General features: G+C 33.7%; 10 protein-coding genes, 1 long non-coding RNA gene, 1 other non-coding gene and 3 pseudogenes across 19 annotated transcripts; 9 read left to right on the top strand and 6 right to left on the bottom strand.

Moving 5' to 3' along the window:
• Nucleotides 1-8,534: 8,534 nt before the first annotated feature.
• On the top strand, nt 8,535-8,638 carry LOC125581215. The gene has a single exon (XR_007318918.1). It is a non-coding gene; the product is annotated as a U6 spliceosomal RNA (small nuclear RNA).
• A 24,785-nt stretch (nt 8,639-33,423) lies between these two features.
• LOC106358805 (protein DETOXIFICATION 51-like) lies at nt 33,424-35,378 on the top strand. Its single transcript, XM_013798608.2, has one exon. The coding sequence runs from the start codon at nt 33,659-33,661 to the stop codon at nt 35,273-35,275; it is 1,617 nt and encodes a 538-aa protein (XP_013654062.2). The 5' UTR covers nt 33,424-33,658; the 3' UTR covers nt 35,276-35,378.
• Nucleotides 35,379-55,621: 20,243 nt separating this feature from the next.
• On the top strand, nt 55,622-57,179 carry LOC106375461 (vacuolar protein sorting-associated protein 32 homolog 2). Its single transcript, XM_013815377.3, has 7 exons — nt 55,622-55,752; nt 55,844-55,955; nt 56,068-56,167; nt 56,253-56,338; nt 56,409-56,500; nt 56,598-56,712; nt 56,808-57,179. Exons 2-7 carry the CDS (start codon nt 55,884-55,886, stop codon nt 56,979-56,981), a joined length of 639 nt encoding a protein of 212 aa, XP_013670831.1. The 5' UTR covers nt 55,622-55,752; nt 55,844-55,883; the 3' UTR covers nt 56,982-57,179.
• Nucleotides 57,180-57,660: 481 nt separating this feature from the next.
• LOC106374253 (B3 domain-containing protein At4g34400-like) lies at nt 57,661-60,021 on the top strand. 2 transcript variants are annotated; one of them, XM_013814325.3, is made up of 7 exons: nt 57,661-58,081; nt 58,339-58,711; nt 58,834-58,893; nt 58,988-59,134; nt 59,232-59,303; nt 59,405-59,493; nt 59,588-60,021. In XM_013814325.3, exons 1-7 carry the CDS (start codon nt 58,025-58,027, stop codon nt 59,840-59,842), a joined length of 1,053 nt encoding a protein of 350 aa, XP_013669779.1. In that variant the 5' UTR covers nt 57,661-58,024; the 3' UTR covers nt 59,843-60,021. The 2 variants fall into 2 exon arrangements, with proteins under 2 accessions (XP_013669779.1, XP_013669780.1); XM_013814326.2 differs by lacking the exon at nt 57,661-58,081 and adding an exon at nt 58,097-58,223.
• Nucleotides 60,022-64,801: 4,780 nt separating this feature from the next.
• LOC106375460 (zinc finger CCCH domain-containing protein 49-like) lies at nt 64,802-66,460 on the bottom strand. Its single transcript, XM_013815376.3, has one exon. The coding sequence runs from the start codon at nt 66,201-66,203 to the stop codon at nt 65,118-65,120; it is 1,086 nt and encodes a 361-aa protein (XP_013670830.1). The 5' UTR covers nt 66,204-66,460; the 3' UTR covers nt 64,802-65,117.
• Nucleotides 66,461-80,595: 14,135 nt separating this feature from the next.
• On the top strand, nt 80,596-83,235 carry LOC125580624 (annotated as a pseudogene).
• On the top strand, nt 83,022-83,613 carry LOC106375176 (annotated as a pseudogene).
• A 98-nt stretch (nt 83,614-83,711) lies between these two features.
• Nucleotides 83,712-84,477, top strand: LOC125575267 (annotated as a pseudogene).
• A 1,787-nt stretch (nt 84,478-86,264) lies between these two features.
• Nucleotides 86,265-90,927, top strand: LOC106381269 (glutathione hydrolase 3-like). Of its 4 annotated transcripts, none has more exons than XM_048745396.1 (7): nt 86,265-86,784; nt 87,008-87,176; nt 87,853-88,054; nt 88,158-88,492; nt 88,799-89,818; nt 89,882-90,019; nt 90,458-90,927. In XM_048745396.1, exons 3-7 carry the CDS (start codon nt 87,925-87,927, stop codon nt 90,758-90,760), a joined length of 1,926 nt encoding a protein of 641 aa, XP_048601353.1. In that variant the 5' UTR covers nt 86,265-86,784; nt 87,008-87,176; nt 87,853-87,924; the 3' UTR covers nt 90,761-90,927. The 4 variants fall into 4 exon arrangements, with proteins under 4 accessions (XP_048601353.1, XP_048601354.1, XP_048601355.1 ...); XM_048745397.1 differs by having other exon boundaries at nt 86,347-86,584; XM_048745398.1 differs by having other exon boundaries at nt 86,440-86,784; nt 90,439-90,927.
• On the bottom strand, nt 90,823-93,804 carry LOC106381271 (ATP-dependent 6-phosphofructokinase 1). 2 transcript variants are annotated; one of them, XM_013821161.3, is made up of 12 exons: nt 93,623-93,804; nt 93,208-93,478; nt 93,059-93,105; nt 92,905-92,944; nt 92,644-92,844; nt 92,353-92,565; nt 92,216-92,284; nt 92,009-92,138; nt 91,655-91,923; nt 91,542-91,584; nt 91,314-91,468; nt 90,823-91,226 (listed from the first exon to the last, which is right to left on the bottom strand). In XM_013821161.3, exons 2-12 carry the CDS (start codon nt 93,310-93,312, stop codon nt 91,077-91,079), a joined length of 1,422 nt encoding a protein of 473 aa, XP_013676615.1. In that variant the 5' UTR covers nt 93,313-93,478; nt 93,623-93,804; the 3' UTR covers nt 90,823-91,076. The 2 variants fall into 2 exon arrangements, with proteins under 2 accessions (XP_013676615.1, XP_022551874.1); XM_022696153.2 differs by having other exon boundaries at nt 92,353-92,844.
• A 4,466-nt stretch (nt 93,805-98,270) lies between these two features.
• Nucleotides 98,271-100,806, bottom strand: LOC125580623. Its single transcript, XR_007318359.1, has 2 exons — nt 99,214-100,806; nt 98,271-98,511 (listed from the first exon to the last, which is right to left on the bottom strand). It is a non-coding gene; the product is annotated as an uncharacterized LOC125580623 (long non-coding RNA).
• A 10,765-nt stretch (nt 100,807-111,571) lies between these two features.
• Nucleotides 111,572-117,054, top strand: LOC106375454 (NAC domain-containing protein 75-like). Of its 3 annotated transcripts, none has more exons than XM_013815366.3 (6): nt 111,572-112,077; nt 112,369-112,546; nt 112,949-113,604; nt 114,177-114,479; nt 115,139-115,273; nt 116,451-117,054. In XM_013815366.3, exons 1-6 carry the CDS (start codon nt 111,952-111,954, stop codon nt 116,553-116,555), a joined length of 1,503 nt encoding a protein of 500 aa, XP_013670820.2. In that variant the 5' UTR covers nt 111,572-111,951; the 3' UTR covers nt 116,556-117,054. The 3 variants fall into 3 exon arrangements, with proteins under 3 accessions (XP_013670820.2, XP_013670821.2, XP_013670819.2); XM_013815367.3 differs by having other exon boundaries at nt 111,573-112,077; nt 112,391-112,546; XM_013815365.3 differs by having other exon boundaries at nt 111,573-112,077; nt 112,366-112,546.
• Nucleotides 117,055-120,337: 3,283 nt separating this feature from the next.
• Nucleotides 120,338-121,243, bottom strand: LOC106375456 (acid phosphatase 1-like). Its single transcript, XM_048743590.1, has 3 exons — nt 121,209-121,243; nt 120,915-121,124; nt 120,338-120,515 (listed from the first exon to the last, which is right to left on the bottom strand). The coding sequence occupies exons 1-3, from the start codon at nt 121,241-121,243 to the stop codon at nt 120,338-120,340; spliced, it is 423 nt and encodes a 140-aa protein (XP_048599547.1).
• Nucleotides 121,244-121,400: 157 nt separating this feature from the next.
• On the bottom strand, nt 121,401-121,802 carry LOC125580622 (acid phosphatase 1-like). The gene has a single exon (XM_048745395.1). The coding sequence runs from the start codon at nt 121,800-121,802 to the stop codon at nt 121,401-121,403; it is 402 nt and encodes a 133-aa protein (XP_048601352.1).
• A 180-nt stretch (nt 121,803-121,982) lies between these two features.
• LOC106372857 lies at nt 121,983-124,589 on the bottom strand. The gene has a single exon (XM_013813124.2). It carries the CDS (start codon nt 124,587-124,589, stop codon nt 121,983-121,985), a length of 2,607 nt encoding a protein of 868 aa, XP_013668578.2.
• Nucleotides 124,590-144,179: the final 19,590 nt, after the last annotated feature.

The raw sequence follows: 144,179 nt of genomic DNA, 5'->3' as shown, positions 1-144,179 counted from the left end.
CGACGCCTCCGGGGTCGGAGTGGGGTGCGTACTCATGCAGGAAGGAAGAGTGATCGCCTACGCGTCCAGACAACTGCGGAAACACGAGTCTAATTACCCGACACATGATTTAGAGTTAGCAGCAGTGGTATTCGCATTAAAAATCTGGAGATCGTATCTATACGGAGAAAAGGTGCAAATTTTCACGGACCACCAGAGTTTGAAATATGTGTTCACTCAAGGAGACTTGAACCTACGGCAGCGCAGGTGGATGGAACTGCTAGCAGATTACGACCTGGTCATCGATTACCACCCCGGGAAGGCAAACCTGGTGGCAGATGCCTTAAGCCGAAGGAAATCAGACATCTCCGGAGCAAAGGAAACTCAGGAACTCGCCACGGCCTTAACGAAACTACACCTCTGTGCGACGACCGTGAACGAGGAGGGCGCCGGGTTAGAGGTTGTGGAACAAGCTGACCTACTGAGTCGAATCAGTAAGGCCCAGGAAACGGACTCCACACTCCAAGGGATGGTCGACAAGGAGGTGAGCGGGTACCGTACGGCTGGGAATGGTACTATCCTGTTTAAAGGCCGAGTGTGCGTACCACAGGGAGGGAACTTGAGGGACGAATTACTGGCACAGGCTCATCAATCACGGTTCGCAATTCACCCGGGACGGACAAAAATGTACCAAGATCTGAAGCTGGTACTATCACTGGGAAGGAAGAGAGAGATGTCGCCTTGTGGATAGCCGGTGTCAGACTGTCAGCTGGTTAAGGCGGAGCGCGGGAGTTCCAGGAGGACTGCTGCAAGAGTTACCCTTCCACAATGGAAATGATGGATATGGTGACAATGTATTTCGTCACGGGGCTACCACGGACCACGAGAAACAAAAGGACGCTATATGGGTGATAGTAGACCGCCTGACAAAGACGGCTCATTTCCTACCTATACGAACCACCGATAAGACTGAGGACTTAGCTCGAGAGTACCTGAACCATAGTGAAGTTGCATGGGGTACCGGTAAGCATAGTATCCGACCGGGACCCGAAGTTTACCTCAACTTTCTGGCAGGCGTTTCAAAGAGAGTTGGGAACCAAGGTTCGCCTTAGCACCGCGTATCACCCACAGACGGATGGACAATCCGAGAGTACCATCCAAACACTTGAAGATATGTTGAGGGCGAGTGTTTTGGAATGGGGAGGTAAATGGAGCGAATATCTACCATTGGTAGAGTTCTCATATAACAACAGCTACCATGCGAGCATTGAAATGTCCCCGTATGAAGCATTGTATGGGCAACCCTGTAGGACCCCCTTATGTTGGACCGAAGTGGGGGAGGAACGAGACATGACCCCCGAACTAGTTGGAGAAACGATCAAGCAAGTAGAACTCCTCAGAGACAGATTGAAAACAGCACACGATCGCCAGAAGAGTTACGCCGACAAAACCGGAAGAAACTAGAGTTTGCAGTAGGGGATGAGGTGTACTTGAAAATGAGAACCTCTCGAGGGAATGACCCAAACCGAAAGTTGAAAAAGTTGAGACCCAGATACATGGGCCCATACGTGATAAAGGAGAGGATTGGTGCAGTCGCGTATCGGCTGGTCCTACCGCCGGAACTATCAGATTTCCATGACGTGTTTCACATCTCCGTGCTACGGAAGGTTGTAAGGGAGCCTGAACTGATCTTGCCGCACCCGCCTACGGATGCGCAACGTAACTTGACCTTGGTTAGCAAACCCATAAAGATTGTGGAGGAAAAGGAAGTAAATAACCGGGGACGAAAGGAAAAGATGGTTCTCGTACGTTGGGAGAGGGATGGAATCCACGAGGATGTGTGGGAACATGAGTCGCATTTGAAGGTTAACTACCCCAGGATTTTTGGAAACGCGGAACGGGATCAGGAGGAGGTCCAGAATTTGGGGACGAATCCTTTTCTAGTGGGGGAGAATTGTAACATCCCGGGCCCGGCCCAAAAGGAAACTCAAGTGCAGGAGGTCCAAGGAGAAGAAACGCTAGACATAACCCCTCCCATTGCTTATAAAAGGAGAAGTTTCCCTAGGGTTCAGCCACAAGAGAGACAGCAAGCGAAGCCCTGCCTGAGCAGAACCCCGCCGCCGCCTCCGCCTCAAGCCGCCGCCGCTCCATCTTCGGTGAAGCCAGCCGCCAGCCGTCCGCGAAGCCCTAGCCGCCGCAACCGAGCTCCTAGCCGCCGCCTCCTTGATTCAGTTTCGTGCAAGCAACTGAGATCTGAACCCTAAAGGTAAAACTAAGATCTCTAGCTCTAAGTCATTGGAAAATTACAGATTCTAAACCCATCTCTCTCTTGTGTGAATCCGATTCTCAAATCAGATCTCGAGAAGTGACTGTTCCCCAAACCTAGATCCAGACCTACTTCTGCAAAAAGCTAAGGTGAGGACTTGGCTGTGAACTTGCCTCATGTTGAGTAACCAATGGGACTTAGTCCTTTGTTAATCAGTTCTAGATATTGTGTGTATGTGTGATGTGATATGTGATTGATCTTGTCTAGACGATAGTACGTGTTGAAGTGATAAGAACGTAGGCATGTTAGGGTGGTCAAGAATATGATGATAAGGTGTTGAGACGTGTTGTGAATGATAAGTGAAAGATGTAAGAATAAGTACGAATAAGGGATCATATAGAGAGTCTAAGGAAAGTATGTGGGGTAGTAGTCCACGCTAGGTATCCATAGGAGATGTGGCCAATCCACAAGAATATGGAAGCACCCATAGGAGATGTGACCAATCCACAAGAATATGGGGTAGAAGCCTAGTTGGGGCTACCCACTGATGAAAAGGACGAAAAGATGAAAAGGATGTACATTGTAGGGTTTTTGGTTCATGTCGGGTAGTATGGGTTTCTGTGTAATAGATCTTATTAGCTCATGACTTGTGATTGTTTGCTCTTCCTGAGTTGAGCTCGTGGGTTCCTAGAACCTACCCTCACTGAGTATTATGTACTCACCCCTCTTTTTACAGGTAGGGCCGAGAGGGAGCGGGAGTAGATGTCCGTATGGTGCAAGTGTTTTCTCGAGTCTTTCATTTATGACTCCTTTCTTTCAACCATTTCTTCTTAAATTTTTATTCGACATTTCAGTTTTGTTGAGTTTGGTTTTATGTAAGACAATTTGAGTTTTAATAAGAGTTTTTGAACGAAAAGGTTTGGGATAAAGCATTTGATAAGGTTCATCGGGCCAAGGCCGTTACAGTCTTCTCGATACTTCTCTTCTTCTCTCCTTTCCAACATCACCGTTTCAACTCCTGGCCTTTGCCAAATCAACTGAGCTTTTAGTTCCTATCATATGTGTTTCATTAAGGGTTTATTACTGGGTTAAGCCCATAACAGACTTAAGCCTTTGGTTTTGTATGTTTTTATTTCTTTCTGCATTTAATTAAGAAAACCAGCTTACAAAAAAAAAAGATACAACATAACACATATAAATAAATATTAAAAAAAAAAACAATTTGCTTGAACATATAGAAGATGCTATGAGGTTCCCTTCATTTCGCCTTTTAAAAAAAATTCAATTTGATTTAATATATTTTAACCAAAATAAGTAGATAAAATATCTATCTAAAATTATAGTTTTGAATATATACATATTCATTCTTAAATATAAACTTAAAAAAAAACTAGTTATTTATATTAATTAGTTATTTATGTTAATTTTTACTTTTAATTAAATTTAAACTTAAATTAAAATATTGTTAAATAAAAAGTAAATTTAAATTATTAACAAATTTATTTTAAAATAGATTTTAGTTTAATATTTTATATATCAATATAACAAATTAATTATTAAACAATTAATAATTAATTTTATTTATTATTTATGATAATTATTGTGTTTACTCCAATCACTAGAAGATGATCAGTGGATCACTAACAAAGAAGAAACGAAATTTATTATTAATACTCTTCATTTAAACGAATAACGAATTACTTCTTCTCTTTATTGTGAAGCTCATCAAAGAACTTAGGATAACTCTCAAAAGATTCCTCGAAAGGTGAACATCTGCTCAAGGTCGGGTCTTAATAGAAGTTCATTATGCATGTGTTTAGGATCCGACGAAATTATTTATGTTTTGGGGCCAATAATAAACATAAAAAAAATATAGCTCTACTAGTAATATTGTTCCAAGTATAAAATTGAACCCGGGTTCAAATCTCACCAGCGGCATTTTTTAATATTTTCACTGTTTTTTAGAAACAAAAGTACCAAAAATATTTTTTTTACTTGTGGACCAATATTTTTCAGACATGGCCCTGCATCTGCTCCAGAGCCAAGTGCAACCATTGTTCTACCAGCATCTGAAACTCTAGGTGAAGCACCGCTTCTGCTACAGTACCTGCAGGGTTCATTGCTACAACATCTATTCTTAACATTAAGTACCTGCAGGGTTCATTGCTACAACATCTATTCTTAACATCCATGTTTAAATTGGAACTGATGACCACTTGGTTAATGTGAAACTAGTGAAGTAGACTGGTGGGATGAGGAATTGTGTATTTATACACAAAATTGTGGCTTTGCCATTATTTTGTGTTGTTACGATCTAAATGTTTTAGGTTTTTCACATTTATTAAGAAAACATATCGGATTTTAGTTATCAATGCATTATTTTCCGTTATTAACTATTCTCTACAATTTTTAACCAATGAAATTTTAATAAACACAATTGTGTTTTTCGAAGTTTATAATTTAAAATTAATTTATGCGAACATGTATCTTTTTGAAATAATTTTTCTCTCTAAAATATGGATTTTTTTAGAACAGATGAAGTATTAAAAATGGTCAAGTTTTGCATGGAATAAGATTACCGATGTTATATCTCCATGTAAAATTGGTAACAATTTTCTCGTAAACGTGCAATGATTAATAACTAAATTAATTAGACTACAACTAACCAAGACTTTTTTTTATTTCGACTAGGATTGTAGTTTAAGAGTTTTCGCACACTTTAAAAATAAAGTTAGAATACCAAAATAACTTTATTTTAACACATGATTTATAAAAATAAAAATTGTTGTATGTATTAATTGTCTTAACTAATATGGAAAAAATAAGTACACAAGCTATAAAGTTACATTGGAAACACAAAATTATAATATTTATAAAACAAATAAAAATTCCAAATCTACTACTTGTGGAAACTAGTATTGAAAAAGCCACATTTGTTGAATAAGCCCAGTAAAAGAGAGCCCATCGCTAGAACCCCAACATCATAACTTATTATTGGCCTTTTCAGACCAAAAACCTTGTGTAGGATCACTTTTGCACAATACTTGCAAAACCAAATTAGATGAAAAGAAAAGAAACTAAGAACACAAACTTTAATGGTATTCTTGAGAAACTAATCAAATACTATTTTGATCGAAATATTATTTAGGTGACCAAAATTTACTGGTATCCTTCAGGCTCGCCTGTTCTATTATTTTTGTGTAGGCTTCCTCAGCTTAGTTTGTAACGGGCCACTATGAAGTACCGGTTAGTTCCACTGGTTTGGGCAAATATCATTGACTCTCTCAAAATAAGATTTATTTAGTTTTTTTCTTAATTTATTCCAAATATTACAACTTGGTGATAAACAAATTAAATAATATATATGTGTATTATATATCATTGTGTTTCCTATCTTAGTAGCATCTTAAGAAAACAAATTGGTCTAATGTATCATTTTTACTATGTTAACACATCGGTACTTATTTTGGGCCAGCCCACAATATTGCCAGTTCCTTTGATCAAGAACGAACTGGTACAAAGTTAGTCATCAGTCAATTGGAAACAAATTAGATAACAAAGTTATTAATGTAAATTCACAGGCCCATTGTTATGGAAAAAGACCGTCAAGACTTATTGATAGGTCGACACTATATACATCTTGAAGATGATATTCAAATATATTATTTGGATCCTTCTATATTTGGAAAGCCAGGAATGATAAACTTTTTAGGAAAATTGATCGAGATCCTTTGGAGCCAGTTCGATACGCAGAGAACGAGTGCCAAACCTGGTTCAATGAATGAGATGGTGCCATCACCTCAACAATAACTTAGTAGTGTTCAACCTCAAGTCTTAAGCTTGGGTAATATATGTATGATTGATGGCTCTTGGACATCTACATCATAGTTCAGCGGGTGTGGATGGACTTGGATGGACAGCTTGGGGGAGGCTCAACTTATGGGAACACGAAACTACATTCGACGGGAATCTCCTCTGCATTCAGAACTATAAGCACTATGATGGGCGAAGGAGAGCATGCTGCAATACTCGACATGCCAGAGCTTTGGAACGGACTGCAAGGATGTGATTGCCACGATTACGAGATTGGCCAAGTTTTGCGACAGAATTGAAGAGGATAGAAACTCTACAGATATGCTTCCCGGATTTCAAGATTACTCATATCCCACGAGAGCAAAATCAGACTTCTGATTTTTTAGCTAGGACGACAAGATCGTTCCATAGAGAGCTTCATTTTGCTGGTTGTTCTATTCCGGTTTAGTTATCCAGATCACCTCAAATTTGAATAATAGAATAACCTTTCGTTGTAAAAAAAAAAAAAAAAAATCACATATTAATCTGCTTCAAAAGGAAAAAGAAAATATATTCTTTTTACTTTTTAGAAAGGCAATAAACAATATTGTATTGTTATATGACCCCGTGTGGGAGCTAATCCAACAATTTCAGCATCATTAGATTCTCCATTATCTCATTATTAAAAATCTAACTAATTTCTAAATTATGGAGTTGTAATATGCCCTACAAGTCAACTCTCAGTAACAATTATGACCATTTAATTATTATAATTGGAATTAGTAGTAATAGTATTTGTCAGATCCTAATGAACATAGCTAATAATTATTTTCAGTTCACCAGTGGTCCCAAATCATTGACAAATGTTGTTTTGATTTGATTAACCTTTGATTAAGGTATAAGATCGTTCGATAAACTTAGATACTCAAGATATCATATAGTAATAATATTTATATACTATTTAAAAGCATGCATCATTACATGACGGAAAAACAAATATTATTACGCCCACAAATCTGCTTTTGACCGAAATCTAGGAGGGCAGACGAAATCACGGGAGCGCATGTCTTGATTATTGCTACATGTTCGATATATTACGACAACGCAAAGACACATTTGTCAACAGTAACACATAACAACACCGAATCGAAACCATGCTGTATTATTATATTCCGCTTTGGATTCCAGTCCAATTGTTTTTTGCTAATGTCGAAATGATTTTTCTGGACACAAATATAGTTTTTCGTTATGTATATATATAACGTAACTATGTATACAATATATATAATCAGTTATATGTAAAAGTGTCCAGCACTAAATTTTCGAATAACAATTAAGGAGACTAATTTATATAGACCCCTCCAAATCCGATGCAAATCTCATTTTCATCATTAATAGTATCGAATCTTTGTATCAAGATGTTTGATGTAATTAATTAGATTATTATTATCCCCGGTACCTTATTTTGAAAAGTGATTTTGCCATATGTCCTCTTTACAATCATTTTTACAAAAATAATATGACATAGCTACTAAAACTAATAACATGGTTTATAGTTTGACATGGACAATTACATTTAATGTTAATTTATATTTTTGTAAACTTTTTAAAATATGGTAATAACTCATATATTACATTTAATTAATGTCGATTTATATTTTTGATTTTTTTTAGAATATGGTAATAACTTATAAATCATTATTAAAATAAATTTATTCAAATAAGGCAACAAATTTCGAATATCATTTAATTATATATTTTTAAACTGTACAATTTTATTACTAAAATTTTCAAAAATGTATACAATTTTTTTAGAAAATTATAAAAATTTAATCGTAAAATCATTAGTTTCTTATATATCTACAAATTTTATAAATATTGTTTAGTTTTAATTTTTGATAATTATGCAATTTTTTAAAAATTAATTTAATATATTTATTAAAATAAATAGATAGAAAAATCTATCTAAGATTATAAATTTAAATATATACATGCATATTCTTAAATATAATTTAAAATAAACAAAATTATTTTTACCTTAATTTTTATGTTTAATTAAACCAAATTTATATTAAAATATTGATAAAAAAATTACAATATTAATAAAATTTTATTTTTAAATATAATTTATATTTATCTGTAAAAAAAATATTTTAAACTTTTTTACTGCACATGGTGTAGGAAAACACATAGTTATTTATAATGTCAAAAACAAATTAGTACTATATACAATCTATATGTGGTCTGTATTATTTTTCTATTAAAGTTTAACCTGTGTATTGCTTGGATGGAAAACAATGACGAATATCTGACTAGCATTCCAAAGTAGATTCGTTTCACGTCAAACAAGATTGAAATGGCTCATTTAAAAGAAAATTTCATTGATACCGAAAAAGAGGATTTCCTTATAGATACAGTTTTTTCGAGGGTTTTTAGTAATTAAATCTTTCAAATAAAGATGAATCATAAAAAAAATTCTCAACTAAAAATTCGGTGAAATTCTTTCGGAGACATCCGATAAAATTAGAACGATACTGAAAATATTAGCATGGCCCATGCGCAAAAATGACATGCACAAATCGAGAAATGATCCAAATTTATCCGGAGTTGCTAACTCAACTGGTAAAGCCTTCGTCCCAAAGGGTATAGGTGCCAGGTTCGAGCCTCAGCAGCAGCGGGGAGGAGATTAAACAACCGGCTCTTGTCCCTGTCCTAAGGAGATTATAGACTTAGGCCTAGAACTTTTTGAATTAAAAAAAAAATTATGTCAAATAAACCATTAACTTTAATTATGTTAACGTATGTTACTATCCATCTAAAAAACCGTGACGGAGGGTGCTAAACGTTAACGGTTTATAAATTGAGGATTTATAATGTTGAAAACTTAGTTGATGAATTTTTTTACGATTCAAAAATAGTTGAAGGCTTTTATCACTAAAAATCGTTAAATATTTTATATCTTTATTATCATTTATATAATGTTTTAGATTGATTTATAAGCATTTAAAACTCATTTATAAATTTTAATATATTACTTTATAACCTATTTATAAAGCTTCATAAATATTTTAATATTCTTACATATGATTAATAACGTTTCACAATGATTTTATTAGTTTTTACAATTTCTGCTACTTGTTAGGATAAAATAATCTAACATTATTGACTTCATGGATGAATTATCCTCGACACTCCTTAAGACTTAATATACCTTAGAAACTTTAAATTTTTTTGATATTTAACAATGATGATATAAAACACAGATTTTCTTACATCATTATTGCTAAATATTAAATAATTTAATATTTTGAAGTTATATTAAGTTGTAAATAGTGTTGAAAACTATTAATTTATATTTAGGTTTTATAAATTAATTTTATAATAAATTAATGTATTAAATTTGTAAATGAGTTTTAAAGGCTTATAAATCAATTAAAACAATGTATAAATCATAATAAAGATTTTAAAACATTTAATGACTTTTAGCGATAAAATCCATCAACTATTTTTGAATCGTAAAAAAACCTCTCATCTAAGTTTTCAACATTAGAAACCGTTAACGTATGTCACCCTACGTCACTGTTTTTCAGACGGAGGATAAAGTTGAGGTTTATTTCGCATAATTTTTATTTAAGGATTTTTTTACTATTTATCTTTGGTTGATGGGTTTAATTACTAAAAACCCTTTTTCAACATCTCTTATATATTAATTGAAAAACATTACAATATTATTTTGAAGCCACGTGTCACCGTGATAATGAAATTTGGAATTTTTAGAGAAATAGGTTGGTCCATCTTAACTTATATTATATACTTTTTATTAAACTAACTATTAAATTGATAAATAGTGTACAAAATAATATTTTCGCACTTTCCTTAAATAAAAGCTACGGAATTGCCTAATATGATTAACGTATATATGACAATTAATGATTATGAATAATAAATATTTGATAATAGTTTTTGTATCTTAGATCTTTTTTGTTTAATTTTATATTATTAAAAGATATTAAACAACTACATTAACCATATAATAAAAAGTTAATTTTTTTATATGTTATATTTTGAATTTTTAAAATGACTATAAATTATTAAAAACGTTAAATGTCTCACACTAAAATTTTGTGATTAATGGTTTAACTTTTTTTTGGTAATAACAAGCGTATGAATATGAAATCATATTTACTAGACATTCATATTATATAATAATATAGTTTAAAATTAAACTATATAACATAGAATAATAATTAAATATGATAATTTCTAAATTTATATTGAAAAATTATTGAAACCTTAATGTTTTAGTTTTGAAATTTACATTAAAAATTCACACATTAGAAATTATGTGTTTATCATATGAATATGAATTCTCAAAATATAAATATTTATATTAAAATATATTGTATATCAATGTCTATGTCTTTGTAATTTAGTTATATATCATATAAAATAAATAAAATAATTGTTTTGATTTATTTACCAAAAATATATTGTAAATAAACAAGATGTATTGTTTTGATTTATGTTTTTACTCTAATAATACGTAAATGAATATAAATAAATAATAATAGATAAAAATAGTTTTATATATAATATTCATATCTTAAGCTTGTGTTTTGTTATTCGCCTTACAATACTACGTAAACTTTTTTATACAATATGTTTTATGGGTTGATTCGATATCTAATATAAATGCACTAAACGCTATAGTAGACTGTCTGAAACAAAACTAGAATATTTTTTAACGAATGTTAAAAAGTAATCGAATTGTATTATTTGACTATCAAATTTAATATCTGAGCCGAAACATAAGTCAAGACTTTCTCAATAGCCGTTATTTTGTTTTAACGGAGGTTTAAAGTATGGAGGCATGTTTAAAAGTGTAATACATACAATATTCCATGGCTATATAAAGAACTCAATTCTCGGATTATTTATATTTATAATTATATTTTTAAATTAAATTAGTCTTATGATTCGATGATGTTTTAAAAATATTAGCTTGCATCCATATATATTGTATTTTTTTGGCTTTCCGTTGGGTTCCAGTTTGGTTGTGAATTTTAGTTTTCAGTTTAGAAAATATAGTAGTTTAGTTATTTATTAATTTGTGTTTGGTTTAGTTTGGATTTTATTATTTCGGTTTGGTTCCAATAACAATGTTAAGAACCCAATAAATTTTCAATTTTAGTTTAGGCGTGTGAATAGGGAATCGGAAGTTTTGGTTTTGATTCTTATTTAGGTAGCAATATTTTTAGTTTCATTTTCAGATTATTATTTTTTGTTATTGAATGTCTTTTTATTTTTAATTTGTTTAGAGAATCGGTATATCTCAAGATTATATACTAAATCAGAAATATATACTAATTTTGTAACTTTATGTGATAAAAGTAAGTTGTATATTTATCATTTTGAAATAGTAGATATTTTTAGTGTAAATAGAGATATGTAGCTATATTTTGGTAATATGTCGCTATATATATTGGTGGTTGTTAAAATTTATTATTTATTTTTAATATGTTTATGGGAAGAATACATCTCATAATCGTTTGATTATGAGAAAATAATCGTTTGATTCAAAATATAATGTAAAATTTGATATGTACTGTGCATCTGCATTATATAATTTTTTTTATCCATTACATCTAAAACTGGTTATGTTTTTAAGGATTTCTACATGGTTTTGGTTGCTTATATCGCCATTTGATTTTTAAAAATATATAGTATGTAACTTTATTAATTGATAAGTTTATGGTTGTTTGCGGACGTCTTATATATATATATATATTATAATTTAAGTTTTATATTTAATTTACTTAATTATCAGTTATTAATACATACAATATATTTTAAAAATATTTTTTACACTAAATTTATAATTTAGAATAATAAAATAAATAACATCATCAAATTATGAAAATAAATATTTCTATACACAAATTAAAAGCCACATGCGTTATTCTTTTTATTATTCAGATTCAATAGATTTCATTTATGTGTAGTTAGATTACTTTAATATTGTCCAAGGAGGCAAAGACGTTTTGACATAATATGCGCCTATGAGGCGAAAGATTTATAATATATGGAACCATATCTTCAGCTATATGCATTGTTCATTCGACGGAATGTTTCTCTTCTCAGCTTCATCCTCCGCCCAGTCCCTAAAAGAAAGAAAGAAAGAAGAATCAAACTTGTAAATGTCCTCGAGAGCAGATCTATCTAAGATTGGTTTGTTAGCTTATTAATATAAAAAAAATTCGTGTTTAACTAATCAAAGTAAGTGGCCTATGTTGTCAAAAGTCATGCGCTCCACACACTCCTTCGTTTTTGCTCGACAAAGAAAGAAAAAGCTTGTAAGATGATATTATGATTCTCATCTTCCACTTGCATTTGAACTCTATCAAAACTCTCTTTCTCACACGACATTTATGCCTTGTTATTCACAAAGTTCTGAAGTTGTTCTTTTATATCATTTCGTTACTTTGCAAGAGAATCCATTTCTGTTTTAGTCGACATGCGTTCTTTCTCCAGTGCATGAGTCTCCCTTCTTTCTCAAAAACTCGAAGCCTTGTGAGCTCCAACTTTGCCGCTTCAACCAATTTTACTACTGCATCTACTTATTCTTATTCTTGTAAAATCTCGTTTTCAAAGCTAGCATTGATATCTTTATGACCTGAGAAAAAAACGGGTTATGGGCAGAAACCACATTTTCAACCATAGTCTGGGTTTTGCTTAATTGCTTCACAATCTTCATCAATTGCAAGAGACACCTGTTTGGGTTTTTGCTTTATACGTCTGGAACAATCTGGTACAAAAAGCAGAGATATAGACAGACTTTGAATCCTCTTTCAATGTCTATCTGGAACAATCTGATACGCCTTCCAGGGGCACATTCCTTTCAAATACTGAACTTGGTTAGGAAACGTTAACGATATGATTGCTTAAGAAGCTAGAATATTTCCAGCAGAAAAATTTTTTGTGTTCATGTTATCAATGTCAGGAAAACCAGAGAGTTGGTAGTAGTGTCAAGAAATCTGGAGCTAGGATCACTATATTCTTGGAAAGTTAATGCTGAGATGAGCTCAGTGAATTGATGAGGTAAAAGGTTATCAAATTTGTTTGAAGGTGGCTTGTCTTTCAGCTTCAGAATCTCAGGCCACAAGTTAACGTTCTGCTTTTGGTGTATCCTTCAAAGAAGTCTCGAGTTTTGATCTTCAGTTTTCAGCCATACATATTTTAGTCCAATGCTAAGTGAATACTACACCCTAATCTTTACTAATAATCAGTCACCCAGAAAGAAGAAAAATTATCACGATAGTGAAATCATAACCCATTTCACCCAGAATCTTTTTCTCACCACTGATTGAGATCCTAGAAACAGCTACTTGGTGTTCATAACAACACATATTTTTGCATTCAAAATTTGAAATTAATTAAGTTATATAATTACGAAAAGCAGACATATAGACAGGCCTTGAATTCTCTTTCAATGGGTTTCGTCACATCCTTGTCTCCTACTCTAATCGGATTAGTGAAGAATAAAATATAGAACAAAACTTAGGTTCAACCCGTAGGTGAATTTTTAAATTCACCTCATTCTTTACGACCAATCAAAGTGACACATAGATTATTAATTAAAAATATTAAATTAAATAAAAAATAGCTACAAAAAATAAAAATGCTAATTTTAACGACGTTAATGCTTCCAGCGAAACCCTAAACCCTAAATCTTAAATTCTAAACCCTATACCCAAAATTCTAAACCCAAATTCAAACCCCAAAACCCAAACCCTATACCCTAAACCCTAATCTTAGACCCTAAACCCAAATTATATACCTTAAACCAAAAAAAATAGACTATAAACCTAAATCCTATACCCTAAACCCAAGTCTTAGACCCTAAACCCAAACCGTAAATCTTAACCCAAACCCTATAGCATCTAAGTTTGGGGTTTGGGTTTAGGGTTTACCGTTTGGGTTTTAGGTCTAGGATTTGGGTTTAGGGTATAGGTTTTGGGTTTTGGATTTACGGTTTGGGTTTAGGATTTACCGTTTGGACTTATGGTTAAGGTTTTGGGTTTAGGGTATATAATTTGGATTTAAGATTTACGGTTTGGGTTTAGGGTCTACGACTTGGGTTTAGGGTATAGAGTTTAGGTTTATAGTCTAGTTTTTGAGTTTATGGTATATAATTTGGGTTTAGGGTCTAGGATTAAGGTTTAGGATATAGAGTTTGGGTTTAGGGGTTTGGATTTGGGTTTAGAATTTAGGGTATAGGGTTTAGAATTTAAGATTTTGGGTTTAGCTGGAAGCATAAGCGTCGTTAAAATTAGCGTTTTTATTTTTTGTCGCTATTTTTTATTTAATTTAATGTTTTTTAATTAATAATTTACGTGTCACTTTGATTGGTCCTAAAGGATGAGGTGAATTTAAAAGATGAACCTAAGTTCTGTCCTAAAATATACTATAAATAAAAAATAGATACATCTTGAACAATGAATGTTTAATTAGGTTAAACACAGTACCTATAATGTAAATATAACAAACTTGTGTTTTAATGTAAGTGACGTGTGTTTACTGAAATGATATGAATATATCTAAAACTTAAATGATAATATAAAGTGTGTTTTTTATATTTAGTCACAACGTATACAAAACCCAAATTCAAACATACAACGGTAAATTTCAAATATGACTCTAGTTTAATAGATTATATAATAATAAAAAGCAAAAGAGAATACAGTTTACATGCTTTCTCGTCTATAGACCGAAGGGGCACCACGTACGAATACGATTACCACTAAACCACTGTCTAAAGGAAAACAAAAGTTGAGACGAAATCCATCGCCAGATAGGTAGGACCGACATAACATTTTGTTACTGAATCATCGCTCTACTACGTTGATCAATGGAGATATTCTTATAACTGAATTAATGAGTCAAACTCATTGTTGATTCATCTTTGAAGAAATAAGAAAATTCCAAAAGGACGTACATTTAGGCCTTGTTTTCACACTTTGTTGATTGTTTGTTTCAAATACTGAGTGTAAACTTGCATTCAAGTTTAACGGTTTTGATTCCGTATTCAGATGGCAACGTTTTAAATATGCTAAAGAATCTATGTTTACATGAGGAAGCATATTATATAGTCTCAACTATATACTATATAGTTTGAACTCATATTTTCTGGTTAGGACCATTTCACATAACTTCCTTTGTAGCTATCAAGAAGAAAGATAAACCAAAGTCCTTTTAAAACCACTAATGAAGTTATAAAACTAATAGTATCGAATTACAATTATATGTGGTCAATGAAGGGTTAGACAAAATATTCGTAAACTTTAATTCGATGTGTTTTTTGTTTCAATTCGAATTGAAAAATCTAGAATATTTAACTATACGAAACAAAACAAATACTGATATGTAATATCCGTGAAAAACAAAAACATTTAATCTGATCCGTTATATATATATATTGAGAACTAGATACATATATAAATCATAATTATTTTATTTTTTGTAAGTTTAAAGTATTTTATTTATTATTTTAATTATTATAACTTTAAAGACAATAACTTTTTGTAATAAAATATTATTATTTATATTAATTTTTAATTTTTATAATTTTTACTTATAAAGATCAAACTGAATATTCGGTTAAAATATATTAAAAAATCAGATATTCGAATAACCGTGGAAAGATTGGATAATCAATTATTATGACGAAACGTATCGAATCACGAATACTTCAAAAGTTCGGATATTCAACGTGTTCCCACCCTCATCAATGATACACTGCAAAATAAATTATTGACACGTGTGCACATTAGTCTCACGTGTCATACAGTCAACGGTCATTAGCCTAAGTAAATCAGCACAACTAACAGAAAGTTGTATCTAATTAGGTGCGGTCCTCCTGCAAAGATTGTACGTTTCTAAATCAACTAGTACTGTTGAAGAATTAATTGACTTTGCAGCAAAGTTATCAATTCCTAATATATTAAAATAAAAACATTACAATATTTAGATGTCATCAGTAAAAAGTTATTAAAATCTTTAGAAAAATATGTTAGTCCACTAGATATATATTATATATTTTTATTAAATTAACCATAAATTAATTAACAACTAGATTCTAACATGCACAAATATTGTTGTCATCTTTACTACAAAATTTAAATTAATAGTAACGTAACTGATTTTATTATTAAAAATAATGTTATATACAAATAGGTGAAATTTATTTTTGTTACAATACTTTAAACCTTCATCACTATATGGTTTTCATAATCTATATTTTAAATTTTCATATGCTCTACTATTTTTATATTCTTATAACAACATTTTCTATTTGAAATAAAATACGGGATTCCAAAATATTGTGTATATATTTAGATGCAAAAAGTTATGTAAATATGTTTACAATAAATATATATTATATAGATATACCCACGGTTATGTAAACCAAATATATATTTGTCAAATAACTGTATTTACTATTTAAATATATAATATTTACCAAACAATTGTTAAGATCTTGGTCACAAAATCTACGATGTAGGAGAATAATATCTTTCCATTTTCTTAAATATTACGTAATATATATATTAAGTTTCTATTGAATTGGTCTAACAACATTTTTATAGTAGATAAAAATAGGAATCTATTTTAATAGATTAGATATACAATTAATATTTTTCATTCTTTCCTTAAATAAAAGTTACAGAATTACCAAAAGTGAATATAATATATATTTGAAAATTAATAATTTTAATAATGAAGATTTGATAACAATTTACATATTCTCAATTTTGTTCAATGTTATATTATTAAAATAAATTAAACAATCATATTAACCATACAATTAAAATTTAGATATTTTGTATATGTTATATTTTTGAATTTTTAAAAATAACTACAAATTACAAAAACTGTTAAAAGTCTCACATTGAAAATTTTGTGATCAATCGTTTAAAATTTTTGAAATTTAGAACTTAATATTTTAATTCGTTGAATTTTCAAGAAATATTAAATATATTAAAACTCCCACACTAAAAGTTTTGTTATTAATGTTTTAATTTTTTGTTAAAAACACAAATGATCATAAAATTATATGATTAGGAGTTTCATTTAATAGATAGTCATATTAAAATATACTATATATCTATGTTAATATTATTTAAATTTAATTACATAAAATACAAAATAGAAAAAAATAATTGTTTTAATGTATTTACCATAAAATGATTGTAAATAAACAAAAGTGTTTTTTTTTTAATTTATGTATTTGTATCAATTTAATTATACACTAGAATTTGACCCGAGCGTCCTCTCGGGTGTTTGTTTTACATTAGAAGATAAAAGAACATTTCAAAATACAATAATTTAGTGGTTGAACTTGCATTATTTAGCTTATTGTTGAGACTATGTTACTGGTTCGTGTTACGTGTAAATATACTGTGTTGGATCCGTTTTTTATGGAAATATAGTATTATGAGTACAAAATATATAGGAGAGATATGTTTTTTGAATTTGTTTTCCATATTTTTCATAATTTGCAGTTTGTTAATTTGTGGAAGATTCGTTTTGAATTGGTTGCACCATTTGTTAAGTGTAGATTGTTATAATAGCAAAACATATCTATCTAATTTCGAATAAAGTAAAGATATTCGGATTTATTCTGTTAATAACTTCATATGCAAGGAAAAAAAGATTTAGTTTCTTAGTGTTATCTAATTCAGGCTGGTGGTCCACCAAATATGGTTGAATAGTATTTTTTACACATTTATAACCAGTTTTTTATTATTATTATTATTATATAACATGTATGTCAATGTGTATGACGTAAAATCCTAACACAAAACGGGTACTAAGTTCATGATGTAAAATTCTAAACTATTCACTAAAATATATACACAAATGACTTTGATAGTGTTGATTTTAAATAATAAATTTGTTTGATGATTTTCTCAAAAAAAAAAAAAAGTTTGTTCGATGATGGAGTAAGTGTTTAACCTGGCCAAATGTATTGGGTAGTTATTGGTTTATAAACAATAGTGTTTGCCAAAGAATGAAACATGTAGGTCCCAAAGGAAAATGCATGTGATTTTGTCCATTACTGAATCGTCGGATATTTGTTTTATGGTAATAATAAATAATTATTTAAAATAGATAGTTATTATTAGCTCAGTGGCACAAACTGTAAATATTAAGTTGAATTAAAGGTTAATTTAAATTTGTACTTTGATTTTAATAGATTAGATGTAACAGTTAATAGTTTTTCAATTATTCTAAATATAAAAATGTTAAATAAATAACAATATATATAAAAATAATCATTTCGTGCTCTCAAGACGCGGTTCTTAAACTTAGTTAAATCTATTTAGAAATTAATGTTTGCGAAAAACCTGATACGTGATACCTGAGGCCGAAATGAATAGAGGAATGTGGGGCACACGTGTGAGATCGGAACGTGTGTGTGTTCCACTTCTTTTAAGTTTCTATTTTTCCCTCCAAAAATGCTTCTATTTATGGAATCATATGATATGTACTATTTTAATATCAAAATGTATATATATGGTGGCCAAAGAAAAAGACTGTGTATATATTTTCCAATATCATATATACATTTGTGTCAGTGCCCTCATGTGTACATGTATGATTCAACTTGAAGATCAAATCTAGATCGAAAATACCAGGCTCTGAATGGTAACAAGGGATTGAGCGGTGTGGGATAAACGGTACAACGGTGCGGTTCTAATAGTTATAATAACGTATAGATATATCGTATATGTAAAAAAAATGTGTTACCGTTAACTATGATGCAGTGCGGGATGGATTAAAACATTTGAACCCCAAGGTCATATTTTTTTGTTAGAATGGCGTGATATATATAGTTCTTTAGAAAATGTCAAGCGTTTCAGTCAATCATATTCATAATAAAATGAGCTTGAGCTTGGCCTTAGTTATTTATTACATTTGGTTTTGAATTACAATAATTAATATCCAACACCAATGCTTCCCATGTGCGTAAAATTTGCGTTTGGCTTAGCACAAACCCAAATAATATGGTTCTGAGCATCAACTAATAAAACTCGTGGAAACAAACAAAACTTGGTAGAACTTACGTTTTTTATATAGATAAAAAAACTATTATAGTTCATAATACAATTGCAAATTGCAAATTCGTGTAAAATATAATGATGTTTTTGATGGTTGGATTGGATTCGTGTGGACGATGAGCTGTTGGTACAATAGGAGGTAGCTGGCTACTTACGTGTATTAACAATCCTTGATATCTTTTTTCACTTTATGTAAGTTAACCCATTCATCACGTGTTTTATGACTCGATATTGTTCATCTTTCCTACCAAGGTGTACCACTTTCTCATGTTATATTGAAATCATAATGTACCCACTTTCTTTGTAAATAACAACAAAGACTAATTGTTGTCAAAACAAACTATAGACTAAAATGAGATCTAAAAGTAATTAGTAAGGATGTGCGCATCTGATAAATCTCGATTCCAACTGTTGTTTACTAAAGTATCGTAACTAAACACAACGTTCAAAACAATGAATGAATCTGTAAATTTGTATGTTACATTATTGTAGTTATTTTATTTGACAATGATAGGATACTTAGCAAAATGAGGTTTTTATAACTAAAATAACGTTTATTTTATATTTTAAAAGAATACTACTTAACTAAAATAGGAAAACCTTAATAAAACGATTAATTTGACTAAAATTTCCGAAAATAAATTGTTACTTTGAATATTTGGATGCCTATGTAACCTATGGTTTTGAGCTTTAGTAAAGGTAAACTTAATATACATTAGTTTCTCTCTTAAAGTGTTCATATATATGAATCAGCAATCACCAGATGGATGCTCTCCTTTTTTTGAAACACTATGTATACTCATATTCATATAGCTTAATAGTACATTGCCATTTTTTAATTAGGTTGCTTTCTGTATAAAATGCATAGTATCTAGTACAAATATTGTTGTTAAAATACACACACCTATATATATATATATATATGCGTAATTTTATATAGAAAAGCGACTTGTGCGACCAACCACACATGTTGAAGGCCATGATTATCACCGTCCCCAAACCAGTTTCTTAAGGGATGGGTCCCACAAATTTCACTAAAACCAGTAGCAGAAGTCGCAATATAAGAGTTGTTTTTGTCCGGTTCTTATAACTGTCTGTGAGTCCTACTGATATACGACCGTCCGCGATTAGTTTTTTATTTATTTTAATCAGACAAAAAAAAAAATTTAGAAACCCAAACAAGTTTTAGCTAAAGTACGGTTCATTAACTGATCTGTCAAGTTTCAACTGAAGATTATACTGTTAAATAATAATCAACTCGTTATTAATTAAAGAACTTGGAATATTTTACGTTCCCTTATAATTATTCCTTTGCCAACCCTTATATTCTTCAACATTAAGTTATTTCTACCTTTTTCAAATCTGTCTTTCTTTTCCAGATATGGAAAACTTTTGTTTGAATGGTTGAGACCAAAAATGCTGGTGTTAAGTCTGTGTCATTGTCTAATATCTTTTTAGTATTATGCATATCACCTACCGAACTAATTATTCATTAATTTTTTCTGGTAGTTAGTATTTAGTTGCTATAAAATACTCAAGATTATAATCAATTCTTACCCTCATGCAGGTATTGATTTTATCAAGATATAGAGCTCGTAAACTATTTCTAGATATGGCTATATCGAAAACGGAATGTTTCTGCATCATCAACTTATATTTTCGTCACATTTTTGTCGCCTCGTGACAGTTAATCAGTTTGAACAACTGGTTTATGAGTTTGAGGACAACTTCTTATAACACAAAGAAAACAACCAATTATATTGAAAATATAGTATATATATGGTAAAGAAATTACAGTCTAGTTACGCCATCAACCATACATCGAGGTCTTGTCTCTTGTTCTTTAAATCTTTTAAGAAAACAAATCATTTACTTGACAAAAAGAGTATAAAGAATCAAGTTCCGTTGGCTTCATCTTGTTGATGGAAGATAATTCTTTGTGCATGCTTGATAACCTAATTCACATGGTAGATGCAGATTTTGGTTTAGCATGGGTTATACTTTATATTAAGAATCCAAAAGCAGAACAAAGTATATATGAACTTAATATAGCTTATCATCATCCCAATTGAAGCCCATTATAAACACACATATTATGCATAAACAAACCCGATGAATGTGTATATATATATATTGTTTATATTTCCCATAAAACCTTATATGAAATCGTGATGTTCCATCTGCACCATGTTTTGTTAAGTGGGGAATACGATATGTATAAATGATTTTGAGATGTATTAATTATATTATATGTTGTCTTCTAAAGACTAGCTAGAAACGTCTAAAAATGGAATAATGGGCACATGCATACGTTGTGGAGATTGAAATGGATTCACTACATACTTACTTTATCATTTAATTCGATCTATATATATATATACTTACCCAAATCATATATTATCGTTACACAAAACTGGTTATTATTACAAAATTTAATAAGCGATTCAAGTATCGTGTTTATGTGTGTAAATCCACAGATATACATACGTGGTGGTGGCGAGGAAGAGATGACTTTAAATGATGAAGTTTTCACCACTGCATAATTGTTTGTTGAGTGTCAAACTACTTTGTAATTCTGATCTTTTCTTTCCACTCTCATCTCGTTCATTTGTAGGTATCTTTTGTAATGTGTATTTTTAAAGCTATGGTTCTTTACAAAATTTGTTACTTTTTGCTTTCTCGCATAATATTACACGTTTAAAACTCATCTTAAATTCTTAAGATATTATCAAATAAAGTATTCAGGCAGGTAAAATAAATATAGTTGAATACAAAAGTTTATTAGTGGTAAATCATATCAACATGTAAAAGTAATTTACCTTCCTTTAACTTTTTTTTTCAAAAAAAAACATGTAGAAGTAATTTCTCTTAAAAACATGTAAAATTACTTTAGTAAAAAAAAATCACTATAGCTAGGTGAAACCCAACTAAAATTATTGTTGCTTCTTATTACTTTTATTATTAAATATAAGATTGCATGCTTTATATCATTATTTTATTTTTTAGTTTTCATTCTTTTGTACCGTGAGAAATTTGATGTCTCAAAATTCTGATAAAGTTCGAAATATAAATCGATAATCTATATTATAATAGTTGAGTTTTGCTCGCTACTCAGCGTGTCACGTCAGTGTTTCGTGGACTCTACTTTTAAAAAATGTGAAAAAATATCAAGTTCATGACTTAAACCCAGATTATTGAGATATAAACACCAACATTTATAGCAATAAGCTAAATGATACTTTGTATGGTTGAACCTAATAAATATTTATGAAGGTCGGAAGCCTTTGCTTCTTCGGCTTCCTCTGAGGATCGGGTCTACAAGTGTATTATGAGTTTAATTTTTAAATGAGATTCATCACGTTATATGAAAAAAACTCAAGTTTCCAACAATTATAGTTTTCTCATATTGTAAATTGTTATCGTTTAACATGAGTTTGGGTTCTTTTCATCATTGTCTCAAACAAGTCAGAGTTACGCCGTGTGTCTATTCGTAATCTATTTTTTCACCGGTGAACTCTGATCATAAATTTTCCTGATTGTAGCCCCTCTGTAAACCATATATATATGATTCTCATTTCTGATGAACCCAATCTGCATCTCCACAAAACTCATTGATTCCTCTTAGCTTTAACCATCTTCTAGAAAATATTTCTCTCTGCCTCTCCAGTTCCTCAAACCGGCGTCCCGGCGTCCCGGCGTCCGTCACTCAACCTTCGAGTCCCTCCGTCTTGGTCGTAGTAGTCAGAGCATAGCCTCTGACTTCCTCCGCTTCTGGGATTCCCAGAACTTCAAGAAAGACAGGGAGTTTGTGGGAATCACGGTTCTCTTCCTTGATGAAAAGGTAAGTTAATCTTCGATCTATCACACTTATTTAACATAATTGTTTTAATTGATTTCATGATTCTTTGTTAAATAATATAATTTGCAGATTCCGTGATTCATGGGTTTACTCCCGTCAGACGTGCTAATCATTACAAGTCATCTTTGAAAGCAGATTCTATTGTGAAAGGCGATCGTTTTGAGGTTGTTATGTGCTCAAACATGTACAAGATAACTGATCATTCATTCCTCATTTGTTTCATCTCACCAACCATTATTGATGAAGTCATCACGAGTGCTTCTGAGATCAATCTCCAGTCAAGATTAGACTGTTCGAAATCTCCAAGTGATTGCGAACACAAACCTAAAACTCCCATGTATATTATCATATTCCATCTGGGTTTATATTATGTTTCGATATCATAACTGATATTTAAACTCGCGGATGTGGCTGGGCAAATCTATTCTGTCCACGGCTCTGACCTCACCAAAGAAACAACTCGAGTCGTTATCCGTCTCCTCATTGATCCGCAAGAAACAATCAACACATAATTCCCTATATATTACTGTCTATATTGTGCTAACATCAATAATCAAAAATATTTCCTACCCAAGATTTGTAGTGTCTATTTATCTCCCTTACTTATCAATCTAATTTTACACAAATCTTTATTTTACAGATTAAAAGAAACTACAATAACCTAAACAAACAAAACACCAAAAACTAGAATCTCAAAAAAGACGAATCATTAATGATCACCTCTCTTTTTGTCTAATCTTACAAATAAACTTCAAAACAAATATATCAAATCAATCAACTCAACGACACATACATTGAGCCAGCTAAACAAATACAAATTACAGGTCCAGTTATTTAACAATTTACAAACTTACTTTTGCAGATGCTTACGAAGAAGACGAAGACGACAACCAAGATCAGTGAAATTACGTAAACAAAAAAAAACAGAATAAGTTACAAACTCTGATAAATACAACTAATACTGATTTTTGTTTACATATTACCCATCAAATAAAAGAGAAACAAACATAGCCACACCAGCAGATACAAGAGACAATTCTAACAGATACAAAGGTGGCAACAACATTTCCACCTACTCACTCCGCTTGTCTTATGAAAATAGCTTACATGTTCAATGTCAACATACCAATGATATTGTATTCTTATAAGAAATACATGTATTCGTTTTAAGGCTCAAATACTAATTGTCACTCATTTTATACTTATTTCTGCAAGTCTTCATGTATTTGTTTTAAAGGTCCGGTAAAAGCAACAAGTTTAAAAATAAAAAACATATAACCAACAATAAGAATAAAAAAAATATTACTTAATACACACAACTTACACAGCTAAACTAGAGAAAAGATATCCAGAAAAAAAAAAGGTACTCTCAACAACCTTAATATAATTTATGTACTCTCAACGGTATAAATAACAAATTAAAATGACAAACAAACAATAAGTCTCAGTGACACAGCAAGCAACACCATGAATTATATCAACCACATTACTAACACAATTTAGTCCTTCGTGAGTGGAGAACAGTGCGTACACAGTTCATCATCACAACTCTAATCCTATAACAATAAAAAAACTTGAAAAACAACGATCAACCCAAAACGCAAAATTCACAGATACAATAACCCTAACAAATATTGAGATGAAACAAGAACTCTATACACAACTCCGCGCTTGCGCGGGAGCAATACTCCTAGTATTAATAGTTTAGTAGCAACAAAAACAAATTTCCAGAGGAATGCAAATGTTCAAGAGATGAGTTGATTAGAGATTTAAGAGCATATTTTAAAATAAAAAAATAGTTTATTTAGTATCAGTTAACTTATAACTACGACATATGTATTTGTCTCGCTTAAAACTTTGTTTAGCCAATTTTATTTGTAATTTTATATTTTATAATTAATATGATATGTTATTGATAGTAAATATTTATAATTTATAATAAATGTGATTAACTGGTATCAATATTTTTTTTATCAAACCAATATTATTCTCGAAGGATTTCTATATAGTTTAATTTATGGAATTTGTCAAACTATTTAGTGAAATGACATGAAGAAAGATAATTTTATGAAGTTTTATCTTATAAACTAAAATTATTTATATAATTATATTTCAGTGAACAAGAAAACAATTGCTGATGTCGATATCTCTGAGAAACATATGCGATTTTGTTTTTTTTTTAATTTTAACAGAATAAATTTATTTTAATAATGTTTATATGGAAATACTATAAGTAAATACCCCTTCCGTTTTTTAAATCTATAGTATTCACACATTTTTAAAATATAATAAATATTTTTAATTAAATTTATTATTTATTCTTATTAAATACTTTCCAAGAACTGTCAATCAGTAATATTTAATCAATTTAAATATTCTTAATTAATGTTTTTAATATATATAATTAATGTTTCTTAAAATTTATAATTGATTAGCATAAATTATTAAAAGTATTTTTAAAATCTATCTTTATATGACAAAAGTTAAATCTAGAAAATCATTCTTTGAGAAAGCAAAGAAAGTAATTACATTCTCTAACAGTAGTGTAGTATAGTTTAAACTTTGAAGGCGAGATCAATTTTGTAAGCCAATATATAGTTGATTAAATTTATGCCGTGTTAAATCAAAATTAGGAGTCGAATATAAAAAAATATCCATGGACGTATAAAATAAAAATACTTGATTTGTCTCAACTGCAGTTTTCAACTTGTGTTTACAAGTACCTTTTTCTTTCTACTATCAATGAAAAAAGCCGGCCACTGAATACATTATCTTACTCTTATAATTCAGTATTTTTTATGAAATTTTAAATTTATTGATTATCAAGAATATAAGGTCCGGAGTTTAATATGTACAACTTCTAAAATCTTTATGAAAGAATGAAAAAAAATATCCTAAGCAGTGCTTATTCTCGTAGCGAACCATTTTTGGAGGAGTCCTCTCAGTTTAGGCTTCTCAAAATATCTTGTGGACGAAATGCGGTTACGTATGGTCTTCTCTATGATCCGAGCTAACTGGTGGCCTGATCTCAAAAGATTGTTGTGCTTTCTTCATTCTGCTCTCTCTATATGTGGTATACATTTACTTGGAAAACCAAGCGTAGTAAGATAGCAGTCAGCCTGTCATGCGAGCGTTGAGCAAGGTGTTCTACTCTGGCTCCCCAATCAGTATCAGGCTGGCCACCCATTAGGGTCCCCACGACTTCAATCCAAAGTGTATAGGTGTATGGACAGGCGAAGAAGAAGTGATTTCTTGTTTCATCTGGCTCTCCACAGAAGATACAAAAAAATCATGTCGCTGACCCCATCTTTGCATAGTATGCTGTGGGTTTCAAGGATGCAAAAACAAAAACAAAAAATCCTGGGTATCACAATTTCAAAAATAGTCAAACAATTAGGAATTTCACATGTATATCAATCATCAACAAAAACTATTGACAACAAAGTGACCAAATTACCATAGATCAAAACTACCATAAAATATCGTTTTTATATAGATTGGTAGAATGCACCAATTTAGAAAAGTACAACTTGTCAATATGCATTCTTACTAGAATTATCACACAAAAGCACAATTCCAGAATACCACACAATCATCCACACGTTTGGAAGTATATCATAGTTCATCTGTTATTTCCACTATAAGCTCTTATTGGCAACACACTTTCTCTCTTTCATGATGAAAATAAATATGAAACAGTTTCATCCTTTATAAAAAGCAACAACAAAACATCCCATCCACAATGTCAAATCTTTGCAGACAGCAAATAAGCTACAAATACCTAAAACCACATGAAACTTTGTAGATTGCATCGTTCATATGTTGTTGGCTGAACCCAAAACGAGATATTAAAATAATATTATTTAAAAGTATTATGGTAAAAAAAGTATCCTTGATTACGCCAATCACGTGATTTTCCATCGTTGTAATCTCTCAACAGGATATAAATCTTGTTTCTGAGAACAACAGGACATAGATCTTTACATGTATTTTAACGTGTCTTGGACTAATAGAAATCGTCCCATTGTCATGTCTCTTTCAAACCAATTGATACAATCTTATCTATTTCAACCCAATACATATGGCATAGTGCCGTTGAATTTATCGAAACAAATCTTATATATACGTCTTTATAGCTCCCCTCTTTTCTATTTAATATCCCGTTGCTACACATGCACTAGGTAGTAGGTAGCCAGATTCCGTCTTCTTATTTTCAAAAGACGACAATATCGGAATTAACTTAGCTTTAACTATGCGCAAAAATATATGCACGGCATATTTTTGAATCATTTTGACAGGGAGTTTAGTTATCTTGTACTTGTTCCGTATGCAATTTAACTTAACTAGCCAATAGCCATAGTGGAGAAACTAAGCTTTGAAAGTCAGATGAGAATATCCAAATAGCATTCGAAATCCCATGTAGTAATAACATATTTAATTTGAATGACATCATATGAAGAAAAAGGAAAGCTTAAAAGGTGTAAAAACATTAATTGAAAGATAAAACCCAAATACATCGACATTTAGGAACAATGCTCCGTGGAGGACCCGCAAGAGAACAGATGTGGTGGTTCGTATAAGGTATCATAACCGTACAAAAATACAAGATCATACGGCCATGAGGAGAAATAAGAAGAAGAACATGTGAGATATGAAACCAAGCGCTCGTAGCTTGGTGGTAAAGGAGGTACAGCTGTATTGTCCGACATCCGGGTTCGAGCTTTGGCCACAACGGATTTAACATCCCTTCCGTTGGAGCGTTGGACTCCTTTCGGGGGATAGTTGGAAACGTGGCTGCCCAGGTATCAGAGTTATAAAAAAAAAAAAAAAAACATGTGAGATATGAAGTATGAGGTATCTAAAGTGGGGGAACAAAGAGTATCGAAACGGCGCCGTACAGAGGGACTATAACGGGGAGAGGACGTCTTCCGTAATAGAAACACACAGTCTCTCCGTGTGAGCGTGTGGTCCCGACACACAGAGATCTGACACAATTAGTCACCTGTCAGTTCACAGTCGTCAGTTGTCAAGATAGGCACTTCCTAAATTTGTTTTATCTTCTCATTAATAGCCTTTCTTTCTTTTTTGCGTAAATTAGGTCAAAGTAAAATTATATAAGTTACTGTCTGAATTTTTGGATCAGCTAAATAATGTCACCAGCAAAATCTAACATAAATTTTACTCTTTTATCCTCTTATTTTTTGTCTACACAACGGTTGATTACATAACAAGCGTGACTATTGACATTTCTAGATGTTTCTCTGATTGTTTCAGACAACATATGCAAACAGACAATATTCATCAATGAATGACTTCGACCAGTTGAGCAGATAAGTGGTACTAGTAATAAATCCACCATGACATGGATTATTCACATTTATTTACTTTTAGAATATAGAAAACACCGAAATAAGTAATGGGCAATTCTCCTAAATATACTATTTTCAAGTTTTGATCACAAAAATATACTACAAGGAGAAAAATGACCAAAATGTTTCATTTAATAGGTAAAAAGATCCTAATATCCTAGATATATAAAAAAATAAAAAAAAAAAAAAATAAATGAAAAAAATATTTTTTTTTATAGTTTTAGATTATATGTTTTCAAATTCGAACTTTTTTATAAAATTTTCTTATTTTTAAATATATTTTTTCGCATTTTTTTTCAAATTTACTTTTTGTAATTCGAAAATATTTTTTGAACTATTTTTAAAATTTTTATTTTCAAATTTTTAATATTTATTTTTCATTTTATAAAATTTTAAATCTCAATCTCAAATCTCCACTCTTTAACTCTAAACCCTAAAGTTTGATTAGTTAACCCTAGAAGTATAAGTGTATATTTACCTCTTTAATAAAATATTTTGGTCATTTTAATTTTTAGAGTCTATATTTGTAATAAAAAAAAATTTATTTCTCATAAGTAATCATACACAATAATTTTTGTGATCGAACGTATGTAGTTTAAAGGCTTTAATGTCTTTGATAGTTTGACCACACAAAAAATGGTTTCAATGAAGACTTCGTTCGAAGCTTGTTTGGGAGAGATGTATATACTATATATCACAATCACATGTTGGTCCCAGTTGAAAGAAATTACATGTCTAATTGTATTTTAGAAATTTTCCGAAAGTAGAAGGAAAGAAAAATAACAATATTCCTGAAAAAATTAAGAAATAAATAAATAAAACGACAAATGAGAAAAAAATACAGTAGACGGAAATCCGAAAACACTGCTCTTCAAGATATGAATGTTTGAATTATGAGTCGGTCCATAGATATATACATAGTCTAAGGAGCCAGGCTACCTTATCTAATGACTCATATAAAAGAAAATGGATACAAAATTACAAATCATCTGCAAACAAAATCTAGAAAAAAATGAGTGTAAAATAAAATTGCATGAGAGAGAGGGCACATGTTCCCTTTTAGCCTTCTGCTCTTGAAAGGGAAGCCAAAATAGTTTTACTTTTGTATTTTCTCAGCCAATGCTCTTTTGGGACCTCCCTTCATATAAGTAATTTTTATATTTTGTGTCAATTCCTGTATTTTGTTCTCATTTAATTTGTTGATGTATATATGTAAATATACTATTATTTTTAAGAGAGAAAAAAACAGAAGGATTTCCAAGATCCAGCTGTGAATATAATAACACTTTCTTGATCGAAAGTCCATTTTGGCGTTTGTTCTGTGACCATCCTCTCGCTACGTCACCGTTTTCATGTCCATGCAAAATAGTTTGAAGATAATATATCCCTATCTCCACTTTTCATTGATTACATCTACCTTCTACCTTATATATAGACATGCATGTGTATCTATTTTTAAGTTCTAAATGGATAAAATAACAAATACACTTGGATATCATATTAGTTCGACGAACGTAACTTTTTATGATACAAAATTTATTTGTTCACATAATGCACGACTAAGAGCTTACTGATAGTTTAAATTTATTTTGATTTGACATTTGTAAGTGGACTGACGTATATTTCACAGATATACATCATGAAATAGTCTGGTAGGCATATATATATATATGTGTGAGTGTTCTTAATGCATACATGAATGTTAAGCATCCAGTTTAGAATATGAATGATCTATTCAACTATCGTAGAATTATAAATACTGGAAATATGTTAAGAGTTTATCATCGATCTTCGTTTAGTTTTTTCTTTCTTTCTAAAACTTAAAAAGTGTGGACGAATCAGATACATTTAGTAAAATTAATGCTACCAGGCGCTCATTTTCATGAAAAGGTTTGTTATATACCGTCTCCGTTCATAATATAAATAGTTTTGGCTAATAGCACGAAGATTAAGAAAATTATTATGTTTTTAAAAAATATTTTATAATAAATAGATTAGATATAATTTAACCAATAAAAAATAAGTCTATTTAATTTGATTGGTCACACTGTATTCAATAAATATAAAAATTACTTAGAAATACGAAAACTACTTACATTTTGGAACAAAAATATTTACGTAAAACTACTTACAGTATAAAACCTGAGGAAGTAATAATTATGATATTTTTTCATCATGATTTGAATTTTCTTATTATTATTGGTGCTGTTACTGTTGCTGCTACTGCTGGAATATTAATTGATTTTGACGATTGTCTACATCATAATGAATATCAAAAATGGGTAACCAATATATATATAGTTTGTACTATAAGTCACACTTTCAACATTAATTATTGATCAAAAGATTGGTGGAATGTTATCTTCTTTCAAATAAATAGCCCCCTACTAAAAAGTATATACAAATACAACAATGCATGGCCAATAATGATGAATCCATCCTCGAAACCAAACTTTCATCCAAATTTCTTTCTTTTTTCTTAATTTGTTGAGTTTTTTCATAGATATGTTTAGAATCGGATTTAATCCTAGATTTACAGGCTTTCTCGTACTATACTACGTTTTGACTAATCGTACTATAACTATACTCCCTCCGTTCTTTAATGATAGACTTTTTAGAAAAAAAATTTGTTTTAGAAAAATGTATTTTTTGTGTTTTCTATGATAAAATTGTAAACTTCGGTAAAATTAATTGACTTTATTGAATTACTATTGGTTAAAACTTATTGAAAATTGAAAATTGCAGAAAACGATACATTTATTATGGTAATTTAATATGTTTTCTTAATATGTGTGAAAATACTAACAAGTCTATCATTTAGGAACGGAGTACTGCTATTGCGTTGACAAGTTTAACTGCAATCTTCAGCGTAGTCATCTTCGAACATTCGAATTAACGGTAAACTACTTCTTGTAGTGACATGATTTATGTTGCATCATCGGTTACATATACGGTAAATATAATTAATGCATCAAATATTAATCTCAAACTGAAATTTATAAACAGTAATGGAGGTTGTATTTATATTAGACACAATATATTTATATATATGTTCAAAAAACCTATTAAATTTATTATTTTGAAACCATTATTGGAACGGTTCAGATGAAACCGAGAGTGGGGAATGATTTTACAACAAAAACCAGAGGCTTAAATAGTAGGTCGACCTCCCCCCTAACCATGAACGCTCACAAAGCCACAGAAACCTTACACTATTTATCTCTTTGATTCAAATCTTATCGACGGGAAACACTTAAACCCACAAATGATTGTATAAATTACATTAAAACCAATAGGACACATATATACAGTTCGTGATTAGAAAAATAAATTGGATAACATATTTTTTTAAGCTTAGTATATTATATTTAATAGATGATTTTATTTTTCCTTTCGCTACATAAAAACGTACGAGTGAAAGACTAAGTCAGATCAGACCACACGATCTAAGATGTTCCTACAAACTGGCATGACATGTATCACTATACTTGTACAACCTGGTTCATGCTTATAGTTACCATTTACTCTTCATAAGCTATCGTATTTATTTATGTAATAGCAACTCCCAACTGTATTAATAAAAACAACATTTTGCAATCGTCGACATCACTACAAAATCTACGGATATATTTATAAAAGAAAAGTATTAATATATTGGTTGGAAGGTTATTTAGTCAAAGAAAAGCCATTAATAGCTGAAGATTTAACTCCATTGTGAATAGTGAATACAGATGTTTCTTAACTTACAAACAATTACGAAGTATATAAATCCGGGATATAAGTTGCTGTTTACACATAATTTGTTCACCGGATGGAGACAAACATGAATAACGGCTAAATTAATTGTAAGCCATTTAATTTCAAGCTTTGGTTAAAGATAGTCAAACTAATACTGTATTAGTATTGGGTCATTAACTACCAAAAACTAATTTTTTTCACTAAATCCAGTTTTGGTTTAGTAGTTAAATAGACGCGAGGATGGGTCCGGTTTTATTCATGTGGTAAATTTGGTTTTTACATTCCGCCTAATACAAATACTGTTTTGATACTTTTCACAAAATAAAGATGGTAATATGTCTTATATAGTATTTATGTAAGTATATATTTTCAACTAATATGTTTATTATATATAAATAGAATATGACAAATATAAAATTCTATATTAAAATAGAAAAATATTATATATAAACTGAAATAAATAGTTTAAAACGCACATTTTTGTGTAACAAAAGTACATTTTATAGAAAGTTTAAACTAATACATCATCGGTGCTATCTATGATAGAAGCTGTCTTTATATAGAAGATGTAAACTAATACATCATCGGTGCTATCTATGATAATTTTTAGTAGTACATACCAAATGAATTCAATCATATATATTTTTAAAAAAATTCGATTTCAAACCCTTAAATGTCGATAAAATTAAATAGTTTTTCTAACTAATATAACTAGCTAGTTTTGATCAATATGCATGTACATCTCGTGGAGTTCTAGTACACGATTTGACCATATAGACATGTTAGTCGTAAATTAACATTAGATTAATGTTGGTATATTTTATATTTTATCGTCAACAACTAATACATTTAAATTATAATACGCCGGAGTGTTAACATAAACTACCAAACTCCATACCCTCTTTATATATAATGTTATATCTGTTATTTATCATCCATTTTTTCTTGAGATTCTGAAACTATAATATAGTTACATTTATTACATTTTTTTTTTGGTCAAACATTTACTACATTTTTATTTATGTAAATTGTTTCAAATGCAATTTTTCCTTGAACTAATAGTTTTTTCTATAATCTTGGATTTGATAGGTATCTTCTATATATTGCTAATACGTATCAGATACATCATCTTTAATTTATGGTCCACCTGTAATTACATTTGGTAATTAATATATTTTGTTTTCCTTCTATTGCCACAAATCAGTCATGTATCTACATTGTCAATTTACTACTAATGTATACTATATCCAAAAAGGTTACTCCCACATATTTCCGAAAATATGTATAAATAAATAGTTTAGATTCTTTTAAATGAAATAAAAAAAATGAAAATGAAGGAAAAAGAACACTGGCCAACTCCTTTATTAAGATACTAGGAGAGAGAGCTAGAGGAGAGAAGCATCAAATTTTCATAGCTCTTCACTTTGAGACCTCAAAAACTCCAGAGGGCTCTTCACGAGAGAACTCTTTCTCTTTCCCATCAAAATCTCCAAAAATATCATAACCTTTCTATATCATCATCATCACCACCGTCATGTGTAACTCATCAACAACAACCACCACCGGCACCGGTACGGCCGTGACCGAGAACCAACAATCTCGAACCGATATCTTCCTCGATCGCTTGTCGATCAAAACCTTGGAACAACCCACAAAGCGAAATCTCCAGCATTGCGACAACTTAGGATCCCCACTTATGTCCGAAGCTGTAACGGAGGCGAAAACTCTCTTCACGCTCGCTTTTCCGATCGCCGTGGCGGCTTTAGTCCTCTACCTACGCTCCGCCGTCTCCATGTTTTTCCTTGGTCGTCTCGGTGACCTCGAATTAGCCGCCGGTTCACTCGCCATTGCGTTTGCTAACATAACCGGTTACTCTGTTTTATCCGGTTTAGCACTCGGTATGGAACCACTCTGTTCTCAAGCCTTTGGCGCTCACCGCTACAAACTCCTCTCCCTCACCCTCCATCGAACCGTGGTTTTCCTCTTGGTTTGCTGCGTACCGATATCGGTTCTCTGGCTCAACGTCGGTAAAATATCGGTTTACCTTCACCAAGACCCCGACATCGCACAACTAGCTCAGACATATCTCATCTTCTCCTTACCCGATCTCCTCACCAACACTCTCCTTCACCCAATAAGAAACTACCTTCGTGCTCAAGCCATCATCCACCCCGTCACGTTAGCCACTATCTCCGGCGCCGTTTTTCACTTACCGGCCAATCTCTTCCTAGTCTCTTACCTCCGTCTCGGTTTAACCGGCGTCGCAGTCGCCTCCTCCGTCACCAACCTCTTCGTCGTCGCGTTCTTGATCTGCTACGTCTGGGCAAGTGGACTCCACGTACCCACTTGGACCGACCCGACATGGGACTGCTTACGAGGATGGGGTCCTCTGCTCCGCCTCGCGGGACCCAGCTGTGTCTCCGTGTGTTTAGAGTGGTGGTGGTACGAGATCATGACCGTTCTTTGCGGTTTGCTCGTAAACCCGAGATCGACGGTGGCGGCAATGGGCGTTTTGATCCAGACGACGTCGTTTCTCTACGTTTTCCCGTCTTCTCTGAGCTTCGCCGTGTCTTCTCGTGTCGGAAACGAGCTGGGAGCGAGCCGACCCAAGACGGCGAAGCTATCAGCGATGCTGTCTATCGTTTTCGCGGCGGCAACGGGTGTTACAGCGGCCGCGTTTGCTTACTCCGTCAGAAACGTTTGGGGAAGAGTGTTCACCGGAGACGACGAGATTCTCCGGCTTACGGCGGCGGCGCTTCCGATTTTGGGCTTGTGCGAGATAGGAAACTGTCCTCAGACGGTGGGTTGCGGTGTCGTGAGGGGAACGGCACGACCGTCGACGGCGGCGAACGTGAACCTCGGCGCGTTCTATCTGGTTGGCATGCCGGTGGCTGTTGGTCTCGGGTTTTGGGCCGGTATTGGGTTTAATGGGCTTTGGTTAGGACTCCTAGCAGCGCAGATTAGCTGCGCCGGTCTTATGTTGTACGTGGTGGGGACCACAAATTGGGTATTGGAGGCTGAGAAAGCGCAGACGCTAACATGCGCAGAGACTGTAGAGAACGATCTTATTAAGACGGTGGCGAATACTATAGGGGACGACGGTGAGAGCGATGAGGCACAGCCATTGATTCGCATCACGGTGCTTTATTAATTATAAAGTATGGTTATAAATATATTTCCTCTCTTTTGATAGAAGGAGAGAGTTTTGTCTTTCTTGAAAAAAAATTAACATTTCTTCTTCCTTTTTCTTGTATTTAACAATTTTTTTTTTTTTTTTTGCTGTTGCTCAAAAAAAAAAACAATTTTTTTTGCTTCGCTCCTTATTTTTTATGCCTTTATGATTTGGCAGTCTATATGGAGTTCAATGAGTTTTTTGTTCTTTAAGTTTCTACATATGAATATATTTTTATTTGGGGATATTCAAATAAAATTCGCTCACATAAACTTTAATCACATGAACCATTTTGAAACGTAAATTTTCCTTACAACTAACCCTTTAATTGCACCCAATCTAAGACAAAAGATGTTGGGACCATATAGCTGGAGCGACAGAGAATTCAAAGTATTCTATTTTGAAATATTGTTAGTAAGAAAATAGAGAAAATAATTTACTGTGAGAATAGTGATTTAATTAAATAAAATGTTGGAGTAATAAATGATGTGTTAAGGCGATAAAAAAGGAAAGGAAGTAATATCGTAATTTGGAAAAAGTGGCAACCCTGAGGGAAACAAAAACTTGTGTCTCAAAGATTCAGACAGGTCTGAATGAATGTTTTGGATATCCTATAGACTAGAGTGCTGTTTTGTTCAGAGTTGAGAGAGAGAGATATCAAGTCCCAAGGACCATTGCATCATCTATCTCATCGTATCTTTTTCGCCCTACATTTTTTTTCTTATCATAATTTTAAAATATTTATCTATATAATTCTGCATTTCGATGGTTATGGTTCCTAGCTTTTAAAAAAACATTTATAAAAAATGCCATTCTTTTCTTTATAACACTATATCTGAAATTTTGTAATTAACTTTATAATTTCACTAACATGGAGTAAAAGTGTGAAAAGGTACAGTAAATTAGATTATACAAAAAAAAAAAATCTACACTGAAATAAACAAACTTGTCATTACACAGAAAAATGTAACCTGCTACACTGAAAAAAAACTTGTCATTGGAAAATATCGTGAAATTTTTTTCTAAATTAGAAAGTTAAAATTAAACTTATTATCATGAAAACGGTATTTATTTGAATAAAATAAATATAAGAGGGTGTTTATTATGAAATTAATGTGATTTTATGTATCAACATTAAAATCGCCTCTTGTTTTTTCTTTCTTAATTGAATGAATCATACATTGATTTCTTAGTATTAGAGAGTAGTGTAATAGTATGATGTAAATTAAAACATTTAATGCTATAATTGATTATTTTTGGTCTGAGCAATAAGTAATTAACTAGTACCACATTTATAGGTTACATAAAAATAGAATGCATAGCTGCGATCCATAATACCTGATGTACACCATTAATCGATCATAAATATATATCTTTACAGAAATGAATATAATTTATACTCCCTCCGTTTCATATTGTAAGTAGTTTTAGGGAAATTTTTTTGTTTCAAAATGTAAGTAGTTTTCGTATTTTTAGGTAACTTTTACATTTATTGAATACAGTGTGACCAATCAAATTAAATAGACTTATTTTTTATTGGTTAAATTATGTCTAACCTATTTATTATAAAATACTTTTTAAAAACATAATAATTTTCTTAATCTTCGCGCTTTTAGCCAAAACTACTTATATTATGAAACGGAGGGAGTATTATTTAAGTAGAATTCCAAAAATAATTTGGATATTCAGTATAGAGCCAGTTAGATAAAAATGGGTACTTCCTCTTGGCAGAATAACTTCGTACTACTAAAATCTTATGTGACAAATTGGGTACCAATTATTGAAGTACTGGTCTTATCCTCTGATACAGAAAACTCTGGAAAATAAGACAAATTTCGAAAATAGTAGAGGAATCTTTTGAGTTTTTTTTCCCTATTAAAATCTCAAAATGAAAGAAAAAAATATTTGAATTATATTAACACTTTTTATATTAACAAATATTAACACTTTCCATACCAACCAAGTTATCTTTAATCCCGAAAAATCAAATAATATTTTACAAAAAAGTCTTTATCATCATAGATCACATTTTCTGAACTGATATATTATATTATTTCATTATTTTTCTGAAATCCACAAAATTTAGTTATACTCCAGTATGATAAGAAAAAAACGTTCACATTGTGGTCTTTGTTTGGCCACATCACCTTGCAAAGTTTTGTTTACAAAAGCATCTGTGAAAATGTTAGACCATGATTAAACTCAGTCTCTTAACTGAGGTTGTTAACTTCGAATAAGAAACGTTCTTAGCTTTCTTAAATTTTAACTAAGAAAAGCTAAGAACTATTTCTCAAATAAAAGATATAAGAACCGTCTGTTAACCGAAAAATATAAAAAAAGTATCAAATCATTAATTAAAAACTCAGGCTAAGAGACTGAGGTTAATAGTATCTTATGAACCTTCATCCTTCGACTAAGAAATAAGTACATAACATTAACAAACGTTGAAATTCTATTCAAACCTTAATATAGGTAGCTAGGTGTCGCAAATAGCAAGTATAGACCTATTTCTAAGGTTTTATTTACTCTACTTTGAATCACCTAGAATGAAAAAGATTCTATTTTGGTGAAAATAGAATCTGATACATGAAAAAGGGTAATAAATTGTTGAAAGTTATAGATCAAGTAAGAAGAAAAGATTGGAGCTACGAAATTAATTTTCACTGCCCCAAAAATGGATAACAGATGTGTGGGGGGAGAGAAAGAGAGAAAGAGAAAGGACAAAAGTGGTTGAAAGAAGAGAGATAGAAAGAAAGTGAAGAAGAAGCAGAACAGTGGCAGGTGCCCCCACAAGTTAAGACAGAGCACAAGTTATATAATTGGAGTGTACTGCTCACGTTCCACACGAGGGGGCCTCCCTTTGTTTACTACGTCTCTTCTTCTAACCTTTTTTTTGTTTTTTTTTTGAAACTGATCTCTTCTTCTAACTTCCTCACTATTTATTTAAATAATTTCAGTTCCAACATTTTCTTCTAGGATGTTGCGATGGACTAATCCTGGGTATAGTTTTAATAGAATTTGCAGTCATGCAGATCGATCTAGATTTGGCTTTGAATCATACGGAAGTTATCATCCTCAAATGTACTACTAACCAAGAAGTAACGAGAGAAACCTTGTATAATTGATTTTAATTGATTATTAAAATCAAATTTCTAACTATTTATGTGGAACCTTGCCACCTTTGTTAATTACTACATCGTATATTGTAACATTTTCAACACGTTTACTGTTGACATGAATTAGAATTAAGCTGACAGACTTGAGAATTAAGCTGCTAGACTTATAAGGTTTTATAAGGTTTTATAAGAATTACTATATTGAAGAAAAGAAGACTATTGAAGATATTTTAAAACAATGAATATTTTATTGTATTGTGTACTGAGACAACTTGCCTTTAAATACTTGTATCCAGATCTACAATTAAATCAAGGAAACTATTCTCTCCTTCTCTCTCTTACATTTTGAAATCTACATCTCTCTCATACTTTCCCTTTCTCTCATGTTCTTCATGTTCTTCACTTTCCAGAAATAAGCTCTCAATAATTCTCTAATTCTAACATGGTATCAGAGCTATAAGCTCTTGAACCTCACAAAAGCTTCCGCAAATTTCTTTATTTCTTTCTCAGATTATCTTCAAAATTTGTTGGATACATCCTTTTATCCACTGGTCCAAAGGTCTTTCAAAAGAGAAGAACCTCACCAGAACTCAAGATAGAGGAGTACCCTATTCTCTGGAACTCAAGAAAGCTTCAGCCATATAAGGAAAAGCTTCATCAAAGTCCAGTTTATCTCAAAATCAGTAGGAGCAATCTATTGTCCACTGGTCCATATCTCTTCATGAGGAAGAATTCCAACATGGTGTTGTTTCCAGAGTACAAGAAGGCTAAGGAACAACATAAGAAGCGCAATATGCCAAGAAGAAGTGACTTGAATCAAGCCAGAAATGTAATCAAGGAGTTTGAGCATCCATCGATTCAAGGTCGAACCATGTATTCATCTGTCATTGGTGGTTCAAATGAAGAAGGAACATGGAGAAGTACTGATAGTGCAGCCAACACTGATGGTCCAGCAACCATGAGTGACCTACATTCCCTTATCCAAGCCTTTATCTCATCAAAGAAGGCTGGTAGACACTCTCTTGACCCTAAACCTATCATTATAGATTCAGGAGCAAGCCATCACATGATTAGTGATAGGAACTTGATTAGTGATGTCCAGCCTGCCTCAGGGAATGTTCAAATAGCAAATGGTGATAAGATTAAGATAGAAGGGATAGGGAACCTGAGGTTGTTTGATAGGGAATCTACTGCCTTGTATATGCCTCAGTTTACATCAAACTTGCTATCTGTGAGAAAGGCTACTGTTGATCTGAGTTGTCAGGTTGTCTTCAGACCAGATGAGGTTGAATTTCAAGACTTAAAGACAGGCCAAGTGATTGGAAAGGGGCACGTTCACAATGAACTCTATCATCTTCAGAAGACAGAGATGTCTAGACCTCCCACTTCTCAGTGTTTGGCTAGTACATCCAGCGGGGTTGATAGCACACTATGGCATGCTAGGTTGGGACATCCTCATACAAGAGCTCTAAACTTGATGCTTCCAGGTGTGGTCTTCAAGAATGATGATTGTGAAGCTTGCATATTGGAGAAGCATTGTAGAACAGTCTTCTCACAGTATAGCACCATCTATGAAAGATGTTTTGACCTAGTTCACTCTGATGTATGGACTGCTCCATGTGTGTCCAGAGAGAACCACAAATACTTTGTCACCTTCATTGATGAGAAATCCAAATACACTTGGGTGACACTGATTCCGTCTAAGGACAGGGTGTTGGATGCTTTCAAGAATTTCCAGACCCATATCTGCAACCATTTCAATGCCAAGATGAAAATTCTAAGGTCAGATAATGGTGGAGAGTATACAAGTCATGCATTCAAGCAATATCTTGCTCAACATGGGATTACTCACCAGACAAGTTGTCTTTACACTCCTCAACAGAATGGAGTTGCTGAGAGGAAGAACAGACATTTGATGGAGGTAGCAAGATCAATGATGTTCTACACCAATGTTCCAAAAAAAATTCTGGAGTGATGCTGTGATGTCTGCTACTTATCTGATCAATAGAACTCCAACTAAAGTCCTCAACGACATGTCTCCTTTTGAGGTCCTAAACAAGACCAAACCATCTTTGGACCACTTGCGTGTGTTTGGATGCCTCTGTTTTTTGATGATACCTGGGGAGCTGAGGAACAAGCTAGATGCTAAAAGCTTAAAAGCTATGTTCATTGGTTACTCTCCAACTCAGAAGGGGTATAAGTGCTATGATCCAGAGTCAAGAAGGGTTCTTGTCTCAAGGGATGTGAAGTTTGTAGAATCTAGAGGCTATTATGATGGAAAAAGTTGGGAAGAGCTCAAATATCTTTCTCAATCAGCCTCAGATAGAGCAAACAACCTTAGGAGAGTAATGGAGAGCCTGAGAATCAGTATGCCCACTTTACCAAGGGTGGAACCTGTCCCTGAAAATGTATCATCTACTGCAGCTGATAGTGTTGAGAGCACTCATCCTGATCATGAGAGGGGCAGTAGAAATGTTGAGCAGTCTACACAAGTTTAACCTGAAGAGAACTCAATAGCTCATGATTAAGATGAGATGCCATCAGAATCAGGAGTTGAGACTCAAGTAGAGGCGCCAAGTGAAGGAAATGAAGCAGAACCTGAGCAGATACAGACTCAAGCAGAGGCGCCAAGTGAAGGAAATGAAGCAGAACCTGAGCAGATACAACCTTTGAGAAGGAGTACAAGGATCAGGAAACCCTCACAATGGATCGATACAAAATTTTACTTCAATGCTGAAGCTGTAGCTCACCCAATAAGTGCAGTATGCTCCCTTGCTCAGTATCCAGAAGATCATCAAGTCTTCATCAGTGAATTGGATCAGGAATACATTCCAAGAACATATGAAGAAGCTATGCAACACAAGGAGTGGAGAGAATCTGTTGGAGATGAGATGAGAGCCATGATCAAAAATGATACATGGTTTGAGACTGAACTTCCAAAAGGAAAGAAAGCAGTAACAAGTCGCCTTCTCTTCACCATCAAGTACCTAGCTAATGGGAAACCAGAAAGGAAGAAGACAAGGCTGGTTGCAAGAGGATATACCCAAGTCTATGGAGAAGACTATTTAGACACCTTTGCACCAGTAGCTAAGCTCCACACCATAAGAATTCTGCTCTCTTTGGCTGTGAACTTGGAATGGGATCTATGGCAGATGGATGTCAAGAATGCATTTCTACAAGGAGAGCTTGAGGATGAGGTGTATATGAGACCACCACCTGGTATGGAAGACATGGTCAAGCCAGGAAATGTCATAAGGCTGAAAAAAGCAATCTATGGATTAAAACAGTCTCCAAGAGCCTGGTATCACAAGCTGAGTACAACCCTCAATGGAAAAGAGTTTGTAAAGTCAGAAGCTGATCACACACTCTTTACCCTCACAAGTAAGCAAGGAATTGTGGTGATTCTGATCTATGTAGATGATATCATCATCACAGGAAGTGACAAAGAAGGTATCATCTCTACTAAAGTTTTTCTTAAGTCTATCTTTGATATTAAAGATTTGGGTGAGCTAAAGTACTTTCTAGGGATAGAAATATGCCGTTCTAAACAGGGGCTTTTCTTATCTTAAAGAAAGTACACACTTGACCTTCTAAAAGAGGCAGGTGAACTTGGAGTAAGAGTAGCTAAGACACCACTTGAAGAAGGTTACAAGGTCTTGCGTGAGGGGGAGTTTGAGGATACTCCATTTGGCGACTTCAAGCTCTATAGAAGGATGGTTGGGAAGCTAATCTATCTCACCATTACAAGAGGACATTTGTTTTGCTGTGAATCAAGCCAGTCAACATATGCAAGCACCAAAGGTTCATCATTGGAATATGGTGGAAAGGATCATGAGATATCTAAGAGAGGCTCATGGTCAAGGTGTTTGGATGGGTTGCAATAAGAGTACAGAGATAGTGGAATATTGTGATGCTGATTGGGCTGGTGATAGAGTAGACAGGAGGTCAACAACAGGCTATTGTACTTTCATTGGAGGCAACCTAGTCATATGGAAGAGCAAGAAGCAAAAAGTGGTATCATGTTCAAGTGCAGAGGCAGAGTATAGGGCAATGAGGAAGATAACTAGTGAACTCATTTGGATCAGGAACCTGCTAAGAGACTTGGACATAGAAGCAACAACACCAATCACAATGCATTGTGATAACCAGTCAGCTATCCACATAGCATCAAACTCAGGATTCCATGAAAGGACTAAACACATTGAAGTTGACTGTCACAAGGTGAGACAAGCTGTGGAGCAGAAGATCATTTTACCCTGCTATACTAGAAGTGAAGATTAGTTAGCTGATATCTTCACCAAGGCAGCAAGCACTAAAGTCTGTGAGTTCATTCATCCAAAATTGGGACTTATAGACCTCTCATGTCACTGATATCTCCTTCATGAAGTGTTCTACTCTTTTTCCTTGACTTGGGTTTTCTCCCAAAGGGTTTTACCTAGTTGAGGTTTAAATGAGGGAATACTTCATGGCTTCCAAGCTTGACTTGTTCCATATGGTCAAGCTTGAGGGGGAGTGTTGACATGAAGCAGAAGTAAGCTGCCAGACTTGAGAAGTAAGCTGTCAGACTTGAGAAGTAAGCTGTCAGACTTGAGAATTAAACTGCCAGACTTGAGAAGTAAACTGCCAGACTTGAGAAGTAAACTGTCAGACTTATAAGGTTTTATAAGGTTTTATAAGGATTAGTATATTGAAGAAAAGAAAAAGAGAGAAGAAGACCATTGAAGATATTTTAAAACAATGAATATTTTATTGTATTGTGTATTGAGGCAATTTGCCTTTAAATACTTGTATCCAGATCTATAATTAAATCAAGGAAACTATTATCTTCTTCTCTCTCTTACATTTTGAAATCTACATCTCTCCCATACTTTCCATTTTTCTCATGTTCTTCGTGTTCTTCATTTTTCAGAAATAAACTCTCGATAATTTTCTAATTCTAACGTTTACTAGTCAACTAGTTTTGAACCTAAGAAAGTACATTCAAACTTTGTTAGGTCAGTAAATTGTCGCATAATAACAACATGTGATTGGTATAGTCATGTCTGATAAATGTCAATCATCTTAGTAGTATTATATATATAATGAGATGAAAATGCATTTTTTATATCAAATCATAAGTTTAATTTTCACGTTGTAGATAAACGCTTAACTAATTATTGTATTAATTATCAAAATAAAGTATCCTGATAAAAATACTCTGATAAAAAAAACTAAGCAACTTAAATCATTTTAAATAAAATTTTCATAGACATTCTGAATAATAAAATGGATGGATTGAGTTTGTAGCTTCGATGTATCTCTGATTATTTTGAGACGAGGGTTAAACAAAAGATTTTCTTATATGGTGCTTTTGACACTTTGGTTTGGGATTACTCTCTCATTTCTTTCTATGTTGTTTTTTTTGTTATCTCTCTAGTATCGATTAAAAAAAGTTGGGTTTCATGAATCTTAGTCGTGTTGTTTAAGATTTTATTGTTGCTTTTAATTTTTTTTGTTTGGGCTCTTGACTCCGGAAAGTTTGTCTTTACCGGTTTTATCTCATGTATCTCATTCGAGCTATGTCTTAGGTTCTTAGATAATGTATCTTTGCGGAACCTTGTTTAATATACTAGTTAACAAAAAAAGACGTGCTGTCTAGTGTTAATAACACAAGAAAACGTTTCAACATGATGCTAATTAAGTTTATAGATGTGCATTTGTTTTCTAGAATATAGAGAATATATAATTATACGCAGATAAACATAATTAACATTCCTGTGAGTGAAAAATAAACATTCTTGTGAGTGCTTTTCAATTTAAGAATATGCAATATCTTGGGCGAAACCTTAGTTTATAATACCATTGGTTTGTGAAAGCTGATTCTTAACCATGTTCGATATTTGACATTCTGAGCGCTTATAATGCTGTTAAACTAGTCCACATTCCAAAAAATTATGCAAAAACCTCGGTGCACTAATGACAATGTAAAATAATATTGAAAATTCTCGAATTACTAACTGGGGACCGATCCATATATAAGAAGCTTGGTGGATGCCGTTTTTGACATAATGATGTGTAGAAATATTACAATTGGAATATGTTTATTAATGTATCTATAAGTCAAAGTTATTTTATAGCTTATCCTTCTTAGTATACCAACTCACCCTCTCTGTATATTATACATATAAATATCTAGTCACTCGAACTATATGATATATGCACAAGCTATCTTTTCATGTCACCATTTATGGTAACAATCCAGCCCAGCTTATATCCAATAGTAGACAAACATGTGATGACAAGACCTCAAACAAAAAATAATAACAATACTGAATAAAACCAAAATGTCATAAACCAAACCACCATGCCATGAGAGACCAAAACACATGCACATACATGGGAGCCTACACAAACATGCTTTGGTTAACGCCCTAATTTATTTGTCCGCCTTATAACCAGCACATTCACAATCTCATACCTATCTTTGTCTTATAACACCCCCTCCCCTAAAATAAATAATGAAGAGGTGACATGAACCAATTTTAAGATAATGCTAGATTTTGACCCGAGATTATCTATTTCTTAAATATATTATTTTATAACATATTATATTTATAACATTTATATTTTCATAATTGTTCTTTTGTTATATGTGCAGTAGTTATTTTATATATTTAGGATGATATGTATTGAGATATAAATATAATAATATATATAATGACTCGCATTTTAAAAGCACATGATTTGTTTCTTTTGAAAAATAAATATTTGTTAATTGTAACCTTATGTGTTATTTGATAACTAATTTTTTAATAGTGTTGATATTTTATAGTCATACAAAGTAATTTCGAAAAGTTGGTTTTTAAAAAGAGTTCCTTGTATTAATATTTTTAGTTTATTGTAAACTATTAAATACCAAATATCCTTTTCGTAGCATATTTTAAAAGGTGATTAAAATAAATACAAACAAAAATTGAATCTATTTTTATGTTTTACTGTTTTAAAATGGGGTTTCTAATTTTTTTTGTCAATAAAAATCAAGTATTTAAATGAGCTTCGGTCTATAAATTCGTGAAACTCACCCACAAGTATTTCAGCTTCTTCGACGGTCTTACAAAAAAAAATGGAAAGTAATAATAAAAAATTATATTCAGATTTTGGCATGGCTAAAGTGCTAATACAATGTAAATAACATATGTCATAAATCAATTTTAGTATTGATCTTTAAAGTTTTTTCATTCAGAATCCAAAAAATAACAAAATAAAAAAATATGAGAAAAAGGGTTAAAATCAATGAATTTCTCCCAGACCCACTTTCTACACTTCCGCCGCTGTTTTTTACCGGTCCTCCACATCGTACAAAATCCACCACCGCAACTTTTCCGGTGAAGCTATTCTTCCCAGATCCGGAACCGCCACAATCCGGATGAGACCACCACAGTGCTCTTTCCAAAGGATTATGGCTCCACTGTAACATATCTGGAATTTAATCATAACACTTAAAGCTGAACAGTACATTCAGCTTCCGACCATTTATGGTCTGGGAGTTTGTTAGTGGTCTCTGTTTAAGTAAATCATCCTTACTGTCTTGTGCAGTCTTTGTCTTTTTACCTCTTCACTGAGGGCTTGGTATTTACTTCTGGCTTGAAGCTTTTTACTCACCTTTGAGTTTACTGTCGAAGATTTTACCCTCAGTAAAATAAAAAGTTCGTGACTGTCATCAATGGCGCACCTTTTAAGGGAAGTGGAGCGCTGAGCCGACAAAACACCCCCGCCGCCCACCGGTGAAAATCCCTGAGCCTGATAACAAGGAGCTGATAGAGGAACATAAGCTTACTCTTATTGGAAGAGTAACGAACCCATCAATTCAAAAGACCAGAGCTTTGGTGGATTTCTTTCTCCAACACTGGCGCGTAACGGGTACTATAACGGGTAGGGACCTAGGCCCGTACATGTTCCAGTTCAAATTCAAATCTGAACATGATCTGCAACTAATCCTCTCAAAGGCGCCGTTCCACTTTAAGAGATGGATGATGATACTGCAAAAATGGGAACCGATAGTTGCAGACTCGTTCCCAGCCCTCATTCCCTTCTGGATAAAAATCCATGGAATCCCACTTCATTACTGGACAGAGGAAACACTGAAAGCCATAGGGAAAGAGATAGGACCAGTAGAAGGATTCGATGTGGAGCAAGGAAGGGTGAGAGTTCTGGTGAATGGGTTACAACCTCTCGAAATGAAGCTGGATATCGACGTAGCGGGATCTATAAAACAGGTGGAACTCCAGTACGGAAACTTAGAGAAGCACTGTTTTGCCTGCAAAGCACTTTCCCACGAAGTGTTTGAGTGTCCAACAAGTAAAGTTCGGGCAAACCGTAGATACTCTCAACCTAATCGTGCAGACATCTCTCAGAGACGCACTCTGGAGAAACTTGACGCAGATAGGAAGAGAAGAGATGCAAAGAAAAACACTCGAGCTCTATCAGAAGCTAACACTCACACTGGAAGTGGAAGAGAGGTTGCCAACCAATGGTATAAGCCCTCTTACCGTGAGGAGGAAGGGAGTCAAGGAAGAACTCTTCACTATGACTATGGGGTCCGCAGAGATCTGTATCATAGAAGTGAGACACTGCGTGCTAAGGAGGTAGACTCCCACATGCGACTCCCTGCTCGAGAAAGACTCTCTGGATCACGAAATGACAACTCAGCCCCTCAACGACCTGTACACTCTTGTAATTCTCGTGCTTCTCCGGGGAATGAATGGAGACCTATAGCAGGTAGCTCCCAAACTGGTACCAACTCAAAAGGGAACCAATCTTTCTACTCCCACACCCCATCACCAAGGCCTCCCAGAGAAGAACAGATAACACAACAGGAAAGGACGCCGTCTACTCATCAGAGATCAGGTGATGAGAATATGCCTTCAAACGAAAGGCGATCAGCACTAGAACGCATCTCGCAACGTGCTGAGAGAATTCCCCTTCTTCAGGATGGAGTGGCAAACTCAGCCTCAGGGAAACTCCAAGAAGTTGATATCCAATACCTGGAAGATACACTCCCACTCCCACTTCACCAGTCAGGTGGAAGTAACATACTGTCAAGTTCAAAACTCCCACCTCAACCAAGCACGGGGTTATGTGAAGGAATTCTGGATCGCTCTCCAATCCGAACGCTGAGTGAGGATAGACTTCATGTCTCTCTCCGACTGGGGCCTCTTCTGAACTCTGGCTCTGGCTCGAGCAAGGGGAGCCAGCGACCAAATAATGATCATGAAGTTTCTTCCCCAACTGGGATAAGTTTGGGGAAAGAGAAAGCAAAGAAACCTCCAGCAGCAAGGAAGCGTATTCTTCGGAGTCCGACTCAGGGTGCAACTCCTAAAAAGAGAAGGATCACCAGAGCCCAAAACTCACCTAGGCGAAAGCTCATCTCGGACGCAATGAGAGCAGGAACTAGAGCTTTGAAACCTGCTGCTGGAACACAACCACGTACGACGATTATCCCAGCCTCGAGGAGGAAAGGATCGGATTTTCGGACCGATCCAAACTCTCTTCCTTAGTCAATCTGAGCTGGAACTGTCAAGGTATCGGGAGCGACCTGACAGTTCGTCGTCTTCGGGAATTTCGTTCAAAAATTTCCCCGGATATAATGTTCCTGATGGAGACTAAAAGGAAAGATGAGGAGCTTCATAAGATGTACAAGGGTACTGCCTTCACAAATCTTTTCACAGTACCACCGGAGGGTTTGAGTGGAGGACTTGCGCTAGCTTGGAAAGATAACGTACATCTGGAAGTTCTGTTTGTTTCTCCTAATGTAATTGATACAAGGATTACCTTCAATGGAAAAACCTTCTATGTATCTTATATTTATGGAGCGCCTCAAATGGAAAACCGAGATTTATTTTGGGAAACCCTCTCGGATATAGGAATCCAAAGACAAGCAGCATGGCTACTCACCGGAGATTTCAACGACCTTTTGGATAATTCAGAAAAAGTGGGTGGCCCCCCAAGATGGGAAGGCTCGTTCTTAGCGTTCCGAAACTTTGTTTCTCAGCATGAGCTATGGGACCTCCAATTCTCTGAAAACTCACTGTCTTAGCGTGGTACTAGATACTCCCATTTCATACAGTCCCTTCTAGATAGAGCTATGGCAAATCTAGAATGGATGGAGATGTTCCCGGCGTCCAGGAGTGAGTATCTCCGCTTTGAGGGATCAAACCATCGACCCTTATTGACTCACTTTGATCAAAATCTCAAGAAGAAAAAAGGGATGTTCAGGTACGACAGGACACTGGGAGGAAAACCAGAAATCAGAACCCTAGTGGAAAACACTTGGAAGGCGTCATCGGATTCGGTCCTCACCAAGATTAACCAAGTTCGTCGTAATCTGGTGGAATGGGCAAAAGGCCAAGCAGCAGCGAGCAAAGACTGGATTACATCGCATCAGAAACTATTAGAAGAAGCCTTATCAGACCAAACCCCTAACAATACGAGAATCCAAGACATGAAGGTATTGGCGGATGCTTACCACGAGGAAGAAGCCTTTTGGCGCCAAAGAAGTCGCATCCAATGGCTTAATGGTGGGGATAAAAATTCCAACTTCTTTCATGCAGTAACTAGAAACAGACGAGCCTGCAACAAGTTCTCGATCATAGAGAACGAAGAGGGACAAGCTTTCTTCGAGGAAAGTCACATCACCAACTCTTTTGTCCTCTTCTATCAGCATCTTTTCACTGCGGGTACTGCTGACTCCAGTTCAGTGGTTTAGGAAGCTCTCATGCCGAAAGTCATAGATACAATGAACCAAATGCTGACCGCGATACCTGGAAAGCAAGAAGTGAAAGAGGCAGTGTTCTCTATACATCCCGATAAAGCGCCGGAGACCGATGGGTTCTCGGCTAGTTTTTATCAGGTGTTTTGGGATGTCATAGGAGATGATATCTACCGAGATATCCGAGTTTTTTCGATACAAGCTATCTCAACCCGAGACACAATGAAACCCATGTCCGCCTCATCTCAAAGAAGACGAGTGAAAAGCGGGTGTCAGACTATAGACCCATCGCTCTTTGTAACACGCACTACAAAGTCATCGCTAAAATACTGTCCAAGAGGATCCAGCCACTGCTCCATGATCTTATCTCCCCGACCCAATCATCCTTTGTCCCGGGAAGAGCTATCTCCGATAATGTGTTGATCACACATGAGATGCTACACTACTTGAGACACTCTAGGCAAAGAAGCATGTGGCAATGGCGGTAAAAACCGATATGAGTAAGGCGTACGACAGGATAAAATGGAGTTTCCTCCGGAAGGTACTGACCCGACTCGGCTTCCATGAAATCTTTATAAATTGGCTCATGGAATGCGTCTCATCGGTCTCTTACTCGTTCCTCATTAACGGAGGCCCTCAAGGGAAGGTTACACCCTCGAGAGGGTTACGTCAAGGTGATACGCTCTCCCCGTACCTCTTCATCTTGTGCACTGAAGTGCTCTCCGGACTCTGTAACCAGGCGCTTGAAAACGGTACGCTCCCTGGTATAAAAGTAGCGCGGAACTGTCCTCCGATCAACCATCTTTTGTTTGCGGACGACACAATGTTTTTTGGGAAATCTACAGCAGCGAATTGTGCAACACTCCTCTCTATCCTCCGCAGATACGAACTTGCATCCGGGCAGTGTATCAACCGTGAGAAGTCGACCATCACCTTCTCCTCGAAAACTTCTCCAGAAGCAAGAAGAAGGGTTAAAACGGAACTGAATATTCCTAATGAAGGTGGAATTGGGAAGTATCTTGGACTACCGGAGCATTTCGGACGGAAAAAACGAGACATCTTTGCGAGCATAGTGGACAGGATCAGACAAAGGGCGCATGGATGGACGTCGAGATTCCTGTCCGGAGCGGGGAAAATGGTGCTGCTAAAGTCAGTATTCGCTGCGATGCCCACCTATGCGATGTCATGCTTCAAGCTACCGGTATCCTTGTGTAAGCAAATTCAGTCTGTCTTCACTCGGTTCTGGTGGGATGTGAAGCCGGATCTCCGGAAAATGAGTTGGGTCTCATGGGATAAACTCACATTACCGAAGGGCGCTGGAGGACTTGGCTTTAAGGAAATCGAAGTCTTTAACGATGCCCTGCTAGCGAAGCATACATGGCGACTGCTCAAAAATACAGACTCGCTGCTAGGCTAGACTTTACTCAACAAATATTGTCGAGATGAAGGGATTATGGAATGCTCTGCCCCGAACTCTGCCTCACACGGGTGGCGTGAAATTTTGGCTGGCCGAGAAGTAATAAAGAAGGGGCTAGGATGGGATGTGGGAGATGGCAAATCTATCAGTATCTGGCACGACAAATGGCTCTCGACGTAGCAACAGCTCCGTCCAATAGGCCCTACCACAGCTCTCTCCCAACAGGCACGAGTGAATGAGCTGATGCTTCCTAACTCTGTTACTTGGGACGTACGGAAGATTAGAAGCTTATTGCCTCAGTACGAAGACCTCATCTTGAAACTAGTTCCTAGTTCGTGTTTAATGAAAGATGAGAGGGTGTGGTTACTGGAGATAACGGGTACGAAGACGGGCTATGCCGTGGCAAAGCTCAACGCTCCAAACAACCAGAATGATTTCAAATGGAGGCAATGCATTTGGAATGTAAACTGCTCCCCCAAACTGCATCACTTTTTATGGAAACTGAAGAATGATGCAATTGCAGTAGGGAACTCGCTAGAAAAACGAGGTATTCAGGTGGAAGGGCAATGTAAGAGATGTGGAGGCGCAGAAACAACACTACATGTCATGTTCTCTTGTCCTTTTGCTAAGAATGTTTGGAATTTGGCTCCCCTGTGGCATGTACCTTGTATCAATGCAGGGTCGTCAATGGGAGACCTCCTACATCAGTGCACGCGGCTTCAAAATCTACCACCAACGGGTCTCGAGCTCCCCTTATACCCATGGATCATGTGGGTTTTATGGACAAGTAGAAACCAGCTTTTGTTTGAGGAAAAGTCTTTCTCGGAAACATAGGTTCTATTGAAAGCGATTAGAAGTGCAAAAGAATGGCAAGATAGCCAAATCGCAAAACAGAACCCTGTTTCAACCAAAGACTACACGCCTTGTGAGGCTCAACCTCAACAAAACCCAGCTGCACACCAATGCTACTCGGACGCAGTTTGGAACAGCTCGTCGTGTGAAGGAGGCTTGGGCTGGATTTGTTTGGAGCCTAACGAAGTAATGCGCTTTACAGGTTCAGCTCCACGACAATTTGTGGCATCTGCACTTGTGGCTGAAGCTCTTGCGCTCAAGACAACCATAGAAGAGGCTGTGTCTTCCGGAATTCAAGACATGATATGTTTCTCAGATTCTAAGTGTCTAATCTCTCTTATCACTGGAAACAAGTCGGTGATTGCTATGAAAGGGATACTCCATGACATCGGCGTGTTGAGTGACTCCCTAAACTCTATCTCCTTTAAGTTTGTATCTCGAAGTTGTAATGTAGAAGCTGATCGGCTAGCAAAGGATGCTCTGTTTAAGCTTTCCCTTAACTCCTCTGTTCTTGTAAACACTGGCTCTAAGAACTAATTATCTATGAAAGGTTTGACCAAAAAAAAAAGTATTGATTTTTAAAGTATATGTAAAAATGATTATAATATGATTGAGTTTCTAATAAAGTTGAAATGGTATTGAAAATCCCAGTATTTTTACTGCTGATATGTGCTTGTAAATTCGTTTTTAAATACTTGTTTCTGACTGGTGCAATTAATGTGGTTGAAAACCATTTAAAATTTTCAAAAAAGTAATAGTAATTTTTGTAATTAATTGAAAAAATCAGGGGCATAATCCTAAAAAGATTATGCTTTAATAGTATATATACTCGGCAAAAATGTTATCTAAAATTTCTAAATTCAAAGTAATCTAAGTTACTACCGGTGATCGTACTTTCATGCTAACATGATTCTGGACAAAATTTTGAGACTAGTTAAATCAAGATTCATACATGTTCATACGTTTATTTGGGTTTATATAAAGGGAAATGTTATAATCTAGGTAACACTAGAGTGTGATAGTGATCGAGTTGTATAAGACTATGCATATGTCATGTCATACACAACTACATGATCCATTATATGAAAGTTAAAATTGATATCTACAAAATGTTCTATCCAAACTTAGACCAATCTATTTAACCCCTAGATAGGTAAATAGATATCATATCATACACTCGAATCACTTTAATTAGTGCGGCAACTTGCCATATACCAAAATTGATATCTACAAAATGGTCATCATATCAGACACTCGAATCACTTTAATTAGTGCGGCAATTCACTTGTCAAAAATCTAGAACTTGCATCTGCCACAAACTTATAAACTTTTGATAACTTAAGACTGACAAAATATATTTAATACATATATATATATATATATATACTGGTATATATATGGCAAGTTGCATGTATATATGATAAAAATATCAGTGTATATTAAGGAGATGTCATAAGTATGATTTATGAACACATGACTTGCCTGTGGGACACTCTTTTCTCCACATGTTTCCCTTTTTTGCTCTTTTTAGGGCCTTTTCTCAGACCTTTTGTTATTTCTTTCATCAGTTCACATGTTTATATTTTGAAATATGTAGACTCACTAATTTGACTCCTCGTGATATTACCAAGGGCAATTTGACCTTTAGGGAAGGGGAAAACATAAAGGAAAAGCAGATGGCCGACTATGATACACATAGGAATGAGTAGTATATGCTAATGTTCGTTTTAATATGTGTAGAGTGTAGTACTTTTAAGAGTTAGATTCCATCTGGAACTTTAATGTTGTTTCTCTCTCCACAAATTCTATTTGAAGGAAGGCGCGAAGTTAATACACATGGTTTACATGCTCATACACATTTTACTGCCCAAAGGTTCCATTTCATGTTTTTACTACACCTGAATCAGAGATCATAACAATCTAGTTTTGGTAAGTACAGAAATTAACCGTATGTTTGTGTTGTTATCGCTACACATTTTACTGCCCAAAGGTTCCATTTCATGTTTTTACTACACCTGAATCAGAGATCATAACAATCTAGTTTTGGTAAGTACAGAAATTAACCGTATGTTTGTGTTGTTATCGCTGGTTTAATAAATACGTGTCAATGATAAACTCATCATGTTTCCTTGCAATTACTAGTTCGACATATTCTAGCAACAATAATTCCTAATCTGAAAATTTTGATCTTTAGCTGTTGAAAATCTATTAACAAGTTAGACAAACGACTACAAAACAGACATAATGTAGTCACTGTGATTCATTGCTTGCGATATAACAAAACAAACAATATATAAAACATGTCAACACCTAACTAAAAACAGCGAAATGAACATGACCAAATACTCTACTTTCTAGTTGAAGATGTAGAGGTTAAGACTCTAATGTCTAAACCCAAGATGGTTACACTACACATATGGTTCTTAAATGTAATTCTAGCACATAATACGAACCATATGATACATCCATAAATGTAAAACAATTGGCCCTGAATTTACAAGTTAGGAAATCCGGAGGAGTCAGCCCGTTTGAAGACTCTCCTAGCCCAAATAATTTGAACTTTCCTCCTCATGTAAGCTAAAAATAATGGACATTGTTTGATGAATTAGAAGCCCAATTATAGTAGATAGTAACCTCTTTAAATTAATACTCTATAAATTAATATACAGTAAAAATCTCTATAAAATAATATAATTTTATAGTTCCAAATTGAGTTTTTGGTTCAATTAGTATATCGATAAATTAATATCTCTATAAATTGATAAAAAAATATAGTTTTGGTGTAGTTCTACCTTTATTAATTTATAGAGGTTTCACTTTGGTGTTTTAAATTAAACTAGACCTTGATCCGCGCACCAGCGCAAGTATGAATTTTCAGTTTTTAATTATTTATTTTATTAAATGATGTATTTGTAATATTCATTCATATTATATTCATTAAGTAAATATTTTTTTTTTGCATCTTAAACTATCTTTTTTTTACGAATGTGTGATATCATATAAAAAATATAAAAAAAAATAAGTATAAATTTAATTAGATAATTTTAAAAACAAAAATTTTCTTTCGTGTGCGATATCATATAAATAATGATCCGTCCAGTTAACAAAAATCATGATTATTTTTATTTTGACCATTTCCTTAAAACTATATTAAATTTTACATATTTTAATTAGAATATTTTTAATATCTTTACCTTTTTATTTGAAATGCAACTCAATATTTTTTTAACAATTATAACAAAATATTTAAAAAATATTTTTAGAATTTGTTTGAAAAATATGAAAATTACATTTTAAATTAAAATTATCCTAAAATATGATAAGTTTTGATGTAAACGAAAACTCATATTATGTTAAAAATAATGATATTCAATGATAATAACAATTTTAATTGATTATTTTTTAAAAAATACATTTACAAAAATATTGTTTGAAAGAAAATTCATTTATCTTTCAAATACAAAATGAAAATATTATAATTAAATAATAAAAAATATAAATAAAAACCATAAATTTAGCAAATGACAACTGAGTTATATTATGCTAAAATTTTCTTTCTAACAATTTATCAAATGACAAATGAGTTATGAGCAAATAATACCATATAATTTTTAAAACCATAAACATTCTTAAATATTTTTTGAATAAATAATTATTTTTGAATAAATAATTATTTTTAAATTTAATCAACTGAAAATAATATATGTACAATTGTGTGAGTCAAATTCTAGTTTTATTGATGCATGTTATATATTAGTGCTGCATGTTTTAGGTAACATTTTAATGATGCACGTTTTTAAAAGTCTCTATTATTAAAATTATGCACGTAAGGATAACTCATGAGTTTTTTTGGTTGATTAAATGACATTATGTCCAAATTTATTTAAGGATATTTCATTAAGGAAACTGAAAAAACAAACAATAAAATAGGAAGTTTAAATTCATTTAAGCATATTTCATTAATGTAACTGAAAAGACAAGTAATAAATTAGACAGTTTTATTCGTTTTATGATATTTCATAAATGCAACTGAAGAAGACAAGCAAAAAAAAAAAAGGAGTTTAATTAATGAATTAAGAACATTTTCAAATGGGTATTTCTCGCAACAACATTTAATAATATAGATTGAATTTTTGGTTAACCACCAATCCAGTACGACTCGTTGCAAGATTAATAATAAAGAGTACCAATTAAAACTGTACACGTGTTACAATAAATTCAACGCGTGTAGATAAAAGGAAAGCGATCTTAATTGACCTGAGAAAGGTCCGGTCCTCTCTCCGAAGATTTCTATTTTCTAATCGAAATCCAGAATTTTTCCCAGGTATTTGAATCTTTCTCCATCTGCGTGGTCTAATCAATATATCGATCAATCGGTTCATAATTAGGGCTTTTCTTTTTGGGTGGGGATCTAGCAAACGATTGGGAAGAAGAGATTGAATTAAGGAAGCAAAGATGATGAATCGGCTATTTGGGAAGCCCAAGCATGAGGGTAATGCTCTCCAGACATTAGACAAGCTCAACGAGGTATCAATTGAGACTTATAGACGAAAAGATTCCGACTTTGAATTGAATTGACGAATGATATCAGTTGTTTATTGTTACTTACGCAATGGTTTGTTGGTTGGTTACGGGGCAGACACTTGAGATGCTAGAGAAGAAGGAGAAAGTGCTCCTGAAGAAGGCTGGACAAGAGGTTGAGAAGGCCAAAGAGTACACTCGTGCTAAAAACAAACGCGGTAACAACAACCCCCCACTCTTGTGTCTTTTTTTTTTCTTTTTTTTATATACAATCTAATAAGCTTGTATTGATCTTTGTTGCAGCGGCTATACAGTGTTTGAAAAGGAAGAGGTTGTATGAGCAACAAGTCGAACAGCTTGGCAACTTCCAGCTCCGTATTCATGACCAAGTCTGCTTTCTTTTTTTCCTTCTATGTTTGTTGATTTTCAGCAGTGGTCTTATGTGTCTTCTTTATACAGATGATTATGTTAGAAGGCGCAAAAGCAACAACAGAGACTGTTGATGCGTTGAGGAGTGGAGCTTCTGCAATGAAAGCCATGCAGAAAGCTACGTAAGTGATTCTTATGGTTCTCTGTTTTCCTTACTGCTTTTAACGTTTCTTGTGCCTAAACTCTTAAAACACACTGTTTTTTTTTTTTCTTAAACAGAAACATCGATGATGTGGACAAGACCATGGACGAGATCAATGAGCAGACAGAGAACATGAAACAGATCCAAGAAGCATTGTCTACTCCAATTGGGGCAGCTGCTGACTTCGATGAGGTAAACTCTCTTGTAACCCCCCACATTATCATTATTTTCGTCCAGCTAATGTATCTTTGTCTTGAGATATATAAACTTCTTCTGTTTGATAATAGGATGAGCTTGAAGCAGAGCTTGAAGAGCTAGAAGGTGCAGAGCTTGAAGAACAACTTCTTCAGCCGACACCAATGCCTTCAGTTCCAGGGCGTCAACCTGTCCGTCCTGCTGCTCCTAAGCGGACAGCGGAGGAAGAAGAACTCGCTGCGTTACAGGCTGAGATGGCCCTCTAAGGTTATGGACTTGGTCGAGCAGATCTGTGTATGCATTGATGGTAAACAAGAACATGCGATGTATATATATATAAAAGGATCACGTCAAAATTAAACTGGAGCTTAACTTTAAGAATCATCGTCGTCTTGAATGTTTTCAACATTTGACTTGTTTACGTATTTTTATATTTTATCTTTTCGTAATTTTTGAATCGTTTATTACACGTTGTTTTTCGATAATGTGCTGCGTTACTACTTTGTCCTTTGAATGAGATGCGTATCATTATCCTCCTCAATTAAAATCCTCTCGCAATGGATCAGACACACATGTCAAAATTATTATTAAACTGGCCTTATTACCTGATAGATGATCCTCACATGCTTCAACCTATTACCCGTTGAACAGCTTAGGAGTCATTCGCCAGAAACTTGAATCTGATCTTCAGGGTGGGATCCCTCAACTTGTCATGAGAAGGAAGCTGTGACAGAGAAAAGTAGACTAAACAAAGTTTATTAAAATGATGTGTTTATGCTCTTTTTGTGTGTGTTTTCATATATATGATTGATTCTAATTTCTTTAATACTCCATTGTTTAATTTTTAAATTCCTTTGTGTTTTTGCTATTATATATATGTACAGAATTTTTAAAACACTAAGTTTTTATTCCTTTATATCAAAGAGGTAACTGGAGAAATGGCAGAGAAAAAAGGTGGAAGTAGCATCAGTATCAGATGGGCACCGTACTGGACGATCGTTGCTTTGACCACTCAAACACTCAAAAGCTTCTCTGTTTCTTCACTACTTTTGTCTTTGACCATAATTTATTACAAGTTAAAAGGGTTGTTCTGAAAATTATCTGAGGATCAAAGTAGTAAATAACTGAAACCTTTCTGAGATGCCCCATGCAGAATATATAGTACACTGTTGTCTTATTAGACTAGAGAGGTGCTGCTCATCGTTACTTTGACTCATATTCAATGCTGCTCTCTCTCTTTCTACATAAACCCTAGTTTACATTTTCTCTGTTTCCAGTTTCTCACTCACTCACTCTTCATCTCCTCTCAATGGCTCTCCCAGGTTTCTTTAAGATCTTCCTCTCCCATTTCAGCTCTGAATCCATGGTAAGAATCTTCTTTCTCTATCTATTTTTTTTTGTCTTGTCATGGACTTTGAATCAGTTTGCTTTCTTTACTATATGTACACCTCCTGAGATGAAACCAAATCTTGTCATTGGTTCGGGGAAAGCCTCTCTTATGGTCAGAGGTATCAACCTGACTATTTTAGTAGATGGCTCTTGAGTCTTAGTCTTTACCTTAAGAGTCTCTCTTGTTTATATATCTTGAAAGCTACCTTTTGATTAATGGTTTGCGTTGTGCAGGTGGTTCCAGCGTCCTATTACGATGAGCTACCACTTGTTTTGCCCAAAACAGCGCTTCTCCAAGGAAGTGATGGTGGATGCTTCTGGAAAGTTGCTATGGTTAAGAGGCGAGATGAGGTGTACTTTGGACAAGGGTGGTCTAAGTTCGTGGAGGATAACCGTCTCAGAGATGGAGACGTGTTGACTTTCGTTTATGACGGATCTCGGAGTTTCACGGTCGACATCTATGGTGGCAGTAGAGCATGTAAGGAGGTGAGAGCTGTTGCTCAAGTTATATCCGTCGATGATGATGATGATGATTATGACAAAGAAGACACAAACACTTCTTCAGAGCCTGAGATGGCGCAGACTGTCCCCAATGCCGGAAACCAAGGTCCTAAACACTCACTCTTTAGCATTTTTCATCACTTAAAAACTCATTTCGTTTGATTGCTTTTTAATACAAAGAAGCTCTGGTTATAATGCTCTGATATTTTTTTGTGGTTTATACCTCAGAGGATTCCAACATCATTGAACCTGAGGTTGCACAGAGAGTCCCAAGAACCAGGAACAAAGGTCTAAAACACACTCTATTACCTTTCTCAATCACTTTGGTCATTTCATTTGGTTGGTTTTTTATATTAACAAGCTGTGTTTTTTTTTTATTCAGGAAAAAAGGGAGTTGTTGTTCAAGATTCTGATGATTCGTTCATGTCAGAGGATTCCAACAGCTTGAGTGACGACAGTTCTTACTCTCCTCTTAACGAAGACACACTCCTTGACGTGACCCCAAAAGTGACAAACTCAAGGAAGAAAGGTAATGAAAACACATTAGCTAGCTTTCATCAGTTACATCATTTCACCAATATTTCTGTTTAATTAATATATAACTGTGTTTCTTTGTCTCTTTACAGGAAAGCTCAGATCAGTAAGCTCTAATGTTGGTTCAACAAGTAACAGCTCTCGTTCAGTGTCTAGGAAGAGACGTAAACTTCTTCATTTTCTTTGATTTCCTCATTTCCCTTACTGCATCATTAATCTATGTGATAGATACTTATCCTTGAAAATGGTTTTTTTTTATTGACAGCGTCCACAATCAAGAATCCAGAGGTGTATCTGGATGATCCCAATAATGTATGTTTTGAGACGACCGTTAAGAAGAGGATATACGATCTGGTAATCCCCCGCAATAGATCATTTTATTAAATTGTAAACTCTCTTAAGTTAAAAGAGATACAGATTTGTCTGATTAATTATTTGGTAACTACAGAGCGTTCCTAGCCAAATAGTGAGAGACTATTGCCTAAAGTTCCAAGATTACGTTTACTACATTGACAACCACGAAAGGGGGATGCTAGAAGCGAGAGTAGCAACGTGGCATGATTATCGTGTGTCTATCAAAAAATGGGAGCGCATATGCCAGAGGAACGGACTGACGAAAGGAGATAGTCTCTTGTGCGAGCTGTTTCGAAAGGAAGGTCTTGTTTATGCAGTCAAGATCCATGTCGTCACCACCACCTCCTAGATATTAAATAAAAGCATTAAAATGTTATTATTATGTGGTGTGTGCAAAGAGAGATTTGAGTTCCTCCAAGTTTATGATTTCTCAATTTGTTTGGTTGTAAGCTCTAAGGTTTAAGACTTTGATGAATTATCTCTTTGTTTTTAGTTTCTTTTATTTATTTAAGAGGAGTTTGGGTCTGAGTTCTAGTCTTTTCCTAGTTCGGATTAGTCTGTATTAATCTCAAAAATATGGCATTAAGTATTCATGTCACCGACCAATCTCTATATATGCTTCTTAAGTTGTAATGTAAGACACTAATATCTTGCGTTGAAGACAGAGGAGTCCATAGACCGACAACGAACCAGGTCGTGTCTGATTTGAAACAGTGTTTAGCTTCAGGCTAGAGCTTTTGATTAAAAATAAAAAAAAAAAAAAAAAAAAAGAACCAATCACGGGACACCACGTGTCAGTAAGGGCGAATAGTGCAAGCACAGGTGCTTGTGATGCCTAATTAAGCATTCTTCTTTTTTCTTCTTCTTTTCTTTCTTTTTTTTTTTAATTAAAAAAAATCTAAGCACCTTTGGTTAATGGCGCTCTTACCACTTAGCCATCATGCATGACCAGGAAGTAAAAGGGAAGAAAACAAAGACTTACTTCCACACGGAATATATATTATATATTAGCTTGACGGGTTCAGTTTCACTTACTTTTGGAGATTTTAATACGCTTGGCCCAACGGCAAGGTAGTGAGAAATAAACCAAAGTTTGATTGATCTTTTATTTACGGACAATTCTCTCAAATAATTATTTTTAAATTTTTGTCACAAAAATAATTCTCAAAAAAAGAAAATGATCAAAATAGTCATTTTAATTTTTTTATTTTATTTTTTTATTTTTTAAAATTTAAAACTCTATCTCCAAAACTTTTTAAGTTTAAATTAGTTAACCATAAAGTAAAAATAAATTTTTACTCTTTAATAAAACGTATTTTGGTCATTTTCTTCATTGAATGTTATTTTTGTGACAAAAACTTAAAAATTGTTATCCTATAAAATTTCTCTTTATTTATCTTTAAATTATTTTATGTGTTATGTAATTTGTTTGAGTTAGATTTAATTTTCTTTTTTGAGGATTCTTTGGTTTTTATTCTTTTAAGAAAAAAATTAATCGCTAAAACATTAGTTGTAAAAAAAAAAAAATTTGTATAAGCTTTTGTTCTTTGTGATGAATCGAATTTGTTTCAACGAGATGAATTTTCGATATTTAAAAACAATCTAGGTATAATAGCATAGCTTGTAGTTTGGTTTGATTGTCTTCTTTGGCCTGGTTGGCCATTCCTCTACTCTAACTCCAGTAATGAATTCTTCTACTTTTTTTTGACAAAATATCATACCATCTCTCATTTGCGACCTAGCTTCAAATAACGAAAAAGGTGATTGCCATACGGAGATGTATAAACTGTTGATTTATGAGTTTGGAGAAGCTTAAGAGAAGGATGAAGGGTTAAAAACGTTTGTAATTAAAAGGGTAGACTTTATGATTAAAAGGATATGAAACACAACAACAAAAATAAAATATTATTTTAAAGTTAGTACGTTTTTTTTTTTTTTTAACGTTAAAATGTCATTCTATTACTCAAACTTGAGGTGGTCTGGAAAACCAGACCGCAATAGAATAACCAATAAAATGTAACTCCCTATAAAAAGATCTAGCAGTTTTAGCTAAAATATCTGAAATCTGATTGCACGCTCGAGGAATATGAATGATGTTGAAATCCGGAAAGCATATTTGTAACGTCTCTATTCTTTCAAATTCCGTCGTAAATCTTGGCTAGGCATGAGGCTCTTTTATCATTGCAATCAGGTCTTTACAGTCTGTCTCAAAGCTCTGGCATGTTGAATGTTGAAGCATGTTCTCCATTGCCCACCGCAGTGCTTCTACTTCCGAATGCAAGACTGATTCGCGTCGAGTGAAGTTTCTTGTCCCCATAAGTTGAATGTTTCCACTACTGTCCATCCAGATCCATCCACACCAACTAAAGTGAGCAGAGGCTGTCCAAAATCCGTCTAACAAACAAATATTACCCAAGCTTATGACTTGGAGTTCCTCAGTATTGTTATCTTGTACCACTTCGTTCGCATCAAACCAGGCTTGACATTCACTTTTTGCGTGTCGAACTAGCTCCAAAAGATCTCTGTTTATCCCCCTAAAAAGTTGTTATTCCTAACCTTTCAAATATACCAGATTATTCAGGGATAAGGATCTCTGTCTAGTTCTGGTTTAATAATGTTGTTTTTCCTCCAGAATAGGTAATCCATATTTGTGTAGACTCTTGGTACTTGAAATATATATGGGCTTGTTGGAGTTGATGATAAGGACCAAACTTGTAGAGCTGGCGGACATGCGGACATTCAAATATGGCATGTGGTATAGATTCTTCTAGTTCACCACATCTTGTACAGTAGTTATCACACCTTATATTGCGTCTTGCTAAGTTCCTCGTTACTGCCACATGACCAGTTAACAATTGGCATATAGATGACATATCTTTTTAGGCGCTTTTAACTTCCAAGCAAAGGCTTGAAGCTTAGTGATATTCAGTTCCAAGACCTCTTTCTCCTCTTATGTCTTTAATAAATTCTGAGCCACCCAGTATCCAAATTTGATAAAGTACCCTAAAGCTATGGTTTGTATTTTACATATATTATTATTATATAAATAGATAGTCATCTATTAACAAAGAAGTTAGTTTTACTACCAGAAATACATTGATGCAAAGAACTAACGCTATGGGCCGGTCCGGTTCGGAGCGTAGCAAGGAATTTACTTAGGACATCATAATTTTGTTAGACAAATTAAATTGTATATAGGGCATTATAATTTGTTTTACGAATAATAAGAGTATAAATTTTATTCAAGCATAGGCCATTAAGAATTTTTTTTTTTAATGTCAGACCAATCCAGGCTATGGTTGAATATTTGACAATAAGATGTACTATAAATAACATTTTCTAAAGATTCCAAAAAAAATTGTTAAAATTTTTGAAACACGTGTAAAATTCCTTGTGAAAGTTTTGTGAAACTTTATGACAACTTTAACCGATCAAAATGTGATGAATAGATACACGGATAAGTTCTGCTGTTTAATTAACCTGAATAGGTTTATGTCTACTCATAATTGTAAAATTGCGCTGACAAAGATGAGTTTCTGTATAATAAAATTAACTTAGGTTAAAAAATAAGAGAAGTTAACTTAGGATTCTACCAACTCGAGAATATGACTCATCATTTTTTTCGAAAGTGCCAATATTAAATGAATAAAAATAGGTTATCTTAGCATCTTATATTTTCAAAAATGTTTACATATATAGCTAATTGTCCCTTTGATTACATAATGCTACATAGGCGTGGCAAAAATAATTGATTTGAACAGTTAATAGAAGTAAACTAGTATAACAAAAATGACTTTATAAATAGGTTTCTTCTTTTTGACATTAGGCTCGAGTTTGTGGCCTAATCGCCCTACAGAAATGTACTAATTCTTTTGATTGCAAATTTGGCCGTTCCCCCATATAACAACATCTGTATCTGCATTCATTCATACTGCATTTAATTATATATGTGTTTCTTCAAAAATGTTAATTCTGATACCTAACATTGGACCCACAATGTCGTTTCTATCATGAATAAGTTAATTATATCACAAAGTTTCAATTCTGAATTTATATTTTGCCTTAATGTTAACTGAGTATTTCAAAGATCAATATATTCTAAATAATTACAGTAAAAAGATCTAATTACCCGTAAAAACTAGATTCACATGGTTAAGGTATTTTTAACTTCATTCCGTATTTTATTCCAAAATAGAATAAAATATAGAATAATAAACAAAAAATAAATGTCACTCAAGTTATAGAGTAATACTTTTATTTTTTTCATTACTTCATTTTCTATTTCATTTTGTAATAAAATATAGAATGAGATCAGAGATAATCTTACATACATCAAGTTACTAATCGATTTTATTAATTTACGGCATGACTTAAAATGACGCCCATGGCAATCATGAGTTCACGACGGAAAAAGTGTCAATTTCGACCTCAACAATTTAGGTTGTGCCAAATACGATCTGAACAATTGATCAGTGTCAAATACGACATCAATTTAATTATAATTCGAAAAAACTACCCAAACTTCTTAAAATGTGCTTAAATCTACATTGACTCTAACAAAAGTTAGTCAATCGTTAACATGATAAAATGACGTCATTTTGATATACGAGGAAAAATGCCAATTTCGACCCCAACACTCTCAGTCGTGCCAAATAGGACCCGAACAAATGGCCAGTGCCAAAACCGACCTCAACTTAATTATAGTTTAAGAAAAACTACCTGAACTTTTTAAAACGTGCATAAATCTACATTGACTAACTTCTGTTAGAGTCAATGTAGATTTAAACACGTTTTAAGAAGTTCAGGTAGTTTTTTTTTAATTATAATTGAGTTGAGATCGTATTTGACACTCATCAATTGTTCGGATCGTATTTGGCACGACTGAAATTGTTGGGGTCGAAATCGACATTTTTCCCTGTTCATCACATACATTGCCCAATATCAAAGTATTACCCTGTTATCAAAGCAAAGATGGTACTGGTCCGATCAGAGTCGGACTTTTCTTAGCCATTGCAAATTTGTATTGGTCAATGTCATTTTCTTCTCTATGCTATAGCCAAATGGGTGTATTAGATAATGTAAAAATCCAGTGATCTGCCAAACGCTATGTTACGCCACTGAACATGTGTTTAATTGGTTAAAATAATTTAACTTTGGTTACTTATTTGGATAATTACTAAACTACTCATCCAATTCTGAACCGTTCAAGGTACGGAAGATACAGTCAAAAGTCAAACTCCTGAAACGAAAATTTATCGTTAAATTTGTCATTAATAATTAAATAAAGAAAAACTTAGAGCAAACAGAGTAGATAATAATTAGCATTCATTTACTGAATAATAAACAAGTCGTTACATTTAACCATAGTCTTAATAAACACGATAGAATATTAATAATATAATGTTCCGTAATTAAAACCCTAGGCACATCTATACAAACAAGATTCCAAAGCTCAGAAAAAGCCTCCCCAAAAATCCACATTTAATATATTATATTACCGGAAAATGCGAAATTAGTAAATAATAATATGAACACACTTCTAGATCTCCTCCTCTTTTCCTTAGAAGAGATCCCAGAAAAAAAGCCGATATTTGAGATCCGGGTACGGGTCGGACCTTGACCTCCTACATCACCAGCTCCGATACCCACTCTACATCAGGAGCTTCACCCGAATTATGATCCGGATCCGGTTCAACCCGATCCATGCAATTCTCCTTGCTCAGTTTCTCGAACATCTTTGCTCGCAGCTCACGACCAGACTCTACGACCCGCTCCATCGCGGGCTCTTCCTCTATACCATTCTCCCAGATATCCGTATTACCGGGTCGGGTTGGGGTTGTGGGTAGACTCTGAAAACCAGGACCCAAGATGGATCCTCTGGGAGACCCGAATCCGGATTGATAGCATCGTAACGGATTGTTGTAAGACGGAGGAAACGATTTCACCTTCTCAAACTGTAAGTTCCTAAACGAAGAGACGACGTCGTTTATAGAGTTAGACCCGAGTGAGCGACTCAGTGACTGAGACCCCGAGTCAGCTCTAGGACTCACCGGCGGCGATCCGGAAACAGGCGAAATCGACAGCTGAAACGCTCTGGCGCACGAATGACGAATCGGGGACGAAACGTCAAAGGAATCAACACGATCAGGGCTTCGATTCGGGAGATACCTAAGCTGATCCGGCGAGTGAGCAAAGAAACAAACTCTCCGGCGACAGTTACCGCCGTCTTTACACGGCTGAGTCCGGTAACGAGCCGGATGGAGCCAACACTCGAAAACACCGTGAGCGAACTCGCACGAGTCTCCTTTAACGCAACCGCCTTTACGAAAATCGGGACAAGCCGTCCCGGAGTAGCTGTACTTCCTCGGATCCCTCCGGCGAGCTTTCTCTCCGGGATGAGCGTACGGACACTCCGTCCAGTCATGGCTCCGGCCGCGAGCGCACCTCCGGACTTTGAATTCGTACATGCGGAAATGGTCGCAGGAGTACGCGTCGATAGGAGAGTCCGGGCCGAATAGATCCGGGTCGGAATCCGGATCCGGCTCGTTAGAGGGTAAGTAACGCTGCAGCGCCGCCAGAGCTTCAAGCATGCTGCAGTCTGGACTGTTCATCACGGGAGAGAAAACATCCCCCGCCGTAAAATCTTCAGAAACGGGCCACGTTGGAATCTCCACCGTTGGGTAAGTCCGGCGAGTATCTCCGATCATCATTTTTATCAATCACACTCGTCTGAGTTTTTTTTCTTTCTCTCTCTCTGATTGATTTGCTGTTGTTTGATATATCCCGGCAAAACCTTTATGTAGAAGAAGTAGTTAACCGTGGTTTGGTTAAATATTTTAACCATGGTTATGACTATCAGCCTAAGACTAGGAGCTGCCTTTCTACTGCTGTTAAAAGGTAAGTTTAAAACATTATGTAACGAGGCTGTGAGTTACACGTGTGTAACAGCGGTTTTAGAGTTCCCCACGGGATAGACTTATCTGGATTTTTCATGAGGTGGAGGTTTCTCTAGTGACATTGAGGCAGTCTACGTGACCGGCCCGTGAGCGTATCGTCTCCTTAAAGATTATTAGATTCATTCGCAAATCTCTTTGTCTTCTGAAGTCAGTTGAGTTTTAGATACGCTGAATGACGACAAACTAGATAATCCGACTTTTTTGTTAATTGATTTTGATTATATTATTATTTATACATTGCATAATTATCCTCACAATACAATCGTAAGATCATCTCCACTAATACTCTAATTTATTCTATATTTCCTTTTAGGATAGAAAAAATTACGGATGTTCAAAAGATACTCCCTTCTTTCCGTAATATAAGATGTTTTGGAAATTTTTTAATGTTTATATTTTGATAATATTAAAGTACTTTAACTTTATTAAAAATTAGTCAACCAATTACATTTTACTGCATTATCTATAATTAGTTAACTTATGTTCAATTTATATTATTTAATAATATTATCTTTTAAAAAATAATTTTTTTTTTTTTTTTTGCTTTTAAACAAAACATCTTATATTAAAAGACGCAGAAAGTACTATTTATTTGTTTATTCGTTGCATGCGAACTATAACAATATGTTGCATTTTATTAACAGTTTGTTTTGAATATAAAATCTCCTTTAGAAATAACAGTAAATCATTTTTTTGATATTTTGGCTTATTAAATATTATGCCAATTTCATTTCAATTCTTACACTTTTGTCAATATATAATTTTAACGTAAAAAAACAATGATCACTTATCAGGCTATATATCTCAACAAAAAGAGCAATTTAATAAGTTTTAGAGATTAAATATATCATACAATTTTCAGTTATAGATTTGAGCACCATTTTTTTTTTTGATTGAGGGCTTAACAAAAAGAGAAATGGATAAGAAATGTGTCGGACGAAGAAGACATGTTGGAACAGATTTGGAATAACGTTCAAAGGCATTAAAAAAGAAAAACATTTATGTTTCTTTGCTAAAACTGGAAGCAATTCCATATCCCTCTAACACACAAATCGACCTCTCATCTATCCTTTCTTCTCTTTCTCTTTTTCTTTTTTTTATGTGTTTTTTTTTTTTGAAAAAGGGCATCTCTTTTTCTCTGTGTTTCCTCTTTTTTTACTCTAACAACTATTTATTTTATCTCAATTCAGTTTAAATGTTATGAAAAAAGGGTTTAAATGTTATGGTCTTAGGGTTTCAATTAAGGGATAATTTGAAAATTACTCTAATAATAGTTTAAAATTTGAAAATTACACCTTATTTTTTATTTTTATTTTTTATTTTTTTGAAAAGTACACTTTGTTAAATAAGAAAAAACATTTTTATCCAGATTTAATATTTGTAAAAATTCGAAATTATTAATTACAATAATATTATAATTTTTTTTCTAACTTCTGTTTCAAAAACTTTGTTATATTCTCTCTTACTTTCCTAAAACTAATGTTTGTCATGAGACATTAGAATGTGTTCATTTCAAAAAAAAAAAAAAATCACATGATTCTTGCTTCTTTCTCAGTTGAATGACATTTGTGGCCTGTGATGCTGTGATAGTGAGCGTCAAACATTCTCAGGTGATATGTATCAATACAAGCGCAGCTATAAAATGTTGATCTGCAAATGTACAATAAACTCCACTCTCAATTTCTTGCAGGTTTCTAGAGTGTTCTTATTTGGAGTCTCTGATTTCTACTACTGTGTTTTATACATTGGTGAAAGCAATCGATAGTTTGGTAAAAGTGAAATATATGAAAACCATGAAAGTGATTCAGAAATCTTTGCTGTAATTTATTTTTATATATGTTGATGTATCCAAGAGTTAAAATTTCTGTTTTGTATCTGCTCTTTATATTAAAGGACCATTTAATAAAGCTTCGTGATTTGTTGGAGAAAATATATTACGAAAAAAAAGAAGATGAGACGACGTTGGGTGTTCTCCTTTTTTCAAACAAATAATTATTTAAAAAGATACTATAATTATAGATATTTCTTTTTTAAAAATTATTTTCGTTAAAAAAATTTAATTTAAATAATAAAACATTAATAATAGTATTGAATATTTAGATTGGATATTTTAGTAAATTCATATATAAAGAAGTGTATATTTAAAAAAACTTAAATCCTAGTGTAATTTTCAAATTAAAATCTCATATAAGTCTATTTTTCCAAATTTTCTCTTCAATTAAACGTACACCCATAAATGCTTTTTTTTTAAGATGAGAAAGAGTTTAAAATTTAAACGCAGCTAGAGGAATTAATTATTTTATGATTTGCTTCCATCAAAATTACAGTACACGTGATTCCTCTTATACATGTGTTTAATTCTTACAAACATTATACATACAGTATATCAAAAAAGAGTGTTCCAGATTTCAGTTTGAAAACTTTTTTTTGGTCAAATAAAAAAAACATATTTATTTAAAACCCATATTTCCTAAGTTCTAACGAAGAAGACAAGTTGCAAAATATCTAAAAACGTGTAGCTCATACCGATTCAACGAGCAATTATTAGCTATCTTTATTTGGAAGATAGTGAGATGTACACAAACAACCCAACGCCTTCGTTTTTGTAGTCACTGATCCGGTTAAACATTTGTGTATGTATGGACCCAAACATCGTTAATGTCGTAACTCTTTCGGGATGAGTTGTATAATTTCAAATATGTAGTAATTTATAAAGAAATAGGAAGACAAAATTTGATCGAAAGTGATTTATATAATACCTAGCAGGGACCATAGGTATACAGATTCACCCATTAATGCTTCTTATAAAGATTAATTCTTCCCTCTCTCAACTTGCAAACACAACCCAATCAGAAGACGGACTTCAAAATTTATATAGATGATTTCTCTTTTGATTTCTACTCGCTTAGATGTTTATCCGACATTCACATATTTGGCAGCCTTACCTTTTGTCTGATACTTTAATGGAAACTTTGCTCAAAGAATAAATAGCCTGTCTTCGAGCACGTATTTTATTTTTAAGGTGATTAGACAATCAGGCAATTTCTTCTTGTAAACATAATCAAGAGGTAAACTATATTATACGTTAAACGGATTTTACAGTAGTGTTTAATAAGAACCGTAAAACCAAATATTACTTCTCATGTACAATATGTTATATCTCAATTCCTACACTAAATAATCTTTTTGTCTGCAGAGTCGTACAGATTTATTAAATAAATATCGCAGATTGAATCTATATATCTAACAGTTATACATAATTATTTTCTAAAGCAAGACCCTTGTATGACTAATATATGCAGTTGTAATGCACATATATAACAAATTTCGTACTTCTCTTGGTCTATATATTTGTTTGTGTGCATTAAATGTTGTAAGCAACTTTATCCTTGTTAACCGGTGCAATAATATATATATGATCAATAACTACCTGCATATAAAACTGCGGATTAGCCAAACATCAAACATCTACCAAAAGTAATAGGTTGCAAAATTATTAAGCTCTAGGAGATGAATAATATATTTAAAATCAGTGTACCAAACTAGGCATGGGGGGGAGTGGGAGGTAACGACACCCAACTATTACCAGCACATGTGGAATGGTATGGTTACGATTAATTTATTTATCATCGATGACATTTAATGCATCAAATTTGCTTATCTAAGATCATCTCCAATCTCACTCTAAATTTTACTTCAAAATGAAAAAAATAGAATGAAAAATAAAATGATAAAAAAAATAACATTACTGTATAAATGGAATAATACTTTTATTTTTTGTTCGTTAGTCTATTTTCCGCTTTATTTTTCAATTTTGAAATAAAATATGGAATATGATTGGAGAAGCTATAACACATGATTACTAAAAGCATTTTTTAAAAATATGCTAAGGGTGCAGTTAGAATACAATATTTTTTTTTGAAATAACACTGTATAGAATGATTTGTTTTGAGTATACCGTTTGAATAAAATAAAAAAAAACAATTTTCATTCCAAGTGATTCTTTTTCGGGGTTTAACATTCCAATGATTCTATGCAGTGTATGAAAAAATAGAATGTGCGCATAAATGGAATGTGGAGTTGATTACACTGAGATACACTTTTTGACTTTCTATTACAGCTAGAGACACTTCTTATATGTGACACATTTTGTTGTGGGCCAGCAACAGATTGTGAACAATTTTGCTCTTAAAAGAAAGAACACTTGTGGATGAGTGATTTGTGGACGAGTGATGCGTGGTTGGGTGATTTGTGGACGGGTGATGTGTGGATGAGTGATGTTAATGTGTTTATAATAGATAACGTAGACAAACTCTCTGTTTTGATTCCATAAAACTATACAACAATACGTAGACATGGACTCATGTTACTAAATTTATACTATAAAACGTGGCCAAAGACTCTATTATATCCAATACAAACACTTGGCTTCTCCAACTCAATTGATAAATTATCTGCAGTTAAACTTCAATCAAAATGAGAAAGAGATGATATTGTGAGTATGAGTGGACAAAAAAATCGAAGAAGCGTTTACCTTTTGTCAGAGAGTAATAGATCTTGCATGTCATAGATTTCTGATCTAAGAAATTTGCGCTTTGTCATGATGTGGATGGATGTAATTTTGATTAGAGTTGAATTTAGATTCCGAGATGATGAATGGAATCGAAGGAATATTGTTCATATCCACAACTAGTTTATAATTTTGTTAAAATGTTCATGTCCACAACTAATTTATAATTATGTTATCCACGCTTTGGTGTCAACGTCCACATTTTGTTTACACATTAATATATATAATATATATATGAACATGGATCTTAAAAAATAGAGAATTTTATATATAGTTTATTATGACAATTATTTTTGTTTAATATATTTTAGAACTTGAGATAAAAGTAAATAAATACATAAAGTAGAATAAGAAAAATAATAAAATGAAATAAGAAAAGAAGATAGATTCTCTTTAGTTTAGGGTTATAAGAGTATTTTTGACAAAATAAAATGTGTTTCAAGTGATAAGTGTCTTGTAATGTAATTTGAATGTGGGAAAGTATCTCTAGAAGTAAAAAATTCATCTTTGATCTACTTGTTCCTCAAATTCCCAACTTTTTATCTTTGCATAACTTCTCTTATTACATTCATTTGGCATTCTATTTTTTTAGTTTCATTCATTTATAATATTCATTGAAATTGATAACCATTAAACCTGTTTACGTACTTTACAAAGTAATATCTCTGACTAAGATCACACAAGTATATAGTATACATTGGTTCTTTAATAACTTTTTTTTTTTGAAAAAAGGTTCTTTAATATCTTAGTTACAAACAATTCAACTATTTGTTAGAGTTTTGACGCTTGTCAACTAAAAGTGTAATTGAATATGATCAAACACGAATGGAAAATGGCCGTTCTTTTTTTTGGTCTAAAAATGGCAATTTCTTTTTGACGGTCATATATGTAGAGGATCTATATTTTTCTTCCAAGTATGTTTGCTATGGCTGCGCTTTTAGGCGTAGAGACGAGAATGGGACTAGTCATCTTTAAAACAATGGACCGATCAAGGAATCTATAAACCCGTGTGTGTGGATAATTGTAATCTGTAACAACGAAGAAAAGGTAAAAATAGAGTTCGTAATCTGTTGGTGAAATTTGAGGGACCAGTCTATCAGACTCTCACTCTCATCTTCTCGTTTCCTATATTTTATTTTTTATGAATGTAAAATTTATTCATCAGAAATTTTTTTATAGATCCTTTAATTAGTTTATATACGAAAAACCAAGTTTATGCAATAAAAATAAATTTAGAATGAATTGTTCACTGATTTACCAGTTATAGGCTTATAGCAGACGTGGTATTTATTACGTAGTTAGATTTAACTTTTGTTTTAGTTTTCTTTGACTTCTTTAAGCCAAAATGAACCCTTTTTGGGGTAAGCATAAAACGATCTTTTTGTCATGAACGTGGACGTTCATATAGGCCCATAAATCCATCTTCTAGAGTTTCTAAACCTTAGTCTTGTATTCATATATATATGTATCATGGTCTATGGAATAATAATAAGATTAACCAATTTCTTCTTTCTCTCGATTCACAACACGTTATCAGCACAAATCTCTAACCACCGAGCAAAACGAAAACCTAGCCGTCTGAGTAATAATTTCTATTGACTCACGTCAAATTTTCTCAAGCCGTTACAAAGCCTTAAATCGTACAAAGCCGATCATGTCATACTGATGAAAAAAATTCAAAACCCTACTCATCTAACCGCGTACTCATCTACGTAGCTCCAATCCTCGTCTTCATTATTAATTGAAATCTCTGTCTCCTAACACCTTCGAGATAAGTAATACTATCCCTTATTTATTTGCTATGGTAACCGTGATGATGTTTGTATTATACTTACATTCATGTCATAATTATATCCTACTTCGCTTGTTAAAATCAATCGACATGTATGTATATATTTTTCCAGTTTGGTTTGATTTGTTTGTAAGGCCGCATATTTTTATAGTAGCTTGCTGGTAGTGGACGATTATATCATTGTTTTCGTTTTGATTCTTATTTGCAAAAGACGATTAGTAGTATAATTGTCTGCTCTTAGTGCTATTGATATATATATGTGTTCATGTTTAGTGATTAAATTCATATGGCTGAATAATAATAATTTTTTTTTTCTGATTCGTAAAGGGTTGCAAGTTAGAGATAGATCTGTTTAGTATTTTTAAACGTAATGGTTGTTGCTAAAATTAATCAAGCACTCAATGAATGTTAAATAAATAAAAATATTGAAAAAAAATATTATTCTATATAAATTCTGAAGACTTTTGTTTGGTTTGGTGTGTATTTAGCTTATTCTCTGATTTTGAGTCACACGATGATTTAATTGACATATGCACAGTTAAATAAAATCATGACATATTAATAAGTTGCAATATAATAGTTTAGAGAATATCAACCAATATTCATTGGTTATTATTTGGTTTGCCATTCGTTGATTTGGTCAAAGTCTATTGTTCTTATATCGCTTGTTATAACATGGAAGCTGGAAAACGATTTATAATCGTGTTGAACTTAAAAGATAACTAAAATTGATAAGGGGTACATCAGCTTAGTGAATAGGTCGTATACTTCCTAATAGTTTATTGTTTGATTTGATGTTAGTTTCTTTTCTCGGTTAATTAAGCATCTTGGATTAATAATTTAAATTCATGACATGATTAATTTTACATTATTGATATTGATTCATTTATATAATGCTTTGATTTTATACGGTCATGATTTATATTCTAAACTTGCTTATTATTATTAATGATTTCTGATGAAATTTGATTTCTAGTAGATATACTGATGTGTACTAACATAATAGCCATATTTATATGAGCAATTTTATAGTATTTCAGGATTATCTATTCATTATAAAAGAGATGATATAGTATGAGATAAACAGCCGGAAAATATGAGTGGTTGGATCTCCGATCTCAGTTGCCCTTCTCCTTATTAAGATAAGTAAATTTGTATTTGTCATACTTCAAATACAAGGTAAATAAAAGTCTGATAAGGTAAAATTCTATACATGAAAGTTAATACATGTAGTATTAGTAAATCGATTTATTGAATTGAAATAGGAAACTAGTACATATAATGATTATTACAGGAGTATTATTTACTTCCTAATATAAATCAAGATTTATGAGAATATATATCTCTATAATTTGAAATACTTTATTATTATATGTCATTGCCATTATATATATGAGAGTTTTTAAGCTTAAAGCTTGATCTTAAAAGATCCATAAATTTTGGAAAACAATCCAAAGGCATGATCGATCACATGAATGTGATTACCTAAAGTTCATTATTTATTTTACATTTAAAGATTATAAAACCTTGAGTTTATAATTATATCTCAACTATGTTAGATGTTAAGCTTAAAAGTAAAATTTCTCGAAGAAACTTTTAATGATGCATATATATTGAAAAATATATTTTTCACACAAGTAATGTTGTCTAGTATACACACGATTGAGAAAAGAGATTAAAGAAGTTTATAACTATATTTTTTCTCCTTGAGACCAAGAAAAAAATAATGAGCTATCGATGCAAGATGATAAATCACGTCTAGTTCATTATGATCATTCTCTTGAAGAGAATCTGGCATTTTATATTGATAAAGAAAATCAACATTGGTCAAGAAAGCGGACACAAAAGTGGTTGTAGACGTTAATGTGGATATAAATAAGGTCAAAACCCAAAGATTTATTTATAAAACTCATACTCTCACTTGAAGTTGAGAAAATAAAGATGGCAACAAAGAAAATATATGATTCATTCATCTAAAGATGAAATAAAATTATTGTGAGTACAATGTCTTGTGGTATCAAGATTATTGGAAGCTCAAGAGGAGCAGATACATGCTTGCCTATGGGAATGCAACTTAAAATCATTAATGTGTATATTTTCCCAAGTCTCAAAGGTCAAAATAATCTAAGATATAACACATGACATTAAGTTTGATATGTCGTTGATTCTAACGTGGGATTCAGTTAAAGATATATGAACTTGAAGTATCCTTATCTCGAGCGAGAGAATTAAAGAATCCCACATCCCTAGTAAGTGGAAAATCCAAAAATATGTTCACACTGGAAATAGACTTAAGGTTTTATTTATAAAATAAATCCAGAGGATTTATAATCTAGTAATGTTGAGACAATAAGCAAAGGGAAATGTTGAATACCTTCAATCAGAAGTATTACGCAAGACACTATTGTATTGTATTACACAATGATTAGAAAATGGAGATTAATGTAGAAGTAAACCAGAAGTTTACTGAAAGTGTAATGTTTGGCAAACCGATTATGCCATTCCGGTTTAGTAATGATGCGAAAGATAATCATATGGACATTTGTTGAAGAACTATAAGATTCTTACGAATGATTTGCTATATGTTGCTACTTACAAGGCAATATAAAATACGGGTTTTCACCAGTCAAATAGATTGAGAATCTATAAATACAAGGAGATGTTTGTGGGCTTGATCACCCACCGGTGGACTGATCATCCACCATGTGTTTATAATTAATGCATCGACAAGAAGGTCGTATGTATCCTTGTCACAGATCCGCAACCTGATGTTTGCGAGATTTATTGGTAATACTGGTGAAGTCACAAGCCTTTGATAATTATTTTATGCATGTTGAGATGCATGATGAACATGTTGTAGCTAATGTTCATATGTAAGATGCAGCAGTATTGATTCGCATAATGCCAAAATTAATTAAGAACTCTCCCCATCAAATTGGTTATGGGTCAGGAACCAAAGATCCCATCTAGAAAATTTGGATAATTTGTAGTTGCTCCACCACACCGATAAAAGATGGGACCTCAAAGGAGGTTATGAATAGGTTGGATATGATCTCCATTGATGATAAAATCTTGAAGATTTTATTAAATTTATTTAAAGACTCATAGTTAGTCTATCCAACATTAAGGGGAGAAAATAAACAGTTGGAGAATGAATGAGTTAAATGAATTATCATTGATCCTCAGATAAAAGAGCGTGAATTAAAGTCCAAAATAAATGTATATAGATAATTTGATTACAGAGATTAGCATATGAGTTGTCAGACTCATTTACTGACCCTAAGAAAGTGATTAAGTCACAAGTACCAGCTCTAAATGCTCCAATTAAAATTAATGTCTCAGAAGGACGGTATCAAACTGCTAATGAGTCTAAAGAGCGCTTGAAGATGAAAGACTTATCAGTTCTGAATATAATAATCCTCACGAAAGAAAATGAGCTTGAATGAGAATGGCAGAATCGAGGAATGAAAAATTAAAGATCTCGAGGAGAGATAGAAAACATGACAAGAAGAAATTCAGGTACCTGAGAATAAATAAAACTCAAATAGCTATGTCATGTCTAGAACGATATGAAACCAATACCAAATCGACGTCGTAAATACTTATGCATGCAATGAAGCAGTTGATGAGAATGAGGATCATGAATCATCTATTGAAAAGTGTACACAATGTGATAAATGGCCGAAAAGAGAGAAAAAAAAACAATAGATGCAAAGACTAAATCTCTTGGAAAGAGAGTAATTGAACAAGTAGTCCATACACCTAATGGTGTAAAACCAGTCGCACATAAATAGGTCATTATGTGAAAGAATGAATGAGATGATGAAAAGTTATGAGATGCAAAAGAGTAGTTGCACAAGACTTCTCACAAAGACCTGTAATTGCTATAAGAAACACATCATGTGGTGGAAGCATCAACTTATAAGTTTCTTTAGTCTGGCAACAAAGAAAAAGAACTGAGAGCCACTGGAACAATGAAATTTCTGTTAAAGATCCAAAAGATATAAACTGCAAGAAGCAGTAAACCCCATAAGGATTTGGACTGCTAGAAACAGTAAATGCTAGTTCTCGAGAACATTACCGCTCGAGTATATTGAGAATATAAAAGAAAGAAAAAGTATTGGTCATGAATTACCATGATATTGAAAATTTACTGATCTTTTTCAAGATTGAAAGATGTGATTTCATATGACAAGAAGGATAGTCATACTTGTAACTTTCACAAGAAGCAAAAGAATAACTCGTATGTATAATTATGCATAATGTGAATGTTTAGAAAATTGTCTATAAAAGGAAATTTGTGCATGGATTCCAAATAGACCAAAATATGACATTTTGTATGAAAGAGAGGCTATGGACTACAAGCCTAATGGTCTAAGAGATTATCTGAAAATCGAACGAGTTTATTCAATGAGAATATGTTTATATCCATTCCTAAAAGGATGATATATATGATGAGAATACATTTCCCGAATATGATGCTTCCAGGGGGAGAATATGATGATGTGCGTGGTTGTACTCTTTTTTCTTATCATGGTTTTGTCCCATTGGATTTTCCATGTCAATGTTTTAACGAGGCAACGAAGAACACGCAAATGATAGATACCTTGAGAGGAATGTTATCACTTAAGTGATAAAGATATATCAATCTTCTAATGTATTTTAAGACTAAAAGAATCAGAAGATAATGATCAAAGATCAATCATACTTGAACAAGAATCAAGGTATGGACACATTTCATTCGCTAGACAGAAACAAATGTCGAAATTATTTGAATCAAAGGAGACCTTCTAGATGGAATTAAAATATGAAACTGGTGTCCGGAGAAAGATATTTGAATCTATTTTCATCTCCAATTTGAATCAAGTCATTCTCCGTTATAGAACTCGAGATATGACTGTTTTCGTAGGAAATGTACAAGCTGTCTTAGAATACCTAATATCATATGATATTCAAAATACCACTCGATATTTTTATCTTACCAGAGCCATATTGGTGCCTAAAGTTAGACATGGATGTTAGCTTCGATTTCTAAGTGGTTTGAAGTCATTTTATCTTACGGTCACCAAGATATTCAAGTTTTAGTGAAGAGTGTCAAATTTGTCAAGAGAAGTAAACCGGTCCAACCCTAAGAAGAAGGAGTTAATTCATCACATTGGATTGTGTCATATCAGATATCTCAAGTTATGTTCTCCTCAGGGGGAGTAAATGCGCTGCACTCTTTTTTCTTTCACCACAGTTTTTCTCACTGAATTTTTCTGGTAAGGTTTTTATTGAGGTAGCATCTTATGCGTTTTACGAAATATATTTTAATGTACATCTAAAGTGGACTGTTATGAACTATTATGTGGATGTCCGTATAGGCCCATAAGCCCATCTTCTAGAGGTTCTAAACCCTAGTCTTGTATTTCTATATACATGTATCGTGGTCTATAGAATAATAATGATTAGCCAATTCTTTTTTTCTCTCGATTCACAACACTTTTAAATAGTAATTTTTAAAACTATGTTTTCGCGTCAGTTTTAATCAATTTTTTTTTTCTAAAGAATAAATTTTGAGTTCTTATTTGTGGGCAGATATTCATTGTTTTTACTTGTATTTTCGATTTTTTTTTTGGTTACATACTGTAGCATACCTAACAAAAAATGTACCATTTTGATAAACGAGTGAAAATTGTTTGAACTAAACATTGGTTGCGGTTATTTAGTTGAACATGATGTAAAGGTTGAAAAAGAAACCATGCGACCCCAAAAACACTCCACAATGTGTAATCTCAGCCACAAGTTTTAAGATGTCAATTTATTACTTTTACTTTTTCTGTTTTTTCTTAAACATCATTTCATAAAATAATCTATGTATATCGCTGCATATCGACCATACAATACAACACAATAATGTTTCGCCATACAGTCCAACCTCATATTATACACTACTCCAATGCATTAACTGTTGACCCTTTTATTTGTCAATATCATCGATAACTAAGAACATGATTATGTGGAGTGGGAGATGCTAAGGCCGGAGACCGAGACTTCTCTTTTTCTCTCTTCGTGTCTTAACGAAGATGAGATGAGACGAAGCTTTCTCTGGTGCTTTACCAGGTTGTTTGATTCCGGGAGGCAGAGGCTCCTTCAGCCTCGTCGTCGTCGGTTTTTGATCTCGGGATGGTAGAGGCTTCCGAAGCTCTGCGCCGCCGACAATAGAAGTTTATTTTCCTGCGATCGATGGGTTTATAGCTTTGATTCGCTGGAAGTTGGAGGAGATCTCGACTGGGTCGATTGGATGCTCTCCGATACACGAAATCAAGGCAAGGAAGGAGATCTCGATTGGAAATTGGTGTTTGAGATCCCGACTGAGTCAGAGTTTGGGTTCTTCCTTGGATGAGATCTCGATTGGTCGAAGTTGCTTTCCGTGGAAGACGAGGGGTTCGTGGCGCAGAGTTTCTATTCCAGTGATACTTCGGTGAAACGCCGGTGATGATGCCCGAAGCGGTGAAAGGTGGAGGTGTCGGTAAAACACGTGTTCCTCATCGGTGAGGAGTCCAACACGTGGTTTGGTCTTGATAATTAATCGACACGTGTGTGTGAAGCCTAGTGGGCTTGGGAAGCAGTTTTTGGGCTTGTCGCGCCGGGTAATGAAGGCGCATATTGGGTTAATGATTTGGGCCGGTTCTGTGGGTTGGGCTTAAAACCCATTTAGTTTTTATCTTTTGTGTTTGGTTTTTTGGTAATGTATGTGAGATGTCGTGTTGGGCTTTGTCCCTTAATAATAACTTTTAGATGGCAAAAAAAACTAAGAACATCATTATTATTTTTATTCGAATATATGACACATCACTTTAATCACTCAGTTCTATTGTTTCTATCCAAAATTTCCGACCTGATTCCGCTCTCGTATTGCTACTCATTTTTTTCTTTCTCGCATTGCTTTTTATTGCTCAATTTTATATAATTTCTAATCGATTTTTAACACCATTAGATCATAAGCTTCTATCAGGGAAGAGTGTGCTACTGGCATCAGATACAAATCGGTAGTTTGCATCACACGATTTAAACTTCGATGACAAAAAATGTAACAATTAAATCGTCTAAAAATTGAAATGCCAATTATATGTCTACTTGGAATGTTTTTATAATGTAAAGGAGCTTATGCATGTGATGTACGTAAAGAATGTATACGTACACGTGTCGAAATCACATGATAAGAATGCCACCTCTTAAGGAAGCATGAGGGATCATGCATGCATGTCCCATCCATCTTGACCGTTCATTACGCTTAAATTTAATACTTTTATATGATTTGTTATACTTTCTTACATGATATACCCACCAAACAATTAATATAGTTGATATAATCTATCCCACGATCATGACTACTACGTGACCCCTTTTATTCCTCTTTGATTACCCAATTTTTTTTTACTGTAACCACCAATTCTTGATCTTATCCATTTATTCCAAATTATTTTCTTAATTTTCTGTCATAACAATATCGACCCCTAGCTATTTTGATCATGGAAGTATGTGAAAATAACCCTAGCCTAGTAGTTTTCTAAAATTTAACCTACTATGAGTTTCTTAAGCACGATATCAAAGGTTTAGTATCCAATAAGGCAATAATGTATGAAAATATTCAATAATGTGTCAATGAATACATCAAATGTTTGGTATCCAACGACTATTATCAATACCATTATATCTACAATATCAGAAAAGTATATAGCACTGAAAATTTACACAAACAGAAAACTGCGAATAAAACGCTCTAGAATAATCTAAAAAAAACTGCTCTAAAATATAAGTAAATCAACATTTGTTAAAACAAATAAATTGAATAACATAACTTGCCAAGAGAATCCGAATATTTTTACATAAAGTCTTCCATAAGCAAAATTACTTTAACTGGAAAATACTTCAATCTGTCAGATTCTTTAAGACAAGTGCAATGGCCTGCTGAAAATATTAATTCAACAGTTGATCAAGTGCAGTGGTGTGTTTAATTATGCGTTTAAAATGACCTAGCACACAACTAGCTGAAAAAATTAAACCGTTGAGAAGGAGAGAGACAGTCCGATGTGGCGTAGTTACATTGGCGAAAGAGAAAGTGGTTATGGCGACTTTTCTTTGATTGGCTGTGTTTTAGTTTTTTTTTTCTCTCTTACATTATTTGATTTAATTATTGTAAATTAAAATATTTATTTTTAACAAAAGTTATATCAAAATTTATCAATTTTCATACTCTATAAATAGAGACTTGTTACATTAGATTTGGACATAGAAAAAAAATCATCTTTAGCTTCTCATAACTTTTGTTTCTATATTTTTCTATCTTCTTTGAAAAAATGGATTCCAACCAAAACCCTTCTAATAATATCCAAAACACTTCAAACAACCCTTTTAACTATCCGAATCCCAACAACTATTCATTCCAAAATCCGTTTCCTAACCCCAACCAACCCCAAAACATACCAAATTATGGTTTTCCACCAAGTTTTTTCACGCCGCCGGCTGTTCCAAACTATCATCTATATTATAGTTCGTCGATGTCATATTCATCTCAACCACCCACTTATTCTTCTACTCCAATGGATAAGAAAATTGTTTCGAATGTTGGAGCAACTGAATTTCCCAAGTTTTCTACAAAAATGACTCTTGGTGGTATAAGTGGGGTTAATGAAGCAACTCTTGGTGCAGACAGTTCAACCCCTACTACCCGAAATGGCGTCAAATGGACAACTGAGTTATTGAGTGGGTGGATCAAATATGGAACAAACAGCGTTGTTGGCAGAAACCAGAAAAGTGAATCATTTTGGGGCAAAATTGTTGAGTATTGTAATGAGCATTGCTCATTTGATCCTCTGCGTAGTGGAGTTTCATGCAGAAATCATTACAACTACATGAACCAAAATTGTCAAAATGGATTGGCACTTACGATAAAGCTAAGCGATGCAACAAAGTGGATGGTCGGAGCAAGATGTATTGGCGAAAGCGCAAGAAATCTATTCAGGTGGTGGTACCGGAAATTTCAATTTAATGAAAGAATGGATCGCTGTCCGTGATCAACCACGTTATGGTAGTCAAGTTAGAGGGAATATTGGCTCTAAAAGCAGTGGATGTAAGAGAGGCCACGATAGTGATGCTAGTGACTCCAACTCTGTAGGATCCACTACTCGTCCAATGGGAAGGGATGCAACAAAGAAAAAAGCTAAAAAGAAAGGCAAGGGTGTAGCCTTGGAAGTGGTCAACGAAAATTTTAATGAATTCAAACAAATCAAGGCTTAAGAGTTTGAACTCTTAGAAAAACTAGCCATGTTGCAAGAGGAGGCAAACCAAAGGCGAAAAGAGGCAATCCAAAGACAAGAAGGCAAGATGAGGCAAACCAATTGATGAAAGAAAAAACTCGGGCTAAGAAGATGAAAATGTGGTTGAAACTAAGTGAAAAAGAACATCTCAATGACAAGAGCAAAGAGATGATCCAACAATTGAGCGATGAATTATTTGGAAATTATTTGTGGTCAAAAGTGGTTGTCTGCATCATACCACGTCCATGCTTATCTGCATCATACCACTCTATGCTTGTCTGTGTCATGGCATTCCACGCCTTCATAATATTTTTTTTGTCATTCTCTCCTTTAATAATGTTGTTGTCAGTTGATGCTTTGATAATATATTGTCTTGTTATGCTTTAATAATATAAAATCTTATCTTCCAATCACTCAACATGATTTTAAAGCGCCTGTGACTTTAAAAATGGCATAACCTTATCTTGCAACCACTCAACATGATTCAATAATGTTGTTCAGTGCCCGTGACTTTTCCATCAATGTTATCCATCAATTTCGGCTTTAAATGACATAATCTTATCTTGCAACCACTCAACATGATTCAATAATGTTGTTTAGTGCCCGTGACTTTTCCATCAATGTTATCCGTACATTTCGGCTTTAAATAGCATAGCCTTATCTTGCAACCACTCAACATGATTCAATAATGCTTTTAAGTTCCGGTGACTTTTTCATCAATCTTATCTTCTAGCCACTCAATGTGATTTAATAATACTGTCAAGTGCCCATGACTTTTTCTTTAATGTAAGAATCTTATCCTCCAACCACTCAACATGATCCATCGGTTTCATTGTCTTATAAATATGGACTCATTCTTTCATTGATGTACCAATACCACAATGGATCCATCATAAATTCCTTTTGATATGGATCCATCAGAACTTCTTTTTGATATTGAAGCTTACAAAAAAACACTCTGAAATTGAAGAAAGGTATATTCTCAACCAGTTTAGGGAGCGTCGAAAGAAAATAGAGGAAGACTATCCATCTCGTAGCAAGAGAAAGTACCACAAGAGAGATCATGCAGCGGCAAATCAAAGATTGATTGACGACTACTTTTCCAATAAACCTAAATATGACGATGCAATGTTTCGTCGACGATTTCGGATGCGAAAACATGTTTTTCTCCGAATCGTAGGGGACCTATCAAGAAGTGACGATTACTACACTCAACGATATGACGCAGCTAATAAAGAAGGTATATCTCCATTAGCGAAATGTACCACAGCCATGCGAATATTAGCATATGGTATGGCGGCCGACGGGGTTGATGAATACATTAAAATTGGAGGCACAACAGCTTTGGAGTGCTTGCGTAGGTTCTGCAAGGGAATCATACAAATGTACGAGCAAGTGTATCTCAGAGCCCCAACTGAAGATGACCTGCAAAGAATTTTGCATGTTAGTGAAATGCGAAGGTTCCCGGGGATGATTGGGAGTATTGATTGCATGCACTGAGAATGAAAAAATTTTCCTAAAGCGTGGGAAGGACAATATACTCGGGGAGTTAAGGGAATTACCACTGTTATTCTTGAAGTGGTTGCAACCAATGATCTATGGATCTGACATGCTTTTTTGGATGTCCAGGCACATTGAACGATATAAACATTCAAGATCGTTCACCAGTGTTCAATGCTGTTGAACAAGGAAATACTCCAAGAGTTAACTTCTTCGTGAACCAACGACCTTACAATATGGCGTACTATCTAGCTGACCGTATTTATCCTTCTTATCCTACTTTCGTCAAATCGATTAGGCTTCCTCAAAGTGAACTGGACAAGTTATTTGCACAAGTTCAGGAGGGATGCCATAAGGACATTGAACGTGCATTCGGAGTGCTGCAGGCTCGATTTAAAATCATTCGCGAACCAGCTCGCTTGTGGAAAATTTCTGATTTGGCTATCATAATAAGGTCGAGTATCATATTGCATAATATGATTGTTGAGGATGAACGAGATACATATGCTCAACACTGGACTGATTATGATCAATCTGAGGAGGCAAGTGTATCTAATGCACCACAACCATTCTCGACCGATGTGTTACCTGCATTTGCAAATCACGTTCGTGCTAGTTATGAGTTCCGTGATTCAAACGTGCATCACGAATTGCAAGCAGATCTAGTCAAACACATATGGAAAAATTCAGAATGCTCTGTGGTTAGAAATATTTCTAAGTTTGTGAGTTAAGTTTATTGTACTAATTATGCTATGTGTGTTTTATTATTTGTGTTGTATGCTTATTAATGTATTGTATTGAATTTTAAGTTTTTGTAATTTTATTTTATATTAATACGTCTTTATATTTTTTATATTTAATAATTGATATTTTTATTGAAATTATAAAATTAAAAATAAATTAATTAATCATTTATATAGCTTTTAAATATTGTAATTTAATTTAAACTAATTATTATTAATATGTAACTACAAAATAAAAGATGTAAAACAAAACAAAAATATGAAAAATAAAAATGGTATAGTATGATGTTGAATTTTATTAAACAAACTATTGTAGAGTATAGAAAATGAGTGGGTGTTGAATTATCAAGTGGAAGAGAGAAAAACTGATGTGGGAGAAAGAGAAAATGATGTGGAGGTTGCCGTGGGTTGAATCTATTATTGTATATAGTCTAATACCTAATAGGGATGAAATCTCAACATAAAGGATCACATGATCTGCCACAAAGTCACGTGACACCGATCATAATGCGGACCACGTGTCTTAATCTCATGGCACGTGTCCTTCTTTAGAGTCCTTTAATCATAAGGCACTGTTCACTCTCCACGTCCCGTCAGGATAAATTTACAAGATTTTTGTTGATAAATTTGTACGGAGAAATATACGTGGCTGGATCATTTTTGGCCTTTGACCAGTACCGTGTCCTTTAACAGTGACGCAACATATGGAGAATCTGAAATTTTGGCTAAGATATTGCCACGTGTGAACATCGACGTGACTCCAACATCTTATGAGTATTTACTGTTGGAGCCGTGTGAACCGGATTACTCAAACTTGTTATTGACCGGTTGACTGAACAAAAAGTAACTGATTTTTTTCGCTTCAGTATGTTTTAAAATGCGTTAGAAATATACTCCATAGTCGCTTCAATACAATTTATCAAACTCAATAGATACCATAATTCTTTAAGAACATCTTAAACAATTTCTATATTTTCTTTTAAAATATAAAAGAAATATTATAGAGATGGTTTTATCTAATATATGCCTTTATAGTAAAATTTGTCTATTTTAAGAAAAATATAGAAATGTCATTTAAAAATAAAAAACTATATTGTATTGTAACAAAACTCATTTTATACTTTTTCTTTTTTAGAGAAAATATAGAAATGAATTGGCAATGGTCTAAAAAAATTTCTAGGTATTAGTTTTGTTAATGTTAATGCAGATTTAAGCCAATATTAAATTTTCTGAAATTGATTAAAAATTCGATAAGATATTAAAAGTTAATATGTTTGTCACACGACTCACACCCAAGAAACCGCAAACACCCTCCTTTTTCTCACAAATTATGTAACTTATCGTGATAACCTCTAAAAAGAATAAAGCACTCGATTAAATGGAGCCAGATCATGTCTCTTTCATTCACTTCAAGTGATATACCAAGTTTGTAATTTTCCATTATAGGTTGGACGGTGGCTCCTCAAAACGTTTTCTTCGTTAAAAACTGATCCGTCTCAAGTGAAAATAGTAGTTTTGCACCATCATGGAAAAGAACCAGAACATAATGTATTATCAAATAGAGTAATAATAAAACTCAAAGATTTTGACCAGGAAAACGTAATGAATTGACAGGAAGTGAGCAAAGAAAACAGTAACCTAAAGAGTAAAAACATGATGAGAGGTTTGGAATCGTGATTACTATATACAATTAATTCAAGCTAGAGTCGGTCCCAGATTTTAGACCCCCAAATACTTAGGGTAAAACAATATGTAAGAAGAGATGGGCTATAGCGGACACAACAAAATAAATCAAAAATCTATGGGCTGTAAATATACCATGTTGGTCCATTACGAAAAGTTCTTAGAGTATACCGTGTTGGGCCGTAGTGGATATAATGATATTAAAAGTTAACAAAATAATATTTATCGAAAAACATGCTCTAACAAATATAAAAATCACTACCAAACTTAGAGCATGTTTATAGGGAGCTCTTAGGTGGGTGTCTTAGTAAAATTAGGATTTAAAAAGAAAAAGAAAAATAGTAATTAAGAGAAGGGACGTTGCTTAAATAAGGGCGAGAACAACCGTGTCTTAGAAACACCTGTTCTAATTGTATTGGCCAGAGATTTTGAGAAGGAAACAAAAAACGTTCCCTACGCAGAAAGAAAAGTCGAGACCCTTTGGTTTATCTGTCTCCCTCTCGCTGGTGCTCCCGGACGAAGAAAATCGCATGCTGAATCGAAAGGTAAATCTTTATTGTTTTGTTTTTGTGTTTGAATCCTTTGATTATGTGTTTGAATCTTTCACTGAGATTCTTATAAACTATGAGAGATGATGATTTCAAAATTTTTCTTTTATGATTATTGCTGGATGTGAGTCGACCATCCGTGACAGAAGCTGAAAGGTTAAAGCTTATCTCCAAAGGATGTGGTCCTAAAACCGTAGGCATGTGATCTTTTTGGTTCAGTTAATTTGTAGAAGAAAAATGATCTGATTGGTTTTTAACCACGGTTTGGACCAGATTGTGATCCTCTGTTTGAAGCCACGGTATGGGCCAGATTGGTCTGGCCATGTCTCCACTGAGCAACAATTCTCTATAAAATCTAAACTTCCTTTAGAATAAAAAGCTTGGGGCTTTTTGTTAAATTTGTTTCATTGGATGTTGTAGGTGAGAAGTGAAGGAGAATCAGGGAGTTGACATCTCTCGTGGAGAAGAGATTCAGGTTTCCTCAAGACAGTGTTGAGCTTTACGTTGAGAATGCCAACAGAGGTCTCTGTGCCATTGCTCAGGCTGAGTCTCTCCGTTACAAGCTCCTCGGTGGACTTGCTGTTTGCAGGTATGTACATTTCATAAAAATAGATGCAGTGTATCTGTAAAACCATGTTAGAAACCTGATAGCTTCACATAGTGATATCATCACACATTATAATGTGGAACCAGTTACTTGTTGTGTGTGTAATATGGTACGAACTGATGAATACAAACATTATAATCTGTTTCCTCTGTAGCCCTTCTGTTCTCTTCTTTTGGTCTCAGTTGCAAGCTTTTTTAGGGTCGTGTCCGAGTGTTAAGATAGCTTTCCTTGTTGTAATGATCTGAGTTGCTAGCTTTTTGCTTCTCTTTTGGTCTGAGATTGTAATATAATCTGAAATGCAAGCTTTTCTTTCTTGTTTTGGTCTGAAGTTGTTAACTTGTAATGATCTGATCTCTGTTGGGATTTGAGCTGTGAGTATCTTTTGATCTCTGTTGTTGCTGGTGAGGTTCAATTTATAACTTGTAATAATTTTTTTTTAAAAACTTCTAATTAAGAACCTACCAATAAAGCACTAAAATTAAAGGTCTCTTAACCAAAAAATTTAACTTCACTTTAATACTTTAAAAATTACTAAGAACCCCTAAATGGGTTCCCCCGATAAACATGCTCTTATTCGTTACGTCATTAGACACCCAATCACTATCAACTTAAAAATATAACTCTAAATAAATAAAAGATCAAACTGGAATCCAAACAGGCTGTTCACTCTCAAGGTGGATTCTCTCTCTCGGTGCTAAAGATCGAAAGGGGAAAGAGACAGAGATCAAAGATGGGTCACAAGATCCTCGCCGATCCTCTTCTAGAGACCATCCAAGTAACTGTCGGAGAAACCAAGAAACAGAGAAGTAACCTGACCGTTACTCTTTCTCTGGTTTTGTTTCTTTGTCTGGGAACTTCAGGTATGTTTCTGTACTTTCCTTACATGATCTGACACAACAAGCATACTAAGCCGTTGACTATTTGCAACTGTAACAAAAGGTGAACTGTTTTGATCTTGTATAGGTTTTTACTGCTTTACTGACAGCATAACAGTCTGGTTGTCAAGTCATGCAACCAATGATCACAGTCTTAGCCATAGGACCCTTGGTGACGCAATCGAGTCAGAGAAGGGTGTTGTCGCCGCTGACGACGGTCGGTGCTCGGAGATTGGCGCTTCTTTCCTCAGAAAAGGCGGTCACGCGGTGGACGCCGCCGTGGCTACTACATTATGCGTCGGTGTTGTCAATCCGATGGCTAGTGGCATCGGTGGTGGATCGTTCTTGATTGTTAGCTCGTCGGAAGATTCCAAAGCTGAGGCTTTTGACATGAGAGAAACGGCTCCATTAGCTGCTTTTAAGGTCAAAAGCTTTATCTTTTATCTTTTCTTTGTTTAATAAAGTGTCATTATTCCCACGAAAATAATTAAAATTTATTTATTATTTTAATAATTACTTTTCTTTAACCGATAGTATTTGAGATAAATAAAACTATTTATAAAATAGAAACATTTTACAATTTATATTGAAGCTAAAATATATATAAATTGTATTAGAAATATAAATTAAATGACAAGAAAAAATGTCAGACAAGCTTTATAAAATGAATACTAAAAAATGGTTTCTTGACGTAATGTGTGTTTGTTAACTCGTGAACTAATGATGCAGGATATGTACAAGAACGATGCGAATGCAAAATCCACCGGAGCATTGTCAATGGGAGTTCCCGGAGAGTTAGCAGGACTTCACGAGGCTTGGAAACGTTACGGCCGTCTTCCATGGAAACCACTATTCAAGCCAGCAATCAAGCTAGCACGAGAAGGTTTCATCGTAGCTCCGTATCTCGGACGTGCCGTATCAACCCACTCTTCAAAGATACTCAAAGACAAAGGCTTACGAAACATCTTCTCAAGAAACGGACAAGTTTTGAAACCAGGAGACACTTGCTACAACCGGGAGCTAGCTTGTAGCCTAGAGACGATCTCCGAGCTAGGACCGGAGGCGTTCTACAACGGGACAGTAGGGGAGAAGCTTGTCAACGACGTGAAAATGGCGGGAGGGATCGTAACGATGGATGATCTAAGAAGCTATAAAGTTCGAGTAACGGATGCAATGGCCGTGGACGTTATGGGTTACACTATTCATGGGATGCCACCTCCTTCGAGCGGAACTGTTGGTTTCCCGATGGTTATCAACATTTTAGACAGCTACTCGGAACTTTATACAGATTCGGGAAGTGATCTTGGTCTGCACCGTTTGATAGAAGCGATGAAACATATGTTAGCTGCTCGTATGGATCTTGGAGACCCTGAGTTTGTTAACGTAACGGAAGCTATGAACCAAATGCTCTCTAAGCCACGCGCTGAGGAGATCAGGAAGAGGATCTTGGACAACACTACGTTCCCTCCTGAGTATTATTTGAGCCGTTGGAGCCAGCTAAGAGACCAAGGGACGAGTCATTTCTGCATTGTGGATGGGGATAGAAACAGTGTGTCTCTGACATCGACCGTGAACTACCCTTTTGGTGGTGGAGTCTTGTCTCCTTCCACTGGGATTTTGCTGAACAACGAGATGGATGATTTCTCTGTACCGGAGATCACTCCTGATCATCTCCCTCCTGCACCTACTAACTTCATTGAGCCAAACAAAAGACCGTTGTCTTCCATGACACCTCTTGTTATAACCAAGGTTTAGCATCAACGTTCTTTTTGTGTGTTTTGTCATCTGTAAACTCACGTGAACCTAATGCAGGAGGGTGAGTTGGTGGCGGTGGTTGGAGGAAGTGGAGGAACGAATATAATTGCGGCGGTGATCCAAGTTTTCCTTAACTGCTTTGTGTTGAAGATGAAACCTTTAGAAGCTGTAGCGAGTGCAAGAGTCTACCATAAGGTAACAAAATTGCTTATTATGATGATGTTTGCTAGGCCTGCAGGTTCAGTCAGTTCGGGTTATTTGGTTCGGTAGCTCAGTTCAACATAAATCTTACCGAGTTAACCCGAAATAAAGTTCAGTTAGGTATTCGGTTATTAAAAATCCTACTGAAGTTTTTGATTTGATTATTTTGGTTAAGTTCAGTTAGTTCGGTTATTCCGGTTATATGGGTTTAAAATTTGGCTAGTTCGGTTCGGTTTTTTGGAATAGGTTGGGTAAAAAAATTTTCTTTTTTTTTTCTTAGAAAACTGAAGTAACAGATTACCAAATCAAACCAAACTTTTCACCGAACTAACCAAAATTTTGGTTCGGTTCGGCGGGTTCAGTTCGGTTCAAAATCCCAATCCTAATGTTTACTAATATACAAATGAAATAAGGGAATGTTGTCGGTTGCAGTTAATACCGAATGTAGTTCGATACGAGAACTTCACTGCTATCAACGGGGATCACATAGGAGTTAGTAAAGATAGCAAGATGTTTCTGGAAGAGAAGGGACATGAACTCGAGGAGATGTCAAGTGGAGGAGCTATTGTTCAACTTATTGTTCAGAGTTTCAAGGAAGAAGAAGAAGATAAAGAGATGGTCACTGACTTTGGAAGGAAACTTGGTAAAGATTTTATTAAGAAACCAAAACCATTCAAAGGATTACTCACTGCAGTTAGTGATCCTCGTAAAGATGGGAAGCCAGCTGCAGTTTGATCTATATTAATATTCTTATTCAAGCCCCATTCTCCTATCATGATGTAAAGTCTAATAAGAAATTGAACCAAAACATTTCCTTATAGATTTGTGCTTATAAGTGTAAATTACAGTTTGGTAAGGGCAAAGATCAAACCATAAGTTTAGTACATTATTTATCACAATTATATGACCGTATGAACTCTCTTTCCAAGGAGAGGAAATGTATCTCTTCTCTTTTGCTTGAAGAAAGATTATAAAACATTTTGAGAAGCCTCTATCAAAATAAAGAAATCTTAATTTCTTTTCAACCAAATGTTTTCAGACAAGAGTTGTTTCACCAATTCATAGCCCCTGCTTCACCACCGGAATGGTTTGGTTCGTGATTATCATCGTGCTTCATGAAACTCGGCTGGTTTGTGGAAGACAAAAGCCTCGCCCACATTCTGTCAGTGATCACCACCTTGTTCTGTTTCTCCGTTATCCTCTACACAATATTCAAACCATTATTGTTAGAAATGTAAGAGAGATGCTCTCAGGCTGATTCAATAGATTTAGGTGCTCTGAGACTCACGTAGAAGGGAATGTAAGTATGTCTGCCATTGACAAGGCCAACGGTGAAGCCATTGTAACCAGCCATCACTCCATGAACCGCGCTTTGAGCTAATAGCGTGCAGCATACATTGTCTGATGCATTGCTCGGAACAGCCCTTATCATGTAGGTTGGATCTGCAAGAAACCAAATCTTAATATATCACTTTTCACACAGACACACACAAAATCATAAGATATTTATATATACCTATGTATTTGAGGTTTAGGGTCATCTTCTTGGCAAAATGATCCTGCAGAAGAAGAAGCAAAGCATATCAGTTTCTTGGTCTTTTCCTCAGTTAGAAATTCAATAAAGTTCACCTTGATCCGTTGGGAGATCCATAGGCCCACGTCCTGTAAGAGTTTGTTTCCAGAGGCATCTTTGAGAGTTGTGGACTGTTCATTGCTTTCAGCCAACAGATCTTGTCCAGCGCCTTCTGCGATCACAATCACCATGTGACCATTCTCCTTTAGCCGTTTACCGATAAACTCGAAAAGACCGCCTTTGCCTTCAAGAAAAAATGGAGACTCCGGTATCAAGCAACAGTCCACATCTCTGCTCGCTAGTGTTGCATACATCGCAATGAATCCTGCACACAAAAAAGAAAAAACAACGAAAACCTATAAACATCTCTTCAACTCAACTAAAAATTCAGTAAAACCACCTCTGCTTACCACTATAACGTCCCATTAACTTGACAAGACCAATACCATTCTCAAAGCTTGTAGCTTCCACATGAGCTGCGTTAATAGCACGTTGAGCCTCTTCTACAGCTGTGTCAAACCCGAACGATCTATCTATAATCTGCATTCAACAACGAATCAACAGTCATTATATTGAAAAACCATAAGATACAATAATCAAAACTTATAGAGATTTACAGGAATGTCATTGTCGATGGTTTTGGGGATACCAGCAACAGCAACTTTGAGTCCACGTCTTCTAATCTCCTGCAGACACAAGATAGTTCATTTAACCAATGTATTGCATCATCAGAAACAAAGTTTTGTGCCCTTGCCTCGAATATAGCAGCTGCTCCTTTCTGTGATCCATCTCCACCAATTATATAAACCTGGTTAATCCCACGATCTTGAATACTATCAACTATCTTTGTAGTGTCATGACCACCTCTTGAAGTCCCGAGGATGGTTCCTCCACGTTTATGAATATCATTCACTGTTTTTAAGTCCAAATCGATCGTGTTTCTTGCATAAAATCCTCTGTAACCTCCCTGGAAACCACAATTGTTCTCAGAGTTTAAAAAAATTGAGAGTAATGGTGAAAGAATGAGTAAAGCGAGGGGACTTACCTCGATTCCGAGGATTTTCTTGACACCATACATGTAAGACAATCCACAAACAATCTCTCTGATCACAGTATTAAGCCCTGGACACAAGCCACCGCATGTGACAATGCAAGCAACAACATCATCCGAATCAAAGTAAACCCTTTGACGTGGTCCTGCTCTGCGGAAATGTGTTCCTCTTGGACTATCAGGATGAACAACTATCTGCATAGAGCCGAATCTTCATTAACGAAAGACAAATAAAAGGAGAAAGCTTTTACTTACCTTTTGAGGAACTGTGTCATCCTCATCAACGAAGTACTGCCTGAAAACACACACATTTTATAAAGATTACACATTTCTAAACCGGATAAGCTATTTGATCCAATTACGAGGGAAAAAAGTAACGAACTTTGTGAAAAACCAAACGGTCACTTACTTAACAACAGAGTAAGCAGCGTTGTCCTGTAATGGATTTGGATATGTCTGAAAGCAAGCACAACAAGACATAAAAAGTTTCAGACTTTATTTATTTTCCTGCTCGCATTATCAGAATCCAACATTTTGGATTAAGAGAGTTTGACGTACAGGAGGGTTTGGGATGTAATCGGAGAAATGAGGAACGTCTTCGAGAACGTAACCGGCTGGACCGGTGACGATCTTTTTGTCGGAGTTTAAGGCAGAGGTTGCCATAACCAACCTCGTCGGAGACTCGAATCTCTGATTAACGATCAAGAGGAGACCCGAATCAAAGCTCAACGATCGATACTTCCTACCGAGTCTAGGGATCAAAGACCCGAATTGAAAATGATGATGATCGGTTTCGGAAGACGTGCTCTGTTTTGAGGATGACTTGAATCTATACGAATCCATACATTGAAAAATCAGAGAAATTGTTATTATTGCGCATTTTTCTATATATAGGAAACCCAAAAATGGTTTATAGTCTTTGTTGACTTCAGTTATTTTCTTCACACCAATAGAGAAACAAAAAAGGTTTCACCTTTGAAGATAGTGAGGGATGGAGATGACACAAGAACTGTGGAGAAACGGATCAGGTCATCACGGGGTTGTGGTGAATGTGTTTTTCTTTGGATGAAGAGGATATAGTGAACAAGTGGCGATGTGTTTGTGGTGTTCTGGTTTTTACGAAGAAGAGATTTAGGACAATGAATATAAAATAACTCTTTCAATAATTGAAGGGTTTTATTAATAACTGTTGGAAAGATTTTTTTTTTCCCTCTGAATTTCATTGATAACATTAGAAACATACAAGTTGTAACATTGAAGCCGGCGGAACACATAGACCTTCCCGGAAGCTAAATCCAAAAGAAAGGATCGAAAACCCAAAAATACACACGAGTGACACATGAACAACTGAAATATAAATCAACTCCTAAACTCCTTCAACAAACCCAGATCAAATCAAAACTAGATAGAAAAAACAAAGTCTTAACAATCAATAACTAGCCGGATTTCTTACCATGAACTAAGCAAGATAGCACGCAACCGAAAGAGCAGAGACTTCATTTGAACCTCAAGTTCACAATGACAATGCCTGAACCATCAAGACCTCATCTGAACCACATGTTCACGATGACGACTACCAAACCACAACGCTTATACTAAGGCACAAAACCGTGAAGAAACAACACTCGAGATAAGATCCACCTCAACCGCACCTTCATCTGGAGATCTTCACGCCTCCACCTTGTTATATTGCTTCACCATACGAAGCCACAGAGGAAACACAGAGATTAGAAGCACCCAAGAAGAACACTTATTCAAGGTGCAAAAGGACCTTCATCTGGAGATCTTCACGCCTCCACCTTGTTATATTGTTTCATATTTTTATTTACGTGATGTAGATTTTGGATCAAAATCTTTTTTATAGTAATAACTAAATTAGGAAATTTTGTATGTGAAATTAACACATATTGTATTTGAACTGACAAGAAATCATGTGGTACTAAAAGGATTATAAAAAAATCACAAATATAAAACATTAACAAATAACAATAGTTTAGGAGTGTTCAATCTGGTAAAACCAGACAATTCAAAACCGAACCAAACTGAAATAGAGAAAATAGTCCGGACTTGGAAGTACCCGAGAATATGTTCAATATAAGGGAACATGTTATATTCGAAGTACATCAATATATTAATGGTTCAATATAAAGGGATCAAATAAATGAGATGAACAATATTAGAAACCAATAATCGAATATTATATAGTATACTAAATATATATAATTATTAATAATAATCTGTATTTGTAAAAATCAGTAAAAATCTATAATATTGGCATTAAAATATTAGTCATTAAAATTATAAATAAAATAGTTGATTAAAATAAATGAGAGGTAGTAGATATTGTTAATATCTATTTATTAATTCCTAAATATCATGATAATTATATATTAAAATATATATTTAAAAAAAATTAGTATAAATATTGGTAAAAGATATCAAAATAAATAAATTAAATAATAATATTAATTAAAATAATGATTTATCCTATAACTATGGAAAATATAAAAAATAAGCAAATTAACTAAAGAAACGGATTAATTCAGATATATTAATATACTTATATATAAATTTTATAATAATCTGTATTTTATCAATATTTTCAGTAAAAATCAGAGAAATTAGCTATAATATTAGTCATTAAAATTATAAATGAGAGAAAAGTAATGATGATATTATCGGTATATATTATTAATATCTATTTATTAATTAAATTTCCTAAATGTAATGTTTATTATATATTAAAATATATTTTTAAAAAATATTAGTATATATTTCGGTAAAATAGGTTCATGTTTATCATGATTTTAAATATCATGATATTATATAGATATCAAAATAAATAAAAATTAGTAATAATATTAATTAAACTAATGATTTATTCTAAAATCATGGAAAAAATGACAAGTAAGCAAATTAACTAAAATCATGGAGAAGATGACTAATAATCCAAATCATAATTATATATTAAAATATATTTTTAAAAAATATTAGTATATATATATATTGGTAAAATATGTTAATGTTTATTAATTATTTTAAATATCATGATAAATATATAGATATCAAAATAAATAAATTAAATAATAATATTAATTAAACTAATGATTTATCTTATAACTATGGAAAAGATGAAAATAAGCAAATTAATTAAAAAAATTGATTAATTCAGATATATTAGTATACTTATATATAAATTTTATAATAATCAGTATTTGATCAATATTAAAAATGAGAGAAATTAGCTATAATATTAGTCATTAAAATTATAAATGAGAGAAAAGTAATGATGATATTATCAGTATATATTATTAATATTTATTTATTAATTAAGTGTCCTAACTATCATGTTTATTATATATTAAAATATATTTTTAAAAAATATTAGTATATATATCGGTAAAATAGGTTCATGTTTATCATGATTTTAAATATCATGATAAATATATAGATATCAAAATAAAATAAAAATTAATAATAATATTAATTAAACTAAATATTTATCATAAAATCATGGAAATGATGATAAGTAAGCAAATTAACTAAAATCATGAAGAAGATGACAAATAAGCCAAATCACTTCATAAATAATAGTATAGATATAGATTTATCATAAAATCATGGAAAATGTGACAAGTAAACAGATTGACTAAAATTAAGGAGAAGATGACAAATAATTCAAATCACTTCATAAATAATAGTATAGATTTTTGAACTAATGGATTTATCCTTTTCAGTTTTCACCACTGCACTTTCATAGCAAGTTACGTCTGATTTGGATTTATGGTAAATTATCCTGTAGAATTGTAAACTGTATTTTAGGCTTTTTCTGTCAAGTCTTAATTTCTCCAAAGTCCAAACTCTTATACCCTTCTTATATATATATATATATATGTATTTACCCAATTCCAAACCTGAAAATCCCTACATCTCTCTGATTCAGAGAAAACAGTTCAACACCCATCACAAACAGCATACAAATCAGGAAGGTCACAACCTTTCAGTTTTCTTAGAGGCGTTATGCCTACGTTATTGGACCAACCACGACTTCGTACGTACCTCCAAATTTAAAGTTCAACTCAACTACCATATAAACTTTAAGTCATGCCAAATATCTTCTGAAAAACTATCCTCTCGCTTGCATGGTACATTAAATCTCACTCAATTGAGCAATATCAACGTTTTAATATCATTCATACTTGGAAAATAAGAGTTTACGTCGTTAATTATTGTTTACTTATTTCCCATCTTTTCTGATTTTTGACCCGTAATGTCGTCGTTTTTTAATTTTGAATGTTGAATATATTTTTCGATAAACATCACTTTCACACCAATGTGTTTACCACATTTGGAAGAGACTTAACATTTAGAATACCGATCTACTCGAGTTCATTTCCAGATATCTTAAACTTTTACAAATAAACATTATCATTTGTGTTTACGTTTTACTAGGTGGCCGGTGCCTGTGCGGACATAAACATATTCAAATTATTAACTAAGTAGTACATAGTTTTATAAGTAACAAATTTTATATCATAATACCACCGTCCTTGGGAGAAAGCATCAGGTACAAAAAAATGTTGGTACTCAATATTTTACATGGAAGAGATGGAACAAAGTAACTTCAGTATCAAGAGGTATTTATTGTGTGTACGTATAATTGCAACGTTCCAAAATAATTTGTATGTTTAAGAAGATATTTTATTTTCAAAATCTGGAATAAATAGTGTATAGTTTCAGAGGTAACATATTTTATATTATCACTACATTCCCATTGAAACCCTCTTTTGCCATTTTAGAATGTAATTAAGGACATAAAAAATTCAAAATATGAAAAAAAAAGTTCAAAATATGTAATAAATATGGAATAAATAATGTTAGAAATGGGTTGAGCAGAGAGAAGATACGAATTGCAGTTGGTGATTTTCAAATCAGACTCTGTCAGCTTATCAAAACTATTAACTCGGCGATTAAATATCCAGCTCTCTATGGAGTGACTGCGGATATTGTATCGCATATGCGGATATTTTATCGCATGTGCGGATATTAATATTATGATTAGTTTAATTTTACATGGTTAGTTAATTTTTACATACAATGACATGTATATGCATAATATATATTATATGTATAATAATCACAAAGTTATGATTCATTATTTGTGGTTGAAAACTATAAAACTTCTTAACATTATTTAATTCAAGATATAATGCAATCTACTTTGCTGTTAGTTTTTATTTTTTATTGTAAAATATACAAATTACATTCATTAATTTTTAAACTCTAAACTCTTGGTAAACCTTAAACCCTTGAGTATACTTTAACCCTTTGGCTTTACCGGATAAATCATAAACAATAAACTCAAAACTTTTGGATATACCGTAAACACTAATCTCTCTCTCTCTCTCTCTCTCTCTCTCTCTCTCCCTCTCTCTCCCTCTCCTCTCTCCCCCTCTCTCCCACTCTCTCTCCCCTCTCCTCCTACCTCCTCCCTCCCTCCCTCTCCCTCCCTCTCTCTCTCCGTCCCTCCCTCTCCCTCCCTCTCCCTCCCTCTCTCTCTCCTCCCTCCCTCTCCTCCCTCTCTCTCTCTCCCTCCCTCTCTCTCTCACCTATTAATAGTTAGAAAAATGTCTTTATTATTGATTTACAACATTACAATATCGCGAATTCCACAAAAGTAAAACAAAAAAAATTAATTAATAGAAAATCTAACAAAAGCCACATCTTAACCAATAGAAGAGTATACTATTGATAACACGTTTCAAAACTTAAACAATGTAAATGAGCTTCCGTTCAAACGCATGATTGATTCAATCTCCGCCAAAGATAAACTCTTAATTTGATCTTCTGATAAACTCAAGCCTGAAAGAACATGTAAAAATTAATTTGATCTACTGACGTTTTCTTTTGATAAAAACATGATAAGCTAAGAAGTAGAATATTCTTTAATAAATTCTCAATAAATCTTATACTTATAAGGTAATATTATTTTTGGAATATCTTGTTAATAAAGCTAAATGAGAACATCTCGTGAATAGATTGCACCAGAATTTTGGTTGACAAGTCTCACCATAAATATTAAGTTTTAAATGCATGATTTTAGGAGAGAAAATATCTTGTCAATTAATTTCGTTTCTCTGACATCTAAAATATTTAGTGAGTATTTAATGAATTAAACAGAGAAATGATCTCAAAAAGATGTTATTTGAATCGAGAAAACACAAAAGATAAGTAAAATGCTAGACTTTACTAAAATATTTAGCTTTCACAATAAGCTATGTAATAGAATGTTCTCAAATTAATTTTAAAAATGTATCTACCTATAAGTTAGGATTATTTATGGAATATATTGTTACTAAAATTACATTTTAAATATAAAAAGAGAATATCTCGGGAGTAGTTTACACTAATGATTTAATTAACAAATCTTGTCCTTAAAGTTTAAATATTAAAGCATGAGATTAGGAAATAAGATATTATTTCAGTAGAGAAAATACCATCCTACTATAGATATTTAAAAAATATAATTGATTATCCAATTTTGATGTACAGTAGAAAAAATACCATTCTAAGTGCACATCTTTTGCAGGATCGGAATGGTGAACTCTTAGAGGTCTGAAATATGACCACTTCTCTCAAATCATCTCTGAAAAAATATAAAACAAAATCACAATCAGCAAACCAAAAAACAAATATGTGTATATATAAGCTTATAATTCTAAACAATAATATAAATCTACAAATCAAAAAAAAGAAAAATATTCGCAGCACAAAAAGATGCTATTGAAATGATTTAGCTGAGAGATGTTATCAAATTGAGTAAAATTTTTTTACCAGATTGAGGAACAAAGATGTTATCGAAATGATATATCAAAGAGATGTACAATCAAATCATATATAGCTTCAGTGGAGAAATCGTCATAATAGGGTATCTGCATATAAACCAAAAGAAAAATCAGCTCTCATGACATATAAAAGCTTAATGTTCTAAAATAAGAAGAAAAAAAAGTTCAGAACATTATTAACATTAAAAGTTCAGAATACAAAGTTCAATTATTTCGTTTCTTCTACTGTGAATGTCTTATTTATAGTAAATTGGTAGACGTTTCTCATTGATTTAGCTTGCATGATAAGCTAAGAAGTAGAATATTCTTTAATAAATTCTCACTAAATCTTATATTTATAAGGTAATATTATTTTTGGAATATCTTGTTAATAAAGCTAAAGGAGAACATCTCGTGAATAGATTGCACCAGCATTTTGGTTGACAAGTCTCATCATAAATATTAAGTTTTAAATGCATGATTTTAGGAGAGAAAATATCTTGTCAATTAATTTCGTTTCTCTAACATCTAAAATATTTAGTGAGTATTTAATGAATTAAACAGAGAAATGATCGCAAAAAGATGTTCTTTGAATCGAGAAAACACAAAAGTTAAGTATTAAAGTGATTTCATCTAAAATATTTAGTGAGTATTTAATGAATTAAAAAGAAATTCTAAAAAATCAATCAACAAAATCAAGAGAATTCTTTCCATTTGTAATAAGGAAACTACTTATTACATGTATTAACTAATATTGTTGCGCAAGTAATGTTAATAGAGGGATTAAATTATGTTTTCCTTTTCAATCAATATTCAATGTTACTTTCCTTTTATAGGGGATCGATGAATTAAAATAAATTATTTGATTTGATAAAATGACTTTATATTCTAATATATCTATAGACTACATAAAATAATAAACCAAAATATTTACTTGAATTGATAAAATGACTTTATATACCATACTTTCGACAATTAGTTACCATAAATAGTTATTAATAATATTATGTAAGTCATTTGGAATCCAAAATATTTATTTGAATTAATAAAATGGATTTATATACCATACTTTCGACAATTAGTTACCATAAATAGTTATTAATAACATTATGTAAGTCATTTGGAAAGTGATGTTAATTGGTCATTAAATTATGTTTTCCCTTGCAATTAGTATTCAATGGTACTTTCCTATTATAGTGGGATCGATGAATTAAATGATATATCGAAATTACAAAATAAGGTAAGTATTTAGAGGGCTTTCCTTTTTAGTAGTGTCGATGGAAAAAATAAATCAAAAAGAAATTCTAAAAAAATATTTAACAATAAACAAATAGTCAATATAAAGTAAATTTAATTTTATTAATAATTTATAACATTCTGTAAATTATTTTAAAATTATGATAAATTTATTCTTTAAACAACGATAAATAATTTAAAAATAGTATTAATAAACATGTTTGAATTTTTTAATATTTAAAATAATTATTATATAATTATATTCGAATACAATTCATCAAGTAGAGTATAAAACAATTATAATTATCTTATATAAAATTTCGTTCATTATATTTTATAGTTTATAAATATTAAAAGTAATAAATAAAACATTATTAATCTTTCTATAATTTCGAGAATCAGTTTCCATAAATTGTTATTCTGTAGATTATATGGCAAGTGATGTTAAATGATTTTAGATTTACCTTAAATTTTAGATCAAAATTAAATAAATAAAAATTAAAAATCATCGACCAATCAAATTATAACAATTTTCTTGAAATTTCACCTATGAACGACACGTCACCATAAATCACTAAAGTGACTTCTCTTTTAATATATAGGGGATATCTTCATTTAGCATCCAAAATTGAGATGATTAGAACTTTATGATAAGAAATGGGATAATATGAAGCTCAGATATTTTTAAGTTTATATTTTTAATTCAAAAAGTTATATAAAAATACTTTAAAAAAAATTTATGAAAAAGATGTGATAATAGCCAGACAAAGAGGCAATCATAGGCATCTATATGTTTTACTCAGGACATATCTTTGGCCCCTCCATGATTTCATTCTTTGACTTTCCAATTTTTAAAAATTTCTTTTAATTACCAAAATATATAATTATGATGTGTATATATATAGACACACGATATGTATACATATATGAATTTGTTTTTCTCTTTTTCCTTTGGTGGGTTTTTACCGTTGGGATTGAGATTCTCTTTGTGTATCCATAACTCGTATCTCTTAAATCTTGACAATAACTAGATCTCGACGATGTGCGGGTTTTTTTTCTTTCTAAGCTAAAATATTTTAAATTTATATAACAAAATTTATCAATAATTTAATGTAATTTAGTATTATATTTCTATAATATCTTTTTATGTGACTTTTAGTTATCATTATAAATTTTATATTTTTTTTATGTAACAAGATTTATTTTGAAAACATTATTATGTAATAATACTATTTTACATCATATTTTTCTATGACAAATGTTTTTATGTAGATCCAATTTAATTTAAGTTCAACAATTGTTTTTTGAAATAATTTTAAAAACAACAATTTTTTTTTAAATAAGCTATAATATATTGTACTTCAAAATAATTTTGTAGTAATGATCTTATTTGAGAAATTACTTGAAATACACTAATTTGGGTAAAATAGTTTTATTTTTTAATTAGAAATAGAAATGGATCTTTCTAACAAAATCTTTTTAAAATCTTTGTAAAATGTATTTTAGAAAATTAATCATTTAATTTTTAAATATCATTAAAATATAGATAATAATATTTTTATATATTTTTTAAAAATATATAAATAAAAACTAAAATAAATTTTAATTTCTAGTTATAGTTTATTATAATTAAAATTTAAATTAATTACTTGTTGTAAGTAAATTTTAAAATGATTCTGAATTCTTTTTAAAAGTATTTTGTTAGAATGTTCTTATAAATATTTATTTGTATTTCAAATAAAAAGATGAAGATATTAAATCATGAATGAAGATATTAAATCATGGCTATATGAATAATGTGTATTATAGTTCTCTTGAACTCTAGGTGAAAGAATATGGTTTATAATGTTCCTTTTTAATTAATAGCTACAATTAAATTTAAAGAATATTTCACACGTTAAAATAAAATAAAAGAAGCATATTTTTGGGAAGGAAATCAGGAAAAAAATCTCATTAATAATACGTTTACTTAGTTGTTTAGGAAAATAAAAGACTAAAATGCAACCACAATTAGTGTTATGATATTATTATGCAAATAGAAAATTTCATCAAAGTAATTATCTAATAGAAGGTCCAACTTAAAAAATTACGCATGAAAAAAATTGTGAATTATGTTTTTGTTACGAAAGTCAAAAATAGGAGGAGGAGCCGTAATGTTTGAAATATAAAAAGATGTGGGGCCCGCTGCACTATTTGCACAGTAAATTCTACTTCTATATAAACGATCGATTCGATACAATAAAATTTCAGTTCCTTTTATAACACGTTATCAGCACGATCACTCTGCGATTCGGTAAAATTTATTTGTATCATTTATACCCTGTTATAATGGTCGGTATACCGCCTCTACTATTATTTATATCATGTTATAATGGCCGGAATACCGCCTATATTATTTACTAGTAATTTAATTTATTTATTGGTCGGCCGAGCCGCCTTATATTCTGTTTATTATTTATTGGTCGGCCGAGCCGCCTTATATTTTGTTTATTATTTATTGGTCGGCCGAGCCGCCTTATATTCTGTTTATTATTAATTGGTCGGCCGAGCCGCTGTATAATTTATTTATTACTCTGCATTGATCGGCTGAGCCGTCGCATGATTTGTTGTCATAACATAAATATTTCATTGCCATAATTTTTACTTTTATGAAATTTTATAGATTTGATTGACCGTTTAATACGACATTTTCAGACTGATTTTTAGTGCACTCGATTTAACCCCAACGGTCACAAAGAAATTTTTTCAAAATTTCCCCTTTCTCCAACGGTCATGAACAGTAATTTTCATCTATAAATACAACTCATTTTCACTCCATTTCTCATCCAAAACATTTCATCTTCTCTCAAATATTCAAATCGCTCTCCTCCGATTTTTCATTTCAAGAAAGATGATTCGCGCACTTTTGTTTTTATGTGCCATTTTTATTTGTGTTTCTATTTATGGTTTATTCGTTGGAGAATTTACTCCGAGTGAATTTAAGATGAATATCGGTTTAATTTTCTTTACATCGCTTCTCCTTGTAATTGCTTGCATGATTAATGTAAACGGTTCCTTTTAATATTAATAATATTCTAATAATTTTTATTTATGTGCTTTAGAAATACAAATGGCAAAAATCGAGAAACTTCAGTTTCCGGCATTGGAAGTAACTGGGACAAACTACACGGCATGGGTTACAAACATGGAGCTTCATCTAGATTCCGAGGAAATACTCGGAACAATAAAAGACGGCAATATATCAACCTCTCATGAAAAGGCTAAGGCCGTGATATTTCTGAGAAGGCATCTAGATGAAAATCTTACGCATGATTATGCGAGAACCAAAGATCCCTTAGATCTTTGGAAAGCTCTGAAGGAGAGGTTTGATAACCAAAAGAAAATTACTCTCCCCCATGCACTCGATGAGTGGAAAAATCTACGATTTCAAGATTTTGAAAAAGTGGAAACGTACAATTCCGCTATATTGAGAATAGCGGCGCAATTAGATTATTGCGGTAAGCCTGTCTCGGAAGCAGAAATGCTCGAGAAAACTTACCAAACGTTCCACAAAAATCATTATGTTCTACAAGAACAATATAGAAATTGTGGGTATACGAGGTTCTCTGAACTCGCTGTGGCGCTTATAATAGCGGAGAGAAATAATGAACTCCTCATTAAAAACCACAATGCCCGACCCACGGGAACCAAAGCATTTCCTGAGGTAAATGCAACGGATATAAAAAATCCGGAAAAAGGAAATTATTCCTATCGTGGGCGTGGTCGTGGCCGTGGTCACAATCGTGGTTTTGGTCGTGGTCGTGGTTATCGATTTAACCGCAACCATGAAAGGAGTAACAACCCAAGAGGAAGGGGATCCAACACATGGAATCGATCTGATCGGGTAAAAGGAAAAGAAACCCAAAAAACCCTACTCATAAAAATGAGAACGTCTGTTACAGATGTGGATCGAAGGGACACTGGTCTCAAGTATGTCGAACTCCTCGGCATCTATGCCAATTGTACCAAGAATCTATTAAAGGCAAGGCAAAGGAAGTAAATCTCAATGAACACCTTGTGGGTACAACATCGACATACCTCGAATCCTCTGACTTTATGGGAGATTTCGACGAGGCCACTCATCAAAATAATTGAAGTGCTTGTACTGATCAAGCTTAATAATGCCTAGTGATGCCATAAAATATTATGTATTTCACTTTCAAAATAATGTTGTATTTCAAAATATCTAATGTATAATTATTGTGTACTTGTTATTGATGCATAATATGTTTACTTATGAAAGTTTATTTTCTTTATTGATATTAACTGTGTGTTACAGAAATGGATAAGAAAGCAAATGGAACAACAACTAAACAAATTGGTAGAGAAGTTTGCATACCAGATAGTGGCACAACGCACACTATACTGAAGGATAAGAGATATTTCTCTACTTTAAAGTCAGTAAAAATGACTATAAACACAATATCAGGTCCTACAGACCTGATCGAAGGAATTGGCAAGGCGAACTTTATGTTGCCTAATGGAACAAAGTTTTCCATAGATAATGCCTTATATTCTCCAAATTCTAAGAGAAATTTGTTGAGTTTCAAAGATATATACCGTCAAGGGTATAACACTCAGTCTGCAACTGAGAATGGAAAGAAGTATTTGTATATAACTTCTGAAAAATCAGGCAAAGGCCTTGTACTGGAAAAATTTCCAGAACTTCCTTCTGGATTGCATCACACTTATATTGATGCTATAGAATCACATCTTGTGATAAAAAGAAATCCAGAAGATGTTACATTATGGCATGATCGCCTTGGTCATCCAGGCACTACAATGATGCGAAAAATCATTGAAAGCTCACATGGTCATTCAATAAAAACCCAAGATATATACCAAAGTAATAAAATGACATGTGATGCGTGTGCTCTTGGGAAATTAATCATAAGACCATCACCAACCAAAGTTGACAAAGAATCACCAAAGTTTTTGGAAAGAATCCAAGGTGATATTTGTGGACCAATACATCCACCGTGTGGACCATTCTACTACTTTATGGTATTAATCGATGCATCGAGTAGATGGTCACATGTTTGTTTGTTATCATCTCGAAATATGGCATTTGCGAGATTTCTAACTCAGATAATCAAATTAAGAGCACAGTTCTCAGATTATCCAATTAAAAGAGTTAGATTAGATAACGCTGGTGAATTCACATCCCAAGCTTTTAATGATTATTGTATGGTATCAGGGATTGAAGTAGAGCATTCTGTTGCTCATGTTCATACACAAAATGGTTTGGCAGAATCATTAATTAAACGGCTGCAACTAATTGCAAGGCCATTGATCATGAGATCAAAACTCCCAACCTCTGTATGGGGACATGCTATTTTGCATGCAGAAGCACTAATTCGGATAAGACCAAGTGCATACCATAGATATTCCCCATTACAGTTAGCATTTGGAAAAGAACCAAATATCTCTCATCTAAAAATCTTTGGTTGTGCGGTTTATATTCCAATAGCACCACCACAACGTTTGGGAATATATATTGGCTATGATTCTCCATCAATAATAAGATACCTAGAACCACAAACTGGTGATGTGTTTACGGCACGATTTGCCGATTGTCATTTCAATGAGAAAGAATTCCCAACTCTAGGGGGAGACAATAAACAAGTAGGAAAAGAGATCAAATGGAGTGTACCATCGTTATTACACCTTGATCCTCCTACGAAACAGTCAGAACTAGAAGTTCGACGTATCATGCATTTACAAAATATAGCAAATCAGCTACCTGATGCATTTGCTGATACCAAAATGGTAACTAAATCACATATACCCGCTGCAAATACTCCTGCTCGTATTGAAATACCACAAAATGGTGGAACGGCAGTTGATACACGTGAATCAGGAACACGTTTAAAGCGCGGTAGACCTATTGGTTCAAAGGATAAACTTCCTAGAAAACGTAAGGAATGTGAAAAGCATGATACTCCCAAAATAACAGAAAATATTTTGGACGAAGAAAATTGTGAATCTAATGACAATATAAAGCATCTTGAATCTGAAGGAAATCATGAGATTTCTATCAATTACATCCATAATGGAAAGATATGGAAACGAAATGAGATGGATGATATTGATGACGTTTTCTCATACCTTTTAGCAAAGGAAATAAATGAAGAAAACGAAGATCCAGAACCAAAGTCTGTATATGAATGTCAAAAGAGACATGACTGGATAAAATGGAAAGATGCAATTCAAGTCGAATTAGATTCGCTTAACAAACGAAATGTATTCGGACCTATTGTGCTCACACCCAAAGATGTAAAACCAGTTGGGTACAAATGGGTGTTTGTCCGAAAAAGAAATGAGAAAAACGAGATTACAAGATACAAAGCTCGTCTCGTAGCCCAAGGTTTCTCTCAAAGGCCAGGAATTGATTATGAGGAAACTTATTCTCCTGTCATGGACGCAATCACATTTAGATTCCTGATGAGCCTAGCGGCCAATGAAAATTTAGAAATGCGTCTCATGGATGTCGTTACGGCATATTTATATGGATCATTAGATACTGATATCTATATGAGAATCCCAGATGGATTTAAAATGCCAGAAACGTTAAGTTCCAAACCTAAAGAGTTATGTGCAATAAAATTGCAAAGATCATTATATGGGTTAAAACAATCTGGACGAATGTGGTATAATCGTCTCAGCGAACACTTAACAAAAGAAGGATACACGAATGATCCTATATGCCCTTGTGTTTTCATAAAGAAAACAACATCCGGATTTGTGATAATCGCGGTGTACGTTGATGATCTTAATATTATTGGAACTCAAAACGAAATCCAAAAGGCATCAAACTATCTGAAAGGAGAATTTGAGATGAAAGATCTCGGCCAGACAAAATATTGTCTAGGATTACAAATTGAGCATTCTCGAAAGGGTATATTTGTACACCAGTCTACATATACCAAACGAGTATTGAAACGCTTTAACATGGATAAAGCAACTCCTCTTAGCACCCCGATGGTCGTTAGATCACTTAATGTTGAAAATGATCCGTTTCGACCATCTGAGGAAAATGAAGAAATACTTGGTCCTGAAACTCCATACTTAAGTGCAATTGGAGCTCTTATGTATCTTGCAAATTGTACTCGACCTGACATATCTTTTGCCGTTAATCTTTTAGCGAGATTCAGTTCGTCTCCTACGCGAAGACATTGGAATGGAATTAAACATGTCTTTCGTTACCTTCAAGGAACAACTGATTTAGGCTTGTTTTATCCTAAAAGTTCAAAAGGTCAAATGATTGGTTTTGCAGATGCAGGTTATTTGTCAGATCCACACAAAGCTCGATCCCAGACAGGATATGTTTTTACAATTGGAGGCACCGCCATATCTTGGCGTTCTCAGAAGCAGACACTTGTTGCTACTTCTTCAAATCACGCTGAGATCATTGCACTCCATGAAGCAAGTAGAGAATGTGTATGGCTAAGATCAATAAGCCGACACATCTGTTCAAGCAGTGGGATTGACGAAAATACGGAGCCAACTATTCTATATGAAGATAACGCGGCATGTGTTGCTCAAACGAAGGAAGGATATATCAAAAGCGATAGAACCAAACATATACCTCCGAAGTTCTTCTCATATACTCAAGAGCTCGAGAAGAATAAGAGATTGAAGTAAGATATGTTCGATCATGCGACAATGCAGCCGACCTCTTCACAAAATCACTCCCTACCTCGGTATTCAGAAAACACATCCATAACATTGGAATGCGTCATCAGAAGGATCTATGACTGCTTATTCGAGGGGGAGCTTACGTAGTTGTACTCTTTTTACCTTACTATGGTTTTTCCCATTGGGTTTTCCTGGAAAGGTTTTTAACGAGGCAACAAAGACGTTAAGCGAGAGCGGATAGTGACACCGGCCCCCAAGGGGGAATGTTACGAAAGTCAAAAATAGGAGGAGGAGCCGTAATGTTTGAAATATAAAAAGATGTGGGGCCCGCTGCACTATTTGCACAGTAAATTCTACTTCTGTATAAACGATCGATTCGATCGTTTATAAATCATCATTCACTCTTCTCTTCTCTCTCTAATACACTCTTTCTATCAGTGTTATAAATTTTACGGGTATAAATTTTGCTCTTATTTAAATTCCCGCGATACAATAAAATTCCAGTTTCTTTTATAACAGTTTTAATATATAAGAAGTTACAAATGCATTTGGTATAGATAACTTGTGCCTGTTTTGTGAAGTGGGTCTGTTTCTGACCTACTCTTGAACTAGGTCCATTAGAGGATTTTGGTAAAGGCATTTTTAGTTTTTAATTCTTTCTTTCTATTGCATTGTCTATTAAAAGAAAAGAAAAACAAAAAAGGATCTTACTATAGACATTGATAATTATATTGTCACACCAGGTCGAGAAATTTCAATACGTTTGGATGGTACCGTCCAACGGCTCTAGAATATTTGGCAATTTGATTTAGATTATTAGAACCATAACAATAGAAATTGGTCGAAGAGAGAGTTCCAAGATTTAAAACTAGTAAACTACAATCCATGAATCCAATTCAGAGATCTCAACTCTTGGACCCATCGTTGTGGAGTGGAGCCTACACTTATCTTTCATTCATATAAAGAGCCGTATGAGGTTCTTACACATACCACTTTCTAGATTAACCTATTTTAGTTAAAACTTTAAATTCAGCGTTACCGGAAATCAAGATATTTAATAGGGTTTTTCTGCAATAGATTTTTCCCCATTTATTCATAAAATTACAATTCCTTGTGTGACAATATAATTTTGCTTCGGGAATAATTCTTTGATATTCTATTTTACGTTTATGATTAAAACATGAAGCTTATTCTTATTCATGAAGTTTAAGAGCATAATTAACCCCGAAACTGTTCACGGTTTCTTAGGCAATTGTCTGAAAAAAAGAAAAAAATTTAAAAACGAACTAATCGCAAGCCGTCACGTGTCATTGAGGTCCGCGAACAGTGGAAAAAACTCTCCACATTCGATCTTTATTTTGTTGTTTCTGCCACCGATTTTAAAAATTTTGCTGGGATCCACGCACTAATTTGTTTCAAGAAACCCCATTAACTACCGCGATAATCATGGTCTAATTGTACGTACACGTTTTTTTTTCAGCCTTGAATTTTATTAATTCGCTTTGTCCCTTCGTTACTTTTGACCGTATATATTGATGAAAAAAACGAAGAAGATTGATTATACGATATAACTTTATAATCATTACAGTCAAGATACTCAAGATCACTGAAAGAAACATATCTCCATCTGGAGTGTTATGAATTTGTATGAACGCGTACAATAAATATGTTTGAAGAAAATTAAATACTTCTTTCATCCAAAACGGAAAAGAACAAAGGAAACTAGCAAGCTTAATAGTTAACAATACTTTCAGGATTATTTCATTAAACATTTTTATGGAAAAAGGAATCTATTAATTGTCTGAATTTGAAAGTTGAAACATATGTAATTCAAAAGAATAATAGGCATGATTTCTTAATTCATGCTAACGTAAACGGATCTCCAAGGTGACCATCTAATAATAATATATATTTTTCAAATTAAAAATATTCGCTTTAAGATATCCTTTTTAACTACAAACACGAATATATAATAAGAAAATTAAGAGATGGTGTGGTCCATATGATGGGTACACTGCTCAAATTGCCTTACTTGTCAAGCAACCTCTTAATTCCTTTCTCTCTGCAGAAATTGAACTTAAAGTAATCGAAAAGGAAACCCAAATTTGAATAACGAAAGTATAATGATCACTTCCCCAGCTCGATGCCCATGTGACCTCTCTTCCTCTTCTCGCATTTTCTTTCTCTTTGATATATAACCCATCTTTTCTTCTTTGTTTGTTTCTTAATATATTTATTAATTTTCTTATGTTCTTAACCTTCGATCAACATATTCAAAAGTAATCAATTAATTACTTAACTAGATGTTTAGATGGTGACTTTAGTGACGTTTATCCTACAAACAAAATGTTATGAAAAGCAGGATGAAGTAATTATAGTTTTTTTTTTGTAACTGAACTATAGTTGTCAATATGGATTTTTAATATGTTATATTATATATAGACCATAAAAAATTAAGATCGTATTTTCTTGTAAAAACCGATGTATAGTTCGTTTATTTAAAATTATAAAATTTACATAAAGAGTACACACAGTGACACATACACTGTCACACACACAAATCCATAATAAATGTATGTACGTGTATCAAATGATACGTTAAGTATACATTGTCCAAATATCATCTAAAATAGACTATGTATAATATTGATATCTTTTCCAACATGAAACATAAATTTTAATCATAGAGATAATATGTATAATATTGATATCTTTTGAAGTCAGTCTATACGCAATATAACACATAAGTTGTATCAAGTTTTCGATGTTTTAAGGTATGCTCTATGTGTACAGTCTATATATATAGACAAGTATACATTGCACATTTAAATGTATATAAGCATAAGTAAATCTAATCTCGAATACAAAAAGGTGTATGAGAACTGTGTAGATATATGTAAACAAACCGCTTTAAAGACTCATAGCGGCTTCTTAAACCGGAAAAGGCAAAAGAAAAGGTGGGTCAGTGAATGGGTTTCAGAGCCACCTTTTCCTTTTTCTCGCTTGCTTCTTCAGTTAAAGTTTGAGATAGACACACATATGTATACATATATATTATTATTATATGGTATACTAATTCCCTAAAAAAGCTCTCGTATGTTTTTATTAATTTTTTTTGATAAAAAAAAAAAAAAAATTAATTTATACCCTTCAAATCCCAACTCTCATACTTTCTCTTCTCCCCCCTCCTTGTCATTTATTAATTCTCTCTCCTCTTCTCTCTCTCTCTCTCTCTCTCTCTCTTGATTTGGAGATCTTATTCTGCTCGACCAAGTTTGTTCCTTTTAGCATAATTTGAGGGTTAATTCCCCATAAATTCTTACTTTGTCTTGTTCTTGTGTCGGTTAGGTTTTCAAGAAAACCCCTCTTTTGTCTTGTCTCCTCAATATCAGTGGTTTATTTCTCAATAATAAAAGAGGGGTTTGTTCAAGTCTTCTGTCTCTAGTCACTCTCTCTATATATAAATACTTCCAACTCTCCGAAATGATCAGAAGCTCTTTGTTATTATCTCTTGACCTACACACAGACAGATAAGAGAAAGTGACCAAAGGAATTAGGGATCGAGATGAACAAGAGTAATCCTGCTGGCGCAGTTACCGGTTCAGATATAATTGACGCAAAGATCGAAGAGCATCAACTTTGTGGATCCAATAAGTGTCCCAGCTGCGGCCACAAGCTCGAGGGCAAACCAGTAAGTCATATTCCTTTTTATTTTATATTTTATTTTAATTAACTTAAATATACATTCTTTCTACCATCCTTTTCTCATTTTAGGTCACTTGTAATTGTTTTTTTTAAGAAAAAAAAAAAAGAATCTAATGAAGAACATCAAGAATGATGCTCTCTGTTTTATTCTTTCGCTTACAGAAATTCAAAATCCAAAATTTAAAGTGTCTATATACGAGTCTTTATATACGCTTATATTCTCTTGTTCTTTTTCTTTATTTTAAATTTTATTTCTCTCTTTTGTTCTTTATAGCAGAATTGGGTTGGTTTACCCGCAGGAGTGAAATTTGACCCAACGGATCAAGAGTTGATAGAACATTTAGAGGCAAAAGTATTAGTTAAAGAAATGAAATCTCACCCTCTAATTGACGAATTCATCCCCACCATTGAAGGCGAAGACGGCATTTGTTACACGCATCCCGAGAAACTTCCCGGTACATAAACATCTTATACATTCCATACATTCCATACATTCCATACATCACATCGATCGTTATATATTTATATGATTCACTATAGTATATGCTTTGTTAAATATTACTAGGTCACACTAAAGTTTAAATACTTTTTTTTTAAGTTGGGTCTCACCAAAGTTTTGAATCTTTTATTAGCTTCGATCACACATACATCTATATACATATTCATATTATTATTTTCATGCATTCCATATTTATAAATCACATACGAATATCTTTCATTATAATATATGATTCTTTGATATGACTAGATATAGAGAATTGGGTCATACCAAAGTTTGAATCTTTTTAATTTGGTTCACTCAAGAAACATATATATAAAATAACAAAAACATTTTGTTTATTTTTTCAATTTGGTAGGAGTGACTAGAGATGGTTTAAGCAGACACTTTTTTCATAGACCCTCAAAGGCTTATACGACGGGAACAAGAAAGCGAAGAAAGATTCAAACGGAATGTGACAATAGTATGCATGGAAGTAGTAGTTCCGGGGAGACGAGGTGGCATAAGACCGGCAAGACAAGACCGGTTATGGTAAACGGTAAGCAAAAAGGTTGTAAAAAGATTTTGGTTTTGTATACCAATTTTGGTAAGAATCGAAAACCGGAGAAAACCAATTGGGTAATGCATCAATATCACTTGGGGACACATGAGGAAGAGAGAGAAGGAGAGCTTGTTGTGTCTAAGATCTTTTATCAGACTCAGCCTAGGCAATGCAATTGGTCGTCATCTACGTCAAGTCTGAACGCTATAGGTGGTGGAGGCGGTGAAGCGAATAGTGGTGGAGGCGGCGGAGAGTATAAGATGAGGAGAGGTAGTGGCACTACCAGTGGTGGGAGTTGTTCCTCGTCTAGAGAGATTATGAATGTTAATCCTACAAATCGATCTGATGAAGTAGGTGGTGTTGGTGGTGGCGCTATGGCTGTAGCGGCTGCTGCTGCGGCGGTTGTGGCTGGTCTCCCGAGTTATGCAATGGATCAACTAAGCTTTGTTCCTTTTATGAAGAGTTTCGATGAGGTATGCGCCGATTTTTTTTTATATATTTCCATTTAAAAATTGGTTTTGAGATAAAATAAGTATCAAATTGGATAAATTCAACAGAAACTCAATCTAATATAACAAAAACAAGATTCTAACGTATATATAAAGAAAATCATCTATATATATACTAACCCTAAGAATACTTTTGTTCCCACATTCACTTTTTTCTTCTTAATCTCAATCTAATGCGAGTGCGATATATTATATATACTAATGGAAACTGAATTCAAAATCAAATAATTATTTGCAAGTAAACAGTTCTCCTTTTTGGGGCATTATTTCTTATTATTTATTAATATCATGTATTTACAAGAGGATTTACCCGAAGTGATAATAATGAATGGGTAGTGATAATCAATTTTGAACTAACAGTATGAGTGTATGACCTAAAGTTTCACAGACGTGGTAAAATCAGAAAACAATGTCTAAACCGCAACGGTCCAAACAAATAGTGAAATAATAAAACAATTGGAACAACAAATATTGTATATTGCTATATATATTAATATATATACAATTTTTGTCAATTAATTTTTAATAATTTTCAGGTGGCGATGAGGGAAACTCTTCACACCGGGCAAGCTACATGTGATGATGTTATGGCAGAACAACTTCGTCATCGTCATCAAGCATCACCATCATCAACATCATCACATCATGTGGCTCATCACCATCATCAGCATCACCATCAGCAACAACAACGGTATCATGCATTCAACATAAGCCAGCCTACACACCCAATATCAACCATCATTTCTCCATCTACATCGCTTCACCATGCCCCCGTTAATACCCTTGACGATAATCCTTATCATGTTCGTAGAATTTTGCTCCCTAATGAAAATTACCAGGTAAGATAACTATTATTTTCTCTGTTCTTATTTACACATTTTAGTAACATTTTTCAGAAAAATATACATTATTTAATTAGTTGCGTTCACATCCCCTCACCCCAGCTCATTTTAATTAATTAGGTGAAAGTTACAGTTTCATGAATATGACCAAGTTAGCTGGAATATCACTATAGTTCGATAATCAAACTGATTTAGGAGTCATGCACCTATCATTTGTATATATAAGGGTCTCAACGTACAATTTAAATATGTGTATGTGAATGCGTATTTTACTACGCTATACAAACTTTGGTTCTTGCACATGTTAGGTTTTGAAGATATTTGCATGCATATGACTTTACAATGATGGGACTACATAAGCATGCAAACTGGGTCATACCAGAATAGATTGTGAAAAATAAAGGGCATAGAAGATAATTGGTCAAGAAAAAAACAATTAAAATTGAATATAAGTATGCCTGATTTAGTCTAACTATCTATTATCCAAAGGCCAACCAAAAGTTAAGTCACTTTTTAGTGTCAGCCAAACTAAAAACAAGTAGAAAACCAATGTGGTCTTAAGAGACAAGATGATTAATTTTAATGTTTAAAGACAGTTTTCTTAAAAATTAAATAATAGTTTTCTGAAATGACTTTTGCCTTTTTGACTGAACAAGGCACACCAACAACAACAAGACCAAGAAAGAGACGAGCAACACAATGATGGGAAGATGGGAGGAAGGTCAGCTTCTGGATTGGAAGAACTCATAATGGGCTGCTCTTCTTCGAACACTCATCATGATGTAAAAGATGTAAGTTATTAATCCTTTTTGACACTTAATTTCATGGGAAGCCCCTCTTTTTACCATCATGAGTTTAATGCAAAAATACATATATATATATATATATTACTGTATTATATGTGATTTTTATCACCTTATTATAGAATGTCATGCATCGAGTAAAATGTTGTAGTCATCATACAAGTGAAGCACATACTGGAATCAAATGTGGTTTTGTTTTAACTGAGAGTAGTCTCGGATTCTCGATTTAAATGCACGCTCTGTAAAGTTGAAAAACAAATACTTTTAAAAATAAGAACTGTTTATGATCATTGATTGGTCGAAGATAACTATGCATGTTACATTTGAATAAAAAAAGAGAATATTTTTTAAATTTCTTTTCCTTTATTTTTTTCTTTTTCAGTTTTGCATGGGAAGCACTTGAAACTACATATATTCTTTTCTTTTTTAGTTTGATTCTTTACTTAATTGGAAAGAGTTAAAACATAATTAAGTAAACAAAACCTGAAAAGAAAAAGAAAGAGAGATGTTTGTGCTTTTGATATAGTTTGCTTTATCTATAGATTACCCTTCTAAAGAAGAACAATATATATTTTCAAATTCTTTGCTTATTCTCCCCTTTAAACATTAGTATAGAGCTAATTAAAGAAGGCAATGTTGGAGCATTTATACATTTGTGAATTATATGTATACAGAACGTGTGTATATGTAAATATTATTATGTCTTTTTCATGCGTGGTACCTCGCGAGACAAGTTCGGTAATAGACATAAGTGGCTTTCATTGTGTTCTCGTGGGAGACAGCATGTCTGCATTCCTTTTTTTAATCACTCTCAAATCGAGTGGAATATCCTTATTTATATATATGTAAAAATATTTCAAAAATATAATATATATTGTAATTCAATGTAAAATAAGTAGCCCTAATGTATGCCTAGTTGTGGAATGCAAAGAGGATTATACTTGGTAGATTTGTTCGATATTCCTGGGTCTCATCCCGGTTTATGTCAGCCTGGATTAGAATTAACATTAAAGTGAGTACTGAGTTCAGGTTCTTTGTGGGCGGTCAAATTAGGCCAGTTTGTTTCTAATTGTAGCGAATGAGATGTACATAGTTTATACATGTATTCTCGCCCTATTACAAACGTATACAGTTTCATATTAAGAAATAATATTGATTGGTGCAGGGATCATCATCAATGGGGAACCAACAAGAAGCAGAATGGTTGAAGTACTCAACAACATTTTGGCCACCCCCTGACTCTTCTGATAATCAAGATCATCATGGGTAATTGTGCCATTTTCCAGTCTGATGATCATGACCCTCATCACAAAGTGTTGTTGCCACTAATACCTATCATGGTGGTTATCTTCATCGTCGTCATCATCATAACATCATAGAAAATGGTAAATCCATCGATCTTGCACCAAAGAAGTTATATATGCATGAATTTGACATGGTGAAGGGTATTAAGCTGTGCCAAAAAAAATCAAGTGTTTTGGTAAAACAAAATTAAAGAAGGGAAGGGAAAAAAAGAAGTATAATCTGTTTTTGGAAATAGAAGAAGAAGAAAAAGCAAGGAAATCTGCATCAAAATCATCAATAGTGCTATATAGAAACATTTTCTATATCTTCGTCTGTTTTTTCTTTCTTTAGAATGAACTGTATATTCCGTTTTTTTTGTTTGATATATACTACGATAAGATCTGTATCTTGCGCATGATAAATTTATATGAAAATTATTTTAAAAATATAGTATGGAAGAATAAAATTTATATTCTTGATCGAAATAATATTTTTGGCCCTTAAACAAATTTTTTAATTTTTTTTGTTAATTACATAATTTGTTTACTAATGAACTGATCTCATTTTTAAAAATATTTTAGGTCAAAAAATCACTTATCGCATAAAAACCTAACGTTTAGGCCAAAAAATCTCAGGCATACTATTTGGTTACAATGAAACTATGTCAATTCGGTTTTATATCATGATTTAGAAATTTAAAAGTTAATTATGGTTATGAAAAGTTTACGTTCACTGCCAATCTTGTCTATCTTCAATATTTTTCTCATTTTTTGTTGTTTTTTTCATTTTGGTTATTGTTCGATATAAATATTGATTTTTGAGTTTATTCTCATTTCGTTATTTTGTTTTGGCCTGAGATTTAGAAAATGTTTAAGATTTAAAATTATTAAAGATATACATACTTGGTTAAGATCCGCGACTTATGCAGGATAAATATTTATATTTATTACTTATTTTATATTTTTTTGAATATTATAAAATAATAAAATAATAATTATATATTAAATAACTAAGAAATCAGTTACTATTATGTAATAAATTGGTGTGCGCATATAAATTAAATGACCGCTCTTGTTTATTCGCAATCATTTTAGGGTAAATAAATCAAAAGAATCATTATTATCTATCTTATATGATATATAATTAAATTTAAATGATATTAACATAGATATATAATATACATTAAATATGGATATTTATTAAATGAGGTTTCTACTCATATAATTTTATAATTATTTGCATATTTGTGTAACAAAATTTTACACCAATGATTTTTTTAATGTGGAATGTTTAGTGGTTTCAATAATTTATAATCATTTTAAAAAATGAAGATTTCAAAATTAAAATACTAACTTTTCAATATATGTTCAATGCAGATATCAAAATATAAGTATGTATTTTCATATGATGTATAGTTTAATTTAAACGATATGAAATATATATATATATATATATAAACATAAACCCCTATTAAAAAAAATTATTTATTCATATGATTTTATAATCATTGTATTTTATCATAGAAAAAAATTAAACCTTTATCACAAAAGTTTATATGAAACTTTTAACAGTTTTTGTAATTTCTACTCGTTTTGAAAAATTCAAAATATAACATATACAAAAAAAAAATCTAAATTTTTACTATATGATCAATGCAATTGTGAAATTTATTTTAACAATAAATAACTAAGCAAAAATGATAGAAAGTATACAGATTGTTAGCAAATATTTATTATTTAAAATTATTAATTGTCATATATATCTTAATCACATTAGGTAATTCCGTAGGTTTTATTTAAGGAATGAATATATAATAATTTTAATTTGATAAATGAATGGTTCATAATGGACATACTATATGATATAATATTCCCTACCAATTTAATTTTGGACTAACAAAATTCTCAATTGATTCTCAAGCCGCCGCGTAAGCAAAATTAGCATTCCAATTACGTGACAACTCAGCAGAACACTTTTTTGATTAGTACAAACTACAGGTTATAAATTTTTAAATGTTTATCAATTAATATATAGGAGATGCTGGTAAATAATATTCTCCCTGTTTCAGAAAGATCCATATTCTAGCAAGAAAAAAATTGTTTCAAAAAGATACATTTTTTTTACTTTTTTGATGTATTATCTAATGAAAAATTGTAAATTTTGAAAAAGTTAATGGTGTTTATTGGATTTCTATTGGCTAAAAATTATGAAAAATTGTTATTCACAAAAGAGAATCCATTTACAATCAAATTTTAATATGTTTTTTTTAATATATGTGAAAAATCTAAAATATGTATCTTTTTGTACCCGAGGGAGTATTGATTACTTGTTACAAATTTCCCTATATACTTCTTATGACTTATTTACTTTTTAACATTAAAAAATTAGCGTCCAAAAGAGATAGTACAACTTATCCTACCCATTAGAAAAAAAAATCAAAAAAAGTTTAACTGACCCACTGAAAACACGAGAAAAGAATAACGGGTGAATTTTTAACCAATAGAATTGTGTTATTTCATATTCGATATCTTTTAAAAAAGTAAACAAAATATTGTCAAATTATATTATCTTTTTAAAATTAAAAGATAAAAAGAAATAAATAAAAAATAGTAGTAATTACAAAAAAAAATATTTTTAACGTCGTCAGCAAAACATTAAATCCTAAATTCTAATCTCTAAACCCTAAATCCTAAACCCTAAACCCTTGGGTAAACTCTAAACTCTAGGATAAATCTTAAACTCTAAATCAAAATCACTAAACACTAAAACACTCAAGGGTGTAGGGTTTATGATTTAGGGTTTAGAGTTTTAGGGTTAAGTTTTTTTATTTAGAGTTTAGGGTTTATCCAAGGGTTTAGGATTTACCCAAGGGTTTAGAGTTTACCCAAGGGTTTAGGTTTACCCAAGGATTTAGGGTTTAGGGATTAGGATTTAGGATTTAGGATTTAGGGTTTAGGGTTTTGCTGACGACGTTAAAAAGATTTTTTTTAAATCTTTTTTCTGTAACTGCTATTTTTTTTAAAAAAAACATAATATAACTTGATAATATTTTGTTTTCTTTTTTAAAAGATATCGAATTTGAAATAATGAAATCATAAGAATAACTCAAAGAAAAATATATACAACCTAAGTACATTTTTAATGAATTTACCGGATATAAAGGGAAGGTGTCCTTATTGTACGACAAATGGCTTAATTATGAAGTTTCATTTGGCCTAGAGGAAGCTATCGTGAAGATCGTCGAATTTCGTTCCCTTTTTTTTTTGCCAAAAGGAGCTTGATCGAGGATGGTGGTGTCTGGCGGTCGAGGTTGCAACCATTGTTGAAGGGTCCAAGATGCAGCATCAGATAAACCTGAAGGAGGATTTGGAAGAAAAAATTTATGTTAATATTGGTGAAACTGTTGTTGAAAAGTCGGAAAATAAAGAAAACGTGTCCGTGGTTTTCAATTCTCGTGAAGCAAAGAACACAAATTAAAGAACATTTTTGAAGAACACAAGTTAAAGAACATTCATGTCCCATTTCTTGAGTCTGTCTCTATTCTGTAAACATGCAAGCATATACGTTAAATTCAATCTGTAATCAATTATGTTGAAGAGAATCTTGCTAATTTTCATTTTTGTAAGCAGAAGAGTTTTGTAATGCTATGGTGTCACTGTAACTAAACCAATAATTCGTGAAATTTCACCAGTGAGTTTTAACGACCATAAAATCATATTATTCATACACAATTAAATTATAAAAATCTCATGCGACGACATCAGACGATCAAGCAATATAGTATAATGGATTTGGAACTTTGAAAGAACGATCAGCCACGGCAAAACCTTGCAGGTCACTCCATTGATCGCCAGTATTTCCATGGAGTTTGAAGCCTTTCTTAACCATTCTTGATCGCTGCTCTGATTTGTACTGTGTAGCTGCTTTCCCTTGATCTTCTTGACCCCTACATTAATCACATTAACCAAGAAAGCACCTTAGTTGTTTTCCTCATGTAACCGGTTCATAAGTCTAGTCTACGTGGAAAATAATTATATCACTTAAAACGGCCAGTAGTTGTTTACAGTAAACTTTACTCTTCCTAACATATATAACTTGAAATCACCAACTGGAAATCACTAACCTAAATTCTTTTTTTTTTAGATGTTGTCATGTTGATAGTAACATGTATATCACATATATGACATATTTTCAACCAAAGTTCAAATCAAGAGTCCAAGAACAATCAACCCGTAGATATCGGTTTCACAATGATAGTGGTTTAAGATTCAAAACTGACCGTAGTAGTCAAGTCCAGAAGTTCCAAACAAAAAATAAGATCAATATTTAGGTATAGCTTAATTACCTCAAAAGGAGCTGAACCCAACCGGAATAACCGGCGTCCTTGAGAATTTTCTCGGTGATACTCCTCTGGGCCTCGTCTCGGCCCGTTAGCAGAATGATAGCGAAACCAAGTTTCTTCAGATCTTTATACAGTTTCAAGCTCGCATCATAACCTGGGGTTGTACCTTGTACCACCCACTCACTAAACTCTTTCGAGTTGAACGGCTCAGCCCTAAATCCACCAGAAACAAATCAATCCGTGTGGTAGGAAAAAACAAAACAATTAAAATAGCACATAAATCTTAAACCCTAGAACCAGATCTGACTACACAAATCTATCGGTTTGATCATGGTCAACAAAGCTCGTCAGATAATCATCATAACCATTGTTATAAACAACTTGGCTTTATGCCCCACAATTTTTAAAGTTAATGATTTTTAACAATGTGGAAGCTTACGATTTGTAATAATTTTATACTCTTAAAACGATTGGTAATACTGAGCGTATTTACCCGTAACTGTGAGCCTTGTAGTACTCGAGGTTCGAGAGAAGCGTCTCATCGACGTCGAAGACCCATGCGTCCTTACAATCTCCGCCCATCTTGACCGTTTTAGCAAAGGCGAGCGCGTAACTAGCGACTACATTGTAGTCCGTGTCGAACTGGCCTTTGCCGTAATAGGTTTCAAGATAGCTAACGCATTTGGATGGAACCACCTTACATTTTACGGCATTGTTGGTCTCGACGGCCAATCTCCAGCTCTCGCAGTAGGAATCAACGGAAGAACGAGACTCTACGATGACCGGTAGCTTCATGAGTGATGAGACGCGAGAAGAGATGACCGGACTGATTAAGACGGTGAATAACGCGAGGATAAAGAACCAAATAGTGTTGTTATGAGAACAAGCCATTGGAGATGCTTTTTTTTTTGGTATTGTGCCGAGATGGGAGAGGAAGATGATTAGGTGCGAATTTATAGTAAAATCAATGTCGCGTAAATTCTTTTTGTTCTGGACGTCGTATCAAAAGCACATGTGAACGTTGCTAATGTATTTTTTTTTTTTTTGTCATCCAAAACATTTATTCCAAACTTAAAGGGATTCATACAAGCTAGCCTCTATAGCTAGCCTAATCGGATCTTTTACTTCATAGAAGCTGAAGCATTGCTCGCGTGCTCGGGCCTCTTTGGCAAGATTATCCGCACGGACATTTGCTGATCGAGAGATAAACATAAGAGATAAGTCTTTAAAGAGAGCATTCATAGCTTTAATTTCGTCCAAAACCGGTTCCAGAGCAGGCCACTGTTTCTTCCGTTGTATTATGTGCACGAGCTGTTGACAATCAGATTCAAAGTTTATGCGCCGGCATCCCCGGTTGTTTACTTCTTTCATCGCCCAACATAAGCTCTCGGCCTCTGCGTGTAGTGGCGTCTCTGTTTGTGGTCCTTTGCACCGTCCTCTTAACACCTCCACTTCCTGTTCAAACAAGACAAAACCCATTCCAATTCCATCGCTTGCCTCCACCCATGACGCGTCAACCTGACATCTCCACTGATGCGTTAGGTTAGGTGCTGGGGAAGGATTTCTCCTCTGGTTATTTTCTTCTTCTTTCGTGAAGGTCGTCTCAACGATCTGCGCCATCTTCCAAGCTTCCGCCTCCTGCCTTGCCAGTTGCAAAATATCCAAAGCTGTCGTGTCTAAGTTACTGAAGCACTTATTGTTTCGAGCCTTCCATTGATACCACATGATCCATGGAAATATCGAAGAGATGTCTCCGATATGGTTAGGCTCTTTACAGTACCTTAGCAAAGTATCGACATTAACATAAAGTGAAGAGCACGGAAACAACCCCAGAGATGAAGGGATATTAGATAGAGCCCAACATTGAATTGCCGGTGGACACTCGAAAAGTATATGATTTACTGTTTCTTGTTTTGCTCCACATCTCTGACAAGTACTATCTTTTCCACAATGACGTTCTTTCAGCTTACTTGCTGATGCTACAAATCCTGAGATAGCTTGCCATAGGAAGTGCTTAATTTTCCTAGGCGCTTTAAGTTTCCATACCTCTTTCTTCAAATCCTTTGTACTTGGTTCTGTCACTGCTTTGAGATGGGAGTTTTGTCTCTGTTCTACTGCCACCTTATATCCTGTTCTCACTGTATAGCTACCCGATTTGGAATTTTTCCAGACATAGCTATCTTTGCGACCCGTGCGGCTAATTCTCATAGACAAAATGCGTTGGGCGTCGTCTTCGTTTATAAGTTCTTTAACAAGTTCCACGTCCCATTCTTTGAGCTCATGATTAATCAGATGGTGTACCTTCAAGTCTGGATCAAAGAGAATGCCTTTGGGCTTTGCTGGTCTGGCTGGTTCTGTCTGTATCCAGACGTCCTCCCAGACTTTTGTATCTGATCCATTGCCAATAGTTTTTTTGACTGCCTTATCCAGGATATGTCGAGACGACATTAGACTAGTCCATCCGTACGAAGGATTATTTGCTTTGCCTGTGGCCAGCGGGTTGGAATGTCGGTAGTATCGTCCTTTTAAGACTCGGGCAAGGAGGGAGTCCGGGAAGATCAGCAAACGCCAGACTTGTTTTGCCAGGAGAGCAAGGTTAAAGTCATTGAAATAGCGGAATCCCAGACCTCCCTCATCCAATGGAACACAAATTTTATCCCATGCTACCCAATGGAGTCCTTTGTTATTATAACTCGTACTCCACCAGAAACGCGCCACTGCGGCGGAGAGTCTTTTGCAAGTATCTTGAGGCAGACGGTAGCATGACATAACGAAGGTTGGTACAGCTTGAGCAACCAATTTAATTTGCACCTCTTTGCCCCCTTTGGATAGGAGTCTTGCAGACCACGAGTTGATCCTGCCATTCAATCTTTCTTGTACAAAGGAAAAGACTTGTTTCTTCGATCCACATATCTTTTCGGGCATGCCTAAGTACATTCCCATTCCCCCTTCTTTTGTGATGCCAAGTGATCCTTTCAGATCGTTTTTTATAGACGCTATGACCTTAGAACCGAACAGAACTGAAGATTTTTGTTTATTCAGTTGTTGTCCTGAGGCGTTTCCATAGACGTCGATGATTCGAACCAGTTCTTCGCATTGAGATTGCTCTGCTTTACAGAAGAAAAGGCTGTCATCGGCGAAGAGAAGATGGGAGATTGGTGGGCATTCCTTTGCGATTTTTATTCCAGTAATAGTCTTAGATACTTCCGCTTGTTGGATATGCGAGATCAGAACTTCCGTGCAGAGGATAAAGAGAAACGGTGACAGTGGATCTCCCTGCCGGAGTCCTCTCGAGGGAACTATGTGCCCTTTTGCCTCTCCATTGATCAACACCTGGTAAGAGACTGATGATATGCACTTCATGATCAAAGAGACCCATCGCGGATCAAAGCCAAATTTCAGTAGCAAGGCTTCCATAAAGCTCCATTCAACCCGATCGTACGCTTTGCTCATATCAGTTTTGATGGCTACGAATTTGTTTTTGCAGCTTGGATTGGTACGAAGGGCATGAAACATCTCTTGAGCAATCAGGATATTATCAGTGATTAGTCGATCCGCGATGAAGGCTGATTGCGTCTCAGAGATTATCTTTGGTAAGATACCCTTAAGCCTCGTTGATAAGATCTTGGATATGATCTTATATCCGACATTGCATAAGCTGATAGGTCGGAACTCCATCATAGATACTGGCCTGTCTGTTTTCGATATCAGACAAAGGTTCGTTTGATTAAGTCTATTATCCAACTCTCCCGTTTCGAAGAAATTTCTGACCATAGCACATACATCACGTCCTATGCTGCTCCAGAACCTTTGGTAAAATAAGCTAGTCATCCCATCGGGACCAGGGGCTTTTTCCGGGTTAATGGCAAAAACCGCTTCTCGGATCTCTGAGGGATTTTTAATAAACGTTGATTCATATCTTCCGTAACTGACGTGGCAATATACCGGATTGTATCTTCTATGGTATCGGGAGAGGAAGATGTGAAAAGCTCCTGAAAGTATCCAGTCGCCACTGCCTCAATCTCTTCTTCGGTATGGACCCAATCCCCCATAAGAGTTTTTGAGTCTCGTGATCCTCTTACGTGCTCGCCTCTGTTTAGTCTTAGCATGAAAATATTTCGTGTTTCGATCTCCTCCTCTAAGCCACAGGATCCAACTCTTTTGCTTCTAGTATAGCTCCTCTTCTCTGTATGCAGCACACAGTTTAAATTTTATCTCGAGCTCATCTTCACTGGTTAGCAGATCATCATTTTGCACGATATCTAGCTGCTTCTTTAGCTTTTCTATGAGGACTGCATTGTTTGCTGGGTTTCTCCTTTTCCATCTCGAGATCGATTGTCTTGTTTTACTGATTTTATCAAACAGCTCCAGTGTTGGGTCCGCTCGTAGGTGCTCCCATTCCTCACGAACCGTCTCAGAAAACCCTTCCTTGCTCAACCAGTTTCTGTTGAACTTAAAATTCCTCTTGTGTTGTCGCTCGTGAGCCTGGAATCTCGCCAAGATTGGCCTGTGATCAGATCCCCAACGCAGTAAATACTCCACATAAGTGTGGGAAAAAATATTGTGCCAGTCTTCGTTTCCAACTGCCCTATCAAGTCGGCATTGGACCCGTCCTGCTCTTGTCCTTCCTGCCCATGAGAACACATTTCCAACCGAGGGAAATTCAATCATACCACATCCTGCTAGCATGTTCTTGAAAGGTAAAAATGAAGAGTCTTGGCGCTTCCTGCCCCCTTTCTTCTCCAAATTACTGGTGATCTCGTTAAAATCCCCCATCAGAAGCCAAGCTCCAGTTCTATTCGCACTGATTCGGAGAAGCCTCTCCCATACATTTTCTCGGTATTCAATCACCGGATCTCCATATACAAAGGTAATAAAAACCTTGTGTCCTTCCATCTGTGCTTCTATGTCAATCATACGATTATTAGAGAAGTGAATAACCACATCGGAAGCACCCATATAAAACAAAGCAAGTCCACCGCTACGTCCCGCAGGATCAACAGTGAACAAATGATCATAACCAAACTCAAACATAAAGTATTGCAAAAAGGAAAAATTGTTTTTTGTTTCTGAAAGAAAAAGAAAAGTAGGATGAAAACAGCGATGCAACTCCCGCAGGTGTTGCTTAGTCAAGTAGGCTCCGGCCCCTTGACAGTTCCAGGCAATTGCACTCATATACGCTTACTGGGTGGTTTCTGGGACACCACCGAACCTGGGTTAGACACTGGTTTTCTACTGGTTAAAGCAGACGGGAACACCTCAGGGCGAGGGACATGCTTAGCAGTCTGTCGGCCTGATATAGGGGGGCGAGAGATCTTCATTCCCTTACTCCTTGGGGACATACGTCCCCTAGCTGCCAGCTTCCGTGATGCAGCACTTCCTTTTGTATCTGGGCTTCTGGGAGTTACCTTCTTTACTCCTATCTTCGCCTTCAATTTAAGGATGCCCTTCTGAGATGTTTGAGTACTCTTTACTTCCTTTGTAGGGATACTCTGATTCTGAGGTTCTGATCTCTGTCGTGCTTCTGCTCTCTCTCGTGCTTCTGCATCTGAGACTTGAGCTCTTACCTCCTTTCTTCCTAGCTGCGCTATCGCCTCAATCTGCTCATTCTCTGAATCCTCTACCAATGCTTGTGTCTCAGGCACCACAGTATCATCTAGCAAGTCATCCTCATCGATCATATCTTCAGTCATACCCATTTCATTATAATAATCAACCATCTTGTTAAACTCTCCCTCCTCCATTGAAAGCTCATCATCCTCATGATCTTTTCCAGTATCGCTTGGTTTGTCCGGTAGGGCAGTCTTCGTCGCCTCAGTCTGAGGGATTTGATCGGTATTATTCTCCTTATTTATGTTGTTTTGAGCTTGAGCATGGTCATGATCCACCGAGATGCGATCATGCATCTCACCTTCTCGTTCTCTGATCACTAGAGGACCGGCTAGAGTTCGCACCAACAATGGCCGAGGAGACTCCGCATCATAAACTACATGAGCTTTCCCTTTGAGCTTTCTTCTTTTTTCCTCCTCTGTTTCTGCTGTATCACCTCTGTCTGATGTGTGATCTGGTTCCCTTTCAGATACTCGGTCCGACTCTGGAGCAGTTGCTCTCTGAACCGGTCTCCATTCTTTTCTAGTGCGAGGGTCCTGGTATCGGGGCCTTTGGGACTGTCTATCGATGTCCCTGTTTCTGTGCCTCTCAATAGTCCTCGGTGCACCGTAGGAGTCAGACACTGTCCTCTGCGAATCCGGAGGTGATCCGTGCCTTCTACTAGAGTATCCGTTTTCAGATTTCTTATACGGCTGGTCTCGGAGATACTCTTTCGAGCTTTTAATCCTCCATTCACGGGGGGAACTTCTATCAGTACTGTAGGGTGTAACCTCTCGCCTATTATAATATGGATGGTATCTCTCCCGATCTCGGGGAAAACTTTCAGTGTGCGTGTTATCAAGTCGTTTCCACACATTCTTGGATTGTAGCGCACGCTTCTCCGAAATTGATTGACGTAGGTCTTGATTCTCTCTTAACGTGTCCTTCCTTGGTGATCTAGTACGGTATCTTACGTCGGTCTCCCGCTGGTTCACTAAACGACCTCTTTCCAGTTTTGGAGAAAGGGAGCGTCCTTCCTTGCGAGCCTGTGGGAAGGAAAAGGCTTCTCTGTTTGTGATCTCTTCTTTCTCCTTCACTTCAAGTCTGGCAATCCTGTTCCGTTCGCGTTGTTGTTCATTCAGCTCAGGACATGTACCTTCCTCATGAGAGATTCTTCTACACGTGAAGCAGTAGCGGTGCAAATCCTCGTATTTTAGTTTCACTGTAACCACATCTCCATTATCAAAACCTATTTTACGCTCCAGGTAAATGGGTTCATCTCCATTAATAGAAACCCTCAGACGACTTCCTTGGACATCAACTTTATCTGCAGTGCCAAGAGCTTTCCCAATGCTCCAAAAGGTTTCCTCTTTTTTGTAGTGGCTTGGTATGCCTTCCACTTCCACCCAAAAGGTGATATTATTAGGAAAATCCTCTTGGATTGTTGGAATCCATCTTTCCAGGGAGAAACTCCACTTATTGAAATGGCAGGGTCGTTTGAGCAGAACCTTTTGAAGGTCCTCTTCCTTGTCGAAATCCAGTTGAAACTTATTGTTCCCCAGGTTAGTACCTCTGACTCTCCCTTCTACATCCCATATACGTCGCCTTGGCATGTGCTTTAGGAGAGCATCCATGCTTCTACCATCTTTGTGGAACATCCTACCCACCAAAGTCAGTTTGAATTTCTCAATGAGATCTGAGAAATCAAAAGCCGGGACCTTGATGATCTCTTCATCTTTTTGGGTATGTCTCCTCTCTTCTCGTGAACTCTCGCCTCTGTATCTGTTTCCATAGGAGCGAGACATAACTTACTCAAATCCAGGACCAAATCTCAGTAACAAAACGCCCTATTAAGGGGAAAACCAGCCTTGACAATCCGAAACGTAGATTCCTTAAGGACCACGTTTTCGACGTCAATAGGTTATGTGGTGTGCGATCACTGTAAAAACACAGGACTCCGGTGCTGAGAGGAGTGTACGATAGTCTCCCTCTCCTTCCCGACTTGCCGATCTCTCAGGAAAACCTCAGGATGTTGAGGATTAGCCGGATCTGAAATCGTCTTCACGATCGCCCCTAAACCCTAGCGGCGTGTTATATTAATGAAATATGATGCTCCCGTTGCTAATGTATTTGTTAATCGTAATTTACAAAACTCCTCGTTTTGCAGCTCTCTATTTTTTTTAATATTTCAATCTCTTTAGGAACCGTGTTATTACAAAGTCACTAAAGGTTGAATATATTATCTATCCGGATTACGAGTTTGATATAGACTACTCCAATCCGATATGAAAAAATTGGATTTTGGAAAATTCGATCTGGATATAGATAAAAACTCCAATCCGTCGACGAAAAAATCATGGATGTGTATTCATATTGATTAAGGGAATTACGTATCTAATTACAACAACATTATTATTAATGTGAACTAGGGATGTTGGTATTGGCAATATCAGACCACGCCAACTACACCAAACTTCTCGTATTTCTAAATTACAAAAATTCTTGTTTTGCATCTCTAATTTTTTTTCATTTTCTTTGAAACCGTGTTATTACCAACTACTAAAGGTTGAACTAGAGTATCATATAAGTTCAACATCTGTATATCACTTGATATTACATCTCTACTTTTTTCAAAATCCCACGTCTCTAAACATTATTTGAGAAGTGATTTACTTAGGTGTCTTCACCACAGTCATTCTAACAAATAAATGATGACATTTAATTCATACTAAAAATGATGATATGGATCCTATGTAATTATGACATGGCTTGACACAATTATGACATATAGTTCAGATATGAAAATTCAAATATAAAACAGTAAATATATGATAGTTACCATAATTAAAAAATTATAAGCAAATAACTGAAATCTTAGTTAAAATTTATTATAAACTTACACATTAAACAAATTAATAAAAAAATATTCATTTATTTTATTAGTATTTTATATATTTTTAAAGTAAAATTGTAATAAGGTATTGTATCACTACCATGTTTTTATATAAATAATATAATATTATTTTTCAAAAGTTATTACATGATGTTAAGATTATTGTAACATAATCAATTTATAATAGATATTTACGTTTTGACAAGAGTTATAGACAATTTAATAATCTTTATATCATATCAAAGATAAAAATAATTATATAAAAAATATATTTTTTGTGGATAGTTAAATAAGAACAAATTAGAACATCGATCAAGAATGATTAAGAAAGGTTTTTATATAAATTTACTATTTTTTCTTTTGTAAACTAAATATGCATGAGATTTCAAAATGTTATCTTTATGTAATTTTAATCGATTAATACTTTAGTTTATTTTATCTATTTGATTCTAAGAAAATATGTTTTACATAATCTTAATAAATTATATCAAAATTTTCATCTATTTAGAACGAAAAAATATCATGGTTTAATTTAAAGAAGTAAATGCAAACTAATATACGATGACTAAATCGACTAAATGATACATATACAAAACCATATATCTAATTAGAACAGCATAATATAATTAATATAAATCATACATCATAATTATAAAATCATTTGAATTATAAATAAAATATTAATTAATTATTATAAATATTTATATCTGTGCAAGAGCACGAGGAAATCACCTAGTTGTATTATATTTTAGAAAAAAAAAATAGGGTGATGAACAAAACATAAAAAATAATTATATTTATAGAGTAAACATATTTTTTACTTTTTTTGAATAGTAGAAGGTTCGGGGCCGAAGCCCATAATTTTTCTAGGTCCAAAACCACAACAAGTAATATTTGTTTTATCCCAGCAGTTACTCGAAATAGAAACTTCTGACACGATGGCAAAAATCCTTTCAAGTTGAGATAATGACATCTATTTTTTTTACTTTATTATATAGTGAAAATGGAATATTATTAAAACATATTTACTCTAAATTATATTTTAGTAAAAAGTAAATTACCTCTATAAATAGAATAATCTTTTTATTGACTCGACGTATGAATCGGTTTACGTTATTGCACGAGGAAAAAAACTAAGAACATAAAATTGGTTCATACGTCTGAGTGACTATATGTGCCTAAACTAGTAGCAGATTGGTAAACAAGCTTTTACTAGTTAAAGAACCGCGCTTTGCGGGTGATAAATATTTATATACACATAATTTTTATTATTCTTTTTTGTTTATGTTTTTACATATTATAAAACAAATTAATAATATGTATTGGATAATTAAAACTATTAAATGTTACGTATATATTTGAGTTGACACAAATACATACATTAAAGAAATTATTATTTTTACATACAATTATTTTAGGTAAAAGAAATTTTAAAATTTATTTGACTAGGACTATTTTAAAATAAATAATATTAATATATACATATGATATATTTTCAATATGATTATCTATTAAATGAAAATTCCTAACCATATGATTTTAGGACAATTTTCTCAAATAACCATTTTTAAGTTTTTGTCACAAAAATAACACTCAAAAAATAAAATTACCAAAATAGCCCTTTTTATTTTGAATTTTTTTAAATATATTTTTAAAATTTTGAAACCATCTACATAAATTAATATATTTATGTATTTTATATAGTTTATAGTTTAATATATATATATTAATCTGAATATCTATTATATCTATTAAATATGATTTTAACTCATAGTTTTATGATCCCTTGTATCTTATTATAATCACAATTTAAACAATTGATCACAAAAAATTTCAGCTTGAGACTTTTTACGGTTTTTGTAGTTTATAGTCGTTTTCAAAAATATAAAATATAACATATATGAAAAAAACTAATTTTTTATTATATGACTAACATTATTGTTTAATTTATATTAATAATATAACATTAAACAAAAAATAATGAAGGATGTGAAAATTGTTATCAAATTTCTATTATTAAAATCATTAATCGTCAAATATATGTTATATTCACTTTTGGTAATTCCGCAACTTTTATTTAAGGAAATAATGAAAAATGTTAATTAGATTGTTTATTAATGTTATGGTTAGTTTAATGAGAAGTATATAATATATGTTTAGTGGACCAACATATTTTCTAGAGAATTTGAGAAGCATTCTAGTGAAGACACGTGTCATAGCTAAAATGCTGTAATGTTTATCTTTTAATGTATAGGGGATAGTTGTTGATACTTCAAATTCACCTTTTTTTATAACAGCTAAGTATTGGGTCCGACTGGTGACCATTCTGAAAATAAGAGGAACGAATAGAAAAAGAACATTGAGGAATAAAATTGTAGGAATAAAATTGTAGGAATGAAAAGAAATGGTTATTCCATCTCATATTTAACAAGGAATAACTTTGTTCTTTATTTTTATACAAAAAAAAAAAGAATGGTAGGGAATGAGAAGGAAAAATTATTCCTTATGAATGGTGATTTTCTTAGGAATATTAGGGAATTGATTATTCTTCGTCGTTCTTTGGTCACCATTCATACCCATTGTTTATAATAAACCGTAGTCTTTCTTTTAATTTATATGTTGATAGTAACGTTTTAAATACCATCAACATCCTTAAAAATTAAGAGTCTATTTTTGGGCAAACTGGATACTTTCATTAGGCAAAGCTTAAAAGGTACAAAAACAAAACAAAGGTTTTATGGCCTCAGGCCCATAATAGAAGTAGCAAGACATGATTTTGCTAGAAGGTCCGCCGGCCCATTACGAATTCTAGGTGTGAAAACGATGGAGCATTCAGTGAACGGAGAGGAGGGAGAGGAAGTCAGAGTGTCGATGTCCGAGAGGATGCCATAGAGCTCTGTCGGTCTTCTTCTCGCCGTGATTGCTCGAGCGAGCACTTGAGAGTCTGTGCAGAGACAGATATGTGTGATGTGTTGAGTCGATGCGTTGAGTAGAGCTTCTCAAATGGCCAGTGCCTCAGCCATGCAAGCGGATGTTACATTGAATTGAGAGGCAGTGGCTCTGGAGATTTCCTGGTTATGTCGGTCTGTAAAGATCCATCCCATTCCTGCCGCCATCAGATCCGATCGCCAAGCTGCATCTGTGTTGCAAAACACAGTGAGATCAGTTGGGGAGGAGGTTCGGGCCAGAGGCATCATCTGCAGGGTCTGAGAGATCTGAGGGGGTCTAGTTGATTGAGCTTTTTCTCATTCCTTTTAGGCCAGAATCGCTTTGGTTGATGTTTCAATGGGTGTGAGGTATCTCTTCTCGAAAATAGCAAGATTTCTCGATGTCCAGATCACCCAGCAGAACCATGGAAACACATTACTTGAGATGTCGAAAGGCGGGAGGTTCTTCCATCCATTTGCATCTTGGATCATTCTAATGAAGGTAGAATTTTCATTTATGTCTACTGTGTTCTGCCATTGTCCAAATTTCCAAACTTCTTGTGCGAACTTACATTGGAAGAGAATGTGAGCTATAGATTCAGATTCTCCACATCTTAAGCAGTTTGTGTTGACGAGAACTCCTCTTGATTGTAGGTTTAAGCCCGTCGGGAGTGTCTTAGTCGCTACTTTCCAAAGGAAGAACTTTATCTTTGGGAGGAGGGGAGGGTTCCAGATATATTTTTCCAGTTTAGGATCTCCTCTGATTGTGATTGGAGTCTTGAGTTTGGTGTGTTATTCAACCGAGTTAAGAAGTAGCCTGACTTCACCGTATAGTTGTATGACTTCTGTAGTGGCCAGATGTAGGAGTCGTTAGCTCCCAGGATGCTCGGCCTTAGTGACAAGATGTGGGAAGATAGCTCAGGAAGTAGCTCATCAATTTTGGTTTTGTTCCATTCTCTTGTCTCTCGAGTCAGGATGTCTGCGACAACAAAATCTCTGTCGTTGATAAAGACCGGTCCAATGGGTTTCAGGTTTGTTTCTGGGTTGATCCAAGAATCATTCCAGAGAGGCTAGTGGATTCTCCATTACCAATTGCCTTCCCCAGGTGTTGGAGTAGAAGGTCTCGCCCTGCCAGAATTCCTCTCCAGCCATGGGAGATTGCGAGCTTGGTGGCGTCTTCGCAAAAGTTGATTTGTGGAAGTATGTCCCTAGCAGCACACGCTCAAGCAGGCTCTCTGGTTTTGTCGAGATCCTCCATGCAACCTTTGCAAGGAGAGCATGATTTAAGGCTTCAATGTCGCGGAATCCCAAGCCTCCCTAGCTCTTCGGTTGCGTTAGCTTCTCCCTCCTTTGAGTCCCACCAGAATCTGGTCAAGATGGATTGTATGTGTTTGCAAAGACTGAATATGAGGAAGAAGCACGTCATTGCAAAGCTAGGAACAGCTGACAACACGGACTGGATCATAGTAGCTTTACCGGAAGTTGATAGGAACTGAGTAGACCATGACAATGTGATCTGTTTCATCCTATCAACTATGGATGCAAACATGTCTTTTTTCATGCGCCCAAAGTGTTCTGGGAGTCCTAGGTACTTGCCTACTCCCCCTTCCTTCTCTATTCTTAACTGGGTTTTAATCCGTTCCCTGATTTCAGGTGGAGTTTTTGAGGAGAAGAAGATAGATGATTTCTGCGCGTTGATCATCTGACCTGAAGCGAGTTCATATTTGTGGAGAATATCCATCAAGGAGGAGCAGCTACGCGCATCTGTTTTCGTGAAGATCATGGTGTCGTCGGCAAACAACAGGTGGTTGATCTTTGGACTATTTCTAGCCACTTTGATTCCAGGTAGGAGTTCATTCATCTGTGCTTTTTTGCAGAGGCCGGAGAGTACCTCACCACATAGGATAAAGATGTAAGGTGACAGAGGATCTTCCTGCCTAATACCTCTTTGTGGATTCACCTTGCCTACTATTTCATTATTGAGGAGGAAAGAGTATGAGACGGTGGAGACACACTGCATCATCCACATGATCCAGGTATCACAAAAACCCATTCTCACTAGTACAACTCTTATAAAAGACCACTCCAATCTATCATAAGCTTTGCTAATATCAGTTTTAACTGCCATTGAGCATTGTTTAACCGCCCCTGACCCTTTTAGGTAATGTAGCACTTCATGCGTGATGAAGACATTATCAGATATGGCTCGACCATGTACGAACGCCGACTGAGTCTTAGAAATTACATTTTGTAGCACTTGTTTGAGTCTTAGAGCTAGGATTTTTGAAATGACCTTGTAATAATTTGGATTGGTTGTAGCGCGGGAGCAGCTACTCCATGTTGTGGCTGTGGGGGTGGGGGCAGCCTAAGCTTGATAAGTTGAACATGGCAATGGGTCTGTATTCCGAGACTAGTTTAGGGCTGGTGATTTTCAGAATGAGTCTGATATGAGTCGAGTTAATCGAGTAGGGGAAAACACTCGTGCTGAAGAAGCTCTGAATATCTTTTGTTATGGCAGGTCCCACCGTCGTCCAGTTGGACTGGAAGAAACTCGCAGAGAAGCCGTCTGGCCCTGGGGCCTTATCAGGGTGGATGGCAAACATGGCTTCTTTGATCTCTTGTGGTGATGGGATTGTTGTTAGAGCTTCATTCGTCGCAGGGGAGATACATGGTGTTATGGACTTCTCCACTATTTCAGACGCATGAGGATTAGAAGACGTGAAAATCTGTTGGAAGTATTGTGCAATTACATTTGTTATCTGGGCGTCCTCATATACTAGTGTTCCTTCGGATGTTTCAATGATTGAGATCCTATTCCTGGTCCGTCTTCCCTTAGTTGATGAGTGAAAGAAGCGGGTATTCTTGTTTCCGAGAGTGAGCCACAACAGTCTGTTGCGCTGCTTCCAGTATTCATCCTCATCTCTGTATGCTTTGAGGAGGTTCTGGTTGATCCTCGAGATTGTCTATGTGTTTGTGTCTCTAGCCGCCATAGCTAAGTCCAGCTCCTCCTTTAGTTGAACAATTTTCTTTTGATTGTTAACATAAAACTCCCTGCTCCACGTAACAATTTCTTTTCTACAGTTACTAATTCTATTTGTAACAGAAAGGCTTGGCGTTGAGTTTCAAGTTGCTTCAATCAGAGTTGTAACTGCTTCATTGTTGCGGAGTCGACGGTCGTATCTGAAGATCTCCGAGGACTTCTTCTTCTTTGAGTCGAAAGTAGATAAGATTGATATGTGATCTGAAGCTTCAAAGGGGAGGTAGTGAGCTATGCCGTTTGGGAAAAGTTCCGACCAGACGCTGTTGACAAGGGTTTTATCTAGGCGACAATGAACTAGATGGGAGTGTTGTTGTCCCCTCCAGGAGAGGAAATCACCTGTTTGTTTTAAGTCGAACAGATCACACGAAGAGAGGAAGGATCTGAAAGCATTAAAGGAGCTCTCTGGCCTTTCTCTCCCTCCAGCTTTCTCGGAGTTATCGGTAAAGTCGTTGAAATCTCTAGTGAGGAATCACGGGCTGCTAATTAAAGTACTGATCTTGCATAGATGATCCCAGATTGCCTGCCTGTTAGCTATCTCTGGTGCACCATACACAAAGGTACTAACAAACGAGGTACCTTTAAAATCAAGAGTCCAAGACCATCAATTATGTGTTAGTTCTATAGTAAAAAAAAACATTTCTATCGGTCCTCGTTGCGGCATTGTCCAAATAATAACGCGTTAGAAATATTCTGAATTTTCTTGTTCCAAAATTTACTATGCCATCATTAGAAAGCTTGAAGAAATTCTCATTTTTTATTCATATGGATTAAAGACTTATGTAATTATACAATATATTTATTTTAAAATTTTTCTTCTCTAGCAATTATAAGTACAAAAACAACTAAGTTTTCCACCAGCTTTGGAATTTATAAGACATTTTCCAACTCCGTTGTACTCTATATGACATTCTACACGACAATCCGTAATCTCGCAATAATTTTGTTCATGGATGATCATAGTACATAACTGATATCCCTTAGTTTCCTGAGCCACCCCAAATACTATAAAAGTAATATACATGTTATGATATGAGGTAGTGTATATGTGCATCCATTATATATTAATATAAAAACCTTGTAATAAATGCATTACAATAATTTGATAATAAATACGGTAACGCGTTCACACTATATTTATAAATGTGTACACACTATGTACTTTACGTTTTTTTAATATAAAACTCACATACATGGTTCCAATAAAACTCTGAATTTTTCGGTTCGAATAAAAATAGATAACGAATCAAAAGCCAAACTATATATATATTATTTTTATTGTTTACGGATAAAGTTGAGCAAAATATTCATAAATTTTGATTCGATTCTTTATCCGTTTTGATTTGAACCAAAAAATATGGATATCCGTAACTCTACGAAACAAATCAAATACTAAACTACAATATCCAAAAAAGAAGCAAATCACAAATACCAATATTTTTATGAACAAATATCTAATCCAATCTGTTATATGCATATATATATACATATATGTAAAGAATTATATATATATATAAGTTATATATATTATACTTTATATCAGTTTTACAATATTTTTATGAATTAAATTTATTATATTAGGTACTAGAATTTTAAAAGTTAAATAATGTTTATTTTTGTAATAAAATGTTATTATTAAATTTTTCACTTATTTTTAAAATTTTATTTTATTTGCGGATCAAATCGGATATTCTATAAAATTCTAAAACATTTCGGATATGCGAGTCATCGAATATCTAGGTTGCTAAAGATCGAATCGACACGAATGCTTCCAAATACCCAGATATTCGATCTGTACCCACCCCTATTTACGGATACAATTTTATTTTCTTTATATGTAAAAAATGACTAATGTCAAGGCCTTTTTTATTTTAAATTAATTTTAATTTTATTTTTCATGTATTATTTTGAACAAAAATGTCATTTAATATTAATTAACAATATCTTTATATATTTGTCAACTATTTTTATATATTTTTTACATACACATACATGTGCACCTTGATGTGAGCACCTTGTAACTAAGTATTCACCACAACTGAAATATCTAATTTTTTTGAAAGTTGAAATATTTTTTCTTAATGCTTCTTTCACTACATCTTTCACTACCGACCAAATTGTAGTGAAATGATTTGTCTTAATAATTTTTTTTTTCTTAAACTATTATCTGTTTAGAAACTATAATATGAAACTATTGATTCGACATGACAAATATTTAAAATTCATAACGTGAAAATAAACAAATAATATTAAATTTTGGTTTTTGCCCGAAAAACCAAAAAATCAAACATTTTAACCGAATAAACTAAAATGAATATTAATTTAAAATAATAGTTATATTTTAGAAGATTAAAAACAAAAAAAAACTTAAAATCGAACCAATATCCAGATTAAACATATTTAATGTTTTTTTATTAAAAATAACGAAACTAATAATCACATTCCGCGCAAGCCGCGAGTTATTACCTAGTTCTTAGATATTTCATGTAATTATTGTAAAAATTAGATATTATTGAGAATGGAAAAAATAAAATTACCTGAAAACACAAACATGAATAAGAAGAAATACGAACACGATAACTTGGCCATGATCAATATCAGAACAACAAAAATTAAGATTTTGTCAATTTGAGATAATAGGAGAATTTTTTATTTGCTTTGATTTTATTTTCTATAAAAAGTTGTGTTCTATGTTTGTGTATATATATATAATGGTATTTTATATATCTCCTCAAATTAAACTATTTAAAAGTGGAAATGATTTTTTTCTTTATTTTTGAAATTCACATAAGATAGAATAATATCCCAAGCATATATACTAAAACAAGTATAATATATTTGACTATGACTATATATCATAAAGCGTGATTTTCTTACTATGTCAATACCTTCACATCATAATTTTAAAATATGTTTCCCGGAAAGAATTTCTCGTTAGAAAATGATCATCCATCTCGTGAAGACATCTGTCTCATCACTAATATTGTATTTGTCATTGTCACTAGTACACATATCATTCTGTGTATATTGTTTGATCCCCTATAAATAGAGAGCGTGTAGACTGAAAATAAGGATTAGTTTGTACAACATCTCTCTCTCGTATTGCGCACACACACGAACCTCTCTCCCACTCATTTCTCTCTCACTCTCACGTCTCATCTCATCTCTCTTTTATTTCTATAAAAGATAATATATAATACCAAATATAAAATCATCTCCCACTTTTTATTATACAACACGTTATCAGCACGAGACTCTGACCAACTGAGGCTTATCAATCCGAAAATTCTTAAACCAGTTGAGGTAATTTATGTGTTTCAATATACTTAATTTATTTAAATTTTATTATTGTTCCGGAGTGAGAGGCTAGGCCTTCTCCGTTTATTTTTGGGATGATAGGCGTTGCCTTTCCCGACTGATCGTTATGGTAGGCTATGCCTTCACGATCAGAGAAACAATGGTAGGCGTTGCCTCCGTGAATAAAGAAAAAAAATAAAGGTCAAAAATGGCAGAAAAAACATTGTTAAAATACTTTTACAAGAGGGTTTTATCGAAAACGTAAGGAAACATCGCGAAAACAATCAATATTTTTTTATTTTAACCCTAAGACATAGACGAAATAAGAAAGAATCCTATAAAACGATAAGTCTCCTCGGACCTTGAAATAAGTAAAAGTCAAAATGGTAGACCATGTCTCCTCGGACTTTGAAAAATGATCAATATGGTAGTCTAAGACTCCTCGGATCATGTGGTAGGTTAAGCCTCCAATTTTATTCATGCTCTTTAAATTTATGCAATTTAAATTTATGTCTTTAATTTCTGCATTTAAATTATGCATTTCAATTTTTGTCTTTATATATTATTATTCTATGAATTCGGTTATCATATCAAATTTGACAAAGCTCAAAATAAATGCCCTTGATATTACGGAAAATAGTTATATGACCTGGGCAGTGGGTGCAAAGATGCACCTGATAGAAAATGAGCTTTGAGAAATCATCGATAAGTTGAAACTATATCGGATGAGAAAAAGATAAAGCCATGATAATTTACACCACTTTAATGATGGTTTATAAGATGAGGTGTATCATGAGAAAGATCTAGAAGATCTTTGAATAATCAAATCCTTGAAAGAAAGGATTCACTAAATAGTTGGAGTTGATACAAATCCTCCATAAAAAGAAAAAAAAAATGAAATCATGATACTAAACCATAAAGTCGGTCCTACTAGAAAAGGACGAGAGTATAGATGCGGTTGAAACCGCTATCATGGTCGTGGAAGTGGACGTGGAAGAAAATTCCGTCCCTATGAGAATAATGAAAACTTCCACGAAAAAAAAATGAAAGTGGTCGGGTAATAAAAGGCAAACAGAAAAAGGTTTGCTATAGATACGGCCAAAAATAAAATTGGGTATGTAGTTGTCATACACCAAATATTTAGCTCATCTATATCGAAAATCAAAAAGAAAAAGAGAAAGGAAGTATATTAAACTTCGTCTCTTATGAGCCCGAACCAATGTTTCGTAGCTTGAATACTCATCTTGATGATTCAGATTTTCTAGTTGGTCCAGAAAATGAAAATAAAATATCGATGTGATATGAGACTTATCTTCCTGAATAAGATTTTGAGAGTCAGGATAGAGATAGATATACCTGACAGATATTGGGTCATCGTACATAACTACTAAAGGTAACAAATATCTTTTTTTCTCTCAAAATAAATAAGTATAGTATCTAGTAATATAAAAATTACTATTGACTCTAGAAGAGCTTATGATGAAAAGACATGCATAAGAAAAAGATGGCAAAATTATGAGTGGTAAACCTGAAGTTTACTGATATATAGCCATCTCCAATAATGTTATCGACATTATTGTGTAATGTTGAAAAACCAGATTTTTTTTCATATAGCATGTCTTAAAAGAAAATAAAGGAAACCATCATGGGTGATGAATCATCAAACAAGTTCACAATGTGATTTCTTTAAGCAAACCCCAAATTAAGATCTCACTCTAAAGGATTTGAAACATAATTCATCCCAAATGGGAAAACTGAATATGTTATTGGTTCTAGAGTGGGATTCAGTACGAGATTTTAGACATAGAGTGTCATCATCTCGAGAGGGAGAATTAAAGAATCCTAGTGAGTGGAACATTGAAAAATTATGTTCGCACTAGAAAAAGAACTTGATAAAGTAAATTCAAGTAAGATGATCCCCATGATCGGGTGTAATGCAGTTGTGCATGTAATAAAGACATATACAATCCAGAGGGATAAAGTATATGGATAATTAGAAATATGCTCGCAAGTTTGCTAGAAGCATATGATAAGCTGATGGAATGAGATATGTGAAATGGATTACAATGAAAAATAAAATAGTCCATTTACAAAATGCCTGCCAGACATTTTGATGAAATAATGAAATTTCATATTCCAGCTGAAAATGCTCCAATAAGAAAATAGTGTCCTAAAAGGACGATATCTGAGTCTATGGCACGCTAGAGACGTGATAGACCATTTTGGTTCCAAAGAGTCCTCGAAAAGGAGCAAAAATATGAATAGAGGATGAATCTCATAATGAGACTGTTGATATGGTTAATATTACAGTCAGGTACCTGGGTAAATCATCGATGATGATAAAGAGATCTCGATTAACCATAACAGTACGGGTAAAAAGATGGAACCAAAGAGAAAATAGATTGTCGACGATAAAATGAAAAAGCGCTATATAAATAAGGATTATGAATCTACCTCTATGTACGAGGGTAGAGTGAATTGATTGGCCATCAATTCGATATAAAGCTCGTTAGAAAAACGAGAGATTTTTGGACCAAAAGTCCAAGGTATAGTTCTCCAGAGAATAAAATGAAAGATGACCTTGAGGTATGAAAAACGGCTTGTTCCGAGGTCACTGGAGAAAATTTAAAATAGATGCAATATATTGAAATGTCTGGCAGGACAAAAATGACTTGAGTTGGATCTTGATATTTAGTAGTCCCTGGAGAGTTAAAGATGCTCTCGGGAATGTATCAAACTCTGGAAGAGTTAGAACAAGCCGTATATAAGGTATCTTGAACCAGTAACTGGTGATATGTTTATGGCACAGTTCGCCGATTGCCATTTAATGAGGATGAATTTCCAGCGTTAGGGGGAGGAATTAGAAAAATTCCTAAAGAAATTACATGGTGTACATAGTCGTTGTTACACCTTGATCCCCCTACGGATCAAAGAGAGCTGGAAGTTCAGAAAATTGTGCATTTGCAAACCAGTTACCAAATGTGTTCACAGATACGACATGATATACCCGCTGAAAATGTTCCATCAAGAGTTGATGTTCCTAAAGAACAAACTGATGGTAACAAAATAAATGAACCTAGGGTTTAGTTAAAGAGGGGGAGATAGCGGGTTCTAGAGATAAAAATCCCCGAAAGAAATTGGTTGAGAAAAGTTGCAAGGTTCCTGAAGAACTTGATACTGAAAAATGTCTGAAAGAAGACATAAGTGGAAAGGTTCAAAGAGAACCTGATACTGAAAGATGTCTGAAAGAAGGCATAGATGAAAAGGGTCAAGATGAACCAAATAAAGATGATCCAGATGACGAAAAGGGAACAGAAAAGTATGAGATTTCCATCAATTACACCCTTGATGAAAAAGTTATAAGATAAAAGATGTTGATGGAATGTTCTCCTTTTCTGTCCAAAAAGATCGATCATAAAAGTGATGATCCCGATCCAAGGTCCATTTTGGAATGTTAAAAAGACATGATTGGGAGGAGTGGCAGAAGGCCATTCAAATTGAATTATTCTCCCTGAATAAAAGAAATGTCTTTGGACCCATAGTCATAACGCCTGAGAATATAAATTTTGTTGGGTATAAGTGGGTATTCGTGAGAAAAGTAACACGATATAAAACCTGATTAGTTGCCCAAAGATTTTCTCAGAGACCGGGAATTGATTTTGAGGAAATGTATTCTCCGGTAATGGATGCAATTATGTTTAGATTTTTGATGAGCCTAATGGGATCTAAAAATCTTGAAATGCATCTTATAGAAGTTTTGACTACATATTTGTATGGATCGTTGGATAACGATATATGTATGAAACTCCCTGAGGGATTGAAAATGCTAGGGGCATTGAAAGGAAAAACAAATCCAGGGAGATTTGTTCGGTCAAGTTACAGCGGTCACTTTACGGATTAAAGCAATCCGGACGCATGTGGTACAATCGCTTAAGTGAATATCTTTTGAGTAAAGGATATGTGAATGATGCGATATGTCCATGCGTTTTTATAAAGAAATCGTCATCTGGCTTTGTGATCATTGCTGTATATGTAGATGACCTGAACATAATTGGAACTCAAAAGGAGGTTGATGATGCTCGAACTCATATGAAAGAGGAGTTCGAAATGAAAGATCTCGGAAAGACAAAGTTTTATCTTGGGCTCGAGATAGAGCATCTCCGAGACAGAATAATTGTGCATCAATCAAATCATACGAAAAGAACGGCGTCAAGAATATCCGTTCTCTCCAAGGTATGTTTTAAATTAGGGTTGATTTATTTTAGAAAACCCGAGTTTGGTATGGTTTTGCAGATACATGCTATTTATAAAGTCGAACACAAACTGGATATGGTATTACAATTTGTGAAACCGCGATAACATAGCGTTCCGAGAAACGATCCTAGGTTTTGACTTCTTCAAAGCATGTCGAGAATATGTGTGGCTTCGGTCAATGAGTCACCACATATAAGAATTAAGCGGAATAGTCAACGAGAAAGAGCCGACGAAACTATTTAAAGATAATTCGGCTTGTGTTGCTCAACTCAAATAAGGTTACATTAAGAGTGACAGAACGAAGCATATCCCTCCAAGATTCTTCTCGTACATAAGGGAGCTCGAGAAAAATAAAAAGGTGGACATCGAATATGTACGGTCATGCGACAATCCGGCAGACTTGTTTACAAAGGTTCTTCCTACTACAACATTCCGAAAACATGTGTATGGTATCGGAATGCGGCATTTGCGTGACCTGTGAAGAGAAAGCTATGCCCACTATTCCCAGGAGGAGATTACGGCAGTGTACTCTTTTTTCCTCGTCATGGTTTTTATCCCAATGGATTTTTCCATGACTAGGTTTTTAACGAGGCACTACGTAATACAAGATGGATAATCAAAGGGAAGTGTTAGATAATGATCATCCATCTCATGAAGACATCTGTCTCATGACTAATATTGTATTTGTCATTTTCACTAGTACACATGTCATTCTGTGTATATTGTTTGATCTCCTATAAATAGGGAGCGTGTACACTGAAAATAAGGATTAGTTTGTACAACATCTCTCTCTCGTATTGCGCACACACACGATCCTCTCTCCCAATCATTTCTCTCTCACTCTCACGTCCCATCTCATCTCTCTTTTATTTCTGTAAAAGATAATATATAATACCAAATATAAAATCATCTCCCACTTTTTATTATACAACATTTCTCTCAATCTTCAATATATTAATAGTGAAACATTTGTAATAAATGTGTTCATACACATATTAACACATGTCAGTTTCATAATCATTTCAACTTTAGAACGTTTACGTTGATCTGGGCGTTCGGGTACCCGTTGGTGTTCAGATCGGGTTTTTTGGGTTTTCGGGTTTTCAGGTTTAGGCTCCTAGGTCTCATACTAAAATTAGTACGGGTCGGGTTCGGATAATAACACTTCGGATTCGGTTCAAAATTGTATTGCGTCCTGAAACCCATAAAGTAATCATATATCGTACGGATTCGGGTTATATCGGTTCGGTTCGGATATAACCGAAGTAAAA

The sequence above is a fragment of the Brassica napus genome, chromosome C1 (assembly GCF_020379485.1).
Source record: "Brassica napus cultivar Da-Ae chromosome C1, Da-Ae, whole genome shotgun sequence".
NCBI classification, from domain to species: domain Eukaryota; kingdom Viridiplantae; phylum Streptophyta; class Magnoliopsida; order Brassicales; family Brassicaceae; genus Brassica; species Brassica napus.
Note: the sequence above shows the minus strand (reverse complement) of the source record. Positions and strands in the feature narration are given on the sequence as shown.

Excerpts from the sequence above, each read along its gene's own strand:
- LOC106358805 (XM_013798608.2), top strand. The coding sequence starts at position 33,659 with ATGTGTAACTCATCAACAACAACCACCACCGGCACCGGTACGGCCGTG.
- LOC106375461 (XM_013815377.3), top strand. The coding sequence starts at position 55,884 with ATGATGAATCGGCTATTTGGGAAGCCCAAGCATGAGGGTAATGCTCTC. Across the intron at positions 56,339-56,408 it reads AGCTCCGTATTCATGACCAA|ATGATTATGTTAGAAGGCGC; the intron begins GTCTGCTTTCTT and ends TTCTTTATACAG. Across the intron at positions 56,713-56,807 it reads CAGCTGCTGACTTCGATGAG|GATGAGCTTGAAGCAGAGCT; the intron begins GTAAACTCTCTT and ends GTTTGATAATAG.
- LOC106374253 (XM_013814325.3), top strand. The coding sequence starts at position 58,025 with ATGGCTCTCCCAGGTTTCTTTAAGATCTTCCTCTCCCATTTCAGCTCT. Across the intron at positions 59,135-59,231 it reads GACAAACTCAAGGAAGAAAG|GAAAGCTCAGATCAGTAAGC; the intron begins GTAATGAAAACA and ends GTCTCTTTACAG. Across the intron at positions 59,304-59,404 it reads TTCAGTGTCTAGGAAGAGAC|CGTCCACAATCAAGAATCCA; the intron begins GTAAACTTCTTC and ends TTTTATTGACAG.
- LOC106375460 (XM_013815376.3), bottom strand. The coding sequence starts at position 66,203 with ATGATGATCGGAGATACTCGCCGGACTTACCCAACGGTGGAGATTCCA.
- LOC106381269 (XM_048745396.1), top strand. The coding sequence starts at position 87,925 with ATGGGTCACAAGATCCTCGCCGATCCTCTTCTAGAGACCATCCAAGTA. Across the intron at positions 89,819-89,881 it reads CACCTCTTGTTATAACCAAG|GAGGGTGAGTTGGTGGCGGT; the intron begins GTTTAGCATCAA and ends AACCTAATGCAG. Across the intron at positions 90,020-90,457 it reads GTGCAAGAGTCTACCATAAG|TTAATACCGAATGTAGTTCG; the intron begins GTAACAAAATTG and ends TGTCGGTTGCAG.
- LOC106381271 (XM_022696153.2), bottom strand. The coding sequence starts at position 93,312 with ATGGCAACCTCTGCCTTAAACTCCGACAAAAAGATCGTCACCGGTCCA. Across the intron at positions 93,106-93,207 it reads ATTACATCCCAAACCCTCCT|ACATATCCAAATCCATTACA; the intron begins GTACGTCAAACT and ends GCTTGCTTTCAG. Across the intron at positions 91,585-91,654 it reads GGATCTCCCAACGGATCAAG|GATCATTTTGCCAAGAAGAT; the intron begins GTGAACTTTATT and ends CTTCTTCTGCAG.
- LOC106375454 (XM_013815365.3), top strand. The coding sequence starts at position 111,952 with ATGAACAAGAGTAATCCTGCTGGCGCAGTTACCGGTTCAGATATAATT. Across the intron at positions 112,078-112,365 it reads ACAAGCTCGAGGGCAAACCA|CAGAATTGGGTTGGTTTACC; the intron begins GTAAGTCATATT and ends TGTTCTTTATAG. Across the intron at positions 114,480-115,138 it reads TCCCTAATGAAAATTACCAG|GCACACCAACAACAACAAGA; the intron begins GTAAGATAACTA and ends TGACTGAACAAG.
- LOC106375456 (XM_048743590.1), bottom strand. The coding sequence starts at position 121,243 with ATGATCAAACCGATAGATTTGTGTAGTCAGATCTG. Across the intron at positions 121,125-121,208 it reads GATTTGTGTAGTCAGATCTG|GGCTGAGCCGTTCAACTCGA; the intron begins GTTCTAGGGTTT and ends TGGTGGATTTAG. Across the intron at positions 120,516-120,914 it reads TGGGTTCAGCTCCTTTTGAG|GGGTCAAGAAGATCAAGGGA; the intron begins GTAATTAAGCTA and ends TGATTAATGTAG.
- LOC125580622 (XM_048745395.1), bottom strand. The coding sequence starts at position 121,802 with ATGGCTTGTTCTCATAACAACACTATTTGGTTCTTTATCCTCGCGTTA.
- LOC106372857 (XM_013813124.2), bottom strand. The coding sequence starts at position 124,589 with ATGGAGTTCCGACCTATCAGCTTATGCAATGTCGGATATAAGATCATA.